General features: G+C 40.4%; 1 protein-coding gene across 1 annotated transcript; it reads left to right on the top strand.

Annotated features, from left to right (window-relative positions):
• The first annotated feature begins 30214 nt into the window (after positions 1 to 30214).
• On the top strand, positions 30215 to 103416 carry LOC117249872 (fibronectin type III domain-containing protein 4-like). Its single transcript, XM_033615673.2, has 7 exons — positions 30215 to 32887; positions 76845 to 76960; positions 89930 to 90031; positions 92245 to 92347; positions 93786 to 93875; positions 94231 to 94397; positions 97235 to 103416. Exons 1-7 carry the CDS (start codon positions 32800 to 32802, stop codon positions 97274 to 97276), a joined length of 708 nt encoding a protein of 235 aa, XP_033471564.2. The 5' UTR covers positions 30215 to 32799; the 3' UTR covers positions 97277 to 103416.
• The last annotated feature ends 15090 nt before the right edge of the window (positions 103417 to 118506 follow it).

Raw genomic sequence — 118506 nt, 5'->3', positions numbered from 1 at the left:
ACAAACAAGCAAATGACATGATGTTTTTCTTTTTCAAAAATAAAAAATATGTATGTTTATTGTAAATATGTAATTTAAATAGTTACATAGTTTTATTGACAGTTTTCCCTCTTTTTTGATAATATTCTAGTAATCTCCCCTAGTAATCCAATATTTTCTTAACACCTTTTACTTATTTATTGCAGTTTGCCCGACATTTCATTTAATATGCTCATTGCTTTTTTCCTGTGTTTTCCAAAGAAATAAAACTAGTTTGTTTAGGTTTCAAAGGTTTAAATGCTTGTGAAAGTTGTCTGATTGCAGCACGAGAAAACTGATGTAGATCCAGGTTTCAAAGGGTTAAAAAACAACAACAGAAAAGTAAGATTAGAACTAGTTGTTGTTATGGAAAAAGTCAGGGAAGGAGAACAGGAGAGTGTTGGGTGATGGGTCGTATTGGCTTTGAGCTATTTCTGCCAGACTTTCCTCTACAATCAATATTGATTTTCCATGAGTAACCATCAACATGCAGCCACGGACTGTCAGAGTACTGGATAATGGCCAGCCAGCTAAGTGGGTATCAGTCCAAAAAACAATTAATATAAATTGCTTTTATTGGGTTTCTGATCCTTTTCATTCTGTTTAAATGAAAGATGGCTCAGCAGTATCCTGGTTACTATTTGACCAATCAACCTGGAGCTTTTGAAAATGTGGATCCTTGCCTAACTTAACTGCTTAACTTTTATCGTATACAAGTTTAGACTAATATTTAAGGATGTCTGCAAATGTGTTTTCGTCGTGTTTATTTAAACTTTGGTGTGCCACAAGGCATTATTGTAGGCTTGCTGCTTTTATATATCCATCTGTTAGCATGCAGCCCTGTCTCCTAGAAATGACTAAACTGCTTTTTAGTCACGCTGTTGTAGCAATGTGATCATTAGCTGGATTGTGTTCAGATACATTTTGTTCAAGTCACAAAACACTTTCCTAGGTTTAAGCAACAAAAGCACTTGGTTAAGGTTGGGGGAATGTTTTGATCTTAGCTGAAATATGTTGTTGGTGAACATTTTGCTGATACATGCAGTATCAACATTTGTGCCAGGGACATTAATAAGTAACATTTCATCATTATGTTAATAGAAAATGCAATTTGGTCTGCATTAAGTTTCTCTCAAAACATATTTGCTGTTTCAAATTGGTTGTACATAAACGTAATTTCTAGGAGACAGGGTTGTGGCATGAAACATCACTTCTACGTGGATGATACTCAACAATATATTTCTAATAAAGGGAGTGATCATTCCCACACCCTCATTTCTGTATTTATGAACATTTTGATCAAATTGGTGACCTTAATTAATGTTTTAATTCCTCTTAACACTATCATTATTTAATCTTCCCTTGCCTTTTTTTAGGCTATAAATGTGATTAAGGGCTGTTTAAATACACTCAACTTGGACCACAGGAAACAATCATTCTTACTTTGCAGAGCTGTCCTCTTTATGAGCACCATGCCAAGAACTGTAAAACATAAAACATTTAAGCATTTTCCCACTCTAGAACCTAATCGGTAACTCTACTTGGCTAAACCTAAAGACACCCAACTATGTTTCTTTTCCTAAACCTAACCACAGTAACTTTGTGTTAACTATAACTGTACTTTAAGGATGTAATGTCATTTGTGGGGTGCTAATTCATAGGATATCATGCAGACTGTTCTTCGGACTGGACACATTGACAATATACTATAACTGTAGTTTGCAAAAACATACAATGTGAATATTTTTTCTGGTGATTTGGTTGAGGGGGCGGCATGGTGGTGTGGTGGTTAGCACTGTCGCAAGAGGGTTGCCGGTTCGGTCCTGGGCGTGGAAGCCCTTCTGTGCAGAGTTTGCATGTTCTCCCCATGTCAGCGTGGGTTCGCTCCGGGCACTCCGGTTTCCTCCCACAGTCCAAAGACATGCAGACTGGGGACTAGGTTAATTGATAACTCTAAATTGTCCGTAGGTGTGAATGTGAGTGTGAATGGTTGTTTGTCTCTATGTGTCAGCCCTGCGATAGTCTGGCGACCTGTCCAGGGTGTACCCTGCCTCTCGCCCAATGTCAGCTGGGATAGGCTCCAGCCCCCCGCGACCCTCAAGAGGATGAAGCGGTTAGAAGATGAAGATTTGGTTGAGTTTTACACTCAGTCATAAAAGTGACAGAAATACTTCTCACTTGCATTACTACAAACATGCTACATGGGTTTAAAGAGTTATAGATGCCTTATGGTGAACCTTTCAGTACTCTTCACTCTTTGTTGGTACTATTTAGGTCTTTGAAAAACCCAGGAACTCTGTAAGTGCATGATCTTTGCTAAACTAAACTATGAAGATGTGAAAGTGGAAAGGCTGTGCATTAAAGATAATTCAGATATACTGTGGAGTATAGATGTAAAAGGCAGTAAACACACAGAAAAGCAGCTGTACTTAACCATCAATAAATGTAATTTAAAAAGAAATATAGGAGCCCTTTTGAACCCTTTTCTGTTTGATAATGTCTAACCATCTTCTTTTATGTTGAGAGTTTATCCCCGATAGCCATAACTGCAGCACTCTTGTATCGTGGGAACAATAAACCTCCAGTAAGTGTTCACCGTGCTCTAAAAGCCCTCGCCCTTAACTCTAAAGCTCCTCCACACAAAGCAACTCCATGTTCCTAATGGAAAATATCGCCTGATCCTATCCCCTGATGTGGTCAATGCAGCCAGTAATGGGTACACATTGCCTCCAGGCAAAAACCGATCATGAAGAGACTTCTGTGTGGTGAGGAACTTTGACTGTGTCTGACTCCTGTGGGCTCAAACACTGTGTTCTTGCTTTGTTGGTGTACAAAAGAAACAAGATACTGTACCATGCAGATGCAACACACAACATTTATTTGTGAGGAAGTTTAGTTTGTGCAGGGCCACCAAAGAAAACACATCACACACGAGGGATGACATAAACATTGAAGAGCGGACAACACTGAGTCATGTAGGGATGTTGTATTCCCATATTAATCCAACAAGCTGTTGTCTGAGGGGGGAATCAATGAAATATTAACCTTGATTATCTGCAGAGATTTTGGAAATGAGCACTGGCTTGTACAGAAAGATTTTTTTTTATATCTGAATTAGTTAGTAATTAGTTCCACCTTTTGTACCTCAAAATAGTCCTTTCTTGATTCTGATGTTGTTGTTGATGTATCTTTTTGGCCTCTTCCTGCAGTGATTTTGTTAATCACTATTGATTCTCCCTTAAAATCAGACATGACAAATCTAAATCACAGTACTTGAAATGCCTCAGTGCACCTAAAAAGTTCAAAGGAATATCTTGCAATTTACCTTGTTTATTTTTATGCCTCCTTGCCGGGACAGCCATGGCCAGAGGTATTATGTGTTCGGGTTGTCTGTCCGTCCATCCGTCCATCTCATCCTAGTGAACACAATGTCTCAAGAACGCCTCAAGATGATTTCTACAAATTTGGCACAAATGTCAAATTGGACTCAACAATGAACTGAACTAAGGTATTTGATGGTCAGAAATCAAGGTCACTGTGTGACCAGAATGTCAACAAGCAACGCACTCAGGGTACCTTGCACGTCATATCTCGACATGGAAAGTCCATGACCAGATGTCGATATGTGGTGAGGTCGGAGTGAGAATGTGTTGTCCAGAAGCTCCTTACCCTCCGAGCAGAGGACAAGATCAACCACCCCTTAAATTATTGTCATTATTATATTATGCCATTGTTATTGTTCATAAAGTGCTGACAATGCCTATGCAGACACTGTTTTGTTACATGTCACGCCTCTTTTGCTTCATTACCCTGCCTTTGCTTTTGCTGGAACACTGTCAAAGGCAAAGGCAGTGTAATGTAGGATCTTTGTTGCGGCAATATTGTGGAATCTCTGCGTAAAAAGGGCAGTAGTTTCAAATTGGTCATTTCTAATTGGCAAATCAAGCAAAATGGTGTGGATTTTTTTCTTTTTATTCACAGCCCTGCTTTAATATTTATGTACATAAAAATGTTGCAGGTCACTAGCTAAGTTTTTGTGGATTACATTTTCAGTATGTTTTGGCCCTACATAGATGCTCAGAGGTGTTGAAAGTGACAGTCTTTCTCAGAGTGTCTGCTTCAATCCCAGGATTACCTTGGTGGTAATACAGGACAGAACATTACTATTGAGTCATAACAAATACTGTAAGACTGAAATCTATTTTAATCAACACAATGCATCGACACGTGGGCTCCCCTGGAACAATCCCGATAGGATTTAGACTTGAACCATCCGATGAGATCTGACATGTTAAGATGCCAGGCACATACAGCTGTGAAATCAGATGAGGATGATGAGCAGTGCAACCATGTGCTGAACTACAGTGATATGAGCCAGGGGATTATGGGTACGGTAACTGCAGGGCAGGCGGTGCAAGAATACACATCTGGGATGGAGATGATTTAAACAAACAGGTCTGATGATGGATAAATCAAAGGACAGATGGATGTGTAAACCAAAGAATGGGAGGATATAAAAAGTCATGGCTGACTGGTGCATTGCAGTGGCAGAGCAAACCATTTTCTTAGCTCGTCCAAAGAGTGCAGTGATAGAAATCAGACCTGACCATGCCAGAGGCTGGAGACGAGACACACTCGTGCACACATGGAGTAACAGCACTGAACCTCAGAAGGACAGTTTTTGACGCTAGCAAAGTTAGAGGGCCCCGTAACACACAAACACTTGAGATGACCTCAGGGGCCTCAAGTACGAAGTGGAGTCGACTGAAACAGCCAGACTGAGTTTATTACATGTTTAAAGCTGCAGATATAACATAAATTCATACATTAGACATATAGATTATCTGAAAGGAAGAAATGATGTTAGTTTACCAGGTTTTTAGGTAACTACAGAACATGAATAGGAAAAATTTAGTGCAGGAAATGAATGAAGGATTATTGGCAGTTTGTTGGGCATAATAAGACATTTTTTCAGTTTAACAAATGTAGGTTTTAGGGCTGCAAAGCCCAGCCAGAAGCCCAGTCAAGAAAATGCTGGCATTGATTTTCCCTACATTTGTAAATTTTAGAAGTATATAAGCTGACTTTATCATTAGGAGGTGAAGGGATGGTGGTTAGTGTGACACAGAGAGAAGACACCTGCCACGCTGCAGACCACTGTTCAAGACAACAATACCAATACCAGTAACTTTTGTCGACCCTTGGTGGTCTTTATCGCACCAGACCTGGGTGTTTTTTAGCGACACATCACAGCAATTCCCACTGATGTTTGAGCCATAGAATCTGGGTGTTTTTGACTGACACATTGTGGTGTTTCCAGCAGCATTTGAGCCTCTGAACCTGGGTGTTTTTCACTGACACATCTCAACATTTCCAGAAGCATTTGAGCTACAGAAGCTGTGTATTTTTCACTGACATGACAGCATTTTCCATTGATGTTTGAGCCACAGAACATGGGTGTTTCTCACTAACCCATCGCAGTGTTTCCCAGTGGAGATTGAACCTGGTTGTTTTTGACCAAAACATTGCAGCATTTCTTAGCAGCATTTGAGCGACTGAACTGGGTGTTTTTTTTACAGTTTTTTACAGCTTTTACAGTGATTTCTTTGCCACCAAATGTGTGACCTGTCCCTACTTTTTTGGGTGTTTTAAACCAAAAAATGATCTTCTCCTGTGTTTTTTGTGCCTACATCTAACCATGCATTTATCACACTGATTGGGTTGGGCTGCAACTAATGATTGTTTTTTTTTTTTTAATGATCTATCATTGTGCTGATTGTGTACAGAGTTGGGTAGTAGTTTGATTACTTTGTGCAGTAACGAGTAACCTAACGTGTTAGTTTGCTGTTTGAGTAATCAAATACTTAAGTACATTTTCAAACAAGCCATCAGTTACTTCCGTTACTTTTAGAACGCTGGTCCTTCAGCTCTGAAACAGCAACGGCTGTCGTTTGGTTCTAATAACGGAGATAACCTTAAACCTATCAGTCTGAAAGAAGTCATGAAGCTTGTGGCTCGCTACGTGGTCGGAGAAATGCTGCTATTGTCTACGGTGGAGTCTAAAAATGGTGGAGGAGGACTCGCTGATAGACAGGTCAGACTCAGGACTTGAATTATGCCTGGTACACATTAGTACTACACGACTTTTCTGCCCGTTCTGAAAGTCAGTATGTCACAACATGATTGTGGAGTCATAAAATCGTGCCGTGACTTGGCTGACAGACATGACATACTACACGATGGTACTCACCAATTATGTAGTCACCTAAAAGCGTCAGCAGATGGCAGGAGCTACATTTGAAGTGCCATACATAAACATTCAAGCTACTGAATCCTCCACAACCAAGTTCCTAGAAATGTTTCACAATAAAAGCCTATTTAGAAAATGGAGGGATTCTCTCAGCCGAGGTTATAAGGGGCTTTTAATTTGAAACAAGTGTTGAGTTTGAAATGACGGTGCGATATGTTAACTTTACAAAGACAACGGAGCGGATAAAAAGTAAATATATAAACACACAGAGGGATTAATAAATAACGGACCGTCTATAATGTAGTTTGTTTCAAATGAAGCTGGGAGCCTCTGCAGTTGTGGTGAGTAAAAGCCCCGCCGCTATTTGTTAATGTTGTTACTTTATGTCCGACCATGAGGATGTACCATTGTTTGCTAGCTTGATGCTAATGACAGTAACGTTAACTCAGCGGGTTGACAAAGTGCCTCTGCTGTTTCACACCATCATTTCCCCCTTTTACTCTGTGTGGTAACATCCCTAGAGGAAATATTAAAAACGCTGTGGTGTTGTTGTCATACAGTTGTCTACGGCAGCAGATCGTTCCGTGTTTCTACTGGTCAAAGTCACGGCTGTGATGGGAGAATTGGATCTCAGTGAAGGGCAAGTGGTCCATAACTTTAATTTTGGAGACAAAAAAAATGTAGGCTTAGTGCCCCCTGCGGTCCATTGTCCAATAGGAAATGTAAAATACTCAAAAGTACTTTAAAAGTGCTTGAGTTACATTTCTCAGGGAGTAACGTTGGAAGTACTTTAAGAGTACTTGAGTTACTTTACTCAGGGAGTAATGCAGTAAAGTAACTGGTTACTTTAAAAAAAAAAGTAACGCAGTAAAGTACTTTGATTACTTTTAAAGTAACCCTTACCCATCTCTGACCGTGTACACACTCAATTGTTTGGTCTTTTAATCATAATAGTCCCAAAATATTCAATTTATCTGAATTCAACTCAAATTTGTGAAGCTTAAATAATTGAAACTATTTATCAATTATCATCATTGCTGCAGGTTTTTTTGCTGTTCCAGTAATAATTCAGCCCCAATATTAATTACTTGAATTACATATTATGCAAAAATTGATTGTTACTGTTTGTAAATGGAACCGCCAGCTAAAGTGAAAGCTAAAGAAAATCCCAGTTTCACTCTTGTTCTGAAACCAGCTTTCTCTGCTTGAAGTTTGACTTCTCTATATTTGCATTTATGCTGTGCAGTGTCCACAATCTTTGTAACTTACTTCAGATGGGTCTCTGCAGATAAATACACCTGCCTAGTATATTTTTAATGAAGTTTATCAAAAGTTAGTTTGGCACAATGACAAAATGTCCTACAGTAGATAAATGATTACCAATGACTTCAAAGTTACTTTCCGTGTTCAAAAAACAAACAAAAATAGACAAAGTGTGTGAGTTCTGACATGAGAAACAGCTGTTCATGTGTCATTTTCCATTTCCATTTTCATCATCAGTCAACAAAGATTTTCACCATGGCCAAGATTTTTCCCCAACCATAACCATGTACTTTTAGATCCTAAATTTAACCAAACTGTAGCCTAACCTGTAGCCTAATGTCATTTAGTTTGGATGACAAGACTACTGCCAGACAGAAGTAAATGGTTGAGATTTGAGTCCACAAACATATTCATAAGTTGAAGCTGTTTGCAGTCTGCTGTCATCAGCATGTCTCCAGTATTATCTGTAAAGCATCAGGCCCATAGATATCACAATCAGGATACATTTTAAAATTGTTTCTTGTGTGAACTCAGTTGGCTTTGTGTCCGTTATCAAACACTGATATAAAACTGTGTTCTCATTATCTACCAGCCCTTTTTCTGTCTGTCTCTCAGCAAGAATAATCATGAACTGGGCAGAGTGTAAATCATCTTAGTTTGCAATAAAGAGATGATTATCTGTTAAACATGCAGAGATCAGCAGGTTCTCTCAAACACTTTGACAGAGACTTCTGCAGCCACATGTACCTCCCCCTCCCTAGTTTTGCGAGCAAAATTAATCATTCAGCACGCTGTGCGAATACAGATTTCAACCAGCAGCAGAAACGAAAGGCGAATCCTGCCGGTTGTGGGTTGAACGGGGGTCACAGACAGGAATACGGCAGTCAAATAGCCTACGGCTTACTGGCGACAGAGAAGTCCGACTCCAGGTCCAGTAGCCTAATTTCCTCTTTCGTTGGCGTCATGACTGCCCAGTAGTACCTGGACAACCAAGCCGTGGCGGCACACAGGTAAGTGACATGTCAGAGGAGAAACGAGCCATTCACATTTCTCTCTTTGTGGCAGGTAACGGTCCACAAACCTCACCGCACTTTAGGGACTGTTCATTACTTATGAAGGGACTGTTCTTTACTTGTCAGGGGAGGAGGGTGGCTGGTTGATTTTTATTTTATTTATTTATTTTATTTTGATCCCCCCTATGTTAATCACTGATTGATGCTGTTTTTGAAGTATGAATAAGTCAATAAGCAATTTATTCCATTGAAATATCAGTGATGTATTATAGAAAAGTGATTTATCTTTTTATAAATGACAAAAGGCACATCTGCCTCATTTTTGCTGTGGTATCGTGATACTACTCAGAACCGTGATACTTTCAGTGGTATCGTACTGTGGGTCCCAATTTTGGTACCGTGACAACACTAGATGTCACATCCATTCCATTCGGAGCTGCGCAGTGAGGCGGCTCGGGTGCCGCTTAAAAAAGTGTTCCCCCACTTTTGGGAGTGGGGGAACACTGAGAGGCCCAAAGTGTTCACCTACTTCTAATTTTACAAATTAAGCACTGAATGATTCCCATCCTCCAGTACCCCTCCCATGATCTCTATCTAGGATCTCTTAAAATCTAAAGGATATAATACATGAATATATGATAATAATGTAAAAATAAATAAATAAAAGCATAGTTAAGATAATTTTAATGAGCTGGAAAGGGGAGAATATTTGAAACATAAAGGGATAGTTTTTTGGCTGCAGCTCATGCTGGGAAAATATGCCTTTTTTCAAGATGATGGATTAACAGCTGATACATCTCATCTCCGTCCTTGTTGCTAAGTACTCGTTGCCGTGTTGTTGCTAGCGATTACCTGTCAATCAAACGTTTGAGTGTGACTGTAAGTACTTTAGGATTTTATGTAGATGGGGTTTTTTTACGGTGTTGCTGCCACCTGGCCGCCCACTGTGCTTAATGATCAAACACAGCATTCATTTACAGTGATTTCTCTCTCTCTTGCTTTCATACTCTGTCTTTCTCACACACACACACACACACACACACACACAGCCCCGGCTGCCTCCTAGCTGAAGCTGCCAGTGTGGCAGAACCAGTTGCTTTGACAAAGGACACAAGTTCCCCTGGGTGTCAGTAGGACTGAAGCCTTGATGCCCTGAATATACTGGAAGTGTCACTGTTTGCATGTGGCTGCGTGTTTGAGTGTCTGCATAGTGGATGCAAAGGGCCTGTGAGGTCTCCTTAGTCTATACTTGTGAGGACCAAATGTGCTCACAAGCATAGAAAGGCAGTGGCATGAATAAATAGTAAATTTAGGGTTCAGAGCTTCAGGTTACAGTACAGTTAAATGAGTGTAAGACAAGGAATCACATGCGCATGTTCAGCTGGGACTTTAACAGCATGTTCAGGCAGATTTAAGGGTTTTTCGATCAAAATTTATATGAGCAAAACAGAATGAGGAAATCTTGGATTGAGGTATTAAACACAGATATGAACAGATTTGGGAATATACTAATGAAAGAATGTGTGTGCAAGCCACTGAAATCAAAGTTTACAGTTTCAGTTAAAAGCTGATGTGCAGCATAAACCAGTGAGTCGTTCGCAAACGATAACAAGGACAAGGCTGAGGTGAAAGAGAGCCAAATTTTTTATTATATTAATTAATTATGGCTTTTTGTGGAATGGCTGCACCTCTGTACCTCTGTGCAGAGGTGTGTGTGGAGTCAGAGCCAGGAGTGGTGGGATCATGATGTGAATGGCTTCGAAATTTCAGGATGTCAAGGATTTATTTTAACTACAGTACTTCTGTCAGTGCCTCTCCACAAGACTCTCGCAGCAACACTTTATGCCGACTTTTCAAATGGTTTCACTGTCGCAGACAAATTTCCAGTGTCTAATAAAATCTTGAGAGTTTTACCTCAGCTGGTGCAGCCTTAGCCCTCAGTCTGAGCTGTTTTAACTCAGTCTTTTTCTCATCTTGATGTTCTGACAAAATTAAACATGTTTAATATTAGCGTAAATTTTAAGTCTCGGCTCATGCAAATAGTGAAGTTCAGTGACGAAATATCAACAACCAATAGCTGCACCCTCTCCAGCAGCAAACCGGGTAGAAAGTAAACATGGAGGGGACTCTTGTACTGTAGGAAAAGAGGAGAAACTGGTGGAGCTGTCAAGTGAACAAGAGTCTGTTAGATTTGGCGTGTATATGATGCACCAACCAGCACTTATCTTAGTGAGAAATCTTTTTTTTTTAAATGGTTCGCTTCTCATTCCCACGGGATAACAACAAAAGTAGAAGTTTAAGTGGGGCGGATAGGAGGGGTGGTGGATGGGTCCAGCAACCACTGATTTTCACCCAGGAGGCTGGTGTTCCCTTCCTGTAAGATTGTAAGGCCAAATCCTGGTCTTTTCTCCTAAACCCAACCACGTCTATGTGTTGGCAAAACATAATTATGTGCTTTTGCTGTTGAAGGAAAAAACGTCAATTTGGGGTGTTGTACTGACGTAGTGCATTTATTTTGAAAGAGACTGTATGCAAACTGTGCATTTCCTGCGAAAATGGAAATGTATTTTGAACACAACAGATAATGCTTGTAACAGGCTGAAGAACCACACCCACTAAATGTCTGAAATGTGTCTCAATCACAAACATAAAGATGTGTCTGAGACGCAGCCAGATGTTTCTATGAATGAGGCTGAGCCTTTTAGTGCTCATGTCTGTATGAAATTATAATGGGCTGCTCCATGCATTAATGAAAAGACTCATTTGTTTGTATCTGTGCACATGATGTTCTGCACACTCTTATTAATGTCTCTTCCTCTTGTCAGGTGTCAAACTACCAACCCCGCTATGTAAAAGCCTAATGTGTCCTGCAGGATGGACTTGGCCACACAGACATTCCTCATGGCTGTAGCACCATATGTGGAGCTGCTCACTTAGCCTATGCATGGCTGGCTTTTATCATTAGCAGAGAATTTAAAAAATAAATCTAATTAGGCCTCGTAATTTCAAGCATTTCCTCCCCACCTCCCCTCCAGTAAAGATCCAGCGGTTTTCACGGCTGCATAAATGTGTGAAATACAAGAAAAATTAAAGAAGGAACCCACAAATCAAAAAGCTTAAGTCATGTCAGGACAGTCTTTGAATTAAAACATCATAAATTAAACTGTTCAACCTCAGCAGGGAGTGTCTGTGATTTATAATTCTTGCCATCATCATTATTGTGTGCTGTAATTTGCATTCACATCTCAGAGGGATACTGTAAGGTAGCATAAAGCAGTCAGCTGTGGAAGATTGGAATGAACCCTGCAGCTCAGTGCTTTTTATATCAGGGACATATTTTCATTAATTTGTTTTTAAAAGTACTGTTTCAAGACGACTCACAAAGTTTGTTGAATAAAGATGATTTGGTGGATTTTTAGGAACAATTGAGAACTGTCATGTCAATGTAGTGTTTGAGAGATTTTTTTTTATGTAAGCAGCATGGCTTTAGGGATGTTCATCAAATCTGGTATGCTATTTTGTATTCATGCTCCTCAGAGGACGAAACCTACTGGGTTTTGGTGATGCCTTGACTCCTCCTTCTGTGCCACCATGAGATTGACATTTGTGATTGTGAGGAACCTTTGTCTATTTAGTGGATTGCCATGAACTTCGTGTAATAACTGTGCCCATCTCTTAACTGTTCCTCTCAGGCTTTCTGCAGGTTAAAAACTGTGTTTGTCCAACAACAAAAAAATTCATGACCAAAAGGTTTGAGGTTTGTTTAGTGCCAATTAGCATGCCTAAAATGGTGAAGATTGACATCAGCATGTTAGCATTGTCATAATGAACATGCTATCATTAGCATTTAGCACAACATTTGTTCTTAAAGGTATACAAAAGATGCTTTACAACAAATGCATCAGAAGCTATGCCAGTGGTATGAAATGGTGTTTATGTCTGGTCTCCTCTGTGGCCACAGTCATCTCTCCCCCACATACCCCCACCTTATTCTGAAGCATAGTGAATGTCCTGTGGATGGATGAAAGCAGAAACTGCCCGCCCCATCCATGGGCAGGCGGGCCCCTAGCGTAAACCCCCCCCTGACCCCAGTGCAAGCAGCCAGGCTGGAGCCCACGCCGGCTGTCCCTGCGAGAGGGCTACCTGATTGATCCTGCCAGTACAGTTAAGTAATGTTTGTTCCTTATTTTGTCACTTGCTTTTTATCTGCTAACTTAATCTACCCAGAACAGCAACACATTTTCACTCCAACCTCATCACATATCAACTGGACTTTCCACATCAAGATATGACATGCAAGGTACCCTGGGTGTGTTGATTGTTGATGTTCTGGGACGCCGTGTCAACCTCACCGTTACATGCAGTGTCTGTTTTCACAATACACTTCTGTTTTTACAGGAAATGTACAGTTTGCATGCCGTCTGTTTTGAAACAAATGCACTAATTTGATACAACAACATGAATTGACTTTTTTTACTTCAACAACACATGCACATGGACAGGGTTTGGCTTTATAATCTTATGGGAGATGAACACCGGCCTCCCAGGTGAATCCAGGTCAACCACCCCACTCAGACTTTTGCCACCTGAACTTTTGTTCTTGTCTCACCACATGTCCCCCTGAGGCTGCTGGGTACCATTGTTGCCAGATCTTATGAGAGTGTGTTGCGGAGACAGAGACAGGTCTTTAACAAAGTTAATTTTCTCCTGATGTGTCTCTCGGAAAAACGCCATTTTGGTGCAGAATGTCCAGGAGTTATGTGGCTTGTGAAAAATGCATCTAATATTTACTTGACTTTGTGGCAAAAGAATAAGACATAATCTGTACACATGTTTACTTCTCTCATTGGAATGAAAAGACTCAGGATCTCCACTAGGGCTTTTCCCAAACTGGACCCTACCCACTCCCACTCCAGTGGGTAACTCAGTTTGTAGTCAGCTTCACAGCTGAACAAAGCACCCTTTATTAAGGTGTAGGGTGCAAATACAGCGGCAAGCTTTGGGACAAAAAAAGGAACTGTCATAATTTTCGTAACCATCAGAAAAATATAACTTACACTCATTTTATGTACTTCATATATAACCTCATGAACTGATCAATATTTAAATAAATGAATAAAAATTAATTGATGAATAGAAATGAAAATCACTCCTTATCTTCTTTGGTTCCATTTCTTTTCTTTCTTTTTTTTTTTGAAACTTGTTAAAGGGCCAGTGTGTAATATTTGGCATGGTTTATTGTCAATCTGAATCTGAATATTCTACCCATTAATATGTTTATACAAGTGTATAATCGCTATAAAATAAAATTCGTTTGGTTTTCGTAGCCTTATAATTATGCTTTTATATATATATATATATATATATATATAGCAAGGGCCTTGCTTCAGAGAGGTCGCCATCTTGCGCCGCCATGTATGTACGGCAGACCGAGCGGACAATCCAGCCAGCCAGAGAACGCGTTTCGTGTGTATAAATGAACCAACGAAGACAGCAGGAGGAAACAGCAGAGAGTGTTAGTAGTTCGTCGATAGAGAGTAGTGAAAAGTTTTTTTAGTTATAAAGTTTGCGAACGGACCACACTTACCACGCAACAGGAGAGAATGAACCCGAACCGTCATCTGCGACTAAAAGAAGACTCAACTTCACTCCTTGTGATGCACTCTCTGCAGCGCTTTTCCTCCTGATGATATATCTCCCAACAATGGCAGCAGTAGCACCGAATCCCATTCTGTGCATTCAGCCTCTCTTCTCACCCACTCAGCATCAAACACATGGAGTTCCTCATCTGTGTGCTCTGGCTCAAACAGGTATGGCTCTGGGTCTGTGTCCGCTACAAGAAACTCTTCAAAATCGCGTTCAAAGTCGTCCATTGCAGCTACTATAGTCCGGAGATATTGCTAGGCTAAATAAACAGCTGAGCACTGTTTACCGGCTACGCTGTCAGTCAGTGTGCGGGCTGGAGATTGGCGGAGCAGAGGGGGGAGGGGGGTCCCCACTTAGTATGGCAAACGAGTATGTGTGTAAAGTTATTAAGTGTGTCTGTTACGCCAGAAGAGTCAGAGTTTGGGACGGAGTGGAGTGTTACCAGAGTTTCTGGAGTGCTCAAATAAACGGGCCTTTTTCCCGAACGCTCCTCTGGTCTCCTGCTCGTGAGGGATTCATTACAATATCGTAACATGGCTTAGATTTCTAAATAAACATTCACCTCGTCGCTAGATAGACCTACTCCTGAAAAAGTCCTGCGCAAGGCTTTTTATCCCTACGAGGCAACCGTCATTTACCCGACGGGAGGGGTGAGCGAGTGAGCCCTGCAATCTAGAATTTGACCACTGATGTCACTGTTTTCAACGATTTTCAACCCATTTTACACACTGGGCCTTTAAATACTGTAATTTACTATAATTTTGGTGTCACATACCCATGCACAAAGGCACCTTGCACGACAACGTAATACGACACTCCTTGTTAGTTGATTTGGGACAGCACTTGATGTGTGCCCGGAAACAGAGTGATATTGGGTAGGGTAAGGGTGCAGGGGGGTGGTTTGGGAAAGGCCTCCAGTCTCCTAAATGGTGGGACAGTGGTGAAACCCACCCAGGAGATTTTTAAAGTGAGCCATCTCGTTATTGATGGCCTCTGGATATACAGTACTATACAATAATAGTCATTTACTATATGTAACATTATTATTACAGCATTCAAACTTGGCCCTCCTCCCTACACTGCTTGTACATACACTGCAAGCTACTACTGAAGAAACATTACATTCATTGTAATGGAAAAGCAAATACTTCAGTATTTCAATCTAAGTGCCAGCAACTACATGTACGCCCAACCCTGTCTCACTCCATAGTTGTCAAAAACCAACGATTGGTCAGGTATCAGACACGGATGAAAAAACCATCCTTTCACATTTGCATTATATGCGGCCAGTCGCTGGTCCTCGTGCAAAACAAAAGCACCTGGTTTAGAAAAAAACATCATGGTTTGGATCAAAACTCCAATGGGAAGTGAACGGCAGGTTCTTGGGTGGAAGTCTGGGGTTTGTTGGACCCATGTTCCTCTACTCCTGCCCCAACTCCAAAGTCATCAAACAGCGGTGCTTTGTCAGTGACTTCTGACATTAGACACAAGGGAAAAAAGTTGTCCTTTCATGTTGATACGCGGGCACTTTTTTAATGGTTCCTGGCTGCTTAAGGGGGAAACGCAGCAGGACAACAACAAAGGTTACAGCGGAGGAAGTCCAAGTAGGGCGATCGGGAGGGGTGGTGGATGGGTCTAGCAACCAGCCTCTCACCAGAGAGGTGTTTGCTTCCCGTAAGATTGTAAAGCCAAACCCTGTTCTTTTTTCCTAAACCCAACCACGTGCATTTGTTGTTGAAGGAAAAAAAACGTTAATATGTGGTGTTGTACCAACATAGTGCATTTATTTTGAAAGAGACTGTATGCAAACAGTAAATTTCCTGTCAAAACAGGAGTGTATTTTGAAAACAGACATGCAATGCATGTAGCAGGTTGAAGTTGACACAGCATCCCGGAACATCAACAACCAACCAGACATCGATATGTGACTGAGAATGTGTTGCTTGTTTAGTGCTCAGAATTGAAAGTGAATACCCACTCCAGATTCACTCTCGTTCTGGAAGGAGCTTTGTCCACTTCGAGTTACACCTCACTATATTTGCTTTTTTTTTTTTTTTTTTTTATTAGTGCTCTATCTACAATTTCCGTATCCTTTCCTTGGATTCATGCGGTTTATGGTATGCCACCTAGTCGCTACCTTTTTCTAAAGTCCTGATTTCACGTGCACGGGCATTGCTGTGTAAAAGTCGTGCCCATAAATGTCCCAAATACAGCAAAATAAGAAAAAATGAGGAATACAGGCAGAGGGCAGAGTCTCTCAGCAGGTAAATAAATCTGCCACACTTCTAGTGGGCCATAAGTGATGATTGAGAGAGATAACCTTTGAATGAGTCCAGATATTGTTTTATGAAAATGCTGCATGCGGTATACCTTTAAATCATGTGTATTTTTTTGAGTTTTGATGAGTCTGTAATGTCCTCCACTTTCCCCTCTCATTGAATACATCCTGTGCTGTGAGGGGGTGGACTCTGGTTAAGAAGCTGCTGATGTATATAAAACAGACATTCATGTGAGATGTTGTGGTGTGTTAGATGTTGGCATGGATGTAATAAATACTCTGCATGTAGGAAAAATATACAGTGCCCTCTAAAAGTATTGGAACAGTGAGTCCAATTTGTTTACTTTTGTTGTAGACTGAAAACATTTGGGTTTGACATCAAAAGATGAATATGAGACAAGAGATCAACATTTCAGCTTTTATTTCCAGGTATTTACATCTGGATCTGATACACAACTTAGAAGATAGCATTATTTGTAATGGAACACAAAATTTTTAGGTGAGCAAAAGTATTGGAACATATAAACTTAAAATAGATTAAAGTGAATGAGACTTAATATTTAGTTGCAAATCCTTTGCTTTCAATAACTGCATCAAGCCTGTGACCCATTGACATCACCAAACTTTTGCATTCTTCTTTTGTGATGCTTTTCCAGGCTTTCACCGCAGCCTCTTTCAGTTGTTGTTTGTTTTGGGAGGTTACTCCCTTCAGTCTCCTCTTCAGCAGGTAAAATGCATGCTCTATTGGGTTTAAGTCTGGAGACTGACTTGGCCAGTCTAAAACCTTCCACTTCTTGCCCCTGATGAACTCCTTTGTTGTTTTGGCAGTGTGTTTTGGGTCGTTATCTTGCTGCATGATGAAGGATCTCCCAATCAGTTTGGTTGCATCTTTCTTTAAATTAGCAGACAAAATGTTTCTGTAGACTTGTGAGTTCATTTTGCTGCTGCCATTATGTGTTACATCATCAATGAAGATGAAAGAGTCCGTCCCAGAAGAAGCCATGCAAGCCCAAGCCATGACATTACGTCCACCGTGTTTCACAGATGAGCTTGTATGTTTGGGATCATGAGCAGATCCTTTCTTTCTCCAAACTTTCGCCTTTCCATCACTTTGGAAAAAGTTAATCTTTGTCTCATCAGTCCATAAAACTTTTTCCCAGAATTTTTGAGGCTCATTTCTGTACCTTTTGGCAAATTCCAGTCTGGCCTTCCTATTCTTCTTGCTAATGAGTGGTTTGCATCTTCTGGTGTAGCCTCTGTACTTTTGTTCATGAAGTCTTCTGCGAACAGTAGATTGTGATACCTTCACTCCTGCCCTCTGGAGGTTGTTGCTGATGTCACTAACAGTTGTTTTAGGGTCTTTCTTGACAGCTCTCACAATGTTTCTGTCATCAACTGCTGATGTTTTCCTTGGTCTACCTGTTCAATATCTGTTGCTTAGTACACCAGTGGTTTCTTTCTTCTTCAGGACATTCCAAATAGTTGTACTGGCTATGGCCAATGTTTGTGCAATGGCTCTGATTGATTGTCCATCTTCTCTCAGATTCACAATTGCTTCTTTTTCACCCATAGACAGCTCTCAGTTTTCATGTTGGTTCCACCTCTAAATGCAGTCTGCACAGGCAAAACCTATCATACCCAATCTGAAACTGAGCTCAGACATTCAGTGCTATTTATTGTTTGAATAATCAATGTAATTGGGAGACACCTGGGCAACAAAACACACCTGTCAGTCACATGTTCCAATACTTTTGCTCTCATGAAAAATGGGTGAGTTCAAACAAAAGGTGCTATCTTCTAAGTTGTGTATCAGATCCAGATGTAAATACCTGGAAATGAAAGCTGAAATGTTGATCTCTTGTCCCATATTCATCTTTTAATGTCAAACCCAAATATTTTCAGTCTACAACAAAAATAAAGGAATTGGCCTCACTGTTCCAATACTTTTGGAGGGCACTGTAGACATCAGTATTAGCCTTTAAAACCCCATGTTGTTTGACAATAGGTCCTTTAAAAATAAATAATGTATTAAAATGAATAGTAAAACCTGGTCATAAAAACATGGGAGAGATAGGAGATTGTGAGCAGTAAATTTATCCTATGAATGAATGCTATTCATTTCCTATCATGTTGTGTGATATATACTAGTTCTGCTTTCAGTGTTAAATATTTTGACTCCAGCTGGATGCAGTTAACACCACTGATGCTGCACAACCCCTGAATGTTGATTGCTCACATTTCACAGACCAATCATACTGTATATCTGCACAGTGATGTGGTTTGGCCTCGTTTCATTGGGCCTGTACTGGATATGTGTGCTCTGTTGGAGGAAGACGTGTGCTGAAGTTGGTTGACTCATAATCTTGGTATTGCCCAAAGGACAAATAATGTTTTGCAGGCTGCTAGCTCCCCTTGGTGGAGAGATTTAGAAGAAAACAGGATTCATGTTCAGTGTGTGGTGTATGTCTTCATTCAGAGGTGGAGACAGAGATGTGACATTGAGCAGGACCATGAATTTAATCACATGTACAGATAATAAAACATGCAAATGATCAGCTCAAAATTAACTCTTAAACATCAAAGACAAAATGTCAGACAGAAACAAGAAAGTTCCCATCATATTTTATCCTTATTTCAAGCAGAGGCTAAGCTTAATCCGCATCTTGACTTAAGGGCTTTTTTCTGTGTTAAACAACAGAAACACATTAGCATACTGCAACAAACAAAGGAGTAAAAGTTGATCTCTCCTGGGAGCGCAGAGACTGAAAGCAGTAAAGTGGAACTTTAACAACAAACAAACTACAGCTGTAATAAACTGGTGTTTCAGAGCTACAGTAATGCTCTCTAACCTTGGTGAGAGTGAGAAACTTAACATGAGCACAATGTTTGACCTCCAGAGGTGGGACCAAGTTATTGCTTCGCATGTCATGTCAAGTGAGTCTCAAGTCTTTGCACTCAAGTCCCAGGTCAAGTAGGCAAGACAAGGTAGCTTTATTGTATAGAAAAATTCATACACAAGGGCAATTCAAAGTGCTTTGTAGAGCAATAAAATATAAAACATAATGAAGGATACAGATTTACAATAAAGGAGTAAAGATATTAAAGTTAAAATAAATTATTATATGATTTACAATTAAAGAAACCACCGTTTAACAATAGCAAAAGTACAGACAAGAGGTGCAAAGATAAAACAATTTTTAAAATGATTTAAAATTGAGTTTAAAAATAAGGTTGCAGTCATTACAGGGTGGATCTTTGACTTAAAAGTGGTCAGAGTTGAGGCTGCCTAAGATTATCTGGAAGGTTATTTCAGGTTTATGCTGCATGATAACAAAATGCCACTTCATCATGTTTTGTTCTGACTCTTGGGACGGTAAGGAGGCTGGCCCCAGATGTTCCAGAAGGTTCATATGTCACAAGCATGTCAGAGATATATTTTGGGCACTGATCCACAGAGTGATTTTGAAATCAGTTGTCTGAGTGGGAGGTAACTAGGTTAAGGATTTTAGAACTGGCAGCAGAGTTCTGAATAAGCTGAAGTTGCTGAACAGCTTGTTAATAGTAATCTAGTCTACTGGAAATATAGGCGTGGGTAAACATTTCAAGGTCTTGCCTTTACATTATTCCTCTGACTCTAGCAATGTTTTTAAATGGTAGTAGGCAGATGACGTTAAAACCCCTCCAGTTTGCACATTCACGTCTCAGGGTATGGTGTCCTGTTAGGATAAAGGGGTGGAACGAAGTGTTGGAGCTACATGGCCCCCAGGCACCCCCCAAAGCCTTTTTCCCACAGTCCACCATTTTAAAGGAGACATCTGTAAAACTGTTGACCCAACACATTAAAGTGCAAACAAAGTCAACTATGAATCTTTTTATCATGAATTTTTGATTCATGGATGTTTTACAATTGTAAGACTTTTAGAAAAAACTATTCAAAAAGTCCATGAGCCGAGTGGAAACTTTTGGGCGGGGCCAGTGGGAGAAACACTACTGCCTATACTCAGTGGGCTGTACACTGCAGTACTAAACTTGGAAGCTGGAAACTTTTTTTTGGTGTATGTGCCAAGCAAGCAACTCCATTCAACTGAATAGGCACCATCTTTGCATCCAGTATGTAGGGCAGGCGTCGGCAACGTCTACTATCAAGGTAACACAGCCTTTTAAGTCGAATAAACATTACTAAAAGGTCTAAAAGAACAGTCAATATATTTTAGCACGAAGTGGCTACTCTGCAGTGGGCTATTTTTAATTATTTAGTACTTTAAAGAAAACATATATGTCAGCACATTATTAAATTCTTATTCTTCTTCTTATTAAATTTTCCTTTTTTTGGATTTGGAATCCACAGCTAGCCTAGCTAGGAACACCCAAGACTACTGTGAGCATCTCTAGTTATGTTTTTAGGGGAAAAGGTGCCAGGCCAGACATATGACTCTCATTTTTGTTGACAAAATGTTAAAACATTTTTTAAAAATCTGTGTATAGACTACGCAATTTTACAGCTGAAGAATATAAGAATCACTTTAGGCTTACAACAATAAATGAAAATTAAAATGTTAAAAAAAAAAGGTCATTCATTACCATATAATTTTTTGTTAAAGGCGCAGGGAGCCACTGGAGAGGGGCTAAAGAGCCGCATGTGGCTCTGGAGCTGCAGGTTGCTGACCCCTGATCTTGGGTATTATTATAATATATATTTTTCAGAGGCACAGGCAGCAAAAGAAACCCCTCCTGGGCACTGGTGAGGTACCCTTGAGCAAGGCACCGAATCCCCCAACTGCTCGGGGCGCCTGTCATGGGCAGCCCCCTCACTCTGACATCTCTCCGTTTCTGCATGTGTGTGTATTTCGGGCCTGTGTGTATATGTATATGACAATGGAGTGAAAAGATTGAATTTCCCCTTGGGGATTAATAAAGTATATGAAATTAAAAATTGTAATTAAATTGAATTTAAAAAAAGCCAAACACGCTCTGAGTGCCTGAGGTCTCCAGGTTGTGGTTGTAAAGTTTCATGAAGCTGTGGTTATCCTAGAGCAGTGGTTCCCAGCTGGTGGGCTGCGGTCCAAAAGTGGGTCGCAGGTTCATTCTGAATGGACCGCAAGTGACTCACAAACACACTTTATTTTGAAGTGCTGTTTCTTGTCATAGAGTGAGTGACTAAGGGACAGCTACTTGACAGAGACAGCAAACTAGCTTGACAACATGGCTAAATGCAAGTATAATGCAAAATATATTAAACTGTGTGGACCTTGAGTTGATGATGAAGGAGAAATCTGGACCCTGTGGCTAGACCAATTGGGAACTGCTGTCCTTGAGGTCACTTTCAGTTATTTTATACAGTGAAGCCAAGTTTAAAAATATGATCTCACGACAATAAAATGGCTACTATGGGGTAACACCATCTTACATGAACAAAACTGGGCTCATTGAATCTACAAGTCTCATCTTCCCAGTCATACCTGATATATGCCATTCCAAGTCTATTTAGAGACCCCAGCATGAAGAAATATTCAAATACAAAGGCAACCCACATTTGGACTGCATGAGAAAAACTGCATGGTTTTATTGGCATAAAGGGGACATGTCTGTAAAGAGAGACATGTGGGGAGAACCCATTTTCATTCAGATATCTTTGGCCAGGCCAGTTGTTTCCTCACCAACATTTAGCCTAACCCTGGAGGGCTTTTAGCTCCTTCTTGACAAGCTATGAGATGGTGGTTGTGGTTGATGACTGGTACAAATGTATTCCTTAAATCATCTAACTTAATTTGGCAGTCTTGACTTTAGCTTCAGCCCTCTACAGCCTCTCAACTGAAATCACCAGTGGTCCCGTGGGTCTCTAACCCTTTAACTTAAATATAAATCTTTATTGTAGCGACACAGACATACACAAAATCTCTTAAACATGCTTGGTTAAAATGGACAAAATAGCTGACAGAACATGTATAGATAATAATAAACTTTATTTATACAAACCAAAGTTACAAAATGCTCTACATGGTTGAAGCAGGAATAAAACATTTCAGGACTTCATTGAAATACCCAACAATAATATAAGATTAAAAACAGTAATAAAACAGATGTGATATGTTGGAAATAAAACTGTGTGCTAGCATAAATAAATTTAGGTTTTGCAGCAGTGATTTTTGGGGGTAAAATAATCAGCCTATAAAGACATAAAATGAAGGTGTTACAACCTTTGTGTGTGTTTTGCAGGTTGCTAGAAAGCTTGAAAACTTTAAACTTCCTTTTCTGAACTTCACTGTTTCTATCGATGCCTCTTTCTTTCCTTTATGGAGCACAAAAGTCCTTTCCTCCTGCGGATGATTCAGCTTTTTGTGGGGGATCCCGAGGCGTTCCCAGACCAGATGGGATATTTAAACCCTGCAGCATGTTCTTGATCTTCCCTGCTTTCCGTTTCTTCTCCCAGTTGCTTAAAATAACCGCCACAGGGAGGCGTCCTAAGCAGATGTCTGAAGTCAGCTGTCAACAAAAGAAAACACTCAGGATGGATAATTTATCTCACAGATCTGTGACCCCCATAGTCCTTCAAACAAAGCTATAAAAGTTTCTCAACTGCCTTATTAGTACTGATATATTACCAAAGCAGATTTAATGTGGCTTTTCTGACACCAGTAACATATATAAGGCTCTTTAACATCAGTTTAATGTCAAGGTGATTTAAGGTGTGTAAAAAAGCCACATTAAATACTATACTAAAGCATGATAACTCCTCAGCACAGACAGCTGAGCAGGTTTAAAAGCATACAGTACAGCGTGTGGAAAACACTGTAAAAGTGACAAAATTATGAAAGCAGCTCAACAATCTGCATCTGTGCGCACACTAACAAGCACTTGATTTTTAGAGTGTGCTGTTGATGGTGACACAGAACAGGAGAAGCTGCTCACAGCTGCAAACAATCAAAACTAATTATAGGTGTTAGAGAGACAGCTGCAGCGAGATTAGGGAAAACAAAAACAGAAAAACAAACAAAAGAAAGATTCAATATTTATTATGTCTTATTGACGATCATGCTCCAAAGTTGTAGTTTGACATTCTGCAACTTTTTCTGGATGTACAACATTGTAAAGTATGTTTGATTTCTTGGACACTAACTATAAACACTAACTGTAAGAGCAGTATAAAATCTGGCACACTGCACACAGATAGTATCTATTATGCAGTAGTGGAATGCAGCTATGGACATTTACTCAGGTACTGTACTCAATGAGGTACTGCACTTGAGTATTTCACATTTATGCAGCTTTGTACTTCTACTATTATACTTTTACTGTACTATATTTATCTGACAGCTTTAGTTACTTTGCAGTCTGCAAAGTAACTAAAGCTGTCAGAATCATGTTTCATGATTTTATCATGTGTTTTTACACTTGAAATAAATGAAACTGTTCAAAAATGTATAAAATCAGCTCCACCTGGACCAACTACAACAGTAAAAGGCTACTTATGCATGAATGCGTCAGTGATATTAATCCAATATATAACAGGTTAAACATCCACAGGGGCCATACTACTTTAAGGCAGTGGTTCCCAGCTGGTCCAGCCACGGAGTCCAGATTTCTCCTTAGTCATTAGTTCAAGGTCCACACAGTTTAATCTATTCAGCATCATACTTGCATTCGGCCATGTTGTTGAGTTTGTTTGCTGTCTCTGTCAAGTAGTTGTCTATTGGTCACTCACTTTACAGCAGGAAACAGCACTTCAACATGAAAGCTCTATGCGCTGGGAATTTACTATATTTCAAAATAAAATGTGTTATTTTATAAACTTGACACATTGGTGAGTCACTTGTGGTCCATTGAGAATGGACCCACGACCCACTTTTGGACTGTGACCCACCAGGAATTGTCGGCTACTGTTTGTAAACACGCTCGCCAGCAAAGTGAAAGTGAAAACGAACCCCAGCTTTGTCCGCTTGACATTTTGTTTGCTATATTTGCATGTTTATGCCTCTGCTGTGGCTGGAGTCATATGTTTTCAGGTTGTCCATATGTCAGTGTATTCTCAACGGTTTGTATGATATCCTACAAATTAGTGCCCCATGAATGATGTTACATCCCTGATGTACATTATGTAATTAATGTAGAGTTATGGAGATTAGGTTTAGGCAAGTAAAGTTACTAATGAATGGGGAAAGTCCTCATTCACCACCCCAACCTGCCTCCTTACAAGTGCTTGGGACTGCTTCCTTGTTAACTGCCATCAGGGCATGGGTCATGTGATTGCAGCCTTTCAAAATACATGGTATATGTATTTGAGTGCATTGCTTTTCGTTGGAAAACATGCAAACAAGTTGTGAGAACAGTCTGCCATACGTCCGTCCATTCCATTCTTGTAAATGTGATATCTCAAAACACCTTGAATGAATTTCTTTAAACTTGCCACAAACGTTCACTTGGACTATATAATAAACTGATTAAAATGTGGTTGTCAAAGGTCAAGGTCACTGTGAGCTTGCATCTGTGTCATTCTCGTGAATGCACATCTCAAAAAGGCCTTACGGAAATTTCTTCAGATTTGGCACAAGCATCCACTTGGACTGAAGAAAGAACTGACTAGAATTTGATGGTTGAAGGTCAAAGGACAAGGTCATTGTGACCTCACAAGACATGTTTGGCCTTAACTCAAGAATTCACACGATGATTATGACAAAATTTCATACGGTTGTCTAACAGGATAAAATGATGAAGTGATGACATAGCACAAATGCAACCACCACACCTTCATGGCGTGGTTCTTCTGGGAACCTTGTGTGCAACAGCCTTGCAAAGGTGATGCTGTAGCCTGTTATCCTGACAACCAGAGGAAGGAGGAAACCAAATATATGGCTAAACGCACGAGTGGCACTCCACCGCGAGGAGGCACTCCTCCGCGAGGAGGCACTCCTCCGCAAACAGGCAATGCAGATGTCAAAGTGTTCAGAACAGACCATCCTCTGTGCGTCGGGGTCTAGCTTGTGCAGGCAGAGTGAGGGCCCAACTAAGGGCCCACAAAGCTGCACACAGGTGCCAGCTGCACATCCTAATGACATTTTATATCCAAAGGGTCAATGATCAAAACATATCTCGAGGCCATTATTCAATGTCTCATTCTCAGGAACAGAGGGGGAAACATCTGGTCAGGTACTGAATTGGTGATGCTAATTATTGGTGTCCACCTTGAAACTGTGTTGATTGTATAGATCATCTTTGTGTATGAAGCATCCTTGTTTTCACAGACATGGATGTTAACTGTAACTGCAACTTAACTGGTGCACAGAGTAAGTAAGTAAGTAAATTTTATTTATATAGCACATCTCACAGAGAGGACTCACAAAGTGCTTCACAAGATAAAATACAAAAAATACAATAACAGAAACAATGCAAAATACACAAAAACAAATAAAAAGTAAAGTGCAGCGAAATACAGAGATGATACAATGGACAATTAATGGAATGCAAGCCTAAACAGATGTGTTTTTAACTGCTTTTTAAAAATGTCCACCGAAGAGGCCGCTCTCAGCTCATGAGGTAGTGCATTCCACCATTTCGGTGCAACAGCCTTAAAGGCTCTATCACCTTTCGTCTTTAATCTTGTGTGAGGGACAGTAAGTAGGTGGCCTTCAGCAGACCGCAGTGGCCTGACAGGACAGTGAAAGGACACCAGATCCGTCAAGTATGCAGGTGCTTGACCATGGAGGGCTCTGTAAGTGATGGTTAGAATCTTGTGCTGGATCCTGAAATTAACAGGGAGCCAGTGCAGGGATGCCAGGACTGGAGTGATGTGAGTGAACTTATGAGATCTGGACAAAAGCCTGGCGGTAGTGTTCTGGACCAGCTGGAGGCGGTCTAATGAAGTTTTATTTAGACAGGTGAAAAGAGAATTACAGTAATCTAGATGTGAGGAAATAAAAGCATGGATGATCATTTCTAGCTCGGAATAAGTTAACATGGATCTGAGTTTGGAAATGTTTTTGAGGTGGAAAAAGCAGGAGCGAGTGACAGTTTTGATGTGGTCATCGAAGAGCATGGCCTGATCAAAGGTGACCCCAAGGTTTCTCAACTTGGGGCGCACATTTGCACTGAGGGACCCTAAGCAGCTGACCACTTTAGATGCTGAGGCGTCAGGTGCAATAATTAAAATCTCAGTTTTAACTTCGTTCAACTGAAGGGAGTTAGAAGCCATCCAGTCCTTAATTACATTCATACAATCGTACAGTGAGTCAATCCCATCGGTCCTATCAGGGTTAAAAGAAAAATATAACTGGAGGTCATCTGCATACATATGGTATGAGATACTTTCAAAATTGCTGATGACATCTCTGAGAGGGAGCATGTATAGCGTAAAGAGGATAGGCCCAAGCACTGAACCTTGGGGCACCCCGCAAGAAAGGGGGGCAAACTCTGATTTATGAGGGCCAACAGCCACAGAAAAGGATCGATCAGACAGATAGGATTTAAACCAATGAAGGGCGGTCCCTGAGATTCCTACCCTGTCCCTCAGCCTGTCTAAAAGGATGTAGTGATCAACAGTGTCAAAGGCTGCACTGAGATCAAGCAGAACCAGGATAGTGGATTTACCAGCATCGGAGGCCATCATGATGTCATTGGAGACCCTGAGAAGAGCACTTTCTGTGGAATGTAACTGACAATAACCGGACCGAAATTTATCTAAGATATTGTAACTGTTCAACACTGTCACTAACTGGTTTGCAACTACTTTTTCTAGAATCTTAGATATAAAGGGCAACTTGGAAATGGGCCGGTAGTTACTAAGAACATTGGGGTCCAGATTGGGCTTTTTGTGAAGTGGCTGAACAACCGCTTGCTTGAAATGGCATACAACCACAAAGTGGTGATTCTGGTTTCGGTGTTGTGTTCACGATTTTCATAGCTTCCTCTTGTATGTGTGCTACTCACAGTCTGATACTTGGTCGCTACCTCTTTATGAAGTCTGGACTGTGTGGTGTAGTGGTAGCTGATGATGTGGGTGTACTACCAGGTCCATGGGTAGGTTACCAGAGAGGAGGTGGGTATGCTCTCATATATATAGCCTACCAATGGCTTTTTGACTGATGGGTGGGTATACTGTAAATGACCAGATAAAGAGGTGGGTATACCGTATTGCCCCCACTACACCAGAAAAGTACAGACAGAGGGCAGAGTCTCCACAGATAAATACATCGTCACACACCTCTTGTGGGTCACAAGTGATGACTGAGAGGGATTACTTCTGTATGAGTCTATACATTGTTTCTTTGTTGTTGTTGTTATTGTTTGGTTTTCTTTTTTTTAATAATTACATGAAGTCATATTTTCAATGCAGCACTTTTACTTCTAACAGAGTATTTTTCACAGACTGGTGTAACTACTCTCCTTAAGTAAAGGACTCCACCGCTGATAGTATGGAGTTTTACTATAGTTGCACTTAAAACAGTCACATTTTGGTGACCCCAGGTGGCAGCAGGGTTACATGTTTGCCATACTACATACTAATTGCATGTACTCTTATATGTATGAATGTACTACTACTACTAATAAGGTAGTGTACAAGAAATCAGCACAGTAAGCTGTTTTATTCTTACAGGAAATGAAGCAGTAATTGAGTTTAATGCAGTTGCATTGCAGTGCAGTTTTTTGAGTGCCTGGAGCTTTCCCTCTCTTTTCTTTTTTTTACTTTTTTGCAGCTGTGATCAATTGCCCTCCATTGTGGGAGAACAGTACAAACATTGCACTCAAAAATCAAATGTTTTTTGAAATTGTGCTTACTGACTATTTGTGTCCTTTTACTAGTGTGAATACACTTAAAGGAACCTATTATACCCATGGATATACTACCCATGTACCCACACACACACACACACACACACACACACACACATATATATATGTGTGTGTGTGTGTGTGTGTCTGTGTGTGTATGCCCCAGCTGCAAGTACACTGCTACATGTCCATGCTAACATCAGTGAAACATGTAAAATTATTTGCAGATGTTGAATTTTCCTGCTATGCTTTCCTGTATTCCTGTTGTAATGGTTGTGAAGATTTTGGTTTAGGAGCTTTTATTGGGATTTTTCCTCAATACAAAGTGCCCCTATACTATGTTGTGTTTACATTACATACACTGCTACATGTAGCTACATGCTAACATCATGGAAACGTGTAATCTTGGTTACTGATGTCTTGAAGTGAAGATTTTGGTTCAGAAGCTTTTATTGGTATTTTTTCCACAGTATAAAGTATAAAGAGATGTATATAGAATCATTTCTCAGCTGCAATGACAATGCAGAAACAACAAGATACAAAAGACCCGGAAACACTGACCATTCAGAGCAGACCAGTCTTTTTCAGGAGGGGGGCTTAAAGAAACAGCCGCTAAATCTAACATTTCAGACAGAGGGTGAATTCAGGTGTTCCAGCACAGACCGTATGGGAAAAATAAAGTGTTATTGGAATATTAAAGCATGCAAACATGCTCTAGCAGAAACCCAAAATACCAGTATGAACCCGAAAATGAACAAAATAGGTCCTGTTTAAAACCTGAATAGAATAAGTATGTGGTATGGAATAGGGACACAGCTTTGCATGTTGAAATATACTCAAATTTTCAAATGTTTTCAGATGTTATAAGGACTGCAAATCATTTAACTTGTTTTCTCTGGATGGAGCACTAATTGGCAGCTGACAAGAATATTGACTACCTAAATTTCAACACTTTATTTCCTGAGAAAGTCCATACAGACATCCAACTTTAATTTGACAAGGACAAGTCATTCTAGATCCAGTTTCACTAAATAAAACAAGTGTAATTTCAACAGAAATACTTTCTAGTTCACCCCCTTCTGAAGGTTGTTAAGACATTTCTGTGCCATTTTGATCCCAGAAAATCAGAGCAAAAAAAAAAAAATAAATAAATAACTTGCCGTGCCTTTGATCTCGAATCAATATGTAATGTCAGAAATGGCAAACTACAACTTTGCAGTGATATAGCTGAAATAAATCAGAGGCTGAATTGAAAAAGCTTCAGCGTGAAGATTAATGATGTGTGAAGAGTGTCACTGAGTATCTGCCGCCCCACAGCTTTTAAATAAGGACTTTATTAAACAGGTTGGTTTTTTTGACACCATATCTGGGACAAATGCCAGTTAATGCCATAGAAAAGGCTTTGCAGAAGGTTGGGAGCATGTCCTCTGTTTGTACATTTGGTTTTACAAGCAAGGTCAATATGCTCTTTTTCCTATTCTATACAGTAGATGCATGGTTTCTCTAGCTGAAGTTAATATTATGAGAATATAACAAAAATAATAAAAATAATTTGCTCTCATATGTTTTATAATGAAAATCTATAACCCAACCTCGTGATGTTACCATGGGGGATTAATTTAGACCGTTTTGCTGCTGCTTTTGCTCCAATAACAGTTTTAAGCTTTGAAAACTTCAGTACAACAATGCTACATGGATTTATGGTGCTATAATAATGGCATCAATAAAAAGGTTACAATGATCTTCTTGTACTAAATTTAATATTCCACATGGTGGTTTCCAACCTCGACCTCACTGCTGTAGTACAGGTTGGGCTTTTTTTAAAGGGTCACAAGATAAATGTAAGGTTTGGGACTTTTCTACAATATTTATATATATATATATATATATATATATATATAAATATATATAAACCAACGTAACGTAACGCTAACTGAGATCAACTTTGATTGAATCACTGTGATTATGGTTATTGTATGGCGAGCTAGAATCGATATAGACGGCCAATTGTGCTTTCTTGACATAAGCTCAAGGAAACAACATAAAACGCTGCTGTGTTAACCTTTGACCGAGAGCATGCACTCCTTTTGTCATACAGGTAATCCTCTGACTCACATGCACACTTCTAATGTGTGAATTATTCTGTGTAATGATGACCATTGCCCTTAGGGTTTGTATGGTTTCTCCTGCACATTTGTGATATCTATTCTATATATTGTATGTCTTTTGTTCTACTCTTGCATTGTTTGGTTTTATATATATTTTTCCTCTCGTGCTAATAAATAATTAATATATAAATTGTTTACATATTTTCCTTACTGTTAAAATGCACCAGACAAATAAGCTTTGCTCCTGTAATGTGTTTACATATTTTGGTTATTTAAAATAAATTTTTCTGTTGCTGTGCCAATCCCTTGCCCCTTTAATGTTAAAGTTTCATTTTAATATAAGATTTTGGCTGTTAACATTTTAGTATGATAAGAAAGTTACAAGATTTAGTGAAGTTATTTCAATATATTTATTTTTTTGGACATTTTACAGCGCTTAAAAAAATATCGCAATATTATCGTTTACCGTGATAATTTGGTCACTATAATCGAGATATCAAATTTTCCATATCGTTACATCCTTAATATATATATACCAATGTCCGGGGCGGGGGGTGTTTGTACTGAGACATGGCAGCATTTCAAGACATATTTTTTGCTGCCAAACCTGGGTGTTTTTAGCGAGACATGGTAGCATTTTCAGACATATATTTGCCACCAAAACCAAAGGTATTTATAGCGAGATAGTAGCCAAAACCACATGTTTTTACAGCGGCACATGGCAGCATTTCCAGCAGTAAGTGTGCCATCAAAACCAGTTGGTTTTTTTAGACATGGTGGCATTTCTAGACATGTTATTGCCACCAAAACCAAATTTTCAATAGTGAGACATTGGCAGCATTTCCAGATGATTTTTGCCACCAAAACTGGGTGTTTTTTGGCAAGACATTATTGCTATTTCCAGCGAGATTGTGCCACTAAAATCAAGTGTTTTTAGCAGACATCAATGGCATTTCCACAATTTTGCCACCAAACTGGGTGCTTTTAGCAAGACATCAGCAGCATTTCCAGCTGTGACTGTAGTGAGACACTGACGGCATTGAGAGCCATGATATTATGACCAAATCAGATGTTTTTAGTGGGACATCCGTGGCATTTCCAGCCTTGATTTTGCCACCGAAACCAGGTGTTCCATTCCAACACTTTTTCTTACCATAACCAAGTGTTTTTTGTGTTTTAGCATAACCACATAACAACCACAGCACTGTTGAAAGGTAAAGAAACACAGTTTCAACATATCCGCTACCTCCAAATGTTACATATCTTTGGTTTGAAGAAAGGTACAATGCCAACATTAATTTTCAATATTGGGTTGGTCATAAATATGTTTAATTTAAAACCTTAATCTGTAAAGTAACTATCGAACTAAAGAAAGTGAAATATTTCCATCTGAAATGTGGTGAAAATGAAAGTATATAGCAGCATGAAATACAAATATCCTCAAGTTAAGTACAGTGTTTGTGTAAATGAACCACTGGTTATGGGATTATTTTAATCCAATACAGTGAAATGTCAAATGTAATCTGATTACATAATCAACAGTTGCCACCTAGGAACAAGCAGGTAGCCTACTTCAGAGAGATGAAATGCGCACCACCACCACTCTCTCCCTCCCTCCTTCTTATTCCTCCTCCTCCTTCTCCTCCATCCTCAATGTAGTGACAGGATTTGTAACGTCAGTCTCGTGCATGCCTCTTGTGTTTGTGTGTTTTCGGATGTGTGTGTGGTTGGCTGGAGGAGTTACCACCGAAGCTCCTGTAGACAGACATTTTCTCATCCTCCGGGCTTTCCATAATCTGTCAGATTAAACCAGCGCTGGATGAGACGGACCCCCTTTGCGCTCCTGCGTCTCCATCATCCTCCTGTGAGCCGAAACACCACCCCATTTTCTTCTTCTTCTTCTTCTTCTTCTTCTTCTTCTTCTCTGTTATTTATATAAATCCAACAAACCGATGTCTTCTTCCTCGCTGAAAATGACAGCCGAGCTGCCTGAGCGCTGTCCGCGGTGCTGAAACTCCCGCGACCTTCCACCTGCCGCGAAGAAAAGGCGGGTTTGATGCGTCTCCGGCAGACATTTGACGCAAAACCAAGCCCGCTAGTTACATGCAGAACCGAGGACAAGTGGCGGAAAGGGTCGAACTACCTGTTAGCTTCACCGGGCTCGGGGATTATGGTGCCTCTGCTGCGCGACGGGACTGAGAAGTGTCGTTTCATATTCATTCCGCATCTTTGAAATCGCAGCTGACCTACTTTGTGCGAGTTGGGAGAATCAAACCGACGCAGGGGAGGAAGAAGAAGCAGTGCGGACTGTTGTTGTAAGAGGTGAAGGTGATGTGGGAACAGTGGTGACCCCGTGGGGAAACTTCTAGTGAAACGCAGGAGAGTTAAAAAGAGGGGAGAGAGGAAGAGGAGAAGGCGTGTAGAAGAGCCAGAGGTGCGTGCACGGAGACAGAGAAGGTTATGACCGCGTCTCTCCACCTGGACCTCGGGCTGCTGCTGCTGCTGCTGCTGCTGGCCTGCTGGCGAACACCGGGGATGGTCGGAGCAAGTGAGACATTTTCCATTTCAGTGTGTTTTTCGTTTTCTATATCGATGTAATGATCTTGCATCAAAGTGAAGTGCAGGAACAGCGTGGCCAGCTGCAAACATCTGGCAGAATTCGGATAATTTTGCAGCAGGAAATGATGCATGTGTATTTCAAAGGTGTTCATGTGCAATAATACATTATAAAAACACAATATTTATCTAACATACTACAACAAATCGACCTACAAATTTACTGAAATGCATCATAGATCTGTTTTTGTTTGCCTCTCCAACCACCTCTCTCAACAAAGACCAAATATCATAAAAGGTTGTAAAATAATTTCAACAGACATTTTATGTTTAACAGCAATGAATAGGCTGTGATGTCATGCTGGTAGGAGAAGCAGTAGGTGTGAGTAGAATCAATCCTGCAGGTGTTTTTTAGGCGACCCTGTCACCCACTTCAAGCTGCTCGCTCTTTGTTAAACATTTTCTTCTTGCTGTCGTCCAGCTTGTTGTTATTTTTTCAGTAAATAAAATGGATGTTAAAATATGCAAATCTTAAGGCTGGATTTTGGACCAAAAAGCAAGGACATTAATGTCATTTTCAGTGTTCACAGTGCAAACTGCTGTGTCTTCTTCTTCACATAGACTTTTTCTGTGGTTTTCATCCGGCCCTTGATGAAAAATAACAAAATGAGCACCATATTTTGGACAAAAACAGGACAACATTTTGATTGTTTTTCCTGTTCTCAGTGCAAACATGTCTTTTCTGCAGAGGCATAGATTTCAGGCATAGTCTCAAAAAAAGGAGCCACCAAAAAGGTTGTATATGTTAAAACATTTCCAAAAAACTGTTCCAAAAAGGTTCTCCACCAGATTAGATCATCTCGCATATGCATGTGAAAGTCGACTTTGCTGCCATATAGTGAACTTTTTGAGGGCAGTTCTACACGATGATATCGATTCAACATAGAAAACAGGGTGCTTTAATGCTACTTGAAGATGCCCTTGAAACTGGTTTCAAAGTGCACTAAAGAAAGTGTCCGAAAATGCAGATGCTCTTGTGTGTAATTTGTGGTGTCATTTCAATTTGTCTTAAAGGGGAACATATCTAGAGAGGTTTTACAACAGAGCATTTACAACTAATTTAGTATTTCAGAAATGTGAAGATATAACATGACAACACAATCTGTTTGGGTCGGTAATGTTTCATGGACAGTGTAACCAAAGAACCCTTAAAAATAGGTGTGTTATGGTATTCAACAAATAGGAATGGCTGGGAATGAGGTTCAGACAATGGTAAAGATTTCAGGGGGACAAAGAGGAAACGTCCCCGTCAAAATTTAGAACATGTGCATATGTTTGATCCCTGGCTCCTCCAGCCCGCATGTCGAAGTATCCTTGGGTAAGATACTGAGCCCCAAATTACTCTTGATGGTTGTTCCATCTGTGTGAGTATGTGTAAATGCTTACTGAGTAGCAGATGGCAGCTTGTATGGTAGCCTCGGCTACCATGGGTGAATGTGACATGTAGTGTAGAAAGCGCTTTGATTGGTAGGAAAACTAGAAAAGCGCCATACAAGTGCAGTCCATTTACCCTACCCCCAATAAAAACATGAAAGTAGCAGAGGACTTTTATGTTGACTGTGTGTTTCTCAGGGTAAGTATAACCTACTGATGTTATACTCCTTGTGGTTTCTGCTCTGGTTTATTTGTTGAGCTCTGGATGCAGAGACTGTGCCCTTGCACACTAGTGTCTTAGAGGGGAAACTTGATTTGGTGGAACATTTGCAATTGAAGATGCGAGCACAGAAAATGCAGATAACAGATACAGCTCAACTGTCAACTTTCACTGATAGAAAAGACAAATATAATTCGGAAAATCAGTGATTTGATCCCTGGCTCCTCCAGTCTGCATGTCGAAGCATCCTTGAGTAAGAAACTGAACCTCAAACTGCTCCTGATGGCTTTTCTATTGGTGTGTGAGTGCAAGTGAATGGTTATTAAGGAGCAGATGGCACCTTGTATGGTAGCCCCAGTGTGTGACTGCGTGTGAATGGGTGAATGTGACATGTAGTGTAAAAAGCGCCTTGAGTGGTCAGAAGACTATAAAAGCACTATACAAGTGCTGTCCATTTACCATTTTACCTTTGCCCCACCCCTGCTAAAAACATGAAAGTGCTTTTATTTTGGCAAAGTTAAGGACATTTCCACTTAAAGTGATGCAGGAAAGCCACAACATGGTGCATAAAAGTACACCAGAGTGCAGGACATTAAGTGTTTGATGCTCAAAATTCCCTGATGAAGTCCCCCAGTCTCCCCTGTTTCATATGTTCCCCTGAAATCTGTGCCCTTGCTTATCTGCTTCATTTTCTCTGCACTGATTCATTTTACCCTTCAATCGGTTGATGGTAAAGTCAGTCCAAACCAAAATCACTTTATTTAAGATTCTGGTGCAGATCCCAGAGTCTGGGAGATACCAAATATTCCAGTCTGAATTTGGGGGAAATCAATAAAAAACACAGCTGTAAAAACATATTTCACTCAATGTAAACACTATATAGCTTCAGTAAAGAGTTGGAATAAACTGATACAGAATAAATGAGTCAGACAGTGTGGAATAACATCATTTTAACAAGCTTAAAGCAACCAAAGAGGAACAAACTTGATGCACACCTTTACATGAACGTGTTACTTCCTCTTCATCTGTGTGATTTGAGGTGAGTAGGGGGTTTGCTGTACCGTATTTACGGCGTGTATTTCAACAAGACAAACAGCTGTTGTAAAACTGTCAAAACCTTAATTGAATGTCTATCAGGGGATTAGAATTTCAAAGCAATCCCCCTCTCACTCTCTGGCCTGTTTAATTAACTGTAGCAGGAATGCACTTAAATCATCCAAACCACCGCCGAGATTTCTGCGCTCTCTATCTTTATACAAGGTGTTATGAAAAGCAACCTTTGGCAAATGAACCCGAATCAACATGCTTCTCCTTGGCTGATTACCAAGAGGTGGTTAATCTGCGCTTACGAGGCTCCGTATTGATTTATTCAATGAAGTGTGCCTTTTATATTCTCCCACATGGCCTTCACCTTCCCGCTCATGACATAAATACCGCAGCTTTACAGGAGCTCATCATCCTGCTGCTCTTCACTTCACTTCACTTCACTTCAACTTTATTATGTCCCAATATGGGCAAATTGGGTTGCCGCAGGCACAGGCATTATAAACAAATTCCAGAAAGTACATTTGCAAAAAGTACATTTGCATGAGTAACAAAACACACAGATAAATAAAAATAAAAACCTAAGAGCATACGTCAGTCAGACAAGTATTTTTGCATGGGGGTGGGGGTGGGGGACAGAGTTTGTAAAGTGCAATTCAAAGTGCTATGTGCGATTTGCATACCAGTTAGAGAGAACCCATGGATCAGGCTAGGTCTCTCCGAGATCTAACGAGATCACGGAGAGACCTAGCCTGATCCATGGGTTTCTCTTGGCCTCAGGTTTAAAGGAACACTTTGCCCCCCAAACAACCATTTGAATATCAATAATAACTCACGCTGTGTTATTTGAATTTGTGAAGAGATTTTTTTTCTCACTTGCCTCCAGTGAAGAGTGAAGTTCTTGATGAATTGAAGTCATGGGGGTCCACGTTCAACAGCAAAATGATATGAAAACATCCCTTTACAATCTCTCACACAACTCATGCAGTATAATCCAAGTCTCATGTATCTAGTCATATGGTACTTCCCAAACAGACAGTTCTCTCTAAGACTTGGCCAACAGACATGAAAGACTACATGGGGATCCACGACCAATCATTGCAGTTCATCTTTCATCAACATGCATGTTGTCATCGGGTTATTCTTGTCCTATTCTTATTATTATTACTATTATTTCAGTCACTGTGGCTGCTCATGTCCCAGCTGAAATGTTTGATAATAATACATTTTATCTGAAGAGGCGCCTTTCAAAACACCCAAGGTCACCGCCCAGTACATAAAATAACATACTGTACAGAGCAAGATACATGAATTGGCAGCTGGCAGAGGGTACAGTCACTGTTAAAGTCCATAAGTCAGTTTGAACAGGTGGGTTATGAGATGGGATTTGAAGGATGTTATGCTGTCGGACTGGCAAATGTGTGGAGGTAGGGAGTTCCAGAGCCTGGAGGCATTGCAGCTGAAGGCCCTGAAATGATGGATAATCGCGTATCACAGTCATTGTCGTTCATGATCCCAGCTGACACTGTACGACACTGCGTCGGGTTATAATCGGGCTGATATCCTGAAGTGTTAATCTGGCATTAACTATGATCCCATCAAAGCCAGACTCCATTGATAAAAACTGTAATTTTACCTAGTTGAACACAGGAGTTGCTGGTCTACTGCTACCTCGATCAATTAGTTTGTTAATGTTTTTGTGTGACCTTGGTGTTTGAAAGCATCAGTTTGAAGTTACCAAAGTCACACAATAGTGCAAACAAACTTACTGTTGGAGGCAGCAGTAGACCAGCAGCTCTTCTGTTTGGTGAGGTAAAATTACTTTTTTTGTCAAGGTTGTCTGGGTTTAAAGAGATCATAGTTAACAATGGCTTTTAGTTCAGTTCCCTGTCAGAAAGGGCTGTCAACAGATTTGTCTTCTTGAATTCACAATAACACAGAATGAATATTGAAATACAGTTTTTTTTTTCTTTTAATGTAGATTTTCATTTATGAAAAACAGCGGGGGAAAGCTTTTTCTTGATTAAAAAATGATTCCAAAGGCAGGATGAACAGATTTATTAACACAATATATCAGGAGGCAGTCATGTCTGATTTTAAAAGATCTTTATTAACCTAGAAATATTGCTTTTCCAACAAGGACTTTGGCCAGCCTCACTAAGCTTTGCCACTCAAATTATTGCAGGACAAAATTGAAGCTCAGCCTTTCCAAGTTCCTAATAATAATAGTATTTACTGAATGTGGGGAACTATAATGAACAAGCTGCATTATGATCCATGATATGACGTTTACTGTTGTTTGAATTGTACTCATCTGAATATTTTTGACAAAGAAAAGTAATGGTGGCATGGTGGAGCAGTGGTTTGCATTGTCACCTCACAGCAAGACGGTTGCTGGTGGAACCTGGGGTGGGAGGTTTGAACCCTGGGGTGGGGGGTTTGAACCCTGGGGTGGGAGGTTTGAACCCTGGGGTGGGGGGTTTGAACCCTGGGGTGAACCCCCCACTCTGAATTGTCCATAGGCGTGAATGTGAGTGTGAATGGTTGTCTGTCTCTATGCGTCACCCCTGCGATAGTCTAGCAACCTGTCCAGGGTGTACCCCACGTCTCACCCAGTGTCAGCTGGGATAGGCTCTAGTCCCCCCCACGAATCCCAAAAAGATAAGTGGTTATGGAAAATGAATGAATGAATAGAGAAGTAAATCTTGACTGTGAAAACAGTACTGTCATTGACACTGAGGTCCATTTAGCAGATGATTTTGGATCTTTTGGTTGTACCACACAAGTTTGCCCACTTATCTCTAAAGTGCTGATGCCAAACATGTACAAGCTCAGGAATGGACTGTCACTTTCAACTTTTAGGCTAAATATTCAATTCATACTTTATTAAAGACACATCTCAAGGAGAGGTCCATAGCACAGAGCAAGACAAACAACATACACACTTTAAAAAAAAAAGATAACAACAATACACAATAAAGTCACACACAAGTGTACAGGCAAGATCGCCAGTGACTCCACATCTTAGACGTGAACCTGACTGAGCTGAGTGCAGGGTCAATTAGGCATGAAATAATACAATTTAATGAGTTCGATATTCTACATATGAATCTATACATCAGATTCCATATCACTGCAGCACAGGTAGGGACCCCAACACTAGCAAACATATGACTTGCACTGCAGCTTCTTAGAGCCTTAAGCAGCAACCTCATACAATCATTGTAAGCCACAGTGAGTCTCTGCATGCTGCTTTTCTTGTATCGACACCACAAGTGGGCAGTATAAAGAGATGTACAGAATGCTTTAAACAGACAGATCTTTATATCCACTGAGCACATGCTGAATTTGCATACAGCATGTTTGCTTGAGCATACATTTTTTGACATTGTCTATGAATATCCTTGTCATCAGAGAGATCATTTGTCATGTAGTGACCGAGATATTTCACCTCATCACACTCTGTGAGGGCTGAGTCTGACAGAAAAAAATCAGGAAAGATTGATCGTCTGTCCTCCCTACTATGGACAATCATCACATTGCTTTTCTTTGCATTATACTTAATGTCACATTCAGTACCATACTGTGAACATATCCTCAGCAGGTGCTGGAGACCAGCACTATATGGACAAAAGATAACAAGATCATCAGCATACATTAAGTGATTGATGAGAGTATCTCCTACCATGCATCCTGTGCCACAATTGTTTAACTGGACAGAAAGGTCCTCCATATAGATGTTAAACAGGACTGGGGATAAAATCCCCCCCTGCCGAACACCATTGGTTACATGGAATGGGGCAGATATAGAGTTTCCCCACTTTACTCTCATAGTCTGTTTCGCATACCAGTACACCAGGATTCTAACTAGGTATCCAGGAACACCTCTCTGACACAGTTTATTAAATAACTTTTCATGGTTTATGCGATCAAATGCTTTTGATGCATCAATGGAACACATAAAAATAGTGGTGTTTTGTCTCTTATATTTATCTAAAATTTCCTTTAGAGCAAATATACACATATCTGTGCCATGGTTTTGTTTAAACCCAAATTGGTTATCAGATGTAAGAATATTGTGTTCCAGTCTACTCAATAGAATTCGCTCCAACACTTTAGATAGAGTACTGGCTAGGGCTATAGGTCTGTAGTTCTCTGAGCTGTTAATTTTTCCCACTTTATCTTTAATGACAGACACTAATAGAATCGATAACATAGATTCAGGTAGAATACCATGTACTAGAAACCCTGTGAAACATATAGCAAGCAGGATAGACAATTTTACACTAGCAAATTTTAGATGTTCAGCACTGATTTTGTCTAAGCCACAGGCTTTATTGCCACTTAACTCCGCAATTGCTTCCTGCACTTCTTGAGGAGTAACAGTAACATTTGCATTATTATCTATTTCACCCATTTCAAACACATTACCCTTCACACAATTAAATAACTCACAATACTGCTTCTGCCATAACCAAGATATTTTATCAGCGCCACTCACACCATCAATATTAGATGGGAGAGGTAGTTTACAGTTATTTATTACTCTGATTTCTTTCCAAAAATTGTTCAAATTCATGCTTTGCATTTTTCTTGCCAGGGAGTCAGATCTCATCATATTTTCATGCCTTTTAATAAAACGGAGTGCATATTTAAAATTAGCATTTGTACATTTCTTATATTCAAATGTTTCTCCATGCTTTTGTCTACCTGACTCTACCCATAATTTAAAAGCCCTTCTAGCCTCGGCATGTAGTTCTTTAACATAGTCATTCCACCCTGGCTTAAAAGTGAACACAGATTTAGGCCTACACAAGAACTTGCTGGCCTCATTGAGAGAGTCTACAATACTTCTAAATAAATACAATTATCATTATTATTATTATTTTTACAAATTATTATTTGAGAGGGCATTTTATACTGTCACGACAGGAAAAGAGGACAGAGATGCAATAAAGGCAATGTTACTGTTATGATAAAGACAGCCCTGCAGAAAGGCAGCAGCTATATCATCACATCATGATACAGAGACATGTACACTTGTTGGCCCCTTTGCCTTCACTCTGCGGTCCAGCTCACCCCAAACCATCTCGATTGGGTTCAGGTCCGGTGACTGTGGAGGCCAGGTCATCTGCCGCAGCACTCCATCACTCTCCTTCTTGGTCAAATAGCCCTTACACAGCCTGGAGGTGTGTTTGGGGTCATTGTCCTGTTGAAAAATAAATGATCGTCCAACTAAACGCAAACCGGATGGGATGGCATGTCGCTGCAGGATGCTGTGGTAGCCATGCTGGTTCAGTGTGCCTTCAATTTTGAATAAATCCCCAACAGTGTCACCAGCAAAACACCCCCACACCATCACACCTCCTCCTCCATGCTTCACAGTGGGAACCAGGCATGTGGAATCCATCCGTTCACCTTTTCTGCGTCTCACAAAGACACGGCGGTTGGAACCAAAGATCTCAAATTTGGACTCATCAGACCAAAGCACAGATTTCCACTGGTCTAATGTCCATTCCTTGTGTTTCTTGGCCCAAACAAATCTCTTCTGCTTGTTGCCTCTCCTTAGCAGTGGTTTCCTAGCAGCTATTTGACCATGAAGGCCTGATTGGCGCAGTCTCCTCTTAACAGTTGTTCTAGAGATGGGTCTGCTGCTAGAACTCTGTGTGGCATTCATCTGGTCTCTGATCTGAGCTGCTGTTAACTTGCGATTTCTGAGGCTGGTGACTCGGATGAACTTATCCTCAGAAGCAGAGGTGACTCTTGGTCTTCCTTTCCTGGGTCGGTCCTCATGTGTGCCAGTTTCGTTGTAGCGCTTGATGGTTTTTGCGACTCCACTTGGGGACACATTTAAAGTTTTTGCAATTTTCCGGACTGACTGACCTTCATTTCTTAAAGTAATGATGGCCACTCGTTTTTCTTTAGTTAGCTGATTGGTTCTTGCCATAATATGAATTTTAACAGTTGTCCAATAGGGCTGTCGGCTTCTGCACAACACAACTGATGGTCCCAACCCCATTGATAAAGCAAGAAATTCCACTAATTAACCCTGATAAGGCACACCTGGGAAGTGGAAACCATTTCAGGTGACTACCTCTTGAAGCTCATCGAGAGAATGCCAAGAGTGTGCAAAGCAGTAATCAGAGCAAAGGGTGGCTATTTTGAAGAAACTAGAATATAAAACATGTTTTCAGTTATTTCACCTTTTTTTGTTAAGTACATAACTCCACATGTGTTCATTCATAGTTTTGATGCCTTCAGTGAGAATCTACAATGTAAATAGTCATGAAAATAAGGAAAACGCATTGAATGAGAAGGTGTGTCCAAACTTTTGGCCTGTACTGTATGTGATTTATATCTTGTTATCTGCAGGAACAGATGAGTAAGAACTGTTGATCAACTAATATGAAATATATATCAATAGTACAGCAGCGATAGTTGACCATTTCCACGGCAATGAGTAAAACAGTCTTGAGGGCTCAGAGTCTCGAGTCTCAGCCGCTTGCAGTCCCTGCCCTGGCCGACTTTACATGATGACAGCATATACGTCACACGTTGTACAACTGAAGTCCAAGACAGCTCAGTCCACAAGTTCAGAGGGTGGACATTTGGATTCAGCCATAGAGACAGTCAACCATTCACACTCTCATTCATACCTACAACCAGTTTAAAGTCACTAACATGGAGACTCCCAGGGTTCAAACCCCCCACCCCAGGTTCCACCAGCAGCCTTCTTGCTGTGAGGTGACAATGCTAACCACTGCTCCACCATGCCACCATTACTTTTCTTTGTAGTACAAGTACAACCCAATCAACAGTAAATATCATATCATGGTTTTTCCCAGCTGAAAACCTTGGATTGAGAAGAAAAGCTGTTCATTTTTAGACCAAAAATTCGACCGCGGGAGGTTTTTATTGAAAGAAGCAGGGCAAAGAGCTTCTTTATTCATGCAGGGAGGGCTTTCGTTCTGCTCCACTCTGCTCCACATCGCTGCTCCTCTCATTGTTTATTGTCGTTATTTATTCTCTTTGCTCGCTCTGATCTTCCCTGGAAACCTGAACATTTGAATGATCCCTGTGTCTCCTTTTCTGGGATTTCTTCTCCCTGGGTTGTTCCACTTTTTCAGCGTCACTTTGATGGGTTCTTGTGGGACGTGACTAAACTCGACCTGCTGACAGGAAATTAAAATTCTCAGGTATATGCTGACACTTGGCTCCGGTTCAAAAATACTGTTGCATAATGTGGATATTAATCAGAAAATGATTAGCAACTTTCAGTTGACTCACAGACAGTTAAACAAGAATTAGAAATCCTATCATGGTATGTCATACCGTTACATTATCATAGTCATGGAGGGAATACTGAACAGGCTTGATGAGGCAGGGACCCGAGGGGTGAGGGGACCCCAGAATCTCTGTAAGAAAGTCAATCAAACAAAAGACACAAAACAACAACAACAAAAGTCAATATCGCAACAAAAACATGCAAATCTACCATAAAGAGACACAAAAACCAATACAATACAATGATCATGAAGAGATGCGAAGAGAAGTGACCTTTGAAGAGAGACAAATAAGCTGCAAACAAACAAAAAGACCAAAAAGAAATGCAAAACTACAACAAACTGAGATAGAATAACCAGAAAGAGATGCAAAACAATCATGCAGCAATACAAAACAACTACAAAGAAACACAAACTACACAGGGATGCAAAATGACAACAAGGAGAGAAGAAACAACAACAAAGACACACAAACAACTGAGATGGAAAACAACTATACACACACAGCACACCACAAACAGATGTAAAATGACCATACAAAGGGACACAAACAATAAAGATGCAAAACGACAAAACACACACAAAACACAAACACAAAACATTTAGAGGAGTAAAGAAACAATGTGTCATTTTTCTTCTCTTTGTGGTTGATCTGTCTCTGTATAATAGTTTTAGATGTCTGTCACATTGCGTCTTGTTGTGGTTGTTTTGTCTTTCTGTATCAAAGATACAAAACAACCACAAAGAGAGACAAAATGTCAGACATGCAAAACAACCATGCAGAGCATAACTCAACCACAAAGAGGCAAAACAGCGACACAGCAAAACAACAAGAGAGACAAAACAACCACAAAACAACAAAGATGCAAAACTGCCATACAGAGAGACAATGCAACCACAAAGGGATGCAAAATGACAACAAAGACAGAGAAAGCAACCACAAAATTACACAAAACATCAGAGGTGGACCATACAGAGAGACAAAAAACAAACAAGCAACCACACAGACAAAGCAACCACAAAGGGACACAAAACAACAAAGAATACAGAGACAACAAAACAACACAGAGAAACAAAGCAACCACAAAGGGATGCAAAACAATGACACAGAGAGACAAAATGATGGAGATGGAAAACAACCATACAGCCAGACAAATCATCCACAAAGACAAAATGACACAGAGATGAAAAACAACCACAGGGAGACAAAACAACCACGAAGAGAAACAAATGACAGAGATGCAAAACAATGACACAAAGATGCAAAATGACAACAAAGGGACACAAAACAATAGACATGCAAATAACTATGCAGAGACAAATCAACCACAAAGAGACAACAAAATGATACAGAGATGAATAAACAAGCACAAAGGGATGCAAAACAACAAAAAAGACAGAGAAAACAATCACAAAGAAACACAACACACAACACATGAGATGGAAAACAGCCATACAGAGACACAAAACAACCACAAAATGCAAAAAGGTTCATACAGAGAGAAAAAACAACTACATCAGACACAAAATGCGAAAGATAAACAAAATCGATCATACAGAGACAGGGATCATTTTATTATTAGTATTTGTATTAGTATTATTTTTCAAACAAGTTTTGTGTTTTGTGTCTCTTTCAGCTGTTGAGTCTTCAAAGGAGTCAGGGGCCTTTCCCATGTCTGTGCTCAGGCACCCATAGTCTCAAAATCTGCCCATGATCATACTGTATCTTAATCAGCATGCGCAGGTTGTAACTGTACTGTATCTGGAGTGCTCTCACAGTCACACACACACACACACACACACACACACACACACAGTATACACAATATATACACCGTCATCCATCTGTCCCAGAGAGGGCGGTGAGCCATTAGCCAGATTAGGCTGTCTGAGTCTATCAGCAAACTATTACTTTGCTGTGATTTACAGTCCGAGTCAAACGTCAGAGACTACTCTACTCCAGAAGCAAAGATGTAAACAACGGCTGTCATGGGGCTGTTGTTTTTGTCGCTGGTAGAGACACAGACATTATTGTGTTGCTAGGGACTACAGAGGTTGGATTTGACAAGGAAATACATGTTTGGTGGAAGCCTTTGTCCATCTCGTAGTACAATAAATGAATTGAGCATTGTGTGGAAAGATCACAGCACTGGTTGTATGTAGATGTGTTTTTCTAAACTTCTGGGGACCAAATGAGGACAGAAAGATGAGGGAAATCCTTAAAAGTAAACATGTCCCGGCTGTTCCTTTCTTCTTTGAAGAAATGATTTACTCTTGTGCTAAAACCAGGATTAAGGAGATTAATGTTTTCATTCTGCTGCTGTAGCAAAACTAGTCAGTCTGTTCCAGTAACAACAGCAAAATATTCTCATGTGATCTTTTCTGTTATTTAATTTGTAAATGTTAACTCGGTCTATAGCTTCATTGTGGGATATTTGATAATTAGCATTTTTTAAGAGAAGCATCTTGTGTGCATTTTTGAGTATTACTTTTATCCAAGCGTGCATTTGAAATGGGGGTATTTCAGGAAATAGACAGAGCCACACTGCAACCTAACTCAATTATAACAAAGGGAGGGTACACAAAAACAAAATAATAAGTATACTGAACATTTTTGTCATGAATGCCTCTGTGACCACAGTTACGGGTTCTTGGACTGTATCCAGAGTCAGAAAAAGAAGTGGAGACTGGGTGTCTTAATGGAGACTTTGGTTGGACTTCAGCTCTAATTTCTTATTAAAAGCTCCATGAAGCAGAGATCCAGAAATAGTTTTTGAGTCTGGTGTACTGTGGAAAAACAATATTATCTCCTTAAAGTTATTTTTACAAAATACACTCACCAGCAACTTTATTAGGTACACCTGTTCAACCGCTCGTGGCTGTGATAGCGGCGCGCAACAGTGCAGCGGCTTCTCAGCTCCTGGTGACAAGTGTGTGTTTTACTCTTTTCTCGTCTGCTAACACAGAGAAATACAGTGCAAGTGAACTTCTGGAACTTGCTGACCCAGCGACAGAGATCCATCAAGATCTGAAAGCTGCACTGGGCAGATTGGGGCTTCTGAGGACAACCGATCGGTATGGAAAATTATACCGACTGAGGGGAAGCAGTGCGCTCGGAGGCAGAAGAGGGGTAAGCGAGCCGGCTTACTGGCTAGGCTAAGGGCTAACAGCAGACCCGCATTCCCCACACTCTTCTTGGCTAATGTACGCTCGCTGGACAATAAGATGGACTTGTTGCGACTCCGTATGAACACCTACACGGACATGAGGAAATGCTGTGTGCATATTCTAACCGAGACATGGTTACATGACAACATGCCGGACTCTGTGTACTAGCTCAATGGGCTGCTTTTATTCCAAGCCGACCGCAACCACCTGTCGGGAAAAATGCGGGGAGGTGGCATCTGTATCTACATCAACAGTCGCTGGTACACAAACTGTTTCATGGTAAGCAGCCACTGTTCTGAAGCAGTAGAATACCTGACTCTGAAATGCCGGCCATACTATTTGCCGTGGCAGTATACAGTGGTGTTTCTGGTGGCTGTTTACATTCCCCCGAGTGCTAATGGTAGCGATGCTCTCAAAGAGCTCTATGATCACATCTCAGTGTTCCAGTGCAAGCACCCGGAGGCTTTTTTCGTGGTTGCTGGAGATTTTAATCACGTAGAACTGACGGATACGCTGCTGAGGTTTTACCAGCATGTCACCATAGCAACCAGGGGGACCAACATGCTTGACCGGGTGTACACCAACAGAAGGGACTCATACAGAGCGGCGCCCCGCCCCCACCTCGACTTCTCTGATCATGATTCCATCATGCTGGTTCCTTCTCACCACCCCGTGCTCAAAGACTGCAAGCCCACACGGAAAACCATCACTGTGTGGCCCACTGATGCTGCCTCCATCCTACAAGACCGTTTTGAACGCACTGGCAGGTCTTTAAGGGAAGCAGCAACAGTCAGAGGCGCAGTGGACCTGGAGGAATACGTGTCATCTGTCACCGGCTACATTAGCAAGTGTACCAATGATGTCACCACCACCAGGACCATCACCATCCACCCCAGTCAGAAGCCCTGGCTGAACAGTGAAGTTTGTTCCCTTCTGAACTCACGGGACTCTGCATACAGGCTGGGAGATGCTCCTGCATTGAGAGCAGCAAGAAAGGAGCTGGGGGCTGGAATTAAAAGAGCAAAAGCCAACTATACTCAAAAAATTCAAGGTCACTTCTCCAACAATGACCCTCGCAGTATGTGGAAGGGCATTAAGACCATCACTGAGTACAGCAGGAAAGGTGCAGTGTGCCCCCGGGACCCATCTCTCCCTGATGCCCTGAACAACTTTTATGCACAGTTTGAGGCCTCCAACACCTCCCCCAGTTTCAGGCTCACTCTCCCACCCGAGGAGCTGCCACTCAGAGTGGGTGCAGAGGATGTGAGAAAGTCCCTGCTGAGAATAAACCCTCGTAAAGCGGCAGGCCCAGACAACATCCTGGGATGGGTTCTGAAGGACTGTGCACATGAGCTCACTGACGTCCTGACATTTTTAATACCTCCCTCTCCCAAGCCCTGGTACCAACATGCCTCAAGACTGCAACCATCATCCCTGTCCCAAAAAAACCCACAGTGACAGGCATGAATGATTATCGTCCCATGGCTCTCACTCCAGGTGATCATGAAGTGCTTTGAGCGTCTGGTCATGGCCATGGGCATGGTAGTGGGGGGAAAAGTGGACCTGACTACCCAGGGCCCGAGTAGGGAGAGGGGCCCATGAAAATCCTGATTTTTTTTTTTTTTTGTGATGTTTTTATTTCGAATGAATTGGGCCCTCCAATTAATTGGTGTCATAATTTATTTCAAATATATTGATAACATCAACTGAGAGAAAGAACTTTATGTCACAGTCCTCCCACATATTGGACATTCTGGGGGCCCCCTCTTGGAGGCGCGAAATGGTTTAGTCCGCCCGACAGCGACCGGAGACAAGTGTAACGTCAGTGAGCCCAGATTGAATGACCTGGGGGCTAGACATCATGCTGCCCAAAAAGCATAAATCGGGGTATCAAAAGAAGAAAAAGAGGAAAGAAAAAGAAAGAAGGCAGAATGAGGGGAGGCAGCTGTTGACTGCTTTCTTTCCCAAAGGTGAACCGAGTTTGCTTGTTATGCAAAGTCCAATTAAAGTTAACGTAATCCACTCCAGACAGCTGCTGCTGATGTTTGTATGCTCACGTGAGGTCTTTAGCTTAGCTAGTTGCCAACCAGGCTGCTTGCGGCTGTAAGTATAAAGACAATTATGGGCCAGCTAAGGTTAGTTGTCAACATTAACCAGTTTCAGAAACAAACAGTGGCACTGGCGCAGCCGCAGCAGCTGGAGCAGCAGGAGCAGCAGTGGCCAGTCCTGGCGGCTCTTCTGAAGATGAGGCTGAGATTAGAGATGAGCAAAGACAAGGTGAGATCGTTGTTCAAGTATTCAAGGGCGAGCTCCCCCCCTTACGTTGGTATGTTGGTTTGCGAGGGAGAGAGAGAGAGAGAGAGAGAGAGAGAGACAGAGACAGAGAGAGAGAGAGAGAGAGTAGCAAGAGAGAGAGAGAGCGAGCGCTTCCCGACATGAGTGTTGGTTCACGCACGGAGAGAGAGAGAGAGAGAGAGAGAGAGAGAGAGAGAGAGCGAGCGAGAGCTGCTGACTGGTAGAATTGCTGCCTAAATGCGAGTTGTTTACCTTAAGTTTAAAGTAAGTTAGCCTTTTGGTTCAGTGCGTGTGCTATAGCCTACTGTCTACTAACACAGCAGAGCTGAAAGTGAAACTCCGTGCTGAGACTTAATAAATGATCCACCTAGCAATATTTCTGCTGCATATATCAACATGTAAATAGCTTACCAATATCACTGTAGGCTCAAGTGCACACTAGTAATATATTAATTGAGCAATAAAGCAATTTATTATTTTTGTCTGGTAAAAAGCCTTAGCATTGCAGTGCAGTGCTGTGCTTAAAAGCTATTGTCAATGCTCAATAAATTCATAATGTTACCAAAGCCAATGAATAATCATGTTAAATAACTGTGATCTCAATATCAATCAAAAATAATTGTGATTATGATTTTTGCCAAACATTTTTGCCATACATAGAGATAGAGAGAGAGAGAGAGAGAGAGAGAGAGAGAGATAGGTGTAGGTAAGAACATAGAAAAACAATTAGCTATTCCTCTCAATCTGGCTGAAAAATGGCTTAAAACATTTTTGCCTCTGCAACTTGCTGACCATGAATACTGTGTGTTATAGCAAATGATTAGGCTAGTCTAAGCATCTATTGTAGGAAAGCATATCTGATGTTTACTTCACGTTTGACTTTTAATGAACATATTTGCAACCTTTCACATTATCTTTGTACTTGTTCTAAATGGTAGATGTCAAGCGCTGGCAAGCGCCCTCTTGTGGATACTTACCAGTTATGACTGTTTGGTTGACAGCCTTAGAGCTCAGCCCATAGCAACACAAAAATGAGCCCCATATAAAAGACAGTCCGTCAACATAATAAGCAATGCTTGGCCATATGTTTCATTATTTTTAGCAGTTTATCTTGCACTGAAATGGCTCTAGAAATACAAAGTGAGCTTGCTTTAAAAAGTAGGTTGGGTTATTTGTATGTTAAGAGGCTAATACCAATTTTTTATTCTTGTAGATGTAGAGAGTTCTGCATCAGATGCTGAAGGCAAGGAAGGGTGTAGCTTAAAACCCTATTTATGCTTTTTTATTTTAAATAAATACCCCTTTTTTTTCTTCTTCTTCTTTTTTTTTTTTTGCTCACACGCCTCGTGCACTGGCATGGATAGGGGCCCACTGACATTGAGAGTGTACAGGGCCCAGAATTTGGTGCTACGCCCCTGGTCATGGCCCACATAAAGGCCAGTATTAACATCAATGCAGACCTCCACCAGTATGCCTACAGAGAGAACCAGTCCACTTCTGATGCCATCTCATTTGTCCTCCACTCAGCCCTTACACATCTGGAGACCAAGGGTTCCCACGTCAGACTGCTCTTTTTGGATTTCAGTTCTGCATTTAATACCATCATCCCGCAGACCTTGATCAACAAGTTGCAGCTGCTCGGAACCAAACCCTCCCTCTGTAACTGGATACTGGATTTTCTGACCAACAGCCCGCAGACCCGCCAAGATCCATGATGTAACATCCGCCTCCATCATCCTCAACACCGGCTCCCCACAGGGATGCGTCCTGAGCCCCCTGCTGTACACCCTCCTCATGTATGACTGCTCGGCCAGCAATCATATTGTGAAGTTTGCAGACGACACGGTCGTGGTGGGACTAATCTCCCACAATGATGAGTCTGAGTACAGACAGGAGGTGGTACTGCTCAAGGAAAGGTGCAGAGCAAACAACCTGTTCCTCAATGTGGCAAAAACAAAGGAGGTAATTATGGATTGTAGAAGAGGTGGTCACACTCCCCCCCTCCCCATGCACATCGGAGGAGCAACTATGGAAGTGGTCTCATGTTTTAAATACTTGGGAGTGCACATTTCACACAACCTCACCTGGACCAATCACACTGCCTGTGTCAGGAAGAAGGTCCACCAACGCCTCTACTTTCTGAGGAAGCTGAAACATGCTGGCCTCAGTGCAACCGTCCTGACTGCCTTCTACAGATGTGCAGTGGCGAGCATCCTCACATCCTGTATCACAGTCTAGAACGGGAACTGCAGACTACAGACAGGAGGGCTCTCTCCTGCATTATGAGGGACCCCACCCATTCCTGCTAACGGATTGTTTGCCCTCCTCCCCTCTGGCAGGAGGCTGAGAATCCTAAAATTAAAAACTACAAGGCTGAAATCCAGCTTCTTCCCTGAGGTGGTGAGGCTGGTGAACTCCCTGTCCTCCCTACCTGCAATAAGCCACTGACTATGTCACCTACCCCCCCGAACTGCACTTTTTAACATGGACCTGCACTCTTATTCTTATTTTTATAAGATGCCAGCACCTGATTCACTATATGCAATTTATATATATATATGCCACTGCACTTTACTGTTATTTGCTGCCAGGTATGCAGAAGATAAAGGTTGGAAAAAGGTTGCCTGGTCTGATGAGTCTGGATTTCTGCTGCGAAATTGAGATGGTAGGGTCAGAATCTGGTGTAAACAACATGAAAGCATGGATCCATCCTGCCTTGTGTCAACGGTTCAGGCTAGTGGTGGCACACTTTGGGCCCCTTAGTACCAACTGAACATGGTTTAAACACCACAGCCTACCTGAGTATTGTTGCTGACCGTGTCCATCCCTGTATGACCACAGTGTACCCCGTCACAAAGCTCAAATCATCTCAAACTGGTTTCTTGAACAAGACAATGAGTTCACTGTACTCCAGTGGCCTCCACAGTCACCAGATCTCAATCCCATGGAGCACCTTTGCGATGTGCTGGAACAGGAGATTCACATCATGGATGTGCAGCTGACAAATCTGCAGCAACTGTGTGATGCTATCTTGTCAATATGGACCAAAAGCTCTGAGGAATGTTTCTGACACCTTGTTAAATCTATACCACAAAGAATTAATGCAGTTCTGAAGGCAAAATGGGGTCCAACTCTGTACTAGCAAGGTGTTCCTAATAAAGTGGCCAGTCACTGAACTTAAAGAGTAACTAAACCCTAAAACCATTTTTTTCAGCTGATAATCATTGTTTCTGGTTGTATAGTAGTGTTACTGACTGATCCTGCTCAAAATCTTGACAGTGTAGTGCAAACTGCTGAAAATCTACATTTTAAAAATGTGGTATGGAGTGCCCTCTACAGCTTGAAACCTGGTTACTACACTTGAATTTACATTACATTACATTGGAGGCGAATGATTCTTTTTCGAGGCGAATGACATCACTAACCGTCCACGCTAAAGCCCGCCCTCCTCCCTTTACTCCTCCCCTTACTATAAAACCATTCCGTCCGCAGTTATCAAACTGATAGCGAGTAGGTTGGATCAGAACAGAGAGAGTAGTAGAGCAGAGAGAATAGCTAGTAATTTGTCGAATTGTATTGTTAGCATAGTGTATTTTAGTGTAGCTTTACAGTTAGTAGTGTGTTTATAGTATTTAGGTTAGTTGGTCAAGGAGAGACGCCGAGCCTCGGGGGTATATGTGCGGGGCGGCGAGGGAGGGATGTGGAGGGGTGGATGGATGGATGGATGCGGTGGGCTGCTGCGTGGTGAGCCTAGGCTCCCAGAGAAGGAGAAATAGAACCAAGCAGTGGCGGCTGCTGGTCTTTCAAGGAGGGGAAGCTCATTTTCGGCCTACATCATAAAATGTGTCCGTTTATTTATACGTAAATTCTACCCTCTGGGGCTGCTGCATGAGGCTAGTGTGACCGCCTGTGAGTGCTTTGGGATGGTGGAGCAGCTCATAGCAGCACCCACTGCTTGTTGGGGACAGTAACTGCAGAGCGACAGAAGTCTCCAAACACGAGTACAGTCTCCAATAACACCAGAAAAAGATGCTAGATTTGTCGCTAGTCATTTTTAACAAAGAAAAAGTCACTTAGAGGATTGGAAAAGTCTCCAGATCAACTCAGAACAACAGAATGAAACTTGAAAAACGCTCTGGTGGTGGTTTATATTTCAAGATCGCTGATTCGCTCATTTCGCTGTCAATCAAAAAGGGATTCAGCCTCAGAGGCCGTTTACACGTGCACGGCGGTGATTTTGATAAACAGAGACATCTTCCTTCGTCTGTGCCCTTCGTTTACACGCAAACAGAGATTTCTCCTCTGAAAACGAGTCTTTCTAAAAACTCCGGCCAGAGTGGAGATTTTGGAAAACTCTGGTTGCACGTTTGCATGTAAACTGAGATAAACGGAGATAAACGAAGTTATAGGCAGCCGACGTCACAGTATGCGCCAGAACTTGCACCTGTGTCAAAAGTGCGACCTATGTTGCTATGGTGACAATGGATACATGGAAGGCTGCAGCTTCTCGTTACACTGCCACCTACAGGTTTGGCATGCTCTTGTGTATATATACACGGGTAAGTGTAAACGAAGATCTTTTTGAAAACGGAGACGGTGAAATGTCCGTTTATGAAAATAGCTGGCCACGTATAAACGGCCTCTCAGACAGATCATCCAATCAATTTACAATCAATTTTCAATTTTATTTATAAAGCCCAATATCACAAATCACAATTTGCCTCACAGGGCTTTACAGCATACGACATCCCTCTGTCCTTAAGACCCTCACAGCGGATAAGGAAAAACTCCCCAAAAAAAAACCCCTTTAACGGGGAAAAAAAACGGTAGAAACCTCAGGAAGAGCAACTGAGGAGGGATCCCTCTTCCAGGACGGACAGACGTGCAATAGATGTCGTACAGAACATATCAGCATAATAAATTAACAGTAATCCATATGACACAATGAGACAGAGAGAGAGAGAGAGAGAGAGAGAGAGAGAGAGAGAGAGAGAGAGAGAGATGCAGGTAATGACAGTAGCTTACAACAACATTAATGAAAGTAATAATATTATAGTTATAGTTCTGGCTACTGTGGTACAATATGTTGAAAGTATGTATTAATATCTGACAGTATACTTGTGTGACAATAGTCATATGTGTATAATAACAGTAGAAGTATGACTAATGACTAATGATGGCAGCAGCAGCAGCAGGAGGCATCTGGCAGGACCACGGCAGCAGCACAACCACACACGTCACACTGTCCAGGCACCGCTGCGGTATGAGTTATTCTGAGAGACAGTGGAGCACAAAGGCTCCGGAGAAGAAGCCAAGTTAGTGACATCCAGAATGGCCGAGTTAGCAAGATGCAGTAATAGGATGAGAGTGAGAGAGAGAGAGAGAGAGAGAGAGAGAGAGAGAGAGAGAGGGAGAGAGAGGGAGCCCGGTGTATTATAGGGGGGTCCTCCGGCAGACTAGGCCTAAGTCAGCCTAACTAGGGGCTGGTACAGGGCAAGCCTGAGCCAGCCCTAACTATAAGCTTTATCAAAGAGGAAAGTCTTAAGTCTAGTCTTAAATGTGGAGACGGTGTCTGCCTCCCGGACCGTAACAGGAAGATGATTCCACAGGAGAGGAGCCTGATAGCTGAAGGCTCTGGCTCCTGATCTGCTTTTGGAGACTTTAGGGACCACGAGTAACCCTGCCTTCTCAGAGCGCAGTGTTCTGGTGGGATAATATGGCACTATGAGCTCTCTAAGATATGACGGAGCTTGACCATTTAGAGCTTTATAAGTTAACAGTAGGATTTTAAATTCAATTCTGGATTTTACAGGGAGGCAGTGCAGAGAAGCTAAAACAGGAGAAATATGATCTCGTTTCTTAGTTCCTGTTAGTACACGAGCTGCTGCATTCTGAATTAGCTGGAGAGTTTTTAAGGACTTACTAGAGCTACCTGATAATAGAGAGTTACAGTAATCCAGCCTTGAGGTAACAAAAGCGTGGACCAATTTTTCTGCATCTTTTCGGGTCAGGATAGGCCTAATTTTCGCAGATGAAAAAATGCAGTCCGTGAGGTTTGCTTTAAATGAGAATTAAAAGACAAATCTTGATCAAATATTACTCCGAGGTTTCTTACGGTAGTGCTAGAGGCCAGAGCAATGCCATCTGGAGAAACTATGTCATCAGATAAAGAGTCTCTGAGTTGTTTGGGGCCAAGAACAATAACTTCAGTTTTGTCTGAATTTAACATCAGGAAATTGGTGCTCATCCAATTTTTTATGTCTTTAAGGCAGTTATGGAGTTTAGTTAATTGATTACTTTCTTCTGGCTTCATCGATAAATACAACTGAGTATCATCCGCATAACAATGGAAATTTATAGAGTGATTTCTAATGATGTTACCTAAAGGAAGCATATATAGAGTAAATAGGATTGGTCCGAGCACAGAACCTTGCGGAACTCCAAAACAAACTTTGGTACGTAAGGATGATTCATTACGAACATCAACAAATTGAAAACGATCAGATAAATAAGATTTAAACCAGCTTAGTGCTGAACCTTTTAGGCCAATTAAGTGATCCAGTCTCTGCAGTAGAATTTGATGGTCAATTGTGTCAAACGCCGCACTAAGATCTAATAAAACAAGAACAGAGACGAGTCCTTTGTCTGAAGCAATCAGAAGGTCATTTGTAATTTTAACTAGAGCTGTCTCAGTGCTATGATGCACTCTAAATCCTGACTGAAATTCCTCAAATAAATTATTATCCTGGAGAAAATCACACAGCTGGTCTGCGACTACTTTCTCAAGGATCTTTGACATAAAGGGAAGATTAGATATTGGTCTATAGTTGGCTAACACCTCTGGATCCAGGGTGGGCTTTTTTAGGAGAGGCTTAATTACAGCTACCTTAAAAGACTGTGGTACATAGCCTGTTAATAGGGATATATTGATCATATCTAATATATGAGTGTTAACTAAAGGAAAGACCTCCTTAAGTAGCCTAGTTGGGATGGGGTCTAAGAGACACGTTGATGATTTAGATGAAGAAATCACTGCGGTCAATTCTTGAAGAGAAATTGGGGAGAAGCAATCTAAATATATATTAGATTCTACAGCTGTGTTTGAGGTTAGATAGGTAGGCCTACCATCTGAGGGCAGGAGGTCATGAATTTTGCCTCTAATAGTTAGAATTTTGTCATTAAAAAAGCTCATAAAATCATTACTGCTAAGGGCTAAAGGAATACAAGGCTCAATAGAGCTTTGACTCTCAGTCAGCCTGGCTACAGTGCTGAAAAGAAACCTGGGGTTGTTCTTGTTTTCTTCTATTAATGCTGAGTAATAGTTTGCTCTGGCATTGCGGAGGCCCCTCTTATAAGTTTTGAGACTGTCTGTCCAGATTAAACGAGATTCTTCCAGTTTGGTTAATCGCCAATTCCTTTCAAATTTTCGCGATATTTGTTTTAACCTACGGGTTTGAGAGTTATACCAAGGAGCAAACTTTCTTTGCTTTGTTAACTTCTTTTTAAGAGGAGCTACAGAGTCGAGCGTTGTTCGCAGCGAGCCTACGGCGCTATCAACAAAATGATCAATGAGGTTAAAGTCGGCACGGGAAACCTCTGTTACTGAAGGTATTGGTATTGAATTTAACGACGAAGTAATCTTTTCCTTAAATTTTGTGACAGCACTATCTGATAAACATCTAGTATAGTAACTGTTGCTGAGTGGCGTGTAATCGAGTAAAAAGAAATCAAAAGTAATCAGATAATGATCTGATAGCAAGGGATTCTGTGGAAAGACTTTTAGGTTATCAATTTCAATTCCATACGTCAGAACTAGATCGAGGGTATGGTTAAAACAGTGAGTGGGTTCATGTACACCCTGACTGAAGCCAATGGAGTCTATTAATGAGATAAACGCGGTAGCCAGGGAGTCATTATCAACGTCGACATGAATGTTAAAATCGCCTACAATAATAACTTTATCTGATTTAAGAACTAAACTGGATAAAAACTCTGAGAATTCAGATACAAATTCAGAATACGGGCCAGGAGCACGGTACACTATAACAAATAAAAGTGGCTGCGAGGTTTTCCAGGTCGGATGTAAAACACTAAGAACGAGGCTTTCAAATGAATTATAATCTAGTTTAGGTTTAGGGCTGATTAACAGACTAGAGTTAAAAATGGCTGCAACTCCCCCTCCTCGGCCGCTGCCTCGAGGAATGTGGGTATTATTATGACTGGGAGGAGTGGACTCATTTAGACTAACATATTCATCTTGACACAGCCAGGTTTCAGTGAGACTGAGTAAATCAATATGATTATCTGATATTAATTCGTTTACTAACACTGCTTTAGACGATAGAGACCTGATATTTAACAGTCCGCATTTAATTCTCCTGTTTTGTCTTTCTGTCACAGAAGAGGTTTTAATTTTTTATGAGGTTGTTATGCACAACTCCTCTTTGTTTAATTTTAGATTTAAATAATTTAGGTGGTCGGGGGACAGACACCGTTTGTATAAAACTATGAAAACTATGGCTGGGTAACTGAACTAGAAGCTCAGAGAGGCGTTTAGGACTGCAACTCTCTGTCCTGGTCTCAACTCTGGGTTGTCAGGGATTTAAATTACTAATAAAATTTGCCAGGTTCCTAGAAATGAGAGCAGCTCCATCCAAAGTGGGGTGAATGCCGTCTCTCCTAATAAGACCAGGTTTTCCCCAGAAAGTTTGCCAATTATTAACAAAACCCACATCGTTTGCTGGACACCACCATCATCATGCAGAAGCCCAGCGTCCAGACCTGTGATAAGTAGCTGATTCTGAACAAAAGTTAAACGCATTCTAGCGCATATTTAGTCAATGAAATGTAAACACAACAGTACATATTTGACTTATATATTTCACTTATTTTTTGACATTTTAGGGGAAGCTGAGCTTCCCTTGCAGTCTTAGAGCAATCGCCACTGGAACCAAGTAGGATAAAATAAGTCAAAGTGTGGAGAAGGGGACCGGCTGAGCTCCGGCCGCCTTCCCTTCTGCCCGAGTGGCACAGTTAGAGGCGGTTTTCCAAGCCACCATTGGCACAATGGATATAAGCTCCACTGTCGGCAGGGTGAAAAAAAGTCTAAGTGTGGAGATGGGGAGAAGGGTGAACAGGAGGAAAGAGGCCAAGCTCCAGTCGAAGTGTGGAGGAGAGGGACCGGGCAAAGAGGCCGACCTCCGGGGAAGCCCTCTCCTCTCTCCCCGCAGCAAGGGACAATCTTCATCTTCTTCCGCCCCCTTCCTCAGCCATTCGCCCGGTTCATGTTTTTGATGATCAGTGTGTGTGCATGAGTGATTGTGTATATCTATCTGTCTACAGCTAATCTCACAAACTACTGGACTAATCAACCTAATATTTTGTGATCACATTTATGACTGTATGATCTAGAACTGCTCATGGTTGAGGTTCAGCAATTGTTGGAAAACCTGTTTTAGTGACTGTTGTATACCATCACTGTATGCTGACTCCTCAGTCGTCTTAACAATCCGGTAGGAGCTGCAAGTTTTGGAAAGTCATCTCAGCTTAAAAAACAGTAAGCCTTACTGTCAGTTGTTGGCCACATTTTGGCCTTTGTCACAGCTCAAAAACTGACATCCATAGAAAAGTTTGGTCTAATTTTGAACCAGAGCATTTTAAAATTAATTCCATACCCACTATGTTATGGTCCACTAAAGTAAGGCAGATTATGAGATGAATTCGTCCACATTTTTGCTATTTTCTTCACCATATTGACTGCAAAGCCCAGTTCAGACCAAAGATTTGTGATGAGATTAAACCGTTGCAGGGAAAAGTTGCAGCAGAGTGAACTGGCCGTTCTGAGCTTGACTCAAGCCGGCTGATGGTGTCACCTGCAGTTCCTCTGGTCAAATAGCCGGCAGCTGGTTTTAGAACGTAAAGCACGTGACCTGTTTCTATAGCCAATCAGCTTGTAGTGAAGTCTGCTGGTCAAGTCAAAGTGACCGCAGGTGGCGTGTTTGTTTGCTGCAGCAGATGCTCTGTCCCTGCTGAGCCCTCTGTTTCCATCCTCACAGTGTTGGACAGTGGGTCGCTGCTGCTGCTCACTGTATGTGCGTATGCCTTATGGTTTCATCACTACTACAAATGCAGCTGTAGCCAATATCTCACTATCGCTATCCTCATTCATATTTTTAGAAGCTACATATTATATCCAGCCACAAATTAAGCTGCTATTAAACTGCAAATCAGAACAGAGGTAGAGAGAGTTGTTGCATAGAGATGATACACCATCTCATCTAGTTGCATTGATGTTAACTGGCAAGTTTTTAGAATGTTGCAGTAGTTGCATGTTTCAACTCGTGTCATTGTGAATCTGGGCTTTAAAGGAGCCGGGAGGGACAGTTCCACTGGGTGCCGCTCTTTGTGGTCTGGCTGCAACCTGCTTTTGTTCTGTCCGCCACATACCGTCATGTAACATCAGGAGCATTTCAGAAGCAGAGCGATTTGCCTACCTTATTTTAAGTTGCAGATTTTGTTGATTTAGTCTTTCTATTTATACATTTGTGCTTCTACCATAAGTAAGTTAAGAAGGCTATTTACTTGAATGGCTTCTTTTTCTGGCCGGATTGTTTATCGTTATTTTCTACTTTGTGGTGTGTTATTCAACATACATTCATGCTCATAATTACATCATATCTTCTGAAACGCACTGCGGCATGTCTGCTGGAACTGTCTAGAGTGGTCACGCTCAAAATCGTCTAGAGTGGTCACGATCAACACAGGCAGCTGAAACATGGCGGCTTGGCGGTGATCTGCACTCTGCTGAGTGCACTTTTTGAGCTGAAACTGTGTTTTTCCTGCCTGGAAATGATGATATGTATATCACTCTGAGCTTCAGCTGTGATTTCGTGTGAAAGGTTGAGAAATAGAAAGTGTTAATTATTAGTGAAATGTAAAATTGCTTTTTTTAACGGTTGGTGATTGAAAAAACTGCTGACTGCTTTTTTTTTTGGGGGGGGGGGGTGTTATTGAGGTAGTTTATTGATTTTTTTGGGGGGGGTGGGGTTGTTTATTCATTCACACTTAAATTAATAGATATTAATGTCGAATAAATATGATTATTAAAATATGAGTTATAGTGTAATTAAGGTCTTTTTTGGGTTTAATTCTCCTTTTTTAACGGTTTTTCTTTTATTAACGGGGTTCAGGGCATCAGTGAAATCTATTTCATGTTATCTTTTGATTTAAAGGATAACTTCGGTATTTTTCAACCTGGGCCCTATTTCCCCATGTGTATGTGTGCGTATGATTCATAGGTACAACTCGTTTTAAAATTGGTTCAGTATTGAGGGAGGCGGATGCAGCCGGCAGCCGCGAGATAGATATGGGGGCAAATGTGTGCCGTATAAGTTTGCGCATTAAAAGTGTTTTTTTATTGCCACTGACCGGTTCAGATCGCCAGTACTATCTCTGTAGATAGCATACTAAGCGTTTCCCTGACCTTTCACCTCCTCCCAGCTGTGACATCATCTCGCGAGAGCTTTGCTTGTCGCCGTAAGAAAACAGAGGAGCCATGCTGAGCGCCGCTCAGAGTGGCGCTGGTTGTCCCGGAGTACAGTTGAGAGTTTTACTGCATCGGTATCATGGCTGCATATTTACCCGATTTCGAGAATAAGGATGAGTCCTTTTATTACGATGGCCGCCACTTATTTGAGTCCAAGTATACAGATGAGGAGCTCCTACAAATTGAAGAGCAGACGAGGATAGAGAGAGAGAGGGCCAACGAGCAGACGAGGGTGAAGCAGCGGCTGCACAAACGTGAATCTCTGAGGACTGGTGGTGCTCCTTGCTGTGACTTCATGCCCACAGAGGAAGAATGTCTGTGTTGCAACGAGTGGGACCTGCTGCCCAATATTAAAGGTCTCAATGTGTCCTGGGATGATACAGAAACTACCAAACGCTGTGTAACTATGTTAGAGGATTTCCCCCCTCTGATCAACAGGGCAGTGCACCTTTTTTCATGTGCCCAAAATAAATTGGAGGAGGCGGCCAAAACCACAGGGACCAAATGGTCAACTATCCATCAAGTAAGTATAACTAATATGTCTTTATGCATGTAATACCGATACCTAGAATTGTCTCCGAGACGCACATTTACTGTTGCATACTTTGCCCTCGTATATATCATACCCTGTTTTCTTCCGGCGACAAGCAAAGCTCTCACGAGATGACGTCACAGCCAGGAGGAGGTGAAGGGTCAGGGAAACGCTTAGTATGCTATTTACAGAGATAGCACTGGCGATCTGAACCGGTCAGTGGCGAAAAAAAGCACTTTTAATGCGCAAACCTATACAGGGCACATTTGCCCCCATATCTACCTCGCGGCTGCCGGCTGCATCCGCCTCCCTCAATACTGAACCAATTTTAGAGCGAGTTGTACCTATGAATGATACACACATACACATTGGGCAATAGAGCCCAGGTTGAAAAATACCGAAGTTATCCTTTAAGAGGATTTCACTATGAGGAGAAACACTAGAATCCCAAATTTATCTCAATATAGAACAATCACGGAGTGGAAAAGTGGCTAAATGCATCCTGAAATGTTTAAAAAATGATGAATGGGCATAAATAAATAATTTGGACAAACCAGCCAGAAACATGAAGGACAAACAAGGACATGGGAGGATGGTGTGTGTGCGTGCATGTGTGCTCTTACATCCACCTGAACTGCTATATTTCATCATTTAATCAATACTCACATTCTCCTCCTCCCTCCTACTCCCTGTTCTCCCTCCACCCTCTCTCCATCTCTAACCATTCGCTCCATCATTGATCTTTTATCCCTCCCGCTCCGTCCATCCATCTCACTTTGCCCTTCGTCCGTCTTTTCTCTCAAAACCAAAAGATTGAAAATTCACTCGCCATCTCTTGATATCTGCCCGAGATAATTGCTCTCTCTTCATCCTTCTTCTCCCTCTGACTCATTCATCTGCTGCTCTGTCATATTCCTGTCATCTTTCCCTCCTCTGTTTTTCCTCTCTCATCTCCATCTCTTTTCCCTCTGTCTTCCTGACTCCATCTAAGCCTCCCCTCTCATCTCCTCTCCTGGTGTGTATAATGTAATTGCAGAAGTCTATTCACTGTGTGTGTGCACTCTATTGCAGCCCTGGCAGATGAAAGCGGTTGGGATTTAGCAGCCATAGCGTGATGGGAGTTCGAGGGGGGATCTTGGCTGTCATTGGCAGAGACAAGGGAACATGATGTTGAATGTGTTTGTCTCTGTGGAGTGTGTGTGTAGGTGGAGGATGGGATTTTTCTGCATGTTTTAATATTTGTTTTTTCATGTCCTCTATTCTTTCCAAAAAAGGAGAAATCCTCCTACAAAATCCTTCAGTGACTGGATGCACTATATTGCCAAAAGTATGTGGACATGCATATTTCAGCTGTGTAGGAACAGTTTGGGGAAGACCATTTCTTCTTTAAACTTGACTAATGCTCATGCAGAGATTAATGGTTTCTCAGTTTGGTGTGGAAGAACTTGACCTGACCTGACATGACCTGAACACCATCAGGGGTTTTATGCCTCCACGCTAGGTATAGTAGTGGCCAGAGCATTATATTTTTCAGTCCATCAGTCCATCCCATTCTTGTAAAAGCGATATCTCAAAAATCAGTGAGGGAAGATTTTGGTGGTCAAAGGTCAAGGTCTTTGTGAACTCATTCTGGTGAATGCTATATGTCAAGAAGGCGGTGACAGGATTTCCTCAAAGTTGGCACAACCATCCATTTGAACTTATTGATGAACTGATTAGAGTTTGGTGGTCATAGGTCAAGGTCACTGTAACCTTGTGTCCGTCTCATTCTCTTTCAAACTTGGCACAAACTTTCACTTGGACTCAGCTGTGAACTAATTAGATTTTGGTGGTCAGAGGTAAAGGTCACTGTGACCCTGCATCCTTCTCATTCTCATGAACACAAAATTTCAAGAAGGCCTTGAGGTAGTTTCCTTTAATTTGGCACAGACATCCACTTGGACTAAACGACTGATTAGATTTTGGTAGTCAAGGGTCAAGGTCACTGCGACCTCTTCTGTCTTATTCTCGTGAGTGCAAATTGTCAAGGACACCTTGAGGGAATTTCTTCAAATTTGGCACAATTATTGACTTGGATTTAACAGTGAACTGATTAGATTTTGGTGGTCAAAGGTCAAGGTCACTGTGACCCTCTGTTCATCTCATTCTCATGAACTCCATATCTCAAGAAGGCTTTAGGGAATTTCCTTGAATTTGGCAAAAATGTCCACTTATATTCACAAATGAACTGATTAGATTTTAGTGGTCAAAGGCCAACTTCACTGTGACATCATAATGTTCTGCAAAAACACTCTGGCCATATCTCAGGAACAGAAGGGTAGACATTTGGTCAGATACTGAATTGGTGACTCTAAACTTGGGTGTCCACCTTGAAACTGTGTTGATTGTATAGATCTTATGTGTGTGAAGCATCCATGTTTTAGACTACTAGCTTTTTTTTTAGCTACTAGCTTTTTTAGCAATATTTGAAGCATTGTCAACTATCATGATTTAATATGAGTCTGGACAGACATGGATGTAAACTGCAACTGCAGTTTGACTGGTTGGCAGAGGTTTACAATTGCAAGGCAATAATTCTAGTTCCTCATCTGACGACTCAAGGGTTTAAGGACAGAGGATGGTTGTTGAGTTACAGATTTGTGAATCAGTAGGCAAAACTCTGCACAGCAGTTTAAAAAATATCCGTTTCCCAGAAATTACATTTGTATGTGTATGTGTTGTGGAACATTTACTGAATATTAAGGTGTGTTAATGTCAACATGAATAACAAATGATAACACTATGAATGTATGACTCATCCATGGTCATGGTTTGGTATTTGAAAGGCCCCAGAGTCCTTTATTGTCTGCATGCAGACATGTGAAGAGGCTCTAGGATGTCTGAAGGTTGGGATTCTGTAAGATGAAGACCTTGTACATGTTCAGACGTAAGTGGTAAACAGACTGGACCAAGGGTTACGAAATATTGTGAGGTGACACCACATTTAATTGCTGCAAAAGTTGAGCAAGGTTAATATGTTTTTGCATGATGACCCTGAGATTCAAATGAGTAGGAATACTGCGTTTTTAACATAGAGCTAAAGTCGGTCCTAACATAGCTCTATTCACAGTCTGTGTTTATTTGCCTATGTACACACTGTACAGGTGTTTGCTGGGAATTGAGCCCTGAAGCCCAGAATAAGCAGAAAGTTTGCAAATACACTGAGCATGCTTTGTTTCCATCTTCCATGAACAACTGTTTGCTTCATCTTAACGTACCTCGATTGCTTCTACAGCTGAATGGGAGCGAATCCATGCAGCCAGCCTCCAAAATCATGTATGCTTTTAGAATATGGTGTTTATAAATAATCACATATGAGTGCAGTGTGTAAGTGACCACATATTTTTGGCCATATAGTGCTGTGTTAAATCTCAGGAAATGATCCATAAATGGAGAAATTAAGAGCATGTTCCTGCAGCCAGCATTTAACACACACATTCAGTAATTATACAGAGAGAAATTTATTAGCACAGTGGCCAATTTCTACGCCCACAGAACCAGGAAATAGACCACAATGTTGCTTCTTTAACTTCTTAACTGAAAAAACCTCCCACTTTCTTGCTCTTGCTGTGCTTTCATTCACTCCACCTACACATTCTGGGTGCAACAGGTTCAATAGCTTTCCATGTGCAGTGTCAAAAGGTATTCTGGGAAATGTAGGAAATCAGACTGAGGGAACTTGATGCACTCCATCACAGGTTATTGATTTTGTCCTGTGACGGTAAACATGTTGTTTTTCCTTTAATGACTGAACCGGCTCGGCTGGCGTGTCCTGCAGGGAGCACAGGAAGCCTGGCTTGCATAATAAGCTGTGGTTAGCTTGTTAGCCTGAGATAGAGCTTGACATTCATGGTGATACTCCACAGAGCCCCACTGGATGCTTTTGATTTTTTTTTTTAGTCTGTCACCGAATGTTTGGAGACTTGGTGTCAGTTCTGCCGCCTCCAGCAGCCTGGAAATGAGCAGTTTTCTTTGTTTTTTACAGTAAAGGGGAGGCGATGCTGCTGTCATTTCTGCTTCTGTTGCTACTGGATTTAGGAATACTTCAGAGACAGTCAGTAAAACAAAAGTCAAAACAATACTATGAACCTGTCAGTTATAATTACATAAAAAGACAAAATTAGAAGACAGAAAACTGAATGAAAGATTGCAGAGAAGCTTATTTGATTTTTTTTAAACATTTGTTAGCATTGTTTGATATTGCTTGAGAAGAAAAATCAGAGTCAAAATATAGTACTGAGGTGGTGCAATATGTCTCATTACTCATAACTAAAATCTGCTAAGCATAAAAAATTTCAGACTTTGCAATGTAATCTATTGTTTGCAACACAAAGACAGACGTCAGAAGTGGAATTACAAATCTCCAAAATTGTAGATATACTATGCACGATTGTTATTGTTTGTAAACAAGCTCACAAGCAAAAGTGAAACTAAAAGCCAAACCCATAGCAGCCAGTCACCCAGTCTCACTCTGAGGTCATCACTTGGGCAGTGACTTCTGGCATCAGACATTGACGAAATAAGCCACCCTTTTGACGTCAGCATGACACACGTTATGGGAGTTGTTATTGTGTAATGGCTCCCAGTGTTGTCGGGGGAAAAGCAGCGGGACAACAACGTAAGTTAAGGGGGTGAAAGTCTGAGTAGGGAGGGAAGGAGGGGTGTTGGATTTTTTTAAAAAAAAAATTCTATGTATTTTATTAAATGTCCTACACACAGAAAATAAGACAAATATGTCCAAAACACACTGACGGCAAACGCTGTGCATCCAAACATACTCCTATTATTTTTGATGTACAACCCCACACCAGCAGCTGACGTGTGTCTGTGCTTCTGGACGCACAGCCTCATGGCACTTCACGCCACTGTCCTATTCCAGCCTCGCTGCCCCCAGAATTAAATTAATATTTCCTCTGCTTGCTCTCTGCTTGTACATACGAGCTCCTGTGGCAGCTCAACTCCTCTCCTCACCACTGATGTATAAAGAGAGCTCTGTTGCTGTGTCTCATGTGTAATGGAGACTGGATGAGGAGAGACGCATTGTTGAGGTATACAACTATCCCAAGCTAAATGATTCACAATCCCGTCATTATAAAGATGATGGCTAAAAATATATTGCATGATGCGTCATAGCTCTGGACATTAGCAGTTCAGGTGAGAAATCAAGTTTAATTAGGGGCTCTCCTAACGCAGAGGTGGAGGAAGTACAGATCTTTCAGTAAAAGTAATAATAACGTTGTGTTGTTGTCTGTTGGTGAGCTGTAGTGTGACACGTCCAGTGTGTGCTAGGAGCAGCACTTGACACATGTCACATGATGCACTGCGCGGCTGCTGCACCAGTGTGATTTCAGCTTAAGTAAATAAAGTCAGAGATCAGAGTCCCTGCAGAAAAACAAATTGCCACACGCTGAGAGTGGGTCATAAGTGATGATTGAGAGCAGTTACTTATGTATGAGTCTATATGTTTAGAAAATTGCTGTATTGTAAAACTTTAAAGCAAACATTACCAATATATTAATATTCTACCCACTGTCTTTTGTAGAATAAAGAGCATCTATAGGGTCCACAGTGTTAGATATGGACACAGATGGAGCCTTCTCTGTGTATTTTGCATTCATTTTGTACGTGTTTGTGCTCGTATTGTGATCGCTTACAGATACAGATGAAACAGTAGTACCACTGGAGATCATGGCAGTGTAGTGGGGTTTTAGAGAGATACGACGACCATAGGAGATGATAAAGAAATTTTAAAAAATGGTGGAACATTATCAAATTGGTAATATAATGAAAAAAAATCTGTCAACATGTCAGAATGTATGTAATGCCCCACAGACCACCGCTGTTTACAATGCTGCCTCCATTTAAATGCACAATATTTTGACCTCCTACACAGTCACCTTGTTTGTTGTGTGAAAATTTTGACTCTGCCCTCTATAGTGCCATCTATTGACTGTATCTATGCCAGTATGAAAGATGCAATTATGAGAGCAATGACATTAAAAACATTTGAAACTTATCTATCTGTTTTTGTACGTAAAGGGAGTATGAATAGGCCTTGAGGGCAATGTTTAAACAATCTGTAGTATATTTAGAGTGTGTCCAACTCCACTTTCACTATTTAAAAGGCACATAATCATGGCACAAAGTAAGGGGCAAAGGGGTTGTATTTAGTCCCCTAATTAATCATAGGTGTGTTTTGGGCATAACATGAATGCAACCAATCAGAACATCATGTCCAAATACCTTTAAAAGCCAAGTGTGCCTGCACCTGGCACACTGATATTTACATGGCAGATTTGGATAACTGGGGCAGTGAGTGTTTTTCTGCCGAGAGTAATACGATAAGAGCTTTGATGTCGAGTACATTCTCAATCCGACCTTGCCACCTATAGACGCCCGGTCATGGACTTTGCACGTTGACATATAAAGTGCAAGGTACCCAGGGTGTGTTGGTTGTTGACATTCTGGGATGCCGTGTCAACTTCTGCCAGTTACATGCATTGTCTGTTTTCAAAATTCAATTTCGTTTTTACAGGAAATGTGCAGTTTATATAGAGTCTTGTTCAAAAGATCATAGACCAACATCTAATCTTCCCTTTCTTTCAAAAATCCTTGAGAAAGTAGCCGCAGACCAGCTGTGTGATTTTCTCCATGATAATAATTTATTTGAAGAATTTCAGTCAGGATTCAGAGTGCCCGTTAAAGGTTTTTTTGGGGGGAGTTTTTCGTTATCTGCTGCGAGGGTCCTAAGGACAGAGGGATGTCGTATGCTGTAAAGCCCTCTGAAGCAAATTGTGATTGGTGATATTGGGTTTTATAAATAAAATTGATTGATTGAGAAGAAATACATTATGTCAGTATAACACTGCAAATGGACTTTTTTTCACCCTTCAACGACTAACGCATGAGGTTACGGTTGTCCCACCACATTGTCCCCTGATGCTGCCAGGTGCTGTTATACAATAAGGGTGACCGGCCATGTATCATGCCGACGTGAAAGGACGTCTTCTTTTAATCAATATCCGACACCAGAAGTCAATGCCCAATTGCCAATATGCCCAATTGCCAGTATTCCACGGCTTCAGGGTGAGACCACATTGACCTAAACAACGTGGCCACTGGCTATGAAAATTACAGCTGCATTGGTCTGAAACTAGTGCTGCGTTCAGTGGAGATAAGTTGGTACAGATGGATGGATGGATGGATGGATGGATGTTTATGTCACTGGAAGTCACAAACATAAGCTTGTGAACATGGTAAACAACCCCATTTGAACACAGCGTAGCCATGACAGCTGTGTTGCGGGTGCTGGGTGTAAGATATAATTTTTTTTGCAACACCACTGATGGATAACTGAGTTATAAACTTCATGAGCAAAAGCCATGGCAACAACAAGTATGTCCAAGCCATGTGCATCACTTCTTAGTGTCCCCTGGAAACAGTTTCTGCAGCCCTGAGTGGCTTGTTTCTGTACTTGCTTGTGTTTGCAGCTGTGTTGTCTAATTAGTGAAGATGTTTTGTTAATGTGCATTCTGTTAAGGTCTCAGGGCCACCGTACTTATGTCCTCTTTTGTAAAATGTGCACAACAGCTGCTATTTCATTATTGTTTCTATTTTCCAGCAGAATGTGACAAGAATTCAGATTTCAGTTGGACGTTAATACAAAATGCAAAACCTCAGTATTATAATGTCCTTTTTTAGCCTTGATGCCCTAATTGGCTGCTGTGCCGGCGCCTTTTCCCTTCTGATGGTGTGTGTGTGTGTGTGTGTGTGTGTGTGTGTGTGTGTGTGTTGTTAAAGCACACACACATGGAAACACACAAACACACACTCCTCCAGTGGGCACGTATTAATTGCTTTCTGCAGCCAGAGAAATGGATGAGAAATATGGAGCTGCTATTCTTGTCCTGCACTAAAAGAAATAAAAAGAAGAATTTGGAGTGGATGAAGTGAAGTCATCAATACCTCCTGACTTGAAGTAAAAATCCAGTTATTGAATGCATTAGATGTTATATCATCACCAAGAGGGAAGCATGGACAGATGCCCGCTCATCTCTTTCCTGCTCATTTCTGTCTTTTTCTCTTGGTATTATGTCTCACTTTGTCTTCATTTTTTGTCTTTCTTTCTGCCTCCCTCTCTGTTCTCACTCCTTGATTGTTTTTCTTTTTTTTTCTCTCTGTTTTCTCTTTTTTTCATGTCTCTGTTTTTTCTGTCTGTATTTTATATAGTGTTTCTGTCTCATTTTGGCTTTGTTTCGGTCTCCTAATTTCCGTCTAGTTCTGTCTTTTTTGTTTGTCTTGTCATTGTTTGTCTCTTTTTGATGTTTCCTTTATTTCTTGCTGTTTTCCTTTTTATATTTTGTGTTTTTGTTCCATTCTATTTTTTTTTCTTTTAATCTTCCTTTTTTCTTTCTTAATATGTTTTGTGTTTTTTCTAGTCTCTTTTTTCTTGTTTCTGTCTCTGTTTCTGTTTTGTTGTCTTGTTATATTTCCAAAATCTTCTCACTCCCACTTCGTCCAATTCCGATGCTTAATTAAATTATGACAATTTGGTTCTTTTCTAGTTTTGGACATTTAGGGGCAGTGTGTCACATTCAATAAAAAATAGTTCCATTTGCAAAGCTATAAAACAGTCAGTAGGAAATATGTTATAAATATATGCTTATTCTGCATAAAACTACAAATAAGCTATAAAAACTATTCAATTAAATGAAAAATTCCTAATCTAATTTTCTTCTTCTATTTTTGTCATATACATCTATGCAATGATTTTTCTGGGTAATATGTATGTTGGTGTTATACTGTACAATGTCAACTACCTTATGCCCGACACTGGGTTAGGTTCAGAAAAAAAACATATTTTGGCTTATTTGTTACTAACATAATGTAACATCACCTCGCATACATCACTGGTGAAGTATGTCATACATATTAGCACACTACACTGTAATTAAAATACTTTCATGGGTGAAAGTCTGGAGTTTGTTTGACCCTCTCCCACCTGCCCCATGTGGAGGCCGGGTTGTTATTTCTTTTTCTTCTTTCTTGCCTAATTTTCTTTTCTGTCCTGTTTTTTTTTTTATCTTTTTCAGACAGTCAATTTCTTTCTCCATATATATCCCTTCATTCCTCCTCCTTTTCACTTTACTTGTCTTTTCTTTGCTCATTGTTAAAATCTGTTTTCCTCACAAAAAAACAAAACAAAAAAAACAAACAAGAGAATTAATTTACTACTATCTAATACTTATTTACCGTCTCTCCCTCCCTCTCAGCGGAGGTCACAGCTTTTACTGATGATTTAATGATATAAAAAAATCTCTCACACTCTCTTAGCCAACACTGCAGATTCCCCATCAATTCTAACCAGCCCCCAGAGAATCATTTATATGAGGAAGTACAGTATGTGTGTGTGCACATGATCATACATTTACATTTCAGCCATTGGGCGGACACTTTAATCCACAGTGACAGAGGAGATAGGAAAGTCATCCTCACAAGTGTCTTGCTCAAGGACACTTGGACTGATGGAAACACTGACAAAAATGCACGTGGGCATGATGGAGGATCAGAATGGATATCTGTGTGTGTTCATGATGGCCAGCTCGAGACCAGGACACTGTAAGAACTGGGGAAGACTTTTATGCTAGCCAGGGAGTGAACGCACTGGTCAGAGGAGCCTAAATCTTTTTCAGATTTTTCTGTTGGCATTCGGGAAAATATATTTATTCACTCTCTTGTAATAGAGTTAGATTAGAAGATGGATGCCATTCTCATGTCTGTACCGTACACAGTGTTGGGAAGGTTATTCTTAAAATGTATTACATTACAGATCACTGAATGCATGCCCTGAAATGTAATTTGTAATGTATTCTATTAGATTACTCAATCTAAGTTACATATTGTAAATACTTAGGATTACTTTTGGAAGACTTTAAAATTGTCTGCTGCTTGCTGAGCTCATTTGTCTGGGTCCTCTGTCAAAAACACCAGTGTCCTGGCAGTGTGTCTCATGCACTGCACATGTTTTCTTGAAAACTCTGTCTATGGGAAATGCATTCCTCATATGAATTTTACACCGTGTCCTAACAGCAAGTGAGCATCACTGTCTGTTCATATTGAATCTGATGAATATGTACTTCAGGTATGCCATGTAAACAAACTCTGTATGCTAACTAAGAGCTGTGTCCTCAACTGGAGACTTAAGCACTTAAAAGATGGGCAAGTACTTTCTATCTTCCTACTTTTGTGCTTTTTAAACAGAAAACACAAATTTTATATTGTGATATATAGTGGAAATGACTGACAGTATAGCCAACAGCAAGGAGGTTATTAGTGATAGTCAGAAACTTTCAGCTCCCTGGTGATTTCCCTGCAGCCAGCTGCCACCTTAACTGAGCATAGCATTAACTAAGGCAGGACACAAGTCAAGCTCAGCTCACATCCCAGCTACATCAGCTGATCTTAAGCAGCCCAGTCAACTGATGGAGCAGCTGATAGATCACATGATTCCTTTCCATGCAACCAATTGGCGAATCTCATTCAGGGCACCTTATTTAAAATGCTTTGACCAGCCTACTGTTGCTGCTTCCTCTTCAAGTCACTTTGCAACTCTGCTCCACCCCAGCTCCTCCTTTTCATGCTGTGTCTGACTTATCAATGTCATTTCTGTTTTCACCTCCACCCCAGCTCCTCCTTTTCATGCTATGTCTGACTTATCAATGTCATTTCTGTTTGTCATTTTTGCTTACTCTGCTCCTTTCCTGGGGTGGGGTCTTTGCTGCTACTCTCTCTGCCTCAAAGGTTGTACACATTGGCTTTGATTTTTCTGGCCCTCGTCACATTATATGCAGTGCGGGCTGTAGTGTTCCAAAAGTTGAACTCAGTTTATCTCTGGGCGCAGCCATTATGCCCTGAAAAGTAGGCATTCTGGAACACATATGTACTGCGACGGCATCACTCTGGTGTTTGAGCATGCCTGCCGTGCATCTACATTGAAAATAATGAATTTGAGGGCACAAAAAACACAGCATGTGTACGGACCCTTGGGCATTCCTTGTATGCACGTGGAAGGGCAGAGAGGTGTGCTCTCTCCGCCTTAGTCTTTCTGTGTAGGCCCAAGGAAAGGCAGAGAGGCCCCAGGACAGAGCCATACTGCCAAATATAAAACTGCAAATGTAAATAAAGTTTTCATTGACTGAAGTGGTCCTGACTGACTTTAAGTTCTTGCAATTAAATGAGGAGATGTTGTGAAGATCTCTCCACATTTCAACTTTGTGAATCAGCCATTCTATGTCCATTGCAAGCTTTTAAAGCAAGGGACAGGAATAACTAGAAACAGGGTGTCCTGGCCATAAACAATTTGAAACCAAAAAAAAATGTAATATTATGTTGGAATTCTACAAAAAAACTATATACTTCAGCGTTTGATAGTACTTCAGAAGAGGTAGGTAGTTTTTTAGAACAGGTGAATTTGGTTTCATTGAAACAGGATGATAGAGATGTGTTATGTAGACCAGTAACTAAAGAAGAACTATTTGAAACTATCCAATCCCTACAAAACAGTAAAGCTCCAGGACCCGATGGCTATGGACCAGAATTTTACAAGAAGTTTGCTAAACTGGTAACAGATCCACTTCTGCGCATGTATACAGAATCTTTTGAAAGGGGATATCTCCCTCCAACTTTATATACAGCTAATATTACCCTCATTCTTAAGAAAGATAGGCCCGCTGATCAATGCGGTTCATACAGGCCGATCAGCTTAATAAATGTGGACAGTAAACTGCTCTCCAAACTTCTGGCAAGAAGATTGGAGATGCTGTTGCCTAAAATAATTAATAGAGATCAGACCGGATTCATAAAAAATAGATTATCATATACAAATATGCGTAAATTACTAAATGTTATCCAGCATGCAAATGAAACACAGAGTGAAGGACTAGTTATCTCACTCGATGCCGAAAAGGCATTCGACAGGATAGAATGGCCCTATCTTTACAAAGTCCTGGAAAAACTTGGTATGGGTGAAGTTTTTATTAAATGGATCAAACTTACATATTATTCTAGTGCTAAGGTAATGGTTAATGGTACCCTATCTCCATCTTTTCGGTTGAGTAGATCCACACGCCAAGGGGATCCCCTCTCACCCCTCGCTATTTGCTGCAGCCATTGAACCATTTGCAGAGGCAATTAGAAACAGCCCTGATATATCTGGTATTAAGCTGGGGCAGAATGGTCTTAAAATAGCATTATATGCTGATGATGTTTTACTTTTTGTTTTGAATTCAGGAAGATCGATCCCTGCCATTTTGTCGATAATTGAGTCATTCGGGCTGGAGTCAGGTTATAAGGTTAATTTAGACAAGTCAGTTGCAATGCCACTAGGGGGTGTTACTGATCCACCCTGTATTATAAACTTCTCTTTCAGATGGTCTACATCAGGACTTACTTATCTAGGAATAACTAATCTGAAAGATCTGTTCAAGCTTAATTGAGTGATATTAAAAGAAAGGTGGATGGATCTTCCTGTTTCGTGGATTGGAAGAGTAAATTTAATCAAGATGAACATTCTTCCACTCCTACTTCATCCGATGCAAATGCTACCTTTATGGATCACGAAACAGATAGTTAAGAGTATACAGAAAGATCTCAGTAAATTTATTTGGCGTGGTAAAAGACCCAGATTAAAAATGAAGACATTAGAGCTTCCCATAGACAGAGGGGGATTAGGACTCCCTAATTTTTTGTTTTATAGCTGGGCCTGGCCTGTCATATCTGACTGGATACATAATTATCTTAAAGGAGTACAGGGTCATATGGATGAATGGTGTTGTCTACCTTTAAATCTTCTTAGTTTGTTAACATGTGAACAAAAAGCAGATAACAACCAACCTCAGAAATAACCCAGTTATATATAATACTGTAAAGGTATGGAGAGAGATGGTGGCTTATATAGGGAGGAAGGGGTTTTCATCTTCCTTAACTCCTTTAATTGGGAATAAAGCTTTTCCCCCAGGCATTAATAGCAAGATTTTTTCTCTTTGGCACAGTAAGGGCATTGGAGTTATTGGTGACCTATACTCAGAGAACTCATTAATGTCTTTTACACAGATTCAAGCTCAGTTTGGTATACCACACACATATTTTTTTGTTTTTTTACAGAGCCGTCATTTTATTCAAACAGATATTTTGCTACCTTCTGGTGGTCCAGTGGTCAGTCTCCTCGATAAGTGTCTTAGAGAGTTCACTAAAACTAAAGGGTTTATTTCATATTTTTGTCACACACTTGATTCCTGGAATGAACATAATGTTAATCACATTCAGACAGTCTCGGAGAGAGATCTGGGGATTAAGTATGAAGCAGACGACTGGACTGAGTGCATCCTTGCATGTCATGATACATATGGCTGCAACAAATTTATGGAAACTCAATATAAAATGTTGCATAGACAACATAGAACACCCTACCTTCTTAATAAATTTGATTCCAGTCATTCCCTTTTTTGCCAGAAATGCAAAATAGAGACTGGTACTTACATACACTGTCTGTGGCAATGTCCCATTATTTCTGAATTCTGGTCATCAGTGTCCAAAGAATTAAATTTGATTTTAGAAACCAGGATTGGAAAAACACCAGGGGCCTCATTTATAAAGCTTGCTTATGCACAAAATGGGGCTTGAAAGTGGCGTACGCCACTTCCCACGCAAAGGTTGTGATTTATAAAAATAAACTTGGCAGGAGAATGTGCGCACCTGTAAGCAAACTCTGAGTCATGCGTGCACACATTTTGGAAGACAAGTGGCGATGCAGACGGCGAGGTGGAGAAGTGGAGTCACATTTTTTTTGATATCTCACACAAATTTAATGTCACGCTATATCCACCTTAGATCCACGTTATCATTGGAATTAAATCCAGCAGCCTTATTTTGCACTTGGATTGAGTGATAATTGTTTCATAAAAACGCTGTAAAATCCAACTCAAATCCTGAATTGAAATTCTTTCTAAATACCTATTTAATCCGCACTGCCTCTAATGTCTAATTGTCCACTCTGTGAGCGCAGGAGGGGGAGAGGACGGCACAACTGCATGGAATATATTTATTTATTTAGCTAAATATTTCCAGTGCATTTATCATGTCTCGAAATACAGCCATTAAGCACAACCGTTACACTCATTTCATCAGCCCTACTTAGACATGTGCAGTTCATGACAAAACCGGCATGAAGAAACGTGTTCGCCTATTACACTTTCATCTTTGAATTGTATTTCAGATTACACGTTGTATTTTGGGACAGGGATAACACTGGTTCATGCTGTAATTCAGGCCGGGTGTCTGATCAGACTAATTGCCATAAACATATAAATACTGCGGTGACTCTCGTGCGTAATTGCGCAAGATGGCACTGGCACATACTCCTTTTTGCATCCACCTTTAATAAATGTGATTCTTTATGTCGCACATCAATGTCAAACATCCTCAAATTTAAAAGCAACACATTAACTACATGTTGGTAAAGGAGTAGAAATATTTGGTCTACTTTTAGATCAGACCACTTTTTTTTTTTCTGTCCCTGTCCATGCAGTCCCACAGACACAGCTGACAGCATCAGCAGCGTTGATGTGTTGCCACTTTTTTTCACTTTCTTTTATTAGTGATCCCGCTGCTGTGGCCACCAAATAAAATCTTTCTTCAGTCCTCCACCTCCCATTAAAGGGTCTCTAGCTCGGTCTCAGAGAAATTCTGTTTTTTGGTTTGTTTCTCACACCTGTCGCCGTGACTCACAACGAGAGAACACTTGCATGCCGGCTTATTTATATGCAGATCGCATTCATGAGGTGATTTGCATGACCATTTATGGTTGAACTAGGGCGTGTAGAGGGCGGAATATGAGGCGGATCTGGGTGCGCACAACTCCAGGAGGTCTGTGATTTATAAAGAGAACATTGCGTACAAGTGTGTGTGTGCACGGTTTTATAAATCAGATTATTTTTTGGCGCACATCATTTTCAGCTTTTGGGCACACGTCAACTTTTAGTATGAATCCTAAGCACTCTTTTATAAATGAGGCCCCTGGTCTGTTTCTCCTTAATCTGCCTGATAAGAATCTGTCTCTTAATACTTCTTATTATTTGCTTCTTAAAAAAATTTTTTTTTTTGGCCAGAAAATGTATACTTTTTAATTGGATTATGGATTATCCTCCTACAATTTCTCAGTGGTACTGGGAAATATTTAGGGTATTGCCAATGGAGATACTCTGTGCTAGAGCCAAGGGTAGCCAAGACATTTTCCATGGGTTATGGAAACCTCTATTTAGCTGAAGTCCGCACACCAGAAGCTGCTCCTTGAACAATTTATTATATATATGTTACGTTTCGGGCTCCTGCCTTTCATCAGACATTGTCTGATAAATTGTTCAAGGAGCAGCTTCTGGTGTGCGGACTTTATCTTTTATTTCATACTTACCTTTTGGTCCAGCACCCAGCTGTTTTTTGTTTCGTGTATTTGTCTGAGGTGTGTTTCTTTGTTGTTGTTGGTTGTGTTTGTCTTGTTTATGAAAAAAGGAGCATTACTAGCTAATTTATATTTTGTCGAAGAGTTTACCTGTATGTACTCAAGTAATGTTCCTGAATAAAATATATTACAAAAAAAAAAAAGAAAAGAAACAGGGGGTCCAACAAAAGTTCAGCTCACGTACATCACATTCAGATAGGACACAGCATTAGAGCAAATAAAACAAAAACAAAAAAGTAATCCCTTTACATAATCTATTTTTTAAAGACAGTAACTGTATTCAAAATACCACCAATTTAAACTGTAACTTTAACAACATAAAGTTAGTAATATTTTGTATTATAAATATGCACTGGTATTTCTTGTATTTCGTTGTTCCATAACCCTGGTGGTAAATATATAGCTAGCTAGCAGCCGGTTAGCTTAGTTTAGCATAAAGACTGGAATCAGGGGTTTGTTTATCTGCACAATAACAGAAATGTTAAAAAATATTGTTTATGGTTTTCAGAGGGGGTTATGCAGCTACTCTCCCCAAAATGTCAAACTTTTCCTTTAATCCAAAACAAAGTCATTATATTACAGGAATATATGTAAAACTGTTAGCAGTTCCAACATCTGGTGGAAAGCCTGGGACCAGAATAGTGGAAGCTGTTATAGCAGCAGATGCTTATTAGGGTGTAATGTTGGCATGTCCACATACTTTTGTGCTTAATAATTGCACATATTGTGTATTTTCCATGAACTGTAGTAGAGTTTGAGTCAATTATTTTTTGCTGCACCATGACACGAGTGCTCAAACTAGATGCGAGACTCCAAAGTGTGTTACTGACCATCCCTAACAACTAAGAATACAAATGTCTGTATTGTGTTTACAGCTGTGCCAGCAGCTCCGGTGAATGTCTCAGTGACCCAGCTGAGGGCGCACTCAGCCATGGTGACCTGGAACGTCCCTCAGGGAGACACCGTCATTGGATACTCCATCTCACAGCAGGTACAGTAGCACATTATCATCACTGTGTGTGTGTGTGTGTGTGTGTGTGTGTTTACTCCAGTGTTCATGGCAACAGAGCTCAAATTTTGATTTTTCTTAATTGCTTTAATCCTCAAAAAGCTTAGAAAATAATAAATCAATCTGTCTCACGTCAAATTCACCCTGATCTAACCCCTGTCCCCCTCTGTGCTCTCATTTGGTTTGTGGCCAATTAATTTTGCAGAGATACAAATTGAAGGGATATAAATTATGGATTGAATGCCCAGAAAACTTGGATGGCTGCCATGCTTGGGGCTACAAAACAGCATTCCCAAAGTTGAATTATCTATTTTTTTCTGATTGTCTTTATCTCGCGAGGAGCGGCTTCTTTTCACAGGAGGTTTTTAAAATGCTGCGTCATTCATGGGGCCAGAAGCTTTGAGTCACAAGAGATAGTCTCCTTTAAAAGTTTGGAAATGTCAGGGGAATTCACTCATAAACATTAAGCTTGTTAATGTCAAGGCTGGCTGCTGGTTAATGTAAGTCCTTTTTAAAGTAATGATTTTTTTTAAAAAATCTCCTGATTAGAAAAGTTTGCAGCCAAAAGTATCCAATTAGCAGGAAAGCGCTGACAGATATTTGGTAATGGAAATGAGATATGGAGTTCTTAGAAAATAAGTAGAAACGGGGTAATAGACCAGTTGTCTCCAACTTTTCCCTGCTCCAACTTCACATTACATGTTATAGAACACTTAATTATATGAAACAATGTTTTCACATACTTGAACCATCATTTAGGTTGGTTTGGTCAAGACTGCATTTGTACAACACATTCTCACTCCAACCTCGTCATATATTGATGTTTGGTCATGGACCTTTTCACGTTGAGATATGACATGCAATGTACCCTGGGTGTGTTGGTTGTTGACTTTCAAGTTCTGCCTGTTACACACATTGTCTGTTTTCAAAATACACTTCCGTTTTCAAAGGAAATGTAAGGTTTACATACAGTCTTGTTGGGATTCACTGAACCACAGATGATTTGTCAAAGGTTAAAATCTTAACTGGACCTGTGAAGGTTTCTCCTCTTGCCATCTGATATGGTGAGAGATGGTCTTTGTTCTTCACAGAGGACAGGTATTTGAAACCCTTCTCCACAGTGGGTCCCCAACTCACACCTCTCTGAGAGACAAGTCTAAAATTTCATTGGACAGGACTTTTACTGTGACATGTGACTCTGTGTGGTCACCAGCCAACTGTAGAAGGTCTGCTCCCTTCAGACAGTCTTTGTCTTGTTCGTGAGCTGTCAACCAGCTCACACCACCTCTGGCTCCTGGGCCTTTGGCTGGCCCAGACAGAGCCTTCTGGGCTCTCAAACCTGAACCAGAGAAATTAGTATGCAAGCACAAGGTTTGCAATTAACTTTCCAGCGACAAGGAGAACCCCAGAGTCTAACTCTGCAAAGACCCCGAGTGACCACCTGCCTCGGATCTGCATCTGGAACCACAGCTCTTTCCAGCCTTCCTCTGCCAGCTAACAAAAGCAGCACACCACCATGTGACTCTTTCTTCCATCCATTCAAGGATCGGTAATGTAACAACTGGGCATAGCTTTATCACAGCTGTACAGGGTAAACAAGACTGTTTTAACTTGTTGATTGTGATTTAACGCTGTTAGTGAGTTATTGTTGTGATTGGTTGCAGTTAGGTCATTGGTTAGTTAAGCTAGGTGATGTAAGTTTGCTAATGCTGTTCACAGACAACGTTTTGCATGCAGCTAAACATTCTCTGTACTAATCCAGAGCCTTTGCAACACATATCACCTTCACACAGACTCATTTACAAATAGGCTGTCAACAGAGCTGTACCCAAACAGGCAACTCAAAGTTCCAGCTTCTCTTCCTTTGTCTTTTTCCTGACCACACCACACCATCAGACAAACACTTCCCCTGATCGGAAGCCAGCTTTGACTCGGCCGTCTTGTAGTTCTTTGTTGTCTGCCATTTTGTTTTGTAGGCCAAACACCACTTTGATTACTACACCCGCCTTTGTCTTTCTCTCTCTCTCTCTCTCGCACACGCACACACATACACACACACACACACACACACACACACATATACTCACCAAGCTTGTATATATAGTTAGTTAGTTAGTTAGTTAGAATTTGTGTGTTTTGGGTTTTGCTTTGCTCACTTTATGAATAAATATAATTCTTTGGAATCATACCTGCTGTCTGTTTAATGTTGCACAAGGGTGAATGAATAGCCAACCTCTGCTGCATCAAGAACTCCGAAATACCACAGGCTTTACTATTAAATTTGGTTACTGTTATTAATTTAATTATTAATAAAAATTCCAAATTGATAGTTAAGTGAATTTTATGAGACTGGTATCTTTAACTGATTTTAACATTTCAGGAATGGTGTCCCACGAGGTGATTTAATGTAAATTAAGTCATATTATTTAACATAATCAATAATCATTATTAATAATTATTAATTATTTCCCTCTTTTACAGTATCACCAGTATAATTTACAACATTGATAATGTCCCCCCTTGAGGCCCAGAATTGTTCCCTACGTTAATGGTGCCGCTTGGTGAGGCCTAATATTGTTGTTCCCAACATAAATGGTGCCTCTGCATGACATCCAAAATGTTGTTCCCAACAGTCTCTTTCAAAATAAACACACTGTGTCAGTACAACATTACAAATTGGCATTTTTTCCTTCATCAACAAATGCATGTAGTTATGTTTAGCCAACACATGCATGTGGTTGGGTTTAGGAAAAAAAGAACACAGTTTGGCTTTGCAGTCTTTCAGGGGGCAAACACCAGCCTCCCGGGTGAAAGTCGGTGGTTGTTGGATCAGTCCACTGCCCCTCCCGCCAGCCCTGTACAGATTTCTGCGGTTCTTAACTTTTGTTGTTATACCGCTGCCTGTCCCCCTGACATTGCTGCACACCATTAATGAGTAACAGCAACTGGCTGCTTATCATGCCGACGTAAAAGGAGGGCTTTTTTTGTCTGTAACTGATGCCAGAAGTCACTGACCAAGCGCCAGATTTTAAAGGCTTCTGAGTGAAACTGGGTTGGAGTAGCAGAAATTACAATATAAACAATGTCAGCTGCCGATTCAGCATTTTGAATTGGTGTCAGAGATGGCAGTGCCCATTCAAGAGGTAAATCAGAAGATGTGACAAAAAAAGTCAACAAACTTGTGATATTAGGTACAATTTTTTAATAGTCATTGAGCTCTTAAGCGGAAACGTGGTTTTTTTTACTGGCACACAGTAAATATCCTTTGTTCTGTCAACAATGGGTTGTGTTGTTAATGTGCTAACTGGCTAACTAGCATCTAGAGTCCATCCTGTCAGTCTTCCGGCTTCCCTTTTTGAATGACAGATACAGAATTATTTTCTCTCACATAGGCACAGAACGTGCGAGTTTGACGCCCGCTGCGATGTGTTCAAGGGCAACTTTTTGGCCAAGAAATAGGCAATGTGAGACACCCAACAGTCAGCCCCAGTCAACACTCATGTCAGATTGGTGTGCCAAGGCCTTTATGTAACATCAGTTACTGTGCCGCATGTGGAAGTGCAAAATGTATACCTCACACCACTCGATAAAAGACTTCCACGTACAGTAGGATACACTTGTGTTTCCTTGCTCTAAGCTCCTCCAGAACCCTCCTCCCTCCTTGCTCCTCAAGGTGCATTTAGAGAAATTGGAAGAACATGCATGAAGGGGGAATGATATCTGGGTCACAGTAGGAGAGAGGATGTGAGGAGGCATACCTTAGCATCATGAAAAGCACCTGGTGAGTGACAGACACATGGGAGAGATAAGACAAGAGACAACAGTCTGAGAAATAAGTGAGTCAGAGGAAAGAAGCATGGCATGCTCTAAAGAGAGAGAAAAGCAGACAATGAAGACAGAGCTTTTAATCAAGAATGGACACACTATTACATGTTCATTCTTCCCACAGGCTGTTCAGAACCAGTATGTCTCATGTCTCATTTCAGGGGTTGGTAAGGGTGGATGCCACCTCCCTTGTTAACCTGCCCTACCTGCTCTCTATCCCCTAGTGGCACAGTGAGTACAGGGGCAGGGGGTGTTTAGTCTGCCTGACTTATTAATTATTTGTCTGACTGGAGTTTGTGCAAGTTAGAAACTGTGGGCCCAACCATGGCACTGAAATATCAATAGCCAAAAGCCCTGTTTCCACCACAAACTTTTGGTAGAACCAAAAGGGGGGAACCAAAAGTAACCCCTACAGACGTGTACCTAGACCCTGGGTCTGTTTAGCATTTCCACTACAGACAGTACTCTTAAACAGATATATATCAGGACTGTGTTACTGTATTGCTTATTTTTTGCCTAAAATGTTTTTAAAATATAGTTTAGGGCCATGTTTAGCTGTAATAGCAAGACTTTGTGAACAGCAAGTGGGCACCATGCTGTTTCCTGCAAAGTGAAAACAGAGGCTGAAAAAACTGAGATCAAATGGTAAAACTCAGCAGCGTTGATCAAATATAAACCAAGATTCTGTTACTAGGAAACATGTTTTAGGCATTCAGGTTTTTTGCCAGCCAGCCACCATTGTTTCCAATGGGCGGTTCCACATTACATCACCCACCAGCCCAAGTTTTTATTGGTCTGGTGCAGTGCAGTGCATTCTGGTAGTTCTAGGTTCTCTCTCTTTTGAGCAAAAGCATCCTTTTCCTCTGTTTTCTGTGGTCCTGTAGCACCAATTTCAAAAGCACTTACAGCTATTTACTGCAGAGACATCTTAGTTTTATTAAAAGGCTTAACAACAGTGAAATACTTCTTTAAGCCCCATTTCCACCAGCTCCCCAGTTCAGTTCAGTTCATTACACATTTTCAGTTTCCATTATGAAAAGTTGTGGATGGTACTAATAGAACCATTTCTTACTGTTTCCATCTTTCATCACCCCTCTATTGAGTTACCTAGAACACAGATCTGGTACTTAAAGGTGGCCCTAGAAACACCACAATCCGCTGATTGGTCAATAGAAAGCTGTCATGCAGCTCATGTAACCATTGTTCATACCTTGGCAAAGCTTACATATATTAATAAACTATAACTATAAAGTGAACAGATGTTTTGCTGCCTCTCACAGCAGCTGTAGTCTGAGAATAAATAATTTAATTCACTGGGCCAACTGCTTGCAACTGTTAAGGTGTAACATTCACTTGTAATGTTACTTGACACATGAGTTGATGACGTGAATACATCAACACACCTTAAATTTCAATATGACAACTTTGACCATTTACTTTAGTTTTTACTGTCTCTCTTGGATGACATATACTCTTTATATATACTCTCTTCTATCTCCTTTAACTTTAGCTTATATTGGAGTTATGCTATGTAGCATGTGAATTAGAGTATGGTGAATGTGCTAGGAAAGGTAGTATCAGCCCTGCTTCTACCTAAAGCTCGCATGTATGGAGCCTGGGTTTGGTTGAAGGTGGCAGTGCTGTTTGGGCTGAGAAAGCCATGTGTAAGTAAGGTAAAGGAGGTTATTGGGTTGGTGCAGGGAGGGGAGCAGTGAGACCTGGCATTAGGGGAGTGTCTCTGGGACACTAGAGATCACTGTCTAGCCTCCTGGAGGTGTCGTGGGACCAACTAGACGAAACACTGGTGAAAGGAGGTTCCCACCCGATGACCCCAAAGACATGCTAGTTATCACTGCTCATTGGTTTGTATAGTTAAGCCTTGCCATATTAGCTTATCATAGGGCTTAGGTTTTTCACTGACTATTGATCCTTTCTCTAGAGCACAAGCTTCTTGTGTTTTATTTGAACTTAGTAATGAGCGTTTAAAAATATAGACTCGATATTACAGGTACAGGTGCACATCTGTAGGGGTTACTTTGGTTGTACAGGTACTACTGAAAGTTTTTGGTGAAAACCTGGCTTTTGGCTACTGATATTTTAGTGCCATGGTTGGGGCTTTACCTCGCTAGTACCAGGTTGGATCACCTTTTGCCTTCAGAACTGCCTTAATTGTTGGTGGCATAGATTCAACAAGGTGCTGGAAACATTCCTCAGAGATTTTGGTCTATATTGACAAGATAGCATCACACACTTGCTGCAGATTTGTCAGCTGCACATCCATGATGTGAATCTCCCGTTCCACCACATCCCAAAGGTGCTCTGTTGGATTGAGATCTGGTGACTATGGAGGCCATTGAAGTACAGTGAACTCATTGTCACTGGATTTTTCTCCTCTGACCTTTTGCATTAACAAGGCATTTTCACCCAGAAAACTGCCGTTCACTGGATATTGTCTCTTTTTTGGACCATCCTCTGTAAACCCTAGAGATGGTTCTGCGTGAAAATCCCAGTAGATCAGCAGTTTCTGAAATACTCAGACCAGCCTGTCTGGCACCAACAACCATGCCACATTCAAAGTCACTTAAATCACCTTTCTTCCCCATTCTGATGCTCGGTTTGAACTTCAGCAGGTCGTCTTGACAGTGTCTACATGCCTTAATGTATCGAGATGCTGCCACTTGATTGGCTGATAAGCTATTTACATTAATGAGCAGTTTAAGAGTTGTACCTTCTAAAGCAGCCGATGAGTGTTTTCTATCCCTACTTAAAGAAAAAAATTGGTTTCTCCGGTGCATTCTGGCAGCACCAAACCTCTGCTCTTGCCTGAGAAGGACTAACCCCGCTATTTTTAAATATGCAATTGAGAGAGACTCTCACTCCAGCCTGTCCAACAGCCCGAGAGCCAGCTAAACTCTTTTGGCTGGGGGAGGAGGGATTTGTAGCCCTCCCCCTCTTCCCCCCAGAAGCCATCCCCTGGGGTTACAAACACACCTGGTTTGGAATCACTCGACATTTATAGTCCTCATATATCACCACATTTTCTTCGTCTCACATCTTCTGACACTTGGGCTGCTAACTCAGCGTGCTTCATTCTAATCAGTTTTTACCACCCACAGTTTGGCAATAGGAGAATCAGACATTAGCTGACCTCTGAGTGGGAGTTGTCTCCATTAGTGGAAATGATTTGGCTGGGACTTGCCTCACTGAAGTAACATCCACTGCGGCGGCAGCGGCGGCAGTGATGCCAAACAGCTCTTTTTTTGTTGTTTTTTTTTTGTAAAGTTGCCTCACGTCTGACTTAGAATCCATCAGCCTCATGGCATTTTCAAGAAAACAGAGGATGAGAATGTAAAACATCTCCTGCCATAACCTCAGGAAGCTCTTATGTAAAAACCTTGCTCAAATATTAATAGGGGAGGTAATGGGAGCAGGTGGCAGGTATCCATGCAGGGGGTTTTATCTACTGAGCTCCTTTTTTTCTGCTGTTAGTCATCAAAAGTGGCTCTGGATAAGGGTGAACATGTACTAAAGGGAAAGAAATGCAGTTATGTAAAAGGCTGCAGTCAATCATTTTTCTTGGACACCATTTCTCCTTTTAAGGTGTAAAAAACAAAACAAGCAACACTGATTCTATGTCAGGCTTTAGGCTCCGTTTGGAGCCACATACTGTGCACTGGCTTGTTTCAGTAGATTATTTCATATACACTATCTCTATACACTATCTCTCAGTAACAAGCTGAGCCTTCTGTTTGTGAAGGAGAAGCAGGACGAGTGAATCTGCTCAGACAAAGAGTTGTTTCACTCATCTGAAGTTGTTCCAAATCCCAGAAGCTCCGGCTGCTGAGATTCACACATTACGCAACAGAACAGCGCTTTCAAACTTTCGGAGGAAGTAACACACTTTGAGATTATATATGCGAGATGCACAATAATCCTCATTCTGATTCATGAATCCCAAACTATCACAAGGTCAATTGATGATTAATGTGTACGTGTGGGCGGACGTTGATCAAATAAATCCATGCTGCGCCTGTAGATAGTGTCTGTTTTCGACTGTAGGCGTGTTTCTTAACCTGCTACAAGAAGAAAACTGACAGCCTGTGACAAGAAGAGGTTTGTTTATCTGTGGCTTTTCACTGGTGAAAGGGTGTTAAGCTACTTTATTCACGTAAAAATAGCTGTGTAATCAAACTTTGTCTTCACCTGTAGATTTCAGGGTCAGGGTCCTCACAGAAGACACATTTTACAACCCTTTGAAAAGCCTCTAAGGCTTCCACTTGTCTCAATTAAACCATAACCAGCAGAGCTCAGAGCTTAACTCCAGTTTTCTTATTGAATTTTTGCTTTTTCATGTCAAACCATCTTTTCTTTGTGGAATATGTCATCACCACCTGCAGCCATAAGAATCAAAGACCTTACAAAACCTTTGTTCCAGCAAGTTTATCCTTTCATGTTTGGTTTTATGTTCTCTTTTAGAGAATGAGAAAAACATTTGCCACTATAGTAAAGTACTTTATTGGTTTTATCACAATTCATCTTTCTAGGAGACTTTTTAGTACTGACAGCAAATGTAGATAGCATAGTTTCCACTGGAGATGATGAGGACACGTCTCCCTTACTTTCAGTTTGATGACAATTACATAAGGTATTTGTCTTACTGTTTCTAAGGCTTACACCAATCAGCCATAACATTAAAACCACTGACAGGTGAATAACATTGATCATCTCATTACAATGCAATGTTCTGCTGGGAAACCTGAGGTCCTGCAGTCATATTGATGCCACCTGGCATGCTCCACCCCTTCATGGCAACAGCACTCCCTGATGCCAGTGCCCCCCTTCCCAGCAGGACAATGCACCATGCCATGCCACAAAACCTGCTCAGGAATGGCTCGAGGAATGTGACAAAGCGGTGCCGGTACCCCACCTCACAACCAACAGGACTCAAAGGATCTGGCGCCAACACTCCGATTCCAGACACCAAGGGACGACCCCAGAGGTCCTGTGTACATTCCTCCAGGGGTCAGAGCCAAATCCAATCCAAGTACGTACCAGCACATCCGATGGATGTTAGTTAGACTGGGATCTGGGGAGTCTGGAGGCCAGGTCTTTGCCTTGAGCTCTTTGTCATGTTCCTCTGGCCATTCCTTAACGTTTTTTTGTGATGTGGCATGGTGTATTGTCCTGCTGCGGTGGGCACTGCCATCAGGGAGAGCTGTTGCCACGAGGGGGTGTACTTGGTCTTAAATGGTGTTTAGGTGGATGGTGTGTAGGCTACCAAGTGTCATCCACATGAATGCCAAGACTCAAGGTCTCCCAGCAGGACTGCAATGTAACAAGATGATCATTGATCACGTTAACTGTCAGTGGTTTTAAGTTTTGGCTAATTGGTGTATAAAGGTCAGATGTTGTTTGGATTGGAAACTTTAAAGGGTAACTTTGGTATTTTTCAACACTGACCCTATATTCCCATGCTTTGGTTCTAACTGAGTAATGGGGACAACCATTTTTGAAAGAGGTCCAGTATTGTGCAAGAGTGCTACAGCTGGCAGTGGTGAAACAGGCTGCAATGTAATGTTTATGAGCAATTGAGCATAATTTTTGTTCAACCAGTAACAGCCATGAAATTGCCATTGCCAAACCCACCAAACTCCATTTAAATAAACAATAATTTTATCATTATAAAACACACTTCATTCAAAGTCGACAGAAACAAAATAAAACTCACAGAAACCGTATTGTCTTTGCACTGTTCCAACAATGACTAAGTCTGGTTTGGTTGAAATAAACCCTTCATTCATCCAGTTAGATGTGAAATATATATGCTGCCTCTTTGCACTCTAAAATTATTGATATTTAAATGGAGTCTGGTTGGTATGGTGATGGCAATATTGGGGCTGTTTCTGGTTAAACAAAAATGATCTTAATCTTTAATAAAAAGGTCTATCCCTGTAGGGATCCTTTCAATAATGTTTTAAGAGACTAACATGAGAAAATAGGTCCCAGTTTTACAAATACCAAAGTTACCCTTTAAGGGGAACATCAAAGAAGCAAGTTTGGTTGGTGGAAATGCAAAAAATGTGCAATTTATTAACAAATATACTCATGAAACTGAGGTAAAAATTCTGTTTTTTCCAGGCACCTGCAGAAATTAAGCTGACAGAGCAGCAGCAAGGATTTAATAGTCTTTTATGTATACAGGTTGTCCTTCCCTGTGGACTGTGGGCAGGCACTGCTCACTGCTGAAAAACATTTAATGTTAATACTTACTGTTATTACACTCCTAAAAATACATTACAAACAGCCAAAGATAAAGCAGTGAAGCCCAGTATCACGCCTACTTAAGGTAAAATATACATGTAGATTTAGTACACCAATAACGCAGCATTTACTTTTTTCAGTTGGAGCTCTGACAGATACACAGTTTTAAGGCTCCAGCAGTTTTAATTTAAAGGATTTTTAGTTCGAAATCAGAGAATGATGCAGCTGAGTCACAGTTATTGATTAACAATCCTTTTAGCCTCCATAAAGATTTATTATATATTAATGTCTTTTAGTGCTGAGGGACAATAAAACCATCTGCCAGAGGAGCTGGAGACACTCTGACTCTGCTGAGTCTCTGGTGATTCAGACATCTGGAGAGCCTCGAGCGTTCTGCCAGACTTCTTATTTACTGACTCTTTCTCAGCTTTCAGTACTTTTACTTACTGGGAAACTTGTGTCTCATTCTGAGCTGGACTTTAACACCCACTACTGGCTGGATCGAAGACCTTTATCTAGTGGAACACAACAGGTTGTTCAGATAAATGTTTTGCCTACCATAATGTGGATTTTTAGAAAGTCTTCCCTACAGCAGTTGTTCTGATGCTAAGCTGGTGGGTAATTAGAGTAACAAAACAAAACAAAACAAAGAACAAAATGTTATCTGAATGTATCATTATACCACTGTGTAATTAGTCTAGAATAACTGAATCTTAATCTTTGAAATAAGCAAGTTTTAATAAAGCATTTAGCCTTAGTACCTAGTAGAGGTACATAGTACAGAGACGTCATTATCTGTATCTGTTCAGCCAACAAAATGATCTGTCTCTGTTTTCAGATAGACAACCAGAAGTGGGTGTGGTTTATACACAAAATCACGTTAAATCAGGCAAATGTATTGTATTGTATTATATTTTATCTCCAAGGAAAATATTCACTGGCAATGAAATTGTGCCTCCAAAGCATCAAATTGTTTTATTAACATCATATAATTGTTATGAAATATATTTGTACACCCTCTTACTGAAGTATTCACATACCGCTCTCTTTAGCTTTCAGTTTTTATTTTTAACTTAACTTAGTTTAACTGTCTAACTGTCTGAAACTCCACCACTATGGAATGACATTTGAGTCAGTATTAAAGCAATTAATATGCCTATGTAACAAATAAAAAATAAAATAAAATAAAATAAATAAGCCTTTGGAATAAATAGATAAATGAATATGGCTATGAAATAATCCTAAAATAAATAATTTAGGAAATAAATATAAATGTTAATATGAACATATAAATTAGTCATTAGTCCAATAAATATATGAATACATAAGTATGGCTATGGAATAAATAAAAAGTAAATAAATATGCTTCTGTAACTAATAGGATATTAAATTAATAAATAAATTAGGCTGTGGAATGAATTAATAAATATGGCCATGAAATAAATCCTAAAATAAATAAATAAGCCTATGTAATAAATTAATAAATACAAATAGAAATGCATAAATATGGCATTATAGTTCATTAAAAAATAATAAATAAATATGCTCATGGAATAGAAAGAGAGAGAGAGAGAGAGAGAGTTTTTTTTTTTTTAAAGGATGTTTTTTTCAAATGACTACTTTTATTTATTTCAGGGGACTTTTTCTGTCCTAATGCCACATTTATGTCCCAGTTCTTTTGATTTCCATCTATCACCATGGAGTACTTGGTAGGGTGTTTGTGGATGCTAAGTCAAAAGTCTTTGAAACCTGCGGCTGATCATATTGACTGAAATACAAAGTCAAATTTTATTTTATTTTTTTGTTAATAAAGAGAATATGTACATACAGCTAAAACTGCAGATTCTATATGAATCGATTCAGACAGACATGTCAGTCATGACTTTTTTTCCCTGATTAACAACAAGCTTCGGGTAGAATAAATATCTGTTTCCATCTCATTATTAGTGCTTTTCTGAATATTGGGATTCAGGTAAATCCCTTGTACAGTACCTACTGGAATTATCTCTAAAATAAGATTACAGCCACATTATTTCAGTAGTTTTGTCCAGAGATGAGTCTTAAAGCAGCGATGATTAATATTTTTATATGTAAACATGTCTACTTGTATGTGATTGTGTCGCTCTTAGAGACAAACCCACTGAGAAAATCATCCTCAGCTCCACAAAGCTTTATAGCATTGTTGTCTCATTACTTTGGTTTTACTGTTTTGGTTCACTCTCATTGCTCCCATAGCACCCTTTTTCAGCCACAGCAGGCAGCTGTTTTCAGTTAAAAAGCTCTTAAAATCCACTGTTCACTTCCTGCTCAGCATCAAACAGCAGACAGACACAGTTAGAGACAAGCTGGTGAACATGCTGGAGCATTTACGAGAAGACATTCCCCCAATTCTACTGATAAAGGTGATGATAAGTGGATTTTAATGAATCTCTCTCATTGTTTTTCCATTTGCTGTGTATGGTACGGTTTGCAAAATAAGAAAATAAGCTCATGCTTTTGCCAGAAATTTAAAGACATTTTTTCACCAGGTCAAAGTCAGTTTATCCATGAACTATGGGGAGTTGATGGTCATGTATTCTGTCATAAAGACTGCTTTTTGCACAGAGTAGAGTATCTCTGGCTCTGTTTCCTCCACAGGATGATTGCTCGTGTTACCTTGCCTGCAGACCTTATTCTCCCCCGTGGGACAGTCAGTGTTTGAGCTGAATTTATATGAGTGGAGCGAAGCTGCTCATTACAGAGGGGGGATTTTATTTGCATTCATAACGTCTGTCTTGAAATTGTGAAATAAAATTGTTAAATTAGCCACGATGGTGAAGCGGGCTTATAACATATGTCCTGTGTTTGCACGTGTCTCCTCTCCAGAGGCAGGATGGCCTGATGCAGCGCTCCATCCGCGAGGTGAACACGTCCAGCCGCTGGTGCGTGCTGTGGGACCTGGACGAGGACACACACTACAGCGTCCAGGTGAGGCACACACAGACACACACACACACACACACACACACACTGAGGATGACTGTGAGGTGCCATTGAAACCTTTCTAGCAGGGGTACTTCAGGTAAGAATTGTTTGTTGAAGTTGTAAAAACATTGCAGTGAGCAGCCCAGTCTCCAGAAGAAAATTTTGGCATTGTAAGTCTCTGCAAACCATTACATTACATTTGTACATTTCATTCGTATCATAGCAACGCCTCTAAATTGACATGACCTGAGTTTGTCATCTGGAGGTGGAGGGGATGTTGAATGGCATGGACACCATTGATACCACTGTTTGAGACTAACAAACAATAAAACTGGTTGTGATTTAGTGTGTCATTGCTGTTGCTCTGGCAGCTTTTTAGACACTAAAAGCCATTGTTTTTGTACAGAGACATTGCTGTGTTTTTTGCTGGAAAAATGACTTGAAAAGCAGTTGTTCATTCTCCAGACATCGCTGCCTTCCTGCCAAGATAGTGCCATGAAAAGTGGTTGTGTTTTACAGAGACATCTCTGCATTTCCTACTGGTATAGGGGCACAAAAAGCGGTTGTTTTTTATAGAGACATCATTGCATTTCCTGCCAGATAATGACCCAAAAAGCTGTTGTTTTTTTTCTCAAGACATCACTGCATTTCCTGCCAGGATGGCGGCATCATTATTTTATACCATGACATCGCTGCATTTCCTGCTGGGGTAGTGCCACCTAAAGTGCTTATATTTAAGTTAAGACATTGCTGCATTTCCTGTTGGGATAGTGCCACAAAAAAGGGTTGTTTTGACACCAAGACATTTTTGCACCAAGGATAGTGCCACGAAAAGCACTTGTTTTTTTACAGAGACATCGCTGTGTTTCCAGCGGGCATTGTGCCCCCTAAAGCCAAAAAGTAAAAACATGATCTTTTCCGAACCATAACCAAGTGGTTTTTGTGCCTTAACCTAAGCACAGTAATCACAGTGTTCTGTTGGAAGGTAAAGTTTTAATGTATCAATGGTTTGCATTAACATACAACACCAACATTTTTTTTCTGGAGATTTGGTGATGAGAAAAAGATATGAAGTGCAGCTTTAATTGAGGAACTTCACTGATGATGAACTTAATTTTGAAAATTCATTTTTATTCTTATTAGCTTCCTCTCAGTATATAATGGACACACTTTTTTATGACGTTATTACAGCTCAAAGTTTCTTAAATCAAATGCCAGCACAAACTCCAGCTTCTCTCTGAAGGAGGAGCGTCTAATGTGACTTCATTATCATGACTCTATTAAACTTTTTATAATCCATTATAGCTTAATAGACTGATATAGATTGTCCTTCAGCTGGCGGACGCAGTTAAATATGCTTGTCAGCAGGCGGGTGTCCTGCAGAAGTCTCATTGAGCAATGCACTGAAGCCTCGCCAGCACCCGGAGGGTGGAGATTTGATCTTTTCACCTCTGACCTTCCTGTAGAACAAAGGATGGGAAAATAAGATAATTTGTCTGTGGAGTTTAGTGAAGGGATTTGCAGAGCTCAAACTTTAGGATACTTTCACATTAATGTAGGGACGTATTTTGTGATAAAGTGTTGTAATTGACTTTTGTTTTGTACCCAATTCTGCCTCAGTCAGTCATTTTCCTAGAATGACTTGCAGCAACCTCTACAGAAAACTCGTTGCATTTAACCTTTGGGTTTAGTGTGTAGGTGGAGGCACAGCTAGACCTCTTGTATGTAATTGTGCTGGTGATGGATTTCTCTCCCTGTATAATGCTTGAACTTAACACTTTCTGCTATCCACTGTAGCTGTGAGAAATATCTTGTATTTGAGTGAGAAACACAACAACAAATTTGTTTATTTCTCTCTTCATTTTTGGATTCTTTGCTTGTTTGCTGAAAATGTCCCCAGATAAGTCTTTAGCCGAAATCTATACTCCCTCCTTTGTTTTCCAAGCTTTCAGTCTGCTTCTACATCTACAGCACCGCACTCGTCCTCCAACAATCATTCAGGATCCCAGCCAAAAACCAAAGCACCATTTGCTCGCTAAATATACCCTCGCCAGCCAGTTTCTTGTCATCGTTACATAATGTCATCCTCCGTTAATGTCATCTGGGACTGTACCCAGCATTCAGCTGTGCAGAACTACGGCTGCGTCCAACCTTCCTTAAGCATATGAGGAGTACTTCATAGTTTCACTTAAATAAACTTTTGTTGGGGGGTTTAGGTGCAGTCTGTTGGGCCACATGGTGACAGCCAGCCCAGCCGTGCCATCCACTTCAGGACTTTGGAGAGGAGTGACCATTATCCAGCTGGAGTCCTGGATCACCGTAAATAAACACACGCACATTACACATATATTTTACTTAACTTATTACTTTTTTTAAAAGCAGATTTTCCAACACCTTGACTCAGTTTATCACTCAGAAATGTGCACTTTTAGGAGTAAGAACAAGGGTAAGGGTAGGGTGCAAGTTAAACCACCAAAAACCTCCTTCCATCAATCTACTACTGTCTTAATTTGAACTAAAAAATACTTTGTATATTACTGCAATCATCTTCTTGACCTTGCTAATTAAGTTAACAAATAATTAAAGTAACAGTGTGATGCTAATTGGCTTTCTTGCTGAAAATTGGATGAGAACATTGATCTACAGAAGCGAAGAACAGCCATGCTTCCAATTATGTTTTCTTATGCCATAATCTCGAGTTGAATCTTTGTTATCTCATGAGAAAACAAGCTTCGTTATCTAGAGATAATTAAATGATAAACTTGGTATCTCAAGACAATAAAGCTCGTGTTCTTGAGATAATGAAATTACAGTTATGTCAGAGAATCTCAAAGAATTAAAGTCAAGATAATTAAATAACTGACATTTTATCTCAGAGAACATAAATTTTTCTCTCAAGGTTATGAAATAATTGTTATCTCAGGAAATAAAAATCTTTTATTCCAGATAATAAAATAATTAAATGGTTATTTTACAAAAACATTTTTTATCAAGATAATGAGACAATCATCAAGTCATTATCCCAGGGAATAAAAAGGTTTTTCTTAAGATAATGCAATAATTTTTAACTCGTTATCTCAGAAACAAAACCCTTTTCCTCAAGATAATGAAATAATTATTTTGTTATCTCAGGGAACACAAATCCTTTTCTTAAGGTAATGAAATAACTAACTCATTATCTTAAAGATCTACAATGAAATGTTAATGAAATAATAAACTTGTTTTGTCAGGTAACTCAAATGTTTTTCTTGAGATAATAAATTTATTAACTCGTTATCTCAAGGAACAAAATTTTTTGTTTCGAGATAACAAGATAATGAATGCATTTTCTCCAGATAACAAAATTAATTAACTAACTTCTCAAGATAACGGCTTTTAAGAAATAATCAGAAGCACAGCCATTCTCAGCTTCTGTAGATACAACTTTCATATCTGAATGCTTAAGTTGGAGCTACAGCCAGTTAGCTTAGCTAAAAACAAGGAGAAACAGCTAGCCTGGCCCTGTCCAACTGTACAAAATCCACAGATATTTTTGACATGATTTTTTTTTTCTCATATGTATTGCCTGTTTTTATTTGCACTACTTACAGCACCTCTCATTAACTGTCATTTGTATTTATGTCTTTTTTAGTAGTTAATACAGTAGTTTATTTAGCAGCTAGTGGAGCTCTGAAACTATACTACTGTCCTCTTTGAGGATGTTTTTTTTGTCCTTGTTGATAAAGTTTGCCAACACTGAGTCTTTATTTGTCCTCAGACGAACCGGCGATGGAAGGTCTTGGCATGACTCCTCACTTACAGACAGGAGAGCTGCTCATTATCACCACTGTGCTGCTGCTGTGGGCAGGTCAGCTTCAACGTGTGTGGGTGTTTGTCAGAGGTGGAGGAAATATTCACATCCTTTACATTAGTAAAAGTACTTTGGTACAAGTGAAAGTATTGAAAATGTTGCTTGACACTGTAATTCTGGCATTACTGGGTGCATTATGAAAGTCTTTCTTTTTCTTTTCTGCCTAGCCCAGCTTTAATTATTAATATTATTCTGCATAAATCTGCTGATTAGTTGCTGGAATATCATCACAGTTACCCACAGTGACACCTTCACAATGCTTTGTTTTGTCTAAATCTCAGTATTATTAAAAATGAATGTGTTTGCTTGTTCACTTGTTTTTGATGTTTTACTTTGTCACCTTCCTCCCCAGCTGTCATCGCCCTCTTCTGCCGACAGTATGACATCATCAAAGACAATGACTCCAACGGCAGCAAAGAGAAAGCCAAGAGGCCGCTGGTCCACGCCACTTCCTCCTACTACAACGCTTCAGCCGGCAGCTCGCCCATTTACCACAACGGAGCCGTGCGCAGCAGCAGGGTGACTCATTTTCTGCTACCCGAACTTCATTAAGAAAACATCTTCTCAAACTTCTCCTCCGTCGCTTTCATTTTGTTGCAGCACCTCTCTATAATGCATGATCATTCTTGGCTGCCAGGAGTATTTTGTTTCCTCTCTAAAGAGCCTTTGTAGTTGCATCAGAGATCTCCTAGCAACCAAGGCTGCTGCCATCATGGCTAAATATAAAACAACCAGGCTGAAGACAGAGAGAGCTTGTTGGGTTGTTGCTGTGGATCTAATCAGCGACAGAAAAAGTGAGCAGTCTGACGAGGTGGATTTGTTTCCAAATATAAGACAAAAAAGTGGAGTTTGAGGCGAGTCAGATCAGTCAGCGCTAGCTGTCACTGCAAAGTGATCACTCAGTTCTCTTAAGATGACAAGGTGTCATTTTGAAAGATCAATTGGTGGTGAATGAATGATGTGTCAGAATGTGTTCTATAATGCGACACTTAAAACAAAGGCCAGGATCACACTGAACATTTCTGTATGTAGCTTTTGACATGCGCAAGCTGATTTCAAGCCGACTGAGGGTCTGTCTCCGCAGCTGTTAAATGGATGTATTAAGACCTGGATACAGCATTAGAGGCCAGACCCTGTTCATTCCAATGACAGGTGCTTAGTGGCACAGATAGCCATAAAATCTTTATTTACGCTGTATGAAATTACTTGGATGATCTGTGCTGATTCAGCATCATTGGGCCCAAAGAGCAGGCGCAGTAGAGACTTTGACCAAGCATGCCAGCTACTTCCAGTTTAGCACTCCAGTACCTTGAATGGGGATAAGAAAGATTTAATCTTGCAGCTTTTCTAGATTTTCTAAATGTTATCAGACCAAACTGATTAAGTCCTGATAGTAAAACAAGTCAAGTCACACTCAAAAAAAATGTATTCACTGATTTAAAGACATCACTTTCCCAATGTAAGTCAATGGGAAGAAAGTTTTTTTGGGCTGCATGGCATCATGTGACTGGCTCGGGAGTTTTTATTCTACTGTTTGGCCATTACAGAAATTGACTTAAAAGCCTGGGCGCCTGATCTGGACTCCTAGTCAGGCCCCCAGACACTGCTCAGCCTTCTAGCAAATTTTTCCCAGTGGTCATTCATGGTGTTGCAGAAAAAAATCCCCTGCAGCCAACACATTCTCACTCCGACCTTGTCACATATCGACGTTTAGTCATGGACTTTCCACATCCAGATACAACATGCAAGGTACCCCGAGTGCATTGGTTGTTGACGTTCTGGGACACAATGTCAACTTCAGCCTGTTACATGCATTGTCTTTTTTCAAATACACTTCTGGTTTCACAGGAAATGTAAAGTTTGCATACAGACTCTTAATTGCACTACGTCAGTACAACACTGCAAATTGACATTTTTTCCAGTAACAAACACACATGGTTACATTCTGTCAACACACACACGGTTGGGTTTAGGAAAAAAGAACAGGGTTTTGTTTTTCAATCTCACGGGAATCGAACACTGCCCTCCTGGGTGAAAGTCGGTGGTTGTTAGACCCACCCATCCGACCAGGACTTTTGGGCCTTAACTTTCGTTCTTGTCCCCACCGCGTTTCCCCCTGACTCCACTGGGTGTTAGGGTTATATGATGTTATATGTTTGCTGATGAGGCAGATGTATTTTTTTTTTTTTTTTTTTTGCACTGATAGTGGATGTCTACATCTTATATTGTGTTTGGTTGCAATCTTGAAAAGCCTGCACTGAAACATGTAAAACTTAAAGCATAGCTTAATAGCCAGCCATAACAACTAAGGCTAATTTTTATTATCAGTCAGCTGAATCAATGGATTGTTTTCTTGGTCATTCAATTCATTGTTTTTGTCCATGAAATGTCAGAAAATGCTGTAAAATATCCATCCAAAATAAGAAAATATTAACATTTGAGGAGCTGAAGATTTTGTTTGGAAAAATGACATACAGAATTCATCAATTATCCAAACTTTTGCTGGTCGATCCTCTAATCAAATACTTCTCTAATCACTTGAGCTGTAATGTAGTCAGCTTCATTAAGACGTTGATTATTAACCCTTCAGTGTCCTTGGTTTCTCCTGAAGCAGCTTTAAGATTGGATAAATTATCATCAGCTATCTATATACGCTTGTTCTAACATTTCGTTGCAGCTACATTATGTGACTCAAATCAGATAGATGATTCTCAATGTTTTGTGCATGATGATTTTACACACATTGTCCCTAAATTCAAACTGAAATATTTGGTAATTTTTTAAACTTTGGCATCTTGACTTGAATTCCAAATACACTTTTGTATGTCTGAACATAGTTTGGCAGCACAGCATGAATTTATAATGACTTAAGAGGTTAAAAATTAAATTAGACAATGATCAAACGCCTATAATGGCTTTGAAATGGTATGAATGTTTAAACTGTGTGCTGAGGATGCATGTCAATGACAGTTGTTGTCTTGGCACAAGTGGCCTCAGGGCAGAGATAAGTTGAAAACAAGATGTGCCAAATGTGATTCATTTTATGTCCGGGTGCCTCGATAACAAGGAACTCCTCATCCTCCCCACAGTCAGAATTATTTCTTATTTTTCAGCCAAACCTGAGCGCAATTAAGTAAACTGTCTGAAATGTCAAGCTCGCACAGGTCATTGATTAGCTATAAATCTTTAACAGACGTCATATATAAAGTGCATGAAGGCACGTGGCAGTGCATGTGAGTGTGGCCCACACACAGCCTTCCTGAGATTTATGAGTCATGTACATATATGTGACCATCTCTGTTTATGACTCATGTGTTTATGAATACAGCTGCCTCTCACTCCTCTCTTTCTCTCAGCTCCACAGAGCCTCCTCCTCCATCAGCATCATTAGAGTCTGAGTTTTGGTTCTGAGACTTACTGTACAGCGCAGGACGGGTGGACTCAGTCATGTGCAACATTTGCCTGAGGAACTTCAGTGGGATTATCATGACAAATGGAGAATTTACGGACCTGACTAGAGTCTAATGTGTTGAAAAATATGGGGAAAGTCAGAAACACTTTGTGAAAATCAAACTGGGGAGGAAATGGAGGAATACTGCCCTCTAGTGGCAGAACACTGCAGCATTACTGGTATGCACACTGCAGCTTTTTTTAGGAGCTTTTCCAGGTGAACTTCAGTGCAAGAGGACAAATTTTGACCTGCAGCCAAACTCATTTCCTGTTGTACAAAAAAAGTTTCATTTCTGTTACGTCTTCTCTCTGATTTCAAAAACTAACTGTGAATATTTGCCAGCATGTCGACTTCAGATTAATTCAACAGCTCTGTGCGTCAAGTTTGAGTGTTTTGGTTTAACATATGAGTGAAAGAGAGTGTGTGTACATTTGTTTCTCACTATTTTCTGTGATTTCTACATTTAACTTTACCTCTCCTGTATTTTTCATCTCCTAATCAGTAATTAGTTGTACAGTACTAACATCAGAAACTGTGTATTATATGTAATTAGAATATGTACATAGATCAAATTGAAAATGTTGAGTAATTTACAACCTGTTCTCATTCCCAGGTCATGAAATACCAACGCTCTGTCACGTCCCTCAGCATGGCCACCTTCGATACCACCATTTAGCGTCCCTTATAGCCCCATTTCACCAAACACCTGCGTTATAATACCTTTGGAACCAAAAGTAACCCTTCAGACATGGTACCCAGACCCTAGGTTCATTTAGCGTTTCCACCGCAAACGGTACTCTTAAATGTGGGTGGGTTTGTTCATCATCCACAGAATGAGTGTAAAAACACAATAGAACAGGCTGCAGTGAGAGTCTCTCTCCGTGGAATTTTCTAAAATAGCAGGTTTGTGCATTTAGTCCTTGTCAGGCAAACACTTGGTTTTAGTGTGGCAGGAGCCCACAGGAACAACACTCTGTAATATTTTTTTTTTTTTTTTATCTCCAAGTGAGAATTGGTGTATATGCTGTTGGACTAAAAGTCTCATCCTACTCTCCAATGTGCTATGTGTGAGCTCAGTCCTGCGTGTTCTTTAATGAAGCAATAGGAGAAGATATTCGGTCTCAGTTAATGTAGTTTATTAAGCAGTAAAGGAATAAAATTACAGAGCTCTGGGTCTCAACTTCACGTCCCTGACGAACAACAAAGGTGTGTCAGTTCACGAAGTCTGACCTCCTGTCCTTCCCCTGACCCAGTATATTTGAGCGTAACAGAGTGTCATTGTGCACGCAAGGCGTTGTCCTCTTCTCATTGGCAGTTCCACTTCCTCCTTCACCACACCACGCCCCTGCCTCGTGTTAATCTGACTCCTTCCCGCTGGCGGTGGGGGCGTGGTTCCTGTTTTGAAAGACAAGAGAACAACACAACTCCCTACACGTGCTGTACCTTACTATCTGTACATCACTTTCTATTCTTTTTACCATATATGAAACTAATTATCTAAGCATTGCGGTATGTGCTCCTCAGACTTCATGTCTCTTCCTCTCCTGTACTTCTCCACTTCTGCAAAGCAAACACATTCAGATCAGCTGAAATCATCTCAGTATTCTCATTGTTCACACATCTAAAACTTATATAGTGAAACACAACTTATAGTAAAACACATAAAATCATTCTATTCCCAACAATGCAGTTCACATAATCCGGAAGACTTTAATATATTTTCTTAACCCAAAAATAGGGAAAAAAGAAAAAAGCTAGGGAAAACTGTATTAACAGTTATTATTAGTATTATCATTATTATTATTATTGTTATTATTATTATTATTATCACAAAATTATGTTACAGAATGATTACTATTTTTAAGCACTATTTCCAGGTCATTTCCTTGTTTGTGTTCCTGCATTTCATTTTCTATTTTAATAATTTCTTGGAAATTTTGGGGGTCATTTCTCATTTGTTGCGCATTGTCCGCTTCCCGTGTTTTTAAAAGAAATCAAGCCAATTTGCTCAGGTTTTAAAGGGTTAAACACTTGAAATCTGCTCATTACTGAAAGTATATGTCTTTAAACTAACCTTAATGTAAACCCATCTGCTACAATACTTGACGCTGAGAGAAACTGACGTATTATAAAGAGTGAGAAAGGGTGGGAGGGAGGCAAGGGGGACGAACTTGCACCCAGAAGACCACAGAACTTGTCCTGTGTCAAACCAAAGTAAATCTTGTTTTAATGTTAAGTAATTTAAGAATGGTCATCACACACTGACGACACTCACATGAGGAAATTACATCACATTAGGTTACAGATGTACTTATTTTAACCCATAACATGATGTTTTTACTCAACCTGACCAAGTACAGGGTTCCTGCAGATCCTTAAAAAATGTTAAAAGGCATTGAAGTCATTATCTAAAAAAAAACCCTTAATTTTAAAATGTCTTAAATCAATCTCTCAAAAGACATACAAAAAAGTAATAATAATAATAATTTACTCAATGCCTGTAATATCACCAAAGAGAGTATGTTACAATAAACATTTTGCCAAAAGTCTTACTCACAGGCACGTGCACATATAGACCCCAGGTGGTGCTCAAGCACCTGCCCCCTTGCCCTTTGACTTAAAGCAACACTTACCTTTCTGGAAATTTTATGCTTTTCTTTGTTTAGGTTAAAATGCTATTGATAAGCTGATGGCACACTGAAATGTAAGTGAATTCCACCAGAGATAAAAACTCATAATTGTACCATTCTCATATGGTTCTAAGAAAACTCTGACCAATCATTGCATTCGGAACAAATGCAATGATTGGCTGAGCATCCTGTCTGTCTTCCTCACGTGGAGGCCTCCGCTTCATCCTAAGCTAAAAAGGGACGAGATGGTCGTAGAGTTTCTGCTGGACAGGTATTTTTATTTTGCCTCTAATGTAACATAGGCTATAACATTATATATGGCTCCTCTTCTCTTCTACTCTTCTCTTGACATGTTACACTCGCTCTCCTCTTCTGTGTATCTCACGTTATCTTGCCAGTGTCTACGTCTATCATAGATGTAATGAGGAGTAGGCCTTTGGAGGAAGGTGAAGTTGCAGGAGGAGGGGGATGGGACTTTGGAGGGAGGCGGGAGTTGTGGATGTTCAAATTTTTTGGTGTGTGAAATGCAAGGTAAGAGTAGCTTTAAGTGCCTTTTTTGTGAGGCATGTTTTTTTTACTCCATTTCTTTGAATAATTTTCTATTTTAGTTTTTAAATGTATGTTGTATGCTCAACAACTGTATTTCAGTTGAGAATCTGCCGCAAAAAAACGAGCGCCCTGCAGAACACGTCTCCTTGACAGCCAGGTAACAACAGTGTTTGTCCTAAGCCTCCACATTGTTTGTCACTGTTGTGAAATTACACAACTATTAAAACATCTCAATACAACCAGTCAAACTTTGGCAATAACTCACCATTAAGCATAACAACAAGTAAGGTAGCCTGGTGTAAAACCACACCAGATTCGGGTTCACCGGTTCACTGACTGCCTGGTGTGAGCAGAGACAAACGCAAAATTGCTTTGCAAATATGTCTTTTTAAACCAAAAACTCAATTTGAATTGAAGTTTATGTCAACCACGTCACATTTCTGCTAATTAATTTAAACAAAAATGACCTGCAGTTTGGGCCTGCGCCGCATAAAGAGCACAGAGGATAGTAGGAGCACAAAGCAACATGCATCTGTTCTCTGGGATTCATGAACAATATTTGGGAGATAATTATAAGAATTAGCGCATTACTATTTCAAAAAGAAAGGAGGAGAAGAGAATGAGGAGAGGAGGAGAGCAAACTAAATAAAGCAAAGGAAAGGACTACAGAATGAAGAGAGGAGAGGAGAGGAGAGGAGAGGAGAGGAGGCCCTTTTTATTACCACTTGAGCCTGTGCCCTGCAAAATGTCTGTGCACGGTACTGCTCCCTCACCTACAGGTAATGATGTCAGTTCATGTTTTTTTTTTTTCTTGAATTGGTCTTAAAAACCCTTTCATGCATGAAGTATGACTACTTCATTCATGATTATTTTCCTAAGTGTTAATATCCCTCTTTGGTCATGAACAACAAAAATCTGAAACAAATTGATGTACAATGTGAAAGTATAAAAATATATATTTTTAATGCTGTCAGACTAGAGTGTTCACGTATTTTAACGTACTCGAATTTTATTCAAAGCATTGAACCCTGCTTCTGTCTCCTTGCCCACTCCCCTCTCTTTCTACACCTCCCTCTTGGACCCCTCCTCCCTCATTCAGCTCCTTCCTCTTGACTCCTCAGCCCCCCACACACCTTCCCCTTTAAAACTATGTATATTCTTTCAATGAACATTTTCTAAAAAATACCAAAATTGTTTTTGTCAAAAAAATTGCATGTTACATTTTGATAACATTAATTAATTTATTTACAGCTCAAAAAGTCACTGAAGTACAAAGTTAATTGTAGTTGAAATACAGCCAGTGCTACATGACGTTCAGTTTAGTGGGCCATCTTGGTTTTCAGAGATTTGTGTTGCACTTACAACACCTGGCCAGTGGGTGGTAGTGTATGGCAAGACGCATGGGGGTCCATGGTAGAAGCTTTTATGCAACTATAGCATCAGTGCCCATGCACATAAAAGGAAATGTTTTTTAAATAACTGTCTACTGTAGTGACCACAAGTCTTAAGTGCTTAATCCCACTTGCCTTACGATGCAGGAACCCTGAAGTAGTTTTGTGGCCTAAACATAGCCGTGACCTTTTCACAACATTATCCACATGTTGCATCACTGTCACACTGTCACATAGAGACAATAAAGTGTGTCCTGTGCATTGCTATGAGACGCTGAGGGGCATGACAAAACGTCAGTATTTGATGACCTGGGAATGAGAAGGGTTTGCAATCTAAGTATAATTCAAACAGATATTTGAATGTATGGGATGTTGAATTTACACTGTAAACTTTCATAATCTGTTTAATTAAATCATCTCATCATTTAAATGTTTAGATAATCACTCTATATTGTTATCACATCTTAAAATTAAGACTAAAAGTCAGTCTGATTCTTCACTCATTAAATTAAGTTGTTTAGAAACAAATCATCTCATTAGCACACTTCCCAGCCTGCATTGTTTTGAAGTTACAACTTTCCAGAATGCAACAGCAAATCAATCCTGTTTAACTTATTTTGGTGATAGAGATTATTGATTAAATGTTTTTATTTTTGGTATTGTTGGATTGTAAATTACATGGAATACATGTGTAAATGCAGTTTAAAGGAATGCTTTGCCTGCAAAATGACGATTTGTATATTAATTACTCACCCAGTGTTAACTGGAAATTGTGAGGAAAGCGTTGTTTTTATCACGTGCCTCCACAGTGTGCGAAGAATCCACAAAAGGCAAACCTACTTCATGAATTGAAGTAAACAGGGACCACATTTAACAACAGCAAAACTATATCAAAACATCTGTTTACAAACTCTCACACAACTCATGCAGTGAAATCCAATTCTCATTTATCCAGTCGTATGCTCAGAACTTCCTAAACATATGAACACCTACAAGAAGCACACCCTGAGCATGTGCCTATGTATGAGCAGAGTTCAGATGCAAGCATGTGCCCAGGCTTCCTACTTGGATTAGTGTACACTGCACAAGTTCTGTGAGAGTTTATTAATTAATCTTAAACTGCAAACAGTTTTGCAGTTTAAGGAGAACCTTTGTTCAAGTTATTAAAATGTTCATTTATTTTGGATTCTTCGTTCACTGGCATGCGAGAGGAAAAAAAATGCTTACTTGACGAATTCAACGTAACTCAGGGTGAACAAGTGCTATACAAATTTTGCATGTGTACAGTATTTCTTTAACAAGAGTCACATCCAGATACAATCCATGCCATACTGTAGTAATTAAAGCTGCACTAGGCAACATCCTTCTCCCATACCCGTTTTAAATGCCACATATTCAGGCCTATTTATTGTTTCTTGTCCTGACGCATTTAGTTTTAGCAATGTTGCTGCAGGATGTCTGGCCACACAAATAAAGTTTGTAAAACTATATAATAAACTGGGCCCAGTTTTTCAGAACTATTCTGATCATGTTTCTTTCATTGTACTGGATCAAATCGGGCATTTTTAGGCAATTCTGAGCAACAAGCAGAAGAATTGGAAGACATTTAGGAATTTAGCAACACAATCTGCCTTTTGCATCAGCTGAGGCTTGAACTCACAACCTCTGAGACTAAGGATCAATTTCTATCTCACTGAGCTAATTAGTCAGTGACATTTCATGTGTAGCTTCACAAACTGACTAAGCCAGACGTGCAGGTTTAGCAGCCATCCATGCATGGAAAAGCAGATTTCAAACCACTGTAAAAAATTCAGTTATCGAAACAAAAATCTGAAAATACACATATTGCATCTAGACAGCATGGAGATGTTGGTAATTTATTTTAACTATGATTGATTTGCTTCATAAGTGAAAAACTGATGTTTAACTAGTTGAGCTATGTGCAAAGTGAGAAGCCTCAGATGGTTTCACACTGAAGTATTGACACTGGATCTTTGTGCAAAGTTTGGTTTATTTTCAAGCATGAGAAGGCAGATTTTCTAGCAGGAAGAAGACCTGGGGCCTGTATCACGAAGCAGGATTAATGTCTTAGCGAGGTAACTTCAGGGTTAACCCTGGGTTTTCAGTCTCAAGAAGCCGGTTCAGTTCTTATCGGGGTAGTTCACCATGGTAACTTACTCTGAACGGCTATCCTGCTCCGGAGCAGGGTAAGTTCAGGGTTGAATCTGATCCTATAAAAAGCACCACCCACTGGCCAATCAGCTGTTCGGAAAAAAATGACTCCGCTGACAGAAATGCAGCCCAGTCATGACGGGAAGTTTAATTCATTTGATTGATTTTGATTTGAAAGTTTATTTTGAACATTAAAAAAGAAAAGAAAGCAACAACAACAGACAATGAAAAGATTGTTCAAAAAGGAGTGGAAAAAAGTCAAACTTTCATCCCACCCCTTCATAAGAAAGAAACTGATCATTTGCGGACACTTAATAGCACCATTAATTAGTGCCAACGTTAAGATAATGGGCCTAATTGACAGCTTTGCTGCTGGAAATGTGGAAAGTAGCCTATCATGTCTACACTTCATGGTGTTTGAGGGATTTTCCTTTTTGTTTTTTAAAGAGGGAGACTAGGTATATTTCTGCGCAGCTGTTAATTTCTAACACAGCTCAATATCAGGTGATTGTATTCAGACTATCAATTTGGTGTTGATATGATTTAATTGTGACGTCAGCTTTAAGCTTTATTGTAGCATATATAACGTTATGACAAAGAAGAGCAATTTATCAGACGCAATCATGTTAGACGATAATTGTAATACACGCAATTCATCTGCGCAGCATTGATTTCATGGGATTCAAGGGTGTGATCAGTGTCAGATGTACAGGTACAGGTACTGTAGCTACTTGAACCAGTGATGAGTAATTTAACCTACACATCATTTTATTTGCTACCTTGTGTTGTCTTGATTTTTCCCTCTCTCCTCCTCTATTTCTTCTTTCCTCACCCGTTTTTTTTTCTTCTCTATTATGTGATTTCATTGATGTTTCGACAGGGGAATTTCTCTGATAAGCTTTTAGTGGCTTCTAACCTCTCCGGTACTTTTCTTTTTTTAATCTTGTAAATGTTATACTGTCTGTTTTTAACATTATGTGCAAATAAACTAATCTAAACTAAAGCTAAACATTATTCATCCCGTTATGTGTTGCCACGCATGTTTCCTCCTCCTGCAGCTGCCACGGTGTTGGCCTTTTCTCTAATGTTGCTTTTCTCCTCCTCATATTTTAGTAAAATTAATCTCTGATCCTCACATGAGAAATACTTTTTTTTCCCCTCACATCATACAGCACTCTGTGAGGACGCTCAGTGACGCTCAGTGACGCTGCGCTTCTCTCATGATTGTGATTGGTCCGCTGCGTGCGCGTTCACGGCTCTTGATAAAGCAACCCTGGGTTGTGTTACCGAGTTGATATCCAGCGTTGTGATACCGATTATCCTGATTGCCATTGTTAGGGTTAGTCAACCCAGGATAGGTCTGGGTAACCCAGGAAAGGTTGATCTCGCTTCGTGATACAGACCCCTGAAGATGCTGAACATCGATGAGTCAGGCTCAGGCAATTTTAAGCAATAAGCTGGAGCACAGGAAGATGATTACATTACAATGTGGATTCTGCACCAGTTGAGGCTTGAACTCGCAACCTCTGGAACCTAAGACGATCATCTACCACTCTGAGCTGATTGGCAAGTAGCAACTCAACAGTGGCTTCACAAATTGAGTAAGCCATTCACTGTTGTGTAGGAAAGCAGCCATCCGTGCATGGAAAGGCAGATTTGAAACCACTGTAAAAAATTCAGTTATTAAGACAAAAATCTGAAAATACACATATTGCATCAAGACAGCATGGGGATGTTGGTAATTTGTTTGTAACAATGATTAATTTGCTCCATAAGTGAAAAACTGATGTTTAAAATTGCCATTTTTACATTGACTCCAATTGTTCACATTAGAGCAAAATTGAGATAAAATTCTGAAATTTGCCACACATCATCTACCATGACTCGAGAATTCTGTCATTTTTTCATGAACATTGAAGATTTATTTAGCAAGAATTTGCATGTATATGTTTACAGTACCGTTTACAGTCAAACATTTTGATGCACTGTAGGCTCAATTTTTGATAAATTAAAAATCTGAGAAACATAGTTTTTGTAGGACAGTCTGAAGATGCTCTGTAGCAAGTTTGGTGTCAATTGAGCAAAAATTGTGGGAGGAGATAGGTTTAAGAAGTTTAACAGTTTTTGAAAAGAACAGAGTGATGGACTTCATAATTGTTAATAGGTTTAAATGAACAAAAGTTTCTTCAGTATTGGGGCTACAGTTTGATGAAAGTTGTGAAGTTGTAGCATGTATGGTTGATTTGTTATGAATTTTCAAAGTTTTGAACTTTAGAGGCTTGCTGTAGCGCCACCATCAGGACTATTGGCTTGAGTTTACAGCTGAGGATATCTGGCATGAGACTGGACCTTTGTGCAAAGTTTGGTGAGTTTTCATCCATGGGAAGTATGATTTCCTTGCAAGAAGAAAGAAGAAGAAGAAGAAGAAGAAGAAGAAGAACTAGGATTACAATAGTGTCCTGGCAGCTTAGCTGCCCGGACCCTAAAAATAATATTTTTTCAAAAGATAAAAAAGATTCTGAAGTCAGATTAGATCATTCTTTCCAGTTTTGGTTTTAATCTGGATCCAAACAGTGGAAAATACGAGCACTCTCGGAGATACAGAACTGTGGAGGTGCACGGCTCAGTCAGCAGCACTCAAGTGTCCATCAAACGTTTTCGTTTATTTTACTCACAGGTAGTTTGCAGGTAGCACAGACGCGTTTCGACACTAGGTCTTCATCAGTGTGTTAGGATGGAACAGGAAGTGACATGTATAAATACTCGACACAGGTGTATAGTAATTATTAATTAGCCTGACTGCTCACTTAACTGACAGAAGGTCAATATAGAATAAAACAAGCATTGTAAAAATACATAGAAAATATAGCCGCAAGCGGCAATCTGCGGGTTCTAACCTGTTCCGCCCCAAACCAGCCACCGTGACCCTCACCACCCACCGTGACCCTCATCTGCCGTAGTGTAGGACGTTCCCCACTCTGTCCCTGAAAGCTCCAAGCAATACATACTCTTTCCAAGTCACACATTTCTTGAAATCGGGTTTTCAGCTAGCCTACATGCTAATAACATTTGTGGTATACTTTCACATAGAGACTCCATTTGAACATCAAAACATTAATTGAAATTTTACCTATTGATGCGTATTTCAAAGTTTCAATAGGTATTTTAATGTTTACCTTAAGTATACCTCAAAGCCACTTCTCTGTTTTCCCACTATCCTCTTACTCCACCCTTCTTCACATATTTCAACAAGTCACAGTCTGCCAGCCTCTCCCTGTTCTCTACCAATCCGTCATTAGCTGTCAAATTTCTCTCTCTGCTGTCATCCAGCTGTCATTTCAGCAAAACTCCCAGCCCACCTCCACCCCTGCACCACCTCCATCACGATACAGACTGTCTTAATCTGGATCTTCAACCCAGAAATTCCCTCATCCGGTGACCTCAAGATTCCCTACCTTCCCCAGTGTCTAGGCCGGGGGGTGGGGGTAACTTCTTCAGTTGCAAGTTTCTCATCCACAGATCAGTTTACTCAGCTGGTCTCCTCCCCATGGTCTAAGTGGCAAATTATCAAACCATTCTAAATATATTCACGTGACCTCAACAGTCACATAACTATAGCAACATGTGCACATGCAGGCTTTTTTATTCAAACATGACATAATAGCTTCATTTGCATGAAGTGGTATTATGTGGTAGTGAGGGTCCGTGTACCTTTTGATAGTTTGATATTTTGTTTTCAAAACTGGAATGAGTATGTGGATGAACTCCACCAGCAAGACAGAGAAGCTTTTAAAAATTGGGTTATCGCTGGTAAATCAAGGCATGGACCTGAGAGTGAAATTAAAAAGAAAGCTGTTGCTAGGTTCAAATATGCAATTGGGAAATTGGCTTTAAACAAATCCTGTGGCCTTCATCTGATCTCTGCAGAGCATTTGAAATTTTCATGAATGAAATTTTCATTTTCAAGAATGAATGAACAGAGGTAAATGAATGAACTAGAAAATTTCACATGAAATTTTGAGTGTGCCTGATGCTCGCTGCCAACTAGCATCCCCATAGCAATATGCTAATTATTAATAGCAGTAAATGTATCACTGTGTGTCTGTGTGTGTGTGCATGCCTGAATGTGTGTATGTTCACGTGCTGTTGCGCGTTTGTGTATGTGTGAGTCTGTTTGTCTGTCTGTGTGTATGTCCACTTACAGATAGAAAAAACAGCTTAACTTAACAGCTAAAAAAGACTGCAGTCTAAAATGTCCAAGATGGACACAGAAAGACAGAGACAGACAGACCCAGACAGGCAGACTGACACATATGTAATTACCTCTGTATGATGAGGCTTTAACTGCAAAGAAGTCAGGTTGCTGAAATATTCAAATTTGACTGTGCTGTGACACACAGACGATTGGCCGAACGGCTGGAGTTGATTCAGCCAATCACCAGTTGGCAATGGCACAGTCAAATTTAAATACACCAAGAAAAGGCAGAAACTGAGCCAAAAGTTCCTCTCAAACTCCAACTGTTTAATGAAAAACCATAAGTGCTACAGCTACAAAGAGCACACCGTGAGCGAGAGGACAGGATGCGGATCACAAAGGTGTAAATTTCATTTCTGTGGTGTGAAAAATGAGGCCAGAGCCATGATGGACATAAGTGGAATGGTCTGCTTTCTTCCAGAAATTTGGGCTCTCACTTAACATGGGAGTGAATGGGGCAGTTGGTTGGACTTGTTGTCCTTTTAGACCACCTGCAGCCAAAACCCTAAATCCATTTTCTTCAGCGGTCACACCTCTGCGACCGGAACGGCTTTTCCTACAATTTGGTGTACAATTTGTGTATGTAGAGTGAACGATGTGGCCGCACCAGTGAGTTTAAGAGAAAATTTCTTGATGATTTCAGAGGTGCTGTGCACTCTAGTGATGACATCACCCACTCTAACTCTCAACATTCCACGCAATACACACCCATTATAAATTCTGAGAAGGGCTGAAAATTTCATGATTTTTAAACAGCTGGTGTAGAAAAACTAAAAGAGATATGGAAAATATGAATCAGTCACTGAAAGTCCATGGCAATGTCAACATTTCAGAGTTGGAATGGAGTTTCTACGTGAATGTATGAGTTCGTGAAGTGTGGGTGAAGATGAGTGAGTTTGAAGGATTTTCTCATTGACTTCCATTATAACCAAGTTTCAGAAAATGCTAAATATTTTGGAAAGTTTGAATGGGATTGAAAAGTTGAATCATATGTAAAAAGTCAAGGAATTGCTGAATATTTTCCAGTTTGAATGGAGTTTCTAGCTGAAAGTATGAATCCGTAGTTACTGTTTGAAATTTTGTGATTTTTGAAGATTCCGTAATTCATTTTCAATGGAGAAAACGGTTTGGCGGTGGCGCCCCCTATGTGCCAATCTCAAAATCTTTTTTTGGGTGTGTTCTTGGTCCCCTTCTGATGATATTTACCCAGTTTTGTGACGATCGGAAAAACGGTTAACATTTTACAGCCGATATTCGCTAAGCCCCGCCCTTTCCAAGGACACTTTGCTTGACGGCAGCCGTGTTTTTCGTCCGATCTTGCTCATTTATAATAGAAATGAGTGTCTCGGTCCCCCGATGCCTCATACCAAGTTTGGTGTTGATAGCACAAATATTTCAAAAGCTTATTCATTTTACTGTTTTTAACATTATTAAAATTAGCAAAAATTCTGTAAGGGCGGCATTCATGGTGCAAGAGGCTTTTTTGTAGAGGACTATCAGGAGGATGTGTGTGTAAAATTTCAAGTCAATAGCACTTGTGGTGCGGCGGGCAGAACCTTTCAAGCTTTACACTCTATGTTATAGCGTCCCCATAAGGCCGATTGGGACCAAATTTTTTGAGCAGTATTTGGATGTCATTTATAGTCCATGTACCACGTTTCATGTCCCTAGGTCCTTCCAGCTGGTCATAAATTAATAAAACGCAAATTATGACGGTTAATGACGAATAGGCCACGCACACTTTCACCTATCAACATGGCACTCAAGATATGAGTTAATAGCCACCCCTAGAGCATGCATACCAAATTTGGTGAAATTCCATCCAATGGTCTTTGAGATACAGATGTGTGGCATTTATAGCGCCCTCTAGAGGCTGAGCTCAAAATGCTTTGGTAGGCAGCTTCCAAGTCTCATTGTGGACCTACCCACCAAGTTTGGTGATGATAGGTCAAAGGGTGTGGGAGTTATGGCCAATCAATTCTAAGCTCCGCCCACAGCAAAGATTCATTGGTCCGTGACGGCCATGTTTTTTGACCAATCTGGCTCATTTATAACAGAAATGTGTCTTGTCATCCCCCAAAGCCGTGTACCAAATTTGGTGTTGATGGAGTCAAAATTGTAAAAGTTTATGTCACTTTACTGTTTTTCAAATTATGCAAATTAGCAAAAAATCTAGTAGACGGAGCTTAATGGTCCCAGAGGCTTTTTTGTAGAGCACATTGAGCTGGACCTGTGTGTCAAATTTCAAGTCAATCAGACTTATGGTGTGAGGGGCGTGGCCTCCCAAAAAAGTCATTTTTAAGCCTTAATTACAGCGCCACCATGTGGCTGACTGGGCTCATATTTTAATAAAAGTTGATGCACATCATTTCCAATCATTGGGCCAAGTTTCAGGTTTCTGGCTTATTCCAGCTCACGGGAATTTGAGCTCAAGCGGCAGACAACAAAAAATAATAATAAATATAGCCGCGAGCGGCAATCTGCGGGTTCTAACCTGTTCCGCCCCAAACCAGCCACCGTGACCCTCACCACCCACCGTGACCCTCATCTGCCGTAGTGCAAGACGTTCCCCACTCTGTCCCTGAAAGCTCCAAGCAATACATACTCTTTCCAAGTCACACATTTCTTGAAATCGGGTTTTCAGCTAGCCTACATGCTAATAACATTTGTGGTATACTTTCACATAGAGACTCCATTTGAACATCAAAACATGAATTGAAATTTTACCTATTGATGCGTATTTCAAAGTTTCAATAGGTATTTTAATGTTTAAGCAATCACAGTTCCATGATCATGATAATTTTGGGAGAAATCTGGAGATAATAATGGATGTGTATGGGAGAGGCTGTAAAATATTCTGTAAGGCTAAAGACACAGATGTGAGTGTACTATTATGATTTTACCTAAATGAAGGTAAGTGAAAGTTCAGACAGGAAGATCATCTCTTTACGTAAGTATACCTCAAAGCCACTTCTCTGTTTTCCCACTATCTTCTTGCTCCACCCTTCTTCACATATTTCAACAAGTCACAGTCTGCCAGCCTCTCCCTGTTCTCTACCAATCCGTCATTAGCTGTCAAATTTCTCTCTCTGCTGTCATCCAGCTGTCATTTCAGCAAAACTCCCAGCCCACCTCCACCCCTGCACCACCTCCATCAAGATACAGACTGTCTTAATCTGGATCTTCAACCCAGAAGTTCCCTCATCTGGTGACCTCAAGATTCCCTACCTTCCCCAGTGTCTAGGCCGGGGGGTGGGGGTAACTTCTTCAGTTGCAAGTTTCTCATCCACAGATCAGTTTACTCAGCTGGTCTCCTCCCCATGGTCTAAGTGGCAAATTATCAAACCATTCTAAATATATTCACGTGACCTCAAAAGTCACATAACTATAGCAACATGTGCACATGCAGGCTTTTTTATTCAAACATGACATAATAGCTTCATTTGCATGAAGTGGTATTATGTGGTAGTGAGGGTCCGTGTACCTTTTGATAGTTTGATATTTTGTTTTCAAAATAAAACGGATTTACAGAAATACGGCCGTTTTCCCGTTATTCCGTTTTGAGACACAAAACGAAATAACGCAAGTGCTTCCGTTTTCCCGTTTTCTCTTTCAAAACCAAATTACGGAAAAACCAAATTGAAACGAGACCCAGATGCATTAGCTAGGTACAAATAGGATAGGCCCAGTACTCTATGTCATTGTTTTCTCTCTGCTCAATTTCTACAACATTGCTTTTTGTGTTTATCTTTCTTAACCCCACCTGAACAACCACTAGTCTATAAAAATGTTATGTAATGTTTTATGTTTCCAAATCAAATGAAATCAAAATGATAGTAGGCCTATTTACCATATTGTTCAACCAGGTGAAGTTCCAAAAACATAGGCTAATCTGTGGCATTTTACTAAATCTAAAATAGGCCTACATGTGCCGCCCTCTTCAAGGGTAAAAAATGTCCTGACATCATGTTTGTTTCACTTATGTTGTAGGATGGGAAGTCATCAAATATTAGCAAAACTCACAGAGTGAGAGAGACCTGCAATGTCTGTTTGTCAGTCTGTCAGACTGTCCTGGCCATAATAGTATTAAACTTAAAATCTGCACCATATCATTAATGATTAACAAGACTGAGTAACTACATTGGAGTTGGAACCCAGGATCAACTGTGTGAACATACAAGGAGTTATACATGTAAGCAGAAAGGAGAGTGGAGAGAAACATGATGTAAAGAGAAAGCTTGGGTAAATGACATGCAGTAATCATTTCGTCCATCGCTGCTTACTTGGGTGACATGCATAAGATTTGTCTACTTCTCATGAGAACTGTGTCATATAACACACGCGGCCTGCGTCTAGGACACAATGCAGCGGATAAGGCACGGCGACTTGTTGTTGACAAACTCCTTGAGGAAACTGACATTCTTTGTCTACAAGAAACTTTTCTTGCTAAACAGGACCTGGACAAGCTTAACTCTGTTCATAGTAACTTCCATGGGGTGGGGGAGTCAACCACAGATTTGAGCTTGGGGTTGGTTCAAGGCAGAATACCTGGAGGTGTGGCCATTATGTGGCATAAAAAATATGACCCTCTGATCAGTGTGATTAGATTGAGAGTAGACTGGTGTGTTGCAATAAAAGTTTCTTATAATGGTAATGTTCTTATCATTTTGAATGTTTACACACCTTATGAATGTTCCAGTAACGAGGACGAATATCTTCAAAAGCTTGCTTTTATTGGCTCTTTTATTGAGGAAAATGAATGTACCCGTATTTATATAATGGGTGATTTGAATGCAGATATCTCTGATAGGAAGTCTGTGTTTGGCCGATACCTAGTTGAATTTTGTCATGATAATAAGCTCTTGTTAACAAGTAAGATCCATTTGCCAACAGATAGCTATACATATGTCAGTGAGGCTTGGAATACAACATCCTGGCTAGATCATTGTGTAAGCACAGCTGATGCCCATGAATGTTTGGATAAAGTTGAGATTTTGTATGGGTTTGCAACAATGGACCACATGCCTGTCTCCATTATGCTCAATGTAGAAAACCTGCCTACAATGACCACGGATGATAATCAGGTTAATCATGGTGGGAAAATTGAGTGGGCTAAACTCTCAGAGAACGACCTGCTACATTATCATGACTTGACTTAGAAGACCATAGGTAACATTGAAATTCCATATGATGCTATAATGTGTGATAATTTCAACTGTGGTATGCCAAATCAGAAAGAAGAGCTACAGTGCCCTCCAAAAGTATTGGAACAGTCAGTCCAATTCATTTACTTTTGTTGTAGACTGAAAACATTTGGGTTTGACATCAAAAGATGAATATGAGACAAGAGATCAACATTTCAGCTTTTATTTCCAGGTATTTACATCTGGATCTGATACACAACTTAGAAGATAGCATTATTTGTAATGGAACACAAAATTTTTAGGTGAGCAAAAGTATTGGAACATATAAACTTAAAATAGATTAAAGTGAATGAGACTTAATATTTATTTGCAAATCCTTTGCTTTCAATAACTGCATCAAGCCTGTGACCCACTGACATCACCAAACTTTTGCATTCTTCTTTTGTGATGCTTTTCTAGGCTTTCACCACAGCCTCTTTCAGTTGTTGTTTGTTTTGGGGGGTTACTCCCTTCAGTCTCCTCTTCAGCAGGTAAAATGCATGCTCTATTGGGTTTAAGTCTGGAGACTGACTTGGCCAGTCTAAAACCTTCCACTTCTTGCCCCTGATGAACTCCTTTGTTGTTTTGGCAGTGTGTTTTGGGTCGTTATCTTGCTGCATGATGAAGGATCTCCCAATCAGTTTGGTTGGATCTTTCTTTAAATTAGCAGACAAAATGTTTCTGTAGACTTCTGAGTTCATTTTGCTGCTGCCATCATGTGTTACATCATCAATGAAGATGAAAGAGTCCGTCCCAGAAGAAGCCATGCAAGCCCAAGCCATGACATTACCTCCACCGTGTTTCACAGATGAGCTTGTATGTTTGGGATCATGAGCAGATCCTTTCTTTCTCCAAACTTTCGCCTTACCATCACTTTGGAAAAAGTTAATCTTTGTCTCATCAGTCCATAAAACTTTTTCCCAGAATTTTTGAGGCTCATCTCTGTACCTTTTGGCAAATTCCAGCCTCCTATTCTTATTCTTCTTGCTAATGAGTGGTTTGCATCTTCTGGTGTAGCCTCTGTACTTTTGTTCATGAAGTCTTCTGCGAACAGTAGATTGTGATACCTTCACTCCTGCCCTCTGGAGGTTGTTGCTGATGTCACTAACAGTTGTTTTAGGGTCTTTCTTTACAGCTCTCACAATGTTTCTGTCATCAACTGCTGATGTTTTCCTTGGTATACCTGTTCAACGTCTGTTGCTTGGTACACCAGTGGTTTTTTTTCTTCTTCAGGACATTCCAAATGGTTGTACTGGCTATGGCCAATGTTTGTGCAATGGCTCTGATTGATTGTCCATCTTCTCTCAGATTCACAATTGCTTCTTTTTCACCCATAGACAGCTCTCTGGTTTTCATGTTGGTTCCACCTCTAAATGCAGTCTGCACAGGCAAAACCTATCGTACCCAATCTGAAACTGAGCTCAGACATCCAGTGCTATTTATTGTTTGAATAATCAATGTAATTGGGAGACACCTGGGCAACAAAACACACCTGTCAGTCACATGTTCCAATACTTTTGCTGTCATGAAAAATGGGTGGGTTCAAACAAAAGGTGCTATCGTCTAAGTTGTGTATCAGATCCAGATGTAAATACCTGGAAATAAAAGCTGAAACGTTGATCTCTTGTCCCATATTCATCTTTTGATTTCAAACCCAAATATTTTCAGTCTACAACAAAAATAAAGGAATTGGCCTCACTGTTCCAATACTTTTGGAGGGCACTGTATGTGTAATATATGACAGAATTGTGCAGGGTCTGAATGAGGCTAGTAAACCACTCATTCAGAGAAAAGCAAAGAAGTACAGCTTCAGGCCAGGCTGGAATGAGTATGTGGATGAACTCCACCAGCAAGCCAGAGAAGCTTTTAAAAATTGGGTTATCGCTGGTAAATCAAGGCATGGACCTGAGAGTGAAATTAAAAAGAAAGCTGTTGCTAGGTTCAAATATGCAATTGGGAAATTGGCTTTAAACAAATCCTGTGGCCTTCATCTGATCTCTGCAGAGCATTTGAAATTTTCATGAATGAAATTTTCATTTTCAAGAATGAATGAACAGAGGTAAATGAATGAACTAGAAAATTTCACATGAAATTTTGAGTGTGCCTGATGCTCGCTGCCAACTAGCATCCCCATAGCAATATGCTAATTATTAATAGCAGTAAATGTATCACTGTGTGTCTGTGTGTGTGTGCATGCCTGAATGTGTGTATGTTCACGTGCTGTTGCGCGTTTGTGTATGTGTGAGTCTGTTTGTCTGTCTGTGTGTATGTCCACTTACAGATAGAAAAAACAGCTTAACTTAACAGCTAAAAAAGACTGCAGTCTAAAATGTCCAAGATGGACACAGAAAGACAGAGACAGACAGACCCAGACAGGCAGACTGACACATATGTAATTACCTCTGTATGATGAGGCTTTAACTGCAAAGAAGTCAGGTTGCTGAAATATTCAAATTTGACTGTGCTGTGACACACAGACGATTGGCCGAACGGCTGGAGTTGATTCAGCCAATCACCAGTTGGCAATGGCACAGTCAAATTTAAATACACCAAGAAAAGGCAGAAACTGAGCCAAAAGTTCCTCTCAAACTCCAACTGTTTAATGAAAAACCATAAGTGCTACAGCTACAAAGAGCACACCGTGAGCGAGAGGACAGGATGCGGATCACAAAGGTGTAAATTTCATTTCTGTGGTGTGAAAAATGAGGCCAGAGCCATGATGGACATAAGTGGAATGGTCTGCTTTCTTCCAGAAATTTGGGCTCTCACTTAACATGGGAGTGAATGGGGCAGTTGGTTGGACTTGTTGTCCTTTTAGACCACCTGCAGCCAAAACCCTAAATCCATTTTCTTCAGCGGTCACACCTCTGCGACCGGAACGGCTTTTCCTACAATTTGGTGTACAATTTGTGTATGTAGAGTGAACGATGTGGCCGCACCAGTGAGTTTAAGAGAAAATTTCTTGATGATTTCAGAGGTGCTGTGCACTCTAGTGATGACATCACCCACTCTAACTCTCAACATTCCACGCAATACACACCCATTATAAATTCTGAGAAGGGCTGAAAATTTCATGATTTTTAAACAGCTGGTGTAGAAAAACTAAAAGAGATATGGAAAATATGAATCAGTCACTGAAAGTCCATGGCAATGTCAACATTTCAGAGTTGGAATGGAGTTTCTACGTGAATGTATGAGTTCGTGAAGTGTGGGTGAAGATGAGTGAGTTTGAAGGATTTTCTCATTGACTTCCATTATAACCAAGTTTCAGAAAATGCTGAATATTTTAGAAAGTTTGAATGGGATTGAAAAGTTGAATCATATGTAAAAAGTCAAGGAATTGCTGAATATTTTCCAGTTTGAATGGAGTTTCTAGCTGAAAGTATGAATCCGTAGTTACTGTTTGAAATTTTGTGATTTTTGAAGATTCCGTAATTCATTTTCAATGGAGAAAACGGTTTGGCGGTGGCGCCCCCTATGTGCCAATCTCAAAATCTTTTTTTGGGTGTGTTCTTGGTCCCCTTCTGATGATATTTACCCAGTTTTGTGACGATCGGAAAAACGGTTAACATTTTACAGCCGATATTCGCTAAGCCCCGCCCTTTCCAAGGACACTTTGCTTGACGGCAGCCGTGTTTTTCGTCCGATCTTGCTCATTTATAATAGAAATGAGTGTCTCGGTCCCCCGATGCCTCATACCAAGTTTGGTGTTGATAGCACAAATATTTCAAAAGCTTATTCATTTTACTGTTTTTAACATTATTAAAATTAGCAAAAATTCTGTAAGGGCGGCATTCATGGTGCAAGAGGCTTTTTTGTAGAGGACTATCAGGAGGATGTGTGTGTAAAATTTCAAGTCAATAGCACTTGTGGTGCGGCGGGCAGAACCTTTCAAGCTTTACACTCTATGTTATAGCGTCCCCATAAGGCCGATTGGGACCAAATTTTTTGAGCAGTATTTGGATGTCATTTATAGTCCATGTACCACGTTTCATGTCCCTAGGTCCTTCCAGCTGGTCATAAATTAATAAAACGCAAATTATGACGGTTAATGACGAATAGGCCACACACACTTTCACCTATCAACATGGCACTCAAGATATGAGTTAATAGCCACCCCTAGAGCATGCATACCAAATTTGGTGAAATTCCATCCAATGGTCTTTGAGATACAGATGTGTGGCATTTATAGCGCCCTCTATGGGCTGAGCTCAAAATGCTTTGGTAGGCAGCTTCCAAGTCTCATTGTGGACCTACCCACCAAGTTTGGTGATGATAGGTCAAAGGGTGTGGGAGTTATGGCCAATCAATTCTAAGCTCCGCCCACAGCAAAGATTCATTGGTCCGTGACGGCCATGTTTTTTGACCAATCTGGCTCATTTATAACAGAAATGTGTCTTGTCATCCCCCAAAGCCGTGTACCAAATTTGGTGTTGATGGAGTCAAAATTGTAAAAGTTTATGTCACTTTACTGTTTTTCAAATTATGCAAATTAGCAAAAAATCTAGTCAGACGGAGCTTAATGGTCCCAGAGGCTTTTTTGTAGAGCACATTGAGCTGGACCTGTGTGTCAAATTTCAAGTCAATCAGACTTATGGTGTGAGGGGCGTGGCCTCCCAAAAAAGTCATTTTTAAGCCTTAATTACAGCGCCACCATGTGGCTGACTGGGCTCATATTTTAATAAAAGTTGATGCACATCATTTCCAATCATTGGGCCAAGTTTCAGGTTTCTGGCTTATTCCAGCTCACGGGAATTTGAGCTCAAGCGGCAGACAACAAAAAATAATAATAAATATAGCCGCGAGCGGCAATCTGCGGGTTCTAACCTGTTCCGCCCCAAACCAGCCACCGTGACCCTCACCACCCACCGTGACCCTCATCTGCCGTAGTGCAAGACGTTCCCCACTCTGTCCCTGAAAGCTCCAAGCAATACATACTCTTTCCAAGTCACACATTTCTTGAAATCGGGTTTTCAGCTAGCCTACATGCTAATAAC

The sequence above is a fragment of the Epinephelus lanceolatus genome, chromosome 24, assembly GCF_041903045.1.
Source record: "Epinephelus lanceolatus isolate andai-2023 chromosome 24, ASM4190304v1, whole genome shotgun sequence".
In the NCBI taxonomy this organism is placed as follows: Eukaryota; Metazoa; Chordata; class Actinopteri; order Perciformes; family Serranidae; genus Epinephelus; species Epinephelus lanceolatus.
The sequence above is the reverse complement of the archived record's forward strand: the minus strand, read 5'-3'. Positions and strand labels throughout refer to the sequence as shown.

Excerpts from the sequence above, each read along its gene's own strand:
- LOC117249872 (XM_033615673.2), top strand. The coding sequence starts at position 32,800 with ATGACCGCGTCTCTCCACCTGGACCTCGGGCTGCTGCTGCTGCTGCTG. Across the intron at positions 76,961-89,929 it reads GATACTCCATCTCACAGCAG|AGGCAGGATGGCCTGATGCA; the intron begins GTACAGTAGCAC and ends TCTCCTCTCCAG. Across the intron at positions 94,398-97,234 it reads GAGCCGTGCGCAGCAGCAGG|CTCCACAGAGCCTCCTCCTC; the intron begins GTGACTCATTTT and ends TCTTTCTCTCAG.